The following is a 136323-nucleotide window of genomic DNA, read 5'->3' on the forward strand; positions in this document are numbered from 1 at the left end:
GCTGAGGGGTTCATCATATATTAAGGTGTTAGTCTCCCACACATGTACACTCCTGCGGTATCCCACTGTTGAATGTATTCACCAGATGACGTATCGTAAAATTACTGAACGAGTTTAGTTTCAGGTATGATATTAGTTAGTGGATGAAAGCAAATCGGTCCATGCTTAAAACTAATGGTGGGACACTAAAGAAAACACCACAGGTCAATCCAGTTGACTACTGTTTTTATTTTTTAGAACATCACAAAAATGGTTTCAGCATCATATCTGTATGATATACATTTAAACATAAATTATTTAAAAAGACAAACAGCAATTTTTTTTAAACAGTTAAAAAACATTAAATATAGGCAACAGTTATTCATGAAAGGCAGCAACAATAAGCGCTGTGACTGCATCATTGAGAACAAAAACTGACTGATAAACCCTACTCATTTAGGAGTTTGAGTTAATATGCAGATAACTGCAGTATGAAACCTCGCCACACCACCAAACTGGCATCCATGTTTTAAAACTTTTGTTCTGATTAACTTGCAAGCCACACTTACCCATATTGATAGGAAATCTACCTAAAGATTAGTTGACTATCAATTTATTTTCTTACCCACAACCCCCTCCCTACAAACACAAATCGTAGCAATATGATCATGATTTCAATACATGTTAAAAATACAGAATTGTATTTGTCCCATTTTTGTTTTCATGTGTAGCATAAATGTAAATATCAACATACAGAGAAAAGGTGCTCCAAACTTGACCAAATGGACAGAGAATTTTAGGAATCTGAGGTAAGAGTTGTCTCTATTGGAAATGGGTTCCACACTAATCACTGCATAAACACAAGAAAACAGTCAGCCCACATGGAATCATATTCATAATATGGGACATTTAAAATGTAACAATATCCAAAATGTTTAATGTGTTTTAAGAGATTAGGTAGTCATACTCCTCTGAAATTGTGTGTTGTAATAGTGGCAAGCATTTTTCAATTATGACTGTATAAAACTGTGAAGGAACATCTAATGTACAAACACATACACGCACAGGACCAAAATAGTGATTTTTTTTTTTTTAACTAGGTCCCCTTGGCTTAGGAGGCAGTGTGAGTTGCCAGTGATGGGGTCTGTCTTTCAGTGATGGTGAAGGAGGGGTCCTTGGGCAATGAGGTGACCTCCCTCATGCCTGTCCCTGTGTGGGGGACACTGGTATTCATAATGTGCCTTTGTAGATGCTTTATCCAGTCCTCCTGGACCGACAAGGGGCCCTGGAAAACTAGGTCACAGAATCTGCAAAGAGGATCCAAGCACAGTAAGACCCCCAATCAGAAGTGGCCCTCAAAGACAATATAAGCTAAAAACCCGTGTCTTAAATCTCTTTGAATGCAAATATTGTTGGTCAACTTAACATTCATTTGAAAACGTCACTACAAATACATTGATTAGATCTTTGCCACAACTTAAATCTTAGTGTTTATTATCAGAAAAATGTCAACGAATAATACAATAATTTACACCAACAGCATGGACAGTGTGGTATGTGGTCAGAGTACCTGCAGGTTAGTCTATACATCTCCTCGGGTGCGTGTGGAGTAGTAGGGGATGTCTTCTTCTTGGAACCAGGCCTCGATCTCTGCCTCCTTTGTTTACAGTCATACGCTGAAACATTAAGAACAGGGCAAGCAAGAATAATAGGCTCAGGTAAGTTTGGTATTGACTGGTTACCATGTGTATACTGAAGCAGTGGGTCTGTGTGAGGCAGTGACATTGAGGAAATCATTGTGTTCACTTTACAGTAGTAAGGCTGTAAGCAGTGTGAAGTATTGATATTACTTTGTGAACATGTGCCATTGATGATGGGAAGGCACTTACTTGTTCCCTCCAACAAGGCAGTCCTCTTTCGTTTTGCATATGCCCGCAAGTGATTGGACAGACTAACACCGCTGTGGAAGGTTGCATTGCAATGGACACACACCTTCCTGTTGAATTCACCTTTCTCTGTGAAACAATATTTACAAAAATCAATCACACTTTTGACCACATCAGCCACGGTTTTGCATGCATACAGGCACACTCCATTTGGGATTCATAACCTTCATGCTAACATTTTGTCTTTGGTTAAAATCCCATCCATAGCATACTTTAAATTGACCCTTGGTCTTACCTGATGTAGAGTTTGAGAGTGTTGAGTTTACTTGTGCTCCTCTACTGTGCTCTGTACTGGGGGGAACTGCCAGGGCGTTTCTTGCCGTTAGAGAGGAAGTCCTCAACTTTGAGTCCACCTGACACTTCCTCTTCTTCAGAATTCCTATCAAGGCACTCGAGAGTGAACCTTTCACCTCCAACTTAGTCTCTGCCTGTTTCTTATCCAATGTTTCCCCTGGTAGAGAATACATGGGCACCAGTGATTTGGCATTGTTGTAGAGGTTCTGGATGGGATTCCATTTAGGAGGTGTCAGATGATTAGATATGGCCTGCTTTGAGGGGATTCTGGAATGGGAGGGGATCCGTTTTTTGCCCAGAATCTGCAGAGCTCTCTGGAACTCTCTCTTGTCACGCATCAGCTCCCGGAGCAACAACATTGGGGATTTGGACTTCGTGGCGATGGTTTTGCCGAGCCGTTTCAGATGGCCCCGAACATGGTTGGACAGCCCAGTCTTATTATCAAAAGAGTCCCCACATAATGGACAGGAGTGCCCTCGGACCGGAGAGTCCTCGGACCCCAACTTGGGCGCTGAAATAATAGCAACACAGCAGAAATAATTAGTCAAAGCATTCTTTGTATGCCAAAGAAATTAGTTCCCCATCCCCACTCAAAATTAAAAACAAATGTTTGAGAACTTAGTGTACCCAATCCCGCCGACTACGCCAAAATGTGTCATGGCGAGGCTAGTACTACAGTAATAACTTCAAGGTGTGGTATTTCACACATCAGTGTGATACATTAACACATCATGAACACATTAGCAACCTACAAATTATTTCTAATGTGGAATAATGTAAACTTCTCCAATCAAACCAGGTGTGTCATTTTTTTTTCTTACAATACTATATTTAGTTTCCTTCATTTACACCCCAACCGAGCACTACGTTCTACCACTTCTGGTCATTTGGCCCTCCCACCCCTGCGGGAAGGCAGCTCCCACTCAGCCCAGTCTAAGCTCTTCTCTGTCCTGGCACACCAATGGTGGAACAGGCTTTTCCCTGAAGCTAGGACAGCAGAGTCGCTGCCCATCTTCTGAAAACTTATGAAACCCTACATCTTCAAAGTTAATGATCCCACAGCACCCCCCACCCCCCCCAAAAGCCTTTTGTGAAGTAAACATTTGCACATTACTTTTTCCCCTTACTAGCTCTGACTTTGCTATAGCTAATTTGAGCGTCTGCTAAATGACTAATATGTAAATGTAGCTAATAAAAACCATATGAATCTCTATTTAGAGGAGGTTTCTGTGAAGCCATATGGTTGACCACTGGCTCATCTGTATAACAACATGAAGGTGACCAGCACTGTTGAACATTATATTGAAGGATCAGAATATAGCCATCCATGCAACAAAATATAATATAAGATTTAAAAAAAAGAAAATTAGTACCTTTTTTCAGTCGTTGCATTGCTACCATCTTTCGACGGATGCGGGGCTTCCGATCTTGAGAAGCCACTTGCTCCCTTGATACCACATGGCGTGCATTGTAACTCAGTCCAACCCGATGAAGATGCCCTCTGACGTGATTGGATAATCCCACACCTGACTCAAACACTGCAGGACAGTAAGGGCAGGTCTTCCGCTCCCCACCACCTTCCGAATCAGGATCTAAAAACGATTCACTTAAAGGTACTGAGTTAGGCGCAAGGGTCTCTCCAAAAATATGTGTTTCGATGCACTCTTCCTTGACAACAAGCTTCTGCTGAGACTGCCCGTCTTGACCTTTCTCAAACATGTCTTCAGAGGTTCCAAGGACTCCCCTCATAGACATTCTTCTGCTAAAGGAATGAACAATGTACGGTTTATCTTGCTTGATTTCACTTTTATCAAGACGTTTAGTGTTGGCATCTGTGGCATAGTCACTATACTGGAACACATCCTTATCATGACGGTCTTCCTCTTCCATATCTTCCATCATGTTTAGCATCTTTGGACTTTGCAAATTTTTGGGTAAAATGAAGCAAGAGTCCTGGTCAACAGTATTGCGATAAGGGGTGGACATTTTTCTTTTGGAGGGGTACTTTTTCAGAACGGGCTTTTCACAGACAGAATTTAATGTATTATTCTCCAACTTAGATGCCAATAAACATTTGTGGCTATTAGAGGAAGAATTTGGATTTTCTGAAATTCCTGACAATGTTCTTCCAAAATCATGATCATTGGTGTCCCCGTTTCTGTCCTCGATAAAAGAAAAACCTGTGGTGACATCAATTTTTTCATTCCTCTGCTTGTCACTTCTTTGTCGAGACAGCAGATTATTTATTGACTTGTCAAGTTTTGACTCTGTGGGTTGAGACTTGAATCCCCTTTGTGCTCTGTGAACAATTTTATCCTTTTTGAAAAGATCGGAAATGTCATTTGAATCACAAGGGGAATCTGTTCTTTTTCTGAAAGCCTGTTTTTTTACAGAGAATTTGGATGTCAGCTCTGAAGTAAAAGAATCTACTACTGGGGATTTCCTAATGGGGAGGTGCTTCTCAGAGGGTGGTTGTGCATACTCCTTTCTTTCTCTACACTGCAAAGCTTCATATTCTTCGTATGTCTGATTATGACGAATCGCAAGATGATTTTTGAATACGTTTTTGCTTGAGGTGCCATAAGAACAACAGTTACAGGAGTAAGAATGATGCGTTTCATCCTCTTCCTTTGACTGTAACACACTGGGTTTCTCCGGTGGCTCTTCCTGGTTTTTACAGAGACCGTGCTCTTTGTTCACGTGTCTCTCAAGTTCAAACACTGTCACAGCCATGTAGTTACACTTCTTACAGTCGTAGTACCGCTTGTCCTTCTCATGAGTCTTAGCATGTTGAATAAAAGTATTTGGACAATTTGTTCCAAAAGCGCATTGGGGGCACTGTAGCCTTGCATCTGTGCCCTCATCCTTCAATTCATTCATGCCCTTGATCTCCTCCATGAGTCTCTCCCTTCTCTCCTGGTGTATGGTCATATGCCGAAGAAGGGCGTTGCGAAAGCGGAACGACTGTCCACACTCCCTGCATATAAAAGGCTTTGGCATGTTGATAGGACTAGGCGGATCTGTGTGAGTCCTCATGTGCCGGTGCAAATGGTTCTTCTCCTTGAAATTGATGTTGCACTTTGTGCAAGGAAAAAACAATGGCTCTTCCTCTGAACAAGGGTCTGTCTGCGGTTTCCCATTCAATGGCGTAAGCTTGTGAGCCACGCTTTGCTCATGTGGATTTCTTTCTGGCGCACTGAAAATCAGTTGCTTGATGGCATCTACAGTTCCATTGGGATACTGTGCTTTCTTCGCTGTCGGTGATTGAGGTTTGGAGCTTTTTCTTAATAATTGGACCTTGTTGATGGGAACAGGGTCTTCTTGATCCTCCTCATCAAATATGTCTTTTGTTGACTTGAGGCTCAAATCAGAGTAAAGTTCCTCTGAGGGATCAACCATGACCACCATGTCCATTTTGCGTTTCCTCCTCCTTTGGCTATTTGGGGGAGGATCTGCCTTTGGTGGCTCCTCCACAGGAGAATCATCATGGTTGTCCCATAGAAACTGCATGAATTCTCTCTGAGGGTCCCAGCTTAGGGGACCCTCATAATTATCCATTGAGTTTTCAGAAGATTCTACATCGAAACCCCATATCCCTGTAGTGTCAATGTCCTGCACATTCTTCAACTGAGTAATACTCTTTTCCTCCTCCTTTTCTGTTGACAAGCTGTTGAACTCATCTGATTCGAAGATCTGGTGTGAAGAAGGTCCATTCACAGACAACACATTTGTGTTTGAGAGAACATCAAGGACACTGCTATTTTCTCTCATTGGAGAAGTCTGAGGTCTGTCCAACATTTCCATAAACAAGGGCATCTGATTTCTCATTGGATCCTGAAGGAGATCTAAGGGGTCCATCATAGGATCTGCATCTTTTTCCTCTTCATCAATACCGGTCAGATCAGACATTTCAGTAGCTGAACCCTAGGAAAGAAAAGAAAACATCAGAAAGATGTTGCCTTTGCCCATTTATCATCTGAGCTGGCTACTCTTGCCAGATATGGTACCACTCCTTTAAGAACTCTCTACTACCACCAGTGGTGTCTGCTAATAGTTCACAACAATAACCAAAAAAGCAGTCTAACATTACTTCTGAGAGCAACTGCAAAATATGATCTCAACTGTATTTATGTAATGAGTAGAATTTGTGTAGTTAAAGATCACTTTGTCATTTGTTAACACTTACAACAGGGAAGAAATCGGATGTTATTTAGACTAGTTGTAAAAAAAATAAGTAATTTCTTTACACTAACACTTTTAGATGAAATGTTAAATATAAAAATGAAATAAAACAAGGATCTTGATGGGTCCCTTGCTGTTTAATTCCATTTGCTTTGAACCAAACAGAACAAAACAAGGGGGGGATTTGTCCAATAGAAACCTGGTTTTGCTTAGTATGGTTCTTAAATGGTAAATGGTTTCCGTAATGATTTTCCCCCAGGTGAGCACCCATCAGAATGTCTGTTTTCACATGTGTACAGAGAAAATATGGAGATGAAGCTACTATACTACTGAGATTCACCCCTCGGTCTCACTTCAATTTAGTATTTAAAATAACATACATAGGTAAAAACCCATGAGGATTTGAATCCCCACAACACTACATGAAAAAAATAAATTTAATAGAAAAGATGAGAATTTTCATCAACGTGACCAATGAGTGGGCTATGGGTATAACAATTTAAAGACAACTGTCAAGCATGCCATAAATGCATGCATGTCTGATCAGAATATGCTTTACAATAAAATGTTAGTCGATCACCCCTTACTCAAGACCGATGGGTAACGTTATGACTATTGATGAGCAGTAGACAGACGGTCGTCACTAGAGCTGGCACAGCCACAAAGTCATAAACCCCGCCTATTTTTAAAATGTATCTTCTTAAAATCTGATTTTAAACCTAAAGTTAACCACACACTGCTAACCTTATGCCTAACCTGAAATTAAACTTGTGCCTAATCCTAACATTACATTTTGACCAAAACCTAATTGTTGAATTTTTACGATATAGTCAATTTTGAGTTTGTGGCTGTGCCAGCTTGTGGAAACCGCAGTAGGCAGTTCTGTATTCGATGGTAGCTACAAACTTTCTAGCTATGTGATGCAGCACTGCCCACCTATGCAAAAACAAATCGAAACGCAATCTTTGATTTCAAAAGCACAAACATAGCAAGCTAATTGTGGTCTTCCTCGAGCCCCCAAAAGCTCCAAAGGTGCTTTACTTCTCGTTAAATCATCCTGTTGTTGGATGCTTTGCAATAGGCTACTACAGTGCATACTGTTCCATACCAAAACCCACACCAAGACCACACATGTTTCAACAATACCGAAATATGACAATGTCGTAAGATAAGATGTTAAACGTTACCGAAGAACGATGCAAATGCAAACGATATGCACTTTAATCGTTGCATTGAATTATTGCTCACTTTCGTCTTCCAGCCATTCCACAGTCGCCATTTTCCTTGATGGTCTACGTAAGTTGAACCATTTTTGTGAGAGGGAACACAATAACAAAACAACTGCATTAATGCAAATGCACATTTTAATTGCTCAACATTTTTCCAGTTTAGGACAACTAACATATTATATAATTCACAGTGTAATTAATGATTTCAATATACGTCCGTGAGCTTTCCTTGACTTTGTGTCACCGTGATAAGCTTCCCCTACAAGAAATAGTGGTTTGTCCCAGATAGACGGCATAAAAAAATCCCGAGTTGATGATCATCTACCTAGTTATCGGCGGAAGATTGGGTGAATGATATTGATAGTCGGCTTTAAATTGAATTATATAAAATAAATGACATGTTAGATGGTAATTTCCATTCGATGTAGATATGTCTTTCTTTCTCTTTTCCTCTGTCTGGATCACCTTGGTGTTTGGGAACACCTTGGGGGTCATACAGTTAGTTACTCCTCAATATAATAGCACAAGATTACTAGCAATACCGACGAATCTATTTTCTCGTTTTATTTTTTAGATGTAGCAACTTCATAATGCGTACAAGCAGACTGTCATATTTGCCATTTAAGTAATTAAAACTACAGCCTGCGATTTGTACATCCATTTATGGACATGATATAAAGGCCTATAACAATGCCTTATGAGCTAAGTTCAACTGTTGAACACAACCAGAACCCAAAATAAAAGCTTGTTTTACCCCATTGTCTGTAAACAAATGCTGTATACCTCAAAACAGGATAATGTTGATCATGATGGATGGCCCTCGCAGCCTATGAATTTGAAAGTGGTTACAATTCCTCACCCCATTCCTCCGCTGTTTAACAAGACAAGTGGCGGGACGTTGATTTAATTGTTTTTCCGAATCCCAGACTGTGGCTTTAATGTTAGAGTCAGTTGTGTCTGAGTGTACTCTTTCTTACCTGTTCAACATTATGCCCCCCCACCCATAATCTTATAGGATATTGAAACACCATACACATGTTAATGTACCGAATGTGTAGGCTATATCTGACAGCAGGTTGTTTTGAAACCTGTCCGTCGTTTTGGCGTCAAGAGGCAGCCGCAGCACATCAATCAAGCTGACAATCACCAGCTGGCTAGCTCAAAGCCTAGCTTAGTTTAGCTAGTTGTCAGATACATAACCGAACTGTCTAGCTAGCTATCGTACATTATTGAGCGGCTTGATTATATATAAATCCTTACGATATATTAATTATAATGACTAGTTAGGCATCGTTTGAATCCTCTGAGCTGGCCTAACTCCCGGACGGAGAGAAGATAATAGCATTGGGAGTCGAGGCTCAAGACTAGTTAGCTAGCCCACATCGAAATTGGTAGGCTAAAGTGTACTTAGCTAGCAAACCAGAATTATATATTTCCACACCACTAGTCAGTTTGAAATGGAATACGAATGAACATACTCTCATCCGTATGGTCATAATAGACTGTTATTTTGTCAAATAAGTCGCTTACATGAAAGCGAGCGAACTAGCCTGCCTAGTTAGCTACCGTTAGCTTGCTAGCTAGTGAACTGTTAGGTCCATTACAAGACTGCCATCTTGCGTTGATATGATGTAGTGTCTTCACCTTTTGAAAACAACCTGAGGCCTTAGCACAAAAACGATTTATGGTTTAAAGTATGACGATATTTTATGAGGTCTAGTCAGGCTACTGATTCAATCCCTCCCAGTTGCTGCAAACCTAGGCAGAACCTACAAAGACTCATGTTGTGGCACCTTCTCCCTGAAATGGCTGTCAGCCGCATATACCATGATTACATCTAACTTTGTAATTCTATAGATGACTGTTACATGAACTGGCAAGATGTTGGACTCAGAAGAGTGTACTTTGTCCCTGGATAACTTGTTCTTTGAGAGGCCAGTTGTCCACAAAGTGTGAGTTGTCAGAAACAACCTGCATCCCACAGTCATGCCCTCCAAAATTTACATTTAGCTAGGAACGGTGCTCTTGTTAAGGAGGACACTTGCTCAACCCTTTTCCTGCTTTGGTCCTGTCTCCAGAAAGCCACTTTGTCAAGAGCAGAGTTCTTGGCAGTTGGAACCCCCTCCATCCCTCTCCCAGATTCCAGCCACTCAGGACATCCAAAAAGAGGCAGAGGATCTTTCATTATTCAGTAAGTTACATTTGAGGTGATTCAATCTGGGCCAGATTCCCGGAGCCAGATTAAGCATAGTCCTAGACTAAAATGCATTTACCATCATTTTTTTCTTTAAGACGAGGCTTAATCTGGGTCTGACACCGGCCCTAGGAGTCAGGATTTTGTTTCAAGTCATGTCAGTCCCTGTCAGTCATTACATCATCATGTCTTCTATCATCTCCAATGCAGGTTTCTCTCAGAGGTCCAAGAAATTCATTCCCCCTTTGAAAAGAACAGTCGGCAGTGATGGTTTCATACAAAAGAACACAGATTTTAATCAAATTACCAGTGATGGAGGAAAAGAACCTGAGGGCCAGGGTGGGTGTGCTCTCTGGTCTCAGGAAGACTTCATGAACAAGTCCCAGTGTTCCACAATGGTCAGCAGAGGTCGAACTGAAACCCCACAGGAGTCTGGTCATGCGCTGGAGCAGAAACATTTTCCTCTGGACTTCAGCCAAAGCCCACCTGTACGGAGAAGGTAAACCATTCAAATTAAGCTAATGAGTGTGTATACTTTGCATTCAGAATACATAGTAAATGTCAGTTGCTCTCTCTTTTTTTCTCCAATCGTGTGTCTTATTCAGATACTATTGTTTTGCAATGTAATGAGTGTAAAATATATATTTTTTTTAATAATCCTTTATCGAACATTTGGCAAAGCCCGTCTGAAATGTAATCTTCTTTATCAAAGATATGGCTGTACTAGTTACATCATGATATGTGGGATATTACAGCAAGCACGTACGATCTATCTGCCCGTTAATGAAATCATCTCGTTCTCGTTACAGTTTGTTCAAACCTCACATTGGTCAGGTGCTGAACAGTGGTGCAGACTTGAACACCCGCCACAGCCAGACAAGACCCAGAGAGCAGCAAACCTTCAACCAGGTTTCCATGGCGACAGAGCCTCGACTGGCAAGACCGTCAGCATCAGGCCCCAGCCACCTCAGCGGGCTGGGTCCGGCTGCAGCCCGGGGACCCCCACCGCATACACCGGATAAGGGTACCAAGAGGGCTAACGTCCTCCCCATGACACCCCAGCCCCTTCAGATACAAGGTAGTACAGCACAGACAGACAGACATATATATATATATATATATATATATATATATATATATATATATATATATATATATATATATATATATATATATACCGTTCAAAAGTTTGGGGTCACTTAGAAATGTCCTTGTTTTTGAAAGAAGAGCATGTTTTTTGTCCATTTAAAATAACATCAAATTGATCAGAAATACAGTGTAGACATTGTTAGTGTTGTAAATTACTATTGTAGCTGGAAACGGCTGATGTTTTATGGAATATCTACATAGGCGTACAGAGGCCCATTATCAGCAACCATCACTCCTGTGTTCCATCATTTTATCATTTTAAAAGGCTAATTGATCATTAGAAAACCCTTTTGCAATTATGTTAACACGGCTGAAAACTGTTGTTCTGATTTAAAGAAGCAATTAAACTGGCCTTCTTTAGACTAGTTGAGTATCTGGAGCATCAGCGTTTGTGGGTTTGATTACAGGGTCAAAATGTCCAGAAACAAAGAACTCGTCAGTCTATTCTTGTTCTGAGAAATGAAGGCTATTCCATGTGAGAAATTGCCAAGAACCTGAAGATCTCGTACAACGCTGTGTAAAAACTCCCTTCACAGAACAACGCAAACTGGCTCTAACCAGACAGAAAGAGGAGTGGGAGGCCCTGGTGCACAACTGAGCAAGAGGACAAGTACATTAGTGTCTCGTTTGAGAAACAGACGCCTCACAAGTCCTCAACCTGCAAAACACCAGTCTCAACTTCAACAGTGAAGAGGCGACTCCGGGATGCTGGCCTTCTAAGCAGAGTTGCAAAGAAAAAGCCATATCTCAGACTGGCCAATAAAAAGAAAAGATTAAGATGGGCAAAAGAACACAGACACCAGACAGAGGAACTCTGCCTAGAATACCAGCATCCCGGAGTTGCCTCTTCACTGTTGACGTTGAGACTGGTGTTTTGCAGGTACTATTTAATGAAGCTGCCAGTCAAACTAGACACTCTAATGTTCTTGCTCAGTTGTGCACCAGGGCCTCCCACTCCTCTTTCTATTCTGGTTAGAGCCAGTTTGCGCTGTTCTGTTAAGGGAGTAGTACACAGCGTTGGACCAGATCTTTAGTTTCTTGGCAATGTCTCGCATGGAATAGCCTTAATTTCTCAGAACAAGAATAGACTGATGAGTTTCAGAAGAAAGGTCTTTGTTTCTGGCCATTTTGAGCCTGTAATTAAACCCACAAATGCTGAAGCTCCAGATACTCAACTAGTCTAAAGAAGGCCAGTTTTATTGCTTCTTTAATCAGAACAACAGTTTTCATCCATGCTAAAATAATTGCAAAAGGGTTTTCTAATGATCAATTAGCTTTTTAAAATTATAAACTTGGATTAGCTAACACAACGTGTCATTGGAACGTAGGAGTGATGTTTGCTGATGGGCCTCTGTACGCCTATGTAGTCGGCCGTTTCCAGCTACAATAGTCATTTACAACACTAACAATGTCTACACTATTTCTGATCAAATTGATATTATTTTAATGGGCAAAAAGATTGCTTTTCTTTCAAGGACATTTCTAAGTGACCCCAAACTTTCAAACAGTAGTTATATATATTTATTTATATTGCTATGATGTGTTGTAGCTGAAGAATGTACTCAGGTTTAATGGTCATGGCAGCAGCTGTCACTGTTCTTTAGGGCTTGATGAGGTGAAACAAGGTGAGCCCTTCCCAATGCCCTCTTGGCTGTAATAGCACACAATTACCACTAGGGGTGACCAATAATTTTAATATTACCTTTATTTAACTAGGCAAGTCAGTTAAGAACAAATTCTTATTTCAATGACGGCCTAGGAACAGTGGGTTAACAGCCTGTTCAGGGGCAGAACGACAGATTTGTACCTTGTCAGCTTGGGGATTTGAACATGAAACCTTTCGGTTACTAGTCCAAAGCTCTAACCACTAGGCTACCCTGCCGCCCACTTTGACTGGAATTGGTTTGGATATTGAAATATAAATACATTTATACAGATTTATTGTTTTCATATCAGGTACTTCTGGGCCTGGGATACTCCGACCAGTCTCTGAAATCCGTATCCTTTCCCACCCTTAGCCCAAGTAATTACTGCTGAAATACATTAATCTTAACGAAATCTACAAATCTATTTTAGTTGGAATATGTTTGTATACTTAATCAAAATAACACAGATGCAAAATTCAGATCTGTCTTCAAAGAGTTCCCTTACTTCAACTACGTCCAATCCAAAGCCTTGGATGATGTAAGTGCATCTACACTTTATTCCATCTTCAACCTTAATCATCAAAACGATATCTGTGATTGATTTCTTGGAACAAAATGCTTTTTGCAGGTTCTTTACACAGGAAAGAACGTTGTGGCTTGTGCTCCTACTGGTTCTGGTAAGACAGTGCTCTTTGAGTTGGCCATCATCCGCCTACTGATGGAAACCACAGAGCCCTGGAGAAACGTCAAAGCTGTTTATAGTAAGTAATGTCACATCAGGACCACCCGTTTCTTAGTATCCTTTTAAAAAGCAATAAATGACATGTACTAAGACATCAACAGCCAATCTAAAACACCAAGAGCCAGTTAAAGCTACTGTATGGGTTAAGCTAGCTAACCTATGACATTTTTGACCTGATTACATTCAGACTTTTAGTGTTCAAAGTGTATATGTTGTATTTATTAAATGAAAACTGTTTATTAAATGTAATGTTATTCTCTTCAGTGGCCCCCATCAAAGCTCTATGCAGCCAGCGCTTCGAGGACTGGAAGAAGAAATTCGAGCCTCTGGGCCTGAGCTGCAAGGAGCTGACCGGAGACACAGAGATCGACGACTTCTTTGAGATTCAGGACGCCCATATCATCATGACCACACCTGTAAGTGAAAATGTATCCCAGTGTACATGTCGCATTAAAGCACGTCACCAGCAGCCATTTTGTTTCTGTGTGATATGTAGCAGAATGATGTGGCTGATCCTGTGACCATAGCAACCATCCATTGAAGAATAAGCAGACAGGATTCCCATGTTTGTCATGCAAACAGGGCTTGGGTATACGAGAATAGATACATTTTTGTTTTGAGGGCGAGTGGATGCATTGTGTTATATCAAGATAATTCATTAGAAGATTCATTTTTTTTAAACAATAACTGACCAACTGTTAATTTAACACTTCATTTAACCAGTTCTCGATAAAGCTCAGACACATTTCTCTGTTCCTCCCAGGAAAAATGGGACAGCATGACCAGGAAGTGGAGGGATAACTGCCTGCTGCAGTTGGTCCGGCTTTTCCTTATTGACGAGGTCAGTGTTTATGTCTAAGTAGCTACTTCATGTTCTGTTAAAAATTCCCTCAGGTATCACTGCAACTGTAGACCTGGTCAAATAACACTCCGAAACAGCTTGGACAGACTGATTGTGTTCTATTGTTTTTTAATTTGTCATTGTACTTAGTGCATATCTGTCTAGTATTATGCTATGTGTTTTATTGACAACTAAATATACTCAATTTTGGCTGTGTTTCTAGGTGCACGTGGTGAAAGACACTACGCGTGGAGCGACACTAGAGGTGGTGGTGAGCAGGATGAAGGCGGTCCATGCCTTCCGTGCAGCAGAGAACCCCCAGGAGGACGTCTCCATGAGATTTGTGGCTGTCTCCGCCACCATCCCCAATATCAAGGATGTAAGTGGCTGAGGGGCCAAGAGGGGTCATGGCACACTTTGGTCATATTCTAATACTCTAAAGAGGTTTCCTTCACTATAGTCCTTCTTTCCCTTTCTGATAAATACATCTCTATCAGTGGTGGAAAAAGTACCCAACTCTCATACTTGAGTAAAAGTAAAGATACCTTAATAGAAAATGACTCAAGTAAAAGACACCCAGTAAAATACTACTTGAGTAAAAGTCTAAAAGTGTCTGGTTTAAAATATATTTAAGTGTCAAAAGTAATGTATAAATCATTTCAAATTCCTTATTTTAAGCAAACCAGGTGGCACCATTTTATTTTAAAAATATTTTTTTATGGAAATCCAGGGGCACATCAACCTTCAGACCTAATTTACAAACAAAGCATGTGTGTTTAGTAAGTCCACAATATCAGAGGCAGTAGGGATAACCAGGAATGTTTGGTTGATAAGTGAGTGAATTTGACTATTTTCAGTCCTGCTTAGCATTCAAAATGTAACGAGTACTTTTGGGTGTCAAGGAAAATGTATGAAGTAAAAAGTAGAATATTTTCTTAAGGAATGTAGTAAAGTAAAAGAGTCAAAATATAAAAAGTAAAGTACAGATAGTAGTGCTTTAAAGTATTTTTACTTAAGTACTTTACACCACTGATTTCCATCAGTGGAGGCTGCTGAGGGGATGACGGCTCATAGCAACGGCTGGAATGGAGTCAATGGAATGGTATCAACCACATGGAAACCATATTTGATACCATTCCATTGACTCCATTCCAGCCATTATTATGAGCCGTCCTTTCCTCAGCCTCCACTGATCTCCATATGTTGTTCTTATCTGTCCTGTCCTGTCTCCTTCAGAAAGAGTAAGGGAATAGTAAATAGGGAAGGAGAGGAGGAGGTGTCTTGGAAGTATTGCTATTTACCAATTATCATTAAACAGAGCATTTATTTTAAGAAATTCCCTCTCTTCACTGTGTTCAATGGTTTGACATGGCAGATAGCAGACTGGCTGTGTGACAACAGAGGCCCTGCTACTTGTCTGGAGATGGATGAGAGTCACAGACCGGTGAAACTGAGGAAGGTAGTGCTGGGTTTCCCCTGCAGCAGCAACCAGACTGAGTTCAAGTTTGACCTGTCACTCAACTACAAGATGGCCAACATCATCCAGACCTACTCGGACCAGAAACCAACCCTTGTTGTGAGGAACTCTCTTTGTGTCTCTGAAATGTAGACATGACCAGCACCATATTTGTAAGTATTGCCATTGTTAATAGCTCACACATGGGATATTTTTTTTTTAACAGTTTTGCTCAACAAGGAAAGGAGTCCAGCAGTCAGCCGCTGTTCTGGCCAAGGATGCCAGGTTCATCATGAGGATTGAGCATAAACAACGGTTTGAGCTACTTACCTTTTTATTCTCTACAGATGTACAGGTACTCAATACAAATGTCTTACTGTTTAGTTAGATCTGATTGAATTGTTGGAATCTTCTGTTTGCAGGTTGATGAAGTATGCGAACTCTCTCCTGGACTCGAAACTCAGAGGTTGGTGGATAATTTAGGGTTAATCATTTATATTCCTTCTCTTCTGTATCATGTAGGCAAACATTTCTCATTGATTTGAATATAACTATTATTGCATTAGAATGTGAAATCACTAGCCCGGCGTTTTCTCTATTCCAGATCTGGTGACGTTTGGGGTTGGTTTCCACCACGCCGGGGTAGACGTGTCCGACAGGAAGGTGATTGAAGAGGCCTTCACCATGGGAGACCTGCCTGTACTGTGTAAGCATTAGGACCTTCACCATGGCAGACCTGCCTGTACTGTGTAAAGGCACTCTCACATTGCAACGAATGTGGATCTAGCGTTCGTCTGCCCGTCGTTCAGCGCGATGCGTTTTACAATGTAAGCGTTTTGCAAAATAAATGTACACATACATGTTATTCAATCATTGCACACACACTGCTCAAGCGTCAGCGGGCGTCTGCTTAGCCAGGAGCTAAAATAGAACTTGGTTCTGTTTTTGACGCGCTTCAAGTCCTGCCTCTCCCATCTCATTGGTTTTTAGGAGCATATACCAACGTGGGTGATTGAAAGATGAACTGAGGTCCACACTCCAGTCCAGTCGGTGGTGCACCTTAAAGTTGGTTGCCAACTGCCATATAAAGTCCAAAGAAGAAGCCTGAAGGAGGAGCGATTACTAGAAACAAACTTTTACCCTTTTATCTGTGGATTAATTGTCGGAGTAGAGGACCTTGTGGTAAAATAACAACCCAATGTTTCAGGTAAAATAACAACCCAATGTTTATATCCCAGGACAAATTAGCTAGAGACAGCAAGCTAGCTAGCTAAATTACCATAAGCCTTAACATGCTGACCAAACCATCTTCACGCACAAGTAGATTTTGTTCACCCACATCAGACGCGATCGGGACACGCAGGTTGAAATGCATAAGGTCCTTTACTCTGACAATTAATCTACAGATAAAACGGTAAATCAAATTAGTTTCTCGCCATCTCTCCTCCTTCCTTCAGGCTTCTTTTTCTTCTTTGGACTTTATATGGCAACCAACTTTAAGCGGTGTGTTCAGCATGTAAAGGCGTCCGCATGCTTCCCAGCCAAAACAGTTTGTGCATATATTGTGATTTTTTTTTTTTTTTTTGGACTTCGGCTAGGGTTTTTTCAGCTATTCGAAGTCGACGACCCCTCGTCGGCAGTTGGTCAACAGTAGGGCTTCTTCAATTAAATGCCTGTTGTCATTCAACGAGAGACGACTCGTCCTCATGCCCATTTTTTCACTTGAGAAATACTGCACCAAACATCCTAGACAGTTTTTTTTCTTTCTTTTTTACCTTTATTAAACCAGGCAAGTCAGTTAAGAACAAATTCTTATTTTCAATGACGGCCTGGGAACAGTGGGTTAACTGCCTGTTCAGGGGCAGAACGACAGATTTGTACCTTGTCAGCTCGGGGATTTGAACTTGCAACCTTTCGGTTACTAGTCCAACGCTCTAACCACTAGGCTACCCTGCCAAAAAGTCAAAATTAATGACAGATTTCTTGAGTTATCTAAGGTCTTACTTGACTATTTTGAGTAAATACAAATTATTAATTTCAACTGCATCAATCAACCCTTCATCGATTCCCGCTATCTAAACCTACTCATTGATCTTTGTGTCCACAAGAGCATTAGTGAGGTCGGGCACTGATGTTGGGCGATTAGGCCTGGCTCGCAGTTGGCGTTCCAATTCATCACAAAGGTGTTCGTTGAGGTCAGGGCTCTGTGCAGGCCAGTCAAGTTCTTCCACACCGATCTCGACAAACCATTTCTGTATGGACCTCGCTTTGTGCAGGAGGGCATTGCCATGCTGAAACAGGAAAGGGCCTTCTCCAAACTTTTCCCACAAAGTTGGAAGCACAGAATTGTCTAAAATGTCATTGTATGCTGTAGCGTTAAGATTTCCCTTTACTGGAAGTGAAAAACAGCCTCAGACCATTATTCCTCCTCATCCAAAATGTACAGTTGGCACTATGCATTGGGGCAGGTAGCATTCTCCTGGCATCCGCCAAACTCAGATTCGTCTGTCGGACTGCCAGATGGTGAACCGTGATTCATCACTCCAGAGAACGCGTCTCCACTGCTCCAGATCTGATGGTGGTGAGCTCGAGATGACTTTCAATGTGGCACTGTCATAGGATGCCCCCGTTCCAACAAGTCAGTTCCTCAAATTTCTGCACTGCTTGAGCTGCCCGGTCAACTGTAAGGGCTGTTATTGTGTATTGGAAACGTCAAGGAGTAACAATGGTTCAGCAGCAAAGTGGTCTGTCCTAGGTTGCGACACTCACTCCCGAGTTCCAAACGGCCTCTGGAAGCAACTTCAGCACAATAACTGTTCAAATCAAATCAAATGTTATTTGTCACATACACATGGTTAGCAGATGTTAATGCGAGTGTAGCGAAATGCTTGTGATTCTATTTCCGTCAATGCAGTAATAACCAACGTGTAATCTAGCTAACAATTCCAAAACTACTACCTTATACACATAAGTGTAAAGGGATAAAGAATATGTACATAAAGATATATGAATGAGTGATGGTACAGAGCGGCATAGGCAAGATGCAGTAGATGGTATCGAGTACAGTATATACATATGAGATGAGTAATGTAAGGTATTAAACATTATATTAAGTGGCATTTTTTTAAGTGGCTAGTGATACATTTTTTACATCAATTTCCATTATTAAAGTGGCTGGAGTTGCGTCAGTATGTTGGCAGCAGCCACTCAATGTTAGGGCAGGTAGTTTGCCCCCGGTGATGCGTTGTGCAGACCTCACTACCCTTTGGAGAGCCTTACAGTTGTGGGCGGAGCAGTTGTCGTATCAGGCGGTGATACAGCCCGCCAGGATGCTCTCGATTGTGCATCTGTAGAAGTTTGTGAGTGCTTTTGGTGACAAGCCGAATTTCTTCAGCCTCCTGAGGTTGAAGAGGCGCTGCTGCGCCTTCTTTACAACGCTGTCTGTGTGGGTGGACCAATTCAGTTTGTCCGTGATGTGTACGTCGAGGAACTTAAAACGTACTACCCTCTCCACTACTGTCCTGTCGCTGTGGATTGGGGGGTGCTCCCTCTGCTGTTTCCTGAAGTCCACAATCATCTCCTTTGTTTTGTTGACGTTGAGTGTGAGGTTATTTTCCTGACACCACACTCCCGAGGGCTTTCACCTCCTCCCTGTAGGCTGTCTCGTCATTGTTGGTAATCAAGCCTGTAGCACTGTAGTGTCGTCCGCAAACTTGATGATTGAGTTGGAGGTGTGCATGGCCATGCAGTCGTGGGTGAACAGGGAGTACAGGAGAGGGCTCAGAACGCACCCTTGTGGGGCCCCAGTGTTGAGGATCAGTGGGGTGGAGATGTTGTTGCCTACCCTCACCACCTGGGGGCGGCCCATCAGGAAGTCCAGTACCCAGTTGCACAGGGCGGGGTCGAGACCCAGGGTCTCGAGCTTGATGACGAGCTTGGAGGGTACTATGGTGTTAAATGCCGAGCTGTAGTCGATGAACAGCATTCTCACATAGGTATTCCTCTTGTCCAGATGGGTTAGGGCAGTGTGCAGTGTGGTTGAGATTGCATCGTCTGTGGACCTATTTGGGCGGTAGGGTGGAGGTGATATGGTCCTTGACTAGTCTCTCAAAGCACTTCATGATGACGGAAGTGAGTGCTACGGGGCGGTAGTCATTTAGCTCAGTTACCTTAGCTTTCTTGGGAACAGGAACAATGGTGGCCCTCTTGAAGCATGTGGGAACAGCAGACTGGGATAAGTATTGATTGAATATGTCCGTAATCATTGCTGTGGGTATAACATCGTCGATGCACTTTCTAATGATCTCGCTCACCGAATCAGCGTATTTGTCAATGTTGTTGTTGGATGCAATGCGGATCATATCCCAATCCACGTGATCGAAACAGTCTTGAAGTGTGGAATCAGATTGGTCGGACCAGCGTTGAACAGACGTGAGCGCGGGAGCTTCTTGTTTTCGTCTCTGTCTGTAGGCTGGAAGCAACAAAATGGAGTCGTGGTCAGCTTTTCCGAAAGGAGGGCGGGGGAGGGCCTTATATGCGTTGCGGAAGTTAGAATAACAATGATCCAGGGTTTTACCAGCCCTGGTTGCGCAATCGATATGCTGATAGAATTTAGGGAGTCTTGTTTTCAGATTAGCCTTGTTAAAATCCCCAGCTACAATGAATGCAGCCTCAGGATATGTGGTTTCCAGTTTGCATAGAGTCAAATAAAGTTTGTTCAGGGCCATCGATGTGTCTGCTTGGGGGGAATATATACGGCTGTGATTATAATCGAAGAGAATTCCCTTGGTAGATAATGCGGTCAACATTTGATTGTGAGGAATTCTAAGTCGGGTGAACAGAAGGACTTGAGTTCCTGTATGTTGTTATGATCACACCACGTCTCGTTAATCATAAGGCATGAAACTAAGAATACCTGGGGCACCAATGTAAGAAATAACACGTAAAAAAACCAATACTGCATAGTTTCCTAGGAACGCGAAGCGACCATCTCTGTCAGCGCCGGAAGCACTTTGAAGCTTCCAGTCTGTTATTCGAACTCAATCAGCATGACAGAGTGATCTCCAGCCTTGTCCTCGTCAATACTCACACAGCTGGTCCTTTTGTGGCAGGGTTGAAATGCAGTGGAAATGTTTTTTGGGGGGATTCAGTTCATTTGCATGGCAAAGAGGGACTTTGCAATTCATCTGAACACTCTTCGTAACATTCTGGAGTATATGCAAATTGCCATCGTACAAACTGAGGCAGCAGACTTTGAAAATGTATATTTGTGTCATTCTCAAAACCTGTGGCCATGACTGTATGTCCACATACTTTTGTATATATAATGTATATGTGGTAAAATGAAAATCTGAGGCCCTATAGGCTACAGTCAAAGACGACAGAACACATTTTTTGATGGGGGGGCAGGATTTTTTGTTGCCTGATTTAGATATATTTCTGCTTATAATTGACAACATTTTGTAAGGCTATTTGTTAGTCAACTTGGCTATAATTAGATATATGCAGCTTCTCTTCTGTCATTATATGTTTCCCTAGAATACTAAATAAACCCTTGCTCAACAGAATGTCATAGATCGATAGAATGAATGCTTCAATCTAGCTGACATCGGTAAAGTTTTCTGTCATCTTTCGCAGAGCAAAGACGTTTAGGGACTGTGGAGAAAATACATTAACGCAACAACAAAAACAAGGGAAAGATTCAATGTGCAAAATGTCCAAATTACATCAGTTTGACCGGTTGTAAGTGGAAATAATGCTGTGAAAACAACCCAACGTGTTTCTGATAAAATTTCAGTTTCGACTTCGATGCATATTTAATATGGTTGAAATACTATCAACTTTTATGATGAAGAGAGCGCCTCTACAGATGGTATCTGAGCATTGCATTCTCTCAAGATGCAGAAATAAATCAATCATATTTCTTCAAAAGTCCAAATTTTGCCTTCATTTAGTGCTTTATTTTGTTTTTTCATTTTGTTTTTGCCTCTGTGGATTGAAGTTAACTTTTTCTGCTCGTTCCCAAAAGCATTATTTGTCTGTGTAGGCTATTTAGCACAGTTAGGCCCTAAGCTTAGGCTTATGTACTAATACCTCGTGGCCTAAAATAATGGAAGACAAACCTCAATGTAACCTATATAAATTGCACAAGAATAATAGATTCACAAATTTTTCAAGGTATTGTTTCATTTTATTCAACCTGCCCCAGACACAGCTCATCACCCATCTATTACTATCCCTACCGTGAAGCATGGTGGTGGCAGCATAATGCTATGGGGATGCTTTTCAGCGAAAGGAACAGGGAGACTGGTATGGATAGAGGGAACAATGAATGGAGCCAAATACAGGCAAATCCTTGATGAGAACCTGTATCAGAGTGCAAACGACCATGGACTGGGGCACATATTTACGTTCCCGACGCATACAGCCAAAAGAATGCTGGAATGGCTTCAGAACAAGAATGTGAAAGTGCTTGAGTGGCCCGGACTTGAATCCCATTTGAAAATTTGTGGAAAGACTTGAAGGTTGCTGTTCACTGCTGCTCTCCATCTAACTTAACAGAGCTTGAGAAAGTCTGCAAGGAAGAATGTGTAGAGCTGATACAGACATACCCACGACCACTCAAAGCTATAATCGCCACCAAAGGTGCTTCTACAAAGTATTGACTTGGGGGTGTGAATACTTATGTAAATGAGATATTTCTGTATTTCATTTTCAATAAATGTGCACAAATAAACATGTTTTACTTGTCATTATGGGGTATTGTGTGTAGATGGGTGAGAGGGGATTTAAAAAATAAAACAAATCATTTTGAATTCAGGCTGTCGAGATATGAATACTTTCTGAAGGCAGTGTATGTGGTTTCTTAGTTACAACCAGTACTCTGGCGATGGGGGTGAACCTGCCAGCCCACCTGGTGGTGATCAAGTCCACCATGCACTACATCGGGGGAGCCTGCAAGGAGTACAGCGACGCCGACATGCTGCAGATGATTGGCCGAGCAGGTCGGCCACAGGTACAGATTGCAGACACGCACTCTAGTCCCAGCATCCTTAGCACCACAGGTTACAAATCATAGTCCAAAACCAGCTCCTATTTTTATATTTTACCTTTATTTAACTAGGCAAGTCAGTTAAGAACAAATTCTTATTTACAATGATGGCCTAGGAACAGTGGGTTTACTGTCTTGTTCAGGGGTAGAACAACACATTTTTACCTTTTCAGCTCGATTTAGCAACCTTTCGGTTACTGGCCAATGCTCTAACCACTAGGCTACCTGCCGCCCCAGCGAGCAAAACTAGTTGCCCCCTATGTAGTGGGAAAAACTAGTTGAAATTAGGTAATTACAAAGTGTTCTATTCATTGTGACGTTTCAACTAGCTTTGCCTGATTTGTAGCCAGTGCCCATTCTGTATTTTCAAATCTGAATGCGGTGTAAAGCAAAACACCAGTCTCAACGTCAACAGTGAAGAGGCGACTCCGTGATGCTGGCCTTCTAGGCAGAGTTGCAAAGAAAAAGCCATATCTCAGACTGGCCAATAAAAATAAAAGATTAAGCTGGGCAAAAGAACACAGACACTGGACAGAGGAACTCTTCACTGTTGACGTTGAGACTGGTGTTTTGCAGGTACTATTTAATGAAGCTGCCAGTTGAGGACTTGTGAGGCGTCTGTTTCTCAAACGAGACACTCTAATTAATGTACTTGTCATCTTGCTCAGTTGTGCACCGGGGCCTCCCACTCCTCTTTCTATTCTGGTTAGGGCCAGTTTGAGTTCTGTGAAGGGAGTATTACACAGCGTTGTGTGAGATCTTCAGTTTCTTGGCAATTTCTCACATGGAATAGTCTTCATTAATCAGAACAAGAATAGACTGACGTTCTTTGTTTCTGGACATTTTGACCCTGTAATTGAACCCACAAACGCTGATGCTCCAGATACTCAACTAGTCTAAAGAAGGCCAGTTTTATTGCTTCTTTAATTAGAACAACAGTTTTCAGCTGTGCTAACATAAATGCAAAAGGGTTTTCTAATGATCAATTAGCCTTTTAAAATGATCAACTTGGATTAGCTAACAAAACGTGCCATTGGAACACAGGAGTGATGGTTGCTGATAATGGGCCTCTGTACGCCTATGTAGATATTCCATTAAAAATCTGCCGTTTCCAGCGACAATAGTCATTTACATCATTAACAACGTCTGCACTGTATTTCTGATCAATTTGATGTTATTTTAATGGACAATAAAAATGGCTTTTCTTTCAAAAACAAGGACATTTCTAAGTGACCCAAACATTTTGAACAGTAGTGTAAATGTTTTCTTCCACTTTTACATTACAGAGTATTTGGTGTAGATTTTTGACAAAAATGACAATTAAATCGATTTTAATCCCAATTTGTAACCAAGGGATCTGAATACTTTTGCAAGGCACTGTATCCATTAGAGCAGTGTCACTGAAAGTGGACGGTCCATTGATTTGATGCAAGGCTTTGACTCTGAATTATTTTCCTCTCCAGTTTGATACGTCAGCAACCGCAGTGATCATGACCAAGACTCACACCAAAGACAAGTACATGCAGTTCATGAATGGGGCAGAAATTATTGAGAGCAGGTATAGTGATGGGTTACTTCTACAGTCGTGGCCAAAGGTTTTGAGAATGACACAAATATACATTTTCGCAAATCATCAGGGACAGACTGATATTCTGCAAAAGGTACAGGGATTGGACTGTTGAGGACACTTGTTTCAGAGTGTAGCTTATATGATTTGGTTTTACATTAATTTGTATGATACAGTACATTGTGATGATGATTGTTCGACTACATAGACCGGTACCTTTCTTTAAATCTCTGATTAATTTCATACACTTTGTGGTTCACATTGAGGTTGAAGTATTTTTGTCCTCCTCCTCAGCCTGCACACCCACCTTGTGGAGCACCTGAACGCTGAGATCGTCCTCCACACCATCTCAGACGTCAACATGGCCCTGGACTGGATCCGCTCCACCTTCCTCTACATCAGAGCACTGAAGAACCCCAAACACTACGGTAAGTACACACAGACTGGACATCACCCTGTCATTATTAGCAATAGCCAGCATCGTTAGCATGGATGCTAGTCTATTTCTGCACCCGTCAGCAACATCGTTAGCATGGATGCTCGGCTATTTCAGTATGAACGAGTGAGCCTAGCACCCATGCTAACAATATATTTCAGCAGTAGTCAACAGTTAGCATCCATGTTAACAATCTAACTTATTATAGTACAGTTAATAGCATGTACTTAGAATATCTCACTATATCTTTACAACAGTTTCTCAAACGTCATAAATGTCAGACATACGTTGGCAGATCATACGTGAGAAAACACCTGTCCATACTTTTTGTTGCAGGTTTTTCCACCGACTTGGACCGATGTGGGATCGAAGCCAAATTGCAAGGTGTGGCATTCCTGTGTTTTCTTTGTTAATATGTACTTCGTATCTGAAAACACAGAATATCTCTATCATGTGTTTGTGTAGTAACTAACTGTATTATGTCTCTCTATACTCTCTGCTCCAGAGCTCTGTCTGAAGAACCTGAACTCCCTGGCCTCCATTGGTCTGGTCTCCATGGATGAGGATGTCAACATCAAGGCTACAGGTTGAGAGCAGCAACCAATTTTGTTTTTTTGCGTAGCTACTATGGCCTTTTACTGTTTGTTTCATTAATTAGAATCAGAAGTGTACAACTACTAACAAACCCTGTACATGTTTGGTTTTATTCAATACAGATATCTCCTACATTTGCTTTCCAGCATCGAAAAGTCGTTGTACTCAAGTCTGTTCTCTTCTTGACATGTGTAATTGTGCTCATCCCCTACAGAGGCAGGCAGGTTGATGGCCAGGTACTGTGTGGCATTTGACACCATGAAGCAGTTCAGCAAGGTGACTGGCACTGAGACCTTACCTGAGCTGGTAGGTATACAGTAATAAGGTAACACTGTAGCATGTCATATATGCACATACACTGTTTTTATTGAGTTTCTGTATTGTGTTGTTTGTTACATAGGAAATTATAAAAGATGCATTGAGTAGATTTTGTATTGAGAATCCCACTGAAATGGAAGCTGGCTCTTCTTCACACAGATAGAATTAATGGCGAAGGGCAGAGAGTTCACTGACGTGCAGCTGAGAGTGAACGAGAAGAGAACCCTGAACACGTTGAACAAGGACAAGAACAGGATCACCATCAGGTTAGAGTACAATTCAATGATACATTGGAAGAAGAGGTGAAGTGACATATACAACAAATGTAAATGCTCAAATCTGGGCTTTTTTCTCCAGGTATCCCATGGAGGGAAAGATCAAAAACAATGAGATGAAGGTGAACTGGTAAGTCGAGCAGTGGCCCGTACAGTGTACCAACATGAGAAGATGGAGGATGACATTGACGCCACCATGTATTCTCTTTGGGTGAATCTCAAAAGAATTTTCTTGAACTTCATCTCTTTCCCACAATACCCGTCTTCCACCTCAGCTTGATTCAGGCCCAGTTTGGCTCCATTCCAATTCAAGAGTTTGGACTCACACAAGACACCGGTAGAATCTTCCGGAATGGAGTCCGAATCAGCAGATGTAAGTCATCAATCACTTAACATTTTGATAGTAGAAGATGATTTGCATTGAGCCTTGTCTGATAAGCAAGCATCCTTTGAAAAAAAACACTCTTTGATCCAATATGTGTTTTGATTACGAACCAGGTTTGGCAGAGTTTCTAAACCAGCGCTCCAAGACAGGCTTCTCTGCTCTGCTCAACTCCCTGATACTGGCCAAGTGCTTCAATGCCAAGCTGTGGGAGAACTCTCCTTACGTCTCAAAGCAGCTGGAGAAAATAGGTAGGAAGCCATTGAAACATGTCAAAAAATACTTACTATGCTGTTACTGTGTTCAGAGACCCTTTTTAAGAAATCCATTGACCAACTGATTTATTCCTAGACAAATGAAAGTAGTACAGTTGCTGTGAGCATAGAAATATAGTGGTCCCGTGTGGCTCAGTGGGTAGAGCCCGGTGCTTGTAACACCAAGGTTGTGGGTTCAATTCCCGCGGGCGACCAGTATGAAAATGCATGCACTCACTGCACTCACTGCTGTACGTCTGCTAAATTCAAAATGTAATAATTAGGCTGATTTTAAAATGATAAATGAGATTGTTTTTATAATATAATTATATATATGTCTGTAACGGCACAGATTACTATCTGTTCCAGGGTTGACTCTTTCATCCGCCATGGTGAACGCTGGGCTCACCACCTTCAGTAAGATAGAGAAGACCAACGCCAGGGAACTGGAGCTGGTGGGCATGCAGCCTCTATAGATGACTATAACAAACAAAGTCATTCATTTAAACACCCTGTTGTTTCTATTTGTCCATGGTTTATTGAGAAACCCACTGAAACAAAAATGCTGTTTCAATTAAATCAGTCTTTCAAATGTTGTCCATAAAAATAAATAAAATAAATAAAATATATCCCATTTAGCAGACGCTTTTGTCCAAAGCGACTTACAAGTTGGCTGGGGCCACTACTTTTGCATATGGGTGGCCCCAGTGGGAATATTTCTACGTCAAGAGTCGTCACAAAGTGCTTTCACATACAATAAATGCAAATATTTGCTGTCTAGATCGTCAACAGACATCCTCCATTCGGAAACCAAATCAGAGAGGCTATCATCAATCTACCCAAGTATGAAGTTTGTTTGGAGCAGGTAAAAACCTTTGCTTTGGTTGAATTTTTGTTAGAACGGAAAAGGTGATCAAGATTAATTATTGTAGCAATATTTGGTGTTGGGACAAAACAGAATTTTTTCCCCACACATATCATTTAATATTACAGCGGAGTATTTTTCAATTACTGATCAATTAATACATCTCCCCAACAACCTGTGATTAAATTTTTTATTTCTCACGTTTTAGCTTCCAAGATACCATGTCGCCACCGCAGAGATTGTCGTGACTGTGAACGTGAAGAACCACGAACAGCTGCTGTCAAAGAGAACTGCTCCTGACCACCACTATGTCACCATGATCATCGGGGACTGTGACAACAACGTAGTCTTCCTGCAAAAACTCACGTAAGATAAGGAGGATGAACATTTAGAGTCACACGGAGACACACACAGACTGACACATGCATAGAGACACTTTATCTAAAGCTTGCCTGTAGAGACAACTTGTTAAAAGCGTATTGTAAGATGTTTTAAAGGTTCATACATGATAACAAGTTATAAAGCATTATACCTGCAGGCAGGGTTCTCCAACGGGCTGAAATTGGCCCATGGAGGGTTTTATTTGGCCCCCAAGTTTGAGCAAAAAATAAATACTAATATTCATTCAAGGGTTTTTCTTTATTTTTACTATTCTCTACATTGTAGAATAATAGTGAAGACATCAAAACTATGAAATAACACATGTAATATTTTAGATTCTTCAAAGTAGCCACCCTTTGCCTTGATGACAGCTTTGCACACTCTTGGCATTCTCTCAACCAGCTTCATGAGGTAGTCACCTGGAATGCATTTCAATTAACAGGTGTGCCTTAAATAGTGGAATTTATTTCCTTCTTAATGCGTTTGAGCCAATCAGTTGTGTTGTGACAAGGTAGGGGTGGTATACAGAAGATGGCCCTATTTGTCCATATTATGGCAAGAATAGCTGAAATAACCAAAGAGAAACAACAGTCCATCATTACTTTAAGACATGAAGGTCAGTCAATCCGGAAAATGTCAAGAACTTTGAAAGTTTCTTCAAGTGCAGTTGCAAAAACCATCAAGCGCTATGATGAAACTGGCTCTCATGAGGACCGCCACAGGAAAGGAAGACCCAGAGTTACTTCTGCTGCAGAGGATAAGTTCATTAGAGTTACCAGCATCAGAATTTGCTGCCCAAGCAAATGCTTCAGAGTTCAAGTAACAGACACATCTCAACATCAACTGTTCAGAGGAGACTGTGTGAATCAGGCCTTCATGGTCGAATTACTGAAAAGAAATCACTACTAAAGGACACCAATAAGAAGAAGAGACTTGCTTTGGCCAAGAAACACGAGAAATGGACATTAGACCGGTGGAAATCTGTCCTTTGGTCTGATGAATCCAAATGTTAGATTTTTGACACGTGATCTTATACAAATGTAAACAAGGTTTGAAATTATTATGTTTTAATCAAACATTATATCTGTTTGGGATTCTTGCAGTCAATTTGTGGTCTAAAAATTATTTGTAATTATAAAGTGGGTGGTTCGAGGCCTGCCTGAATGCTGATTGGCTGACAGCCGTGGTATATCAGACCGTATACCACGGGTATGACAAAACAGTTATTATTATTGCTAATTTTGTTGGTAACCAGGTTATAATAGCAACAAGGCACCTCAGAGGTTTGTGGTATATGGCCAATATACCACGGCAAAGGCCTGTATCCAGGCACTATGTGTTGCCACGGTATATTGGCCATATACCACACCCCCTTTGGGCCTTATTGCTTAATTATGTTCGGGACCCCTGGCCATCCGCTCAAGAAAGAAAATCGTCCCGCGGCTGAATGTAGTTGATGATTCCTGCCTGCAGGCTTTAGGTAAAGTGTTACCGCCATACACTCAGACAGGGAAAACAGTGAAAGAAAGAGAGCAAGACCAAGAAAGGGAAAGAGTGATGAAATGGAGAGTGACTGTGTTTTGTGTGTTCGTCCAGAGACTTGATGCTGTTGAAGTCGGGAAGCTGGTCAAAGAAGATCGAAGTGGCGAAAGCCTCCAAAGGAGAGGAGATCAATATGAATCTGGTCAGCTCAGAATACGGTCAGGCAGCTAACTATCAGGGCATTTTTCTCTCACTTTTATTACAGATTTGTGTTCAAATACATTTCTAGAATCTGCTTCAAAATTGTAAAAGGCAGTTTAAGTAGAGTGGAATTGTTTAATTGAGATTTATGAGAAGTAAGAATATATTCTATTATAACTATATTGAGATCTTCCTCTCTTCAGTGGGGTTGGACATTCAACAGAAGTTTAGTCCCTTCTTCTCTGGACCGAAGAGTTACGGAGCTGAATCACTCACACCTGAGCAACATAACACCGTGCAGCAAGCACAGGCTAATGCTCAGAGATCACAGGGTGCAACACAGAGAACACAGCCAACAGCTCAGCAAACACAGAAGAGAAACTCCACATCCACATGTGCCACAGAAAAGGGTAGACTTATTCAATACCTTACATTTGTATACTTTTGAGCTATTGCTTGGTTGTACTTGCGGACTCACAAGGACTGTTGTTGTTTTTTTAACCCAACTTCCGATATCTTTTTTTCCCCCTCACTGAAATACAGATTCCTCACAATCAGATCCAGGCAAAAGACAATGTAACCACTTATGCAAAAACAAGGATCAATGTGGCCACGACTGTTGTGAGTCAAGTTTTTTTGTCCTCAAACTCTCCATTGCTCAATTGACACTTAGAATCATTCAAATGGTTTGTTCACAAATGATTACATTCGTTTTTTCAATTTCCTCCTATCTGTTTCCCAGGTAAAAATGGAGGGCCGGGGGTTCTGAAAAGGCAGATGAATCAGCATTCGAGTTTCACCTCCTACCTCCAAGACCTGAAGACCAGGAGTGACACACTGACAGAGACACCAGTCAAACGCCTCAAGGTGGGAGAACAACTGACAACAGCTGCAGCGGTTGTTTAAAATATAACCCCTTTGGGCTAAAATTCTAATTTGAGAGAGAGAGTGAGAGGCTCAAAACAAAATACTTATTCATACCGTCACATAAATCATGAATTGAAGTTAGAGACGAGTGACACGTGTTTCATGATCATTTGCTGATTTGTCATCGACTAACTGAACGAGGAACTTTTACCTGAATTAATGTTTCATCTCCCTGTTGCTGGTTCCTTTAGATGAGAATGAATGGCGGGATGGGAGCTGCGAACATGCAACAGTTCTCTTATTCACCTAAGCCAATCCTACCTGCTTCTTCTAGGTACGTACCCTCCTTTACCCAAAACATAGACGCAGTTAATTAGCTTGGAGTTAATTGATTACTAATCCAAACTGTATCTGACACATTCCAAATATTTTCTTAACTTGTTTTGAAGGTATGAAGGTAACCAGTATGGCGCTTTAGCAAGACCACAGAGTGTAGATTCAGCTGAGGACTTTGCAACACCCCAAGAGATGGCTTATGTTGTGACCTATGGCCATGGTATGTTTAGTATCGAAATGCTTCTAGAGGCTTCTAACTCCATTCACCTTCAATACAGCAGTGTGGTAGTGAAAGGGTGCTAAATGGACACTTGAGAGGAGTAACTGAACATATGTGTGTCTCTACAGAGTATAATGACTACCTGGAAGACATATCTCAGACAACGGGAGATTTGAAACCACCACCTGTTCAACTTCAGACCCTTACGGAGTCACAAAGTAGGACGTCTCAGTTACAACAAAAAAACTGTCATACTGTTTTTTTGAAACTCTTATATCCCACGATTCCATGAAATAGGCCTATTGTAGATTCAATAAAATATACACGCAGATTATTTTCAAGTAGACTACTTCCTTCAAATTTACTGCAAATAGACAATAACGTGTTCTCATAATCATAACCAATCCATATTTTTGTTTCAAGGCACTTCAATGTGGAGGAAGCCCAATGCCTACGATGGAAGATCCCTCAGCCACAGCACCCCCCAAAGCACCCCGCAAAGCCAGAGCAGGAGTTACCCTCAGAGCCACAGCACCCCCCAGAGCCAGAGCAGGGGTTACCCTCAGAGCCACAGCACCCTCCAGAGCCAGAGCAGGGGTTACCCTCAGAGCCACAGCACCCCCAGAGCCAGAGCAGGGGTTACCCTCAGAGCCACAGCACCCCCCAGAGCCAGAGCAGGAGTTACCCTCAGAGCCACAGCACCCCCCAGAGCCAGAGCAGGGGTTACCCTCAGAGTCACAGCACACCCCAAAGCAGGGGTTACTCCCAAAGTATCTCTCAGAGCCAGAGCAGATGTTACCCACAGAGTCACTGCACCCCCCAAAGCAGGAGTTACCCTCAGAGCCACAGCACCCCCCAGAGCCAGTGCAGGAGTTACCCTCTGAGTCAAAGCACCGCCCAAACCCAGAGCAGGGGTAACAGTACCCCCCAAAACCAGAGCAAGTCTTTTTCTCAGAGTTCCATTGTAGACTTGACCGACGACAGTGGTTTCTTCTCATCATCAATCACCCCCAGCGTGACCTTTGACCTGGGAGACGAGTGGGACGATTTTGACGATGACAACTTGGTACACGCCAACGAGAAGCCATGCACCACTGTTGCTAAAACTAAAGGGGTGGACCTGGACTGTGATAGGCCAAAAGGTATTCTAACGGGAGCCATTTTTGAACATATCAATGTTAAAAATGTAATTTCTTTGTTCATGCTTTTTCAGTGGGGCAAATGATCTAATAGTTAAATGTATTGATGTTTTCAGGAAACTCCACACCACTACCATCCATTTCCTTACTGCCCAAACCCCGCTTCACTACATCCAATTCCCCACTCAGGTGAGCTCAGCTCGTAACAAACTAGGACTTCACAGTTCCACAAGCTGTCAAACCCCTGTCATTTCACTGAATTAAACATCTATCGTCTATCCCAGCGGGCAAAACTGGTTTCTGGTTGAAGAGACGTCAGTAGGAAGGAACTTGGTACTGTTGCAAATACTTGATAAATGTGACCCTGATCAATTGATTATCAATGTTATGTAATGATTTGTGTGTCTCAGGTTGACCTCGTCAGTTGTTTCTCAGATACCAGTTACTACTCTCCCAGTCAGACCACACAACTCCCAGGCTACTGCTAGCTGGAGCCACTCTGACAACAAGGCCACAGTGAGTTACTATCTACCCATAGTATCAGTTAACTTTATTTCAATGCTGGATCTGAGGTCAACATGAAATTGACAGCAGACAAAGCCAAGGCTTCTGTTCATATATACAGTCAGTGTCCAGTTTTTTTAGGTTCACCACCCTGTTCACAAAAATGGTTTGCTCCTACAGACTGTGAGTCACGTGGCCGTGGCTTGCTATATAAAGCAGAAAGACCGGCATCAAGGCATTCAGTTACTGTTTGACTGAACGTTAGAGGGCAAAACAAGTGACCTAAGCGACTTTGAGAGTGGTAGGATCGTCGGTGCCAGGCGGTTCCAGTATTAGAAACGGCCTCCTTGGCTTTTCACACACGACAGTGTCTAGGGTTTACTGAGAATGGTGAAACAAACATAAAACATCCAGTCAGCGGCAGTCCTGTGGGTGAAAACAGCTTGTTTATGAGAGGTCGAAGGAGAATGGCAAGAATCAGCAAATAACGGCGCGGTACAACAGTGGTGTGCAGAACGGCATCTTGGAACACACAACTCGGCTGTACTTGTCACGGATGGGCTATTGCAGCAGACTACCACACCGGGTTACACTCCTATCAGCTAAAAATAAGAGGAAGCGGCTCAAGTGGATGTGTGATCACCAACACTGGGAAATTGACGAGTGGAAAAACATTGCCTGGTCCGACGAATCCTGGTTCTTGTTGCGTCGTGCTGATGGCAGAGTCAGGATTTAGCGTAAGCAGCTTGAGTCCATGGACCCATCCTGCCTGGTGTCATTCTGATGGCAGAGTCAGGATTTAGCGTAAGCAGCTTGAGTCCATGGCCCCATCCTGCCTGGTGTCATGCTGATGGCATGTGAAATAGTGTGGGGAATGTTTTCCTGGCACACCTTTGGTCCCTTGATACCAATTGAGCAAAGTTTTAATGCAATACCTTGTAGAATCCATGCCCCAAAGAATTCTGTCTGTTCTGGAGTAAAAGAGTGGTCCGGCCCATTGCGAGATGGGTGTACCTAATAAACTAATAAAAACTAAATAAATTACCTTTCATCACACAATTCACATGCATTGAAATCAAAGATAGCAGGGCAAAGCAATGTTATGTTTTAGGTTTAGCAGCCCATTTGTTTCAGTACACATTTGAAAAGTAGTCTGAAACACAAATCTTTGCCCTCTGCAGAGGACATTCAGTGAACCCCCCATGAAAGCACCACCCTCCTTCCCAAAACAGACTGACACTAGCTTGCCTCCCCTGGGACAACGGTTTGATTTCTTCTCAAAGACGACTACCCCAAACAATGACAATGTGACTGGCAAAAGGTAAGGAGGGACTATAGAGAAATAATATTTAATTTTCTTAACTTTTTTTCATACATACTAATTGAAATCATGATTATGAATTAACTTTATATCGTTGACAGACAGCATTAATCTTCATTGCAGGCTCCAGGGAGAGGATTGCAGCAAGGAAGTGGAGGCATTCATGGGGATATTTGATGGACTATTTTAGTAGTGTTTGTAGTTGTATGGACTATTTCCATGATGTTTCATAGTGATTTGTCATGTTATTGTGTATGTAATGTTCTTATACTGTTATTTATACTGTTTGTTGTTTGGGATTCGCTGTTAGATTTACTGTTGGTCCTATTTGAAAATGTTTATCTAGGAGTATGAACTTTCAATCTTCTTTAGCAGGATTCCAAAAATGTAATATTTCTGTGTACTTTATTAAATGAACACTATTTATTCAGAGGAAGTCTGAGGGTGTAGAGAGCAATAGTAATGGTGTCATGGACCATATAATGGTGTTTTATTCCCTTTAGTGGACTGTCTTTAAATTGCAGCTTGTAGCTGCACTTCCTGTGCTCACTAAGGGAGAAGACAGTAGGGGATGTAACTGAGCTGGATGTAACATGCAGTATAGCATCCAGCTCAGAGTTACATCCAGCTTTAGTTACATCCAGTATCCAAAATCAGTTACATCAAGCTCACAGTTACATCCAGCATCCTGCTGCACTTCCTGTGCTTGCTATGGGAGAAGATGAAGAATCCAGAAAGCAGTTGGTTGTTGTTACCTAAAAGTTCCCACCTTCTTCATCCTGTATTTGATAGCCCTTATGCTGACACCATCTGTAAGTATTTATGTTTCTGTATGTTTTTATATGCTTACATGTTATTAAAGTAATTTCCTACTTTTTGCCTCATCAAATATTGCAAGACAAACAGTCCTAACCGTTAGCGGTCAACCATTAGCCATTGCCATAGAGATGTATTGTTTAGCCCAGCTGTTCACTAGCCCCATTTAAATGTGCAGTGCTTTCGGAAAGTATTTAGACCCCTTGACTTTTTCCACATTTTGTTACATTCTTATTCTAAAATTGATTAAATTGCTTTTTTTCCTTCATCAATCTACACACAATACCCCATAATGACAAAGCAAAACCAGGTTTTTAGAATAAAAATTTAAAACTGAAATATCACATTTGAATACATTTTCAGACCCTTTACTCAGTACTTTGTTGAAGCACATTTGGCAGCTATTACAGCCTCGAGTATGACACAATACAAGCTTGGCACACCTGTATTTGGGGAGTTTCTCCCATTCTCTGCAGAGCCTCTCAAGTTCTGTACGGTTGGATGGGGAGCGTTGCTGCACAGCTATTTTTAGTTCTCTCCAGAGATGTTCGATCGGGTTGAAGTTCAGGCTCTGGCTGGGTCATTCAGAGACTTGTCCTGAAACCACTCCTGTGTTGTCTTGGCTGTGTGCTTAGGGTCGTTTTCCTGTTGGATGGTGAACCTTCGCCCCAGTCTGAGGTCCTGAGAGCTCTGGAGCAGGTTTTCATCTAGGATCTCTGTACTTTGCTCCGTTCGTCTTTCCCTCGATCCCGACTCGTCTCCCAGTCCCTGCCGCTGAAAAACATCACCACAGCATGATGCTTCCACCACCATGTTTCACTGTAGGGATGGTGCCAGGTTTCCTCCAGACATGACGCTTGGCATCCAGGCCAAAGTGTTCAATCTTGGTTTCATCAGACCAGAGATTCTTGTTTCTCATGGTCTGAGTGTCTTTACGTGCCTTTTGGCAAACTCCAAGTGGGCTGTCATGTGCCTTTTACTGAGGCTTCCATCTGGCCACTCTACCAGGCCTGATTGGTGGAGTGCTGCAGAGATGGTTGTCCTTCTGGAAGGTTCTCCTATTTCCACAGAGGAACTCAGGAGCTCTGTCAGAGTGGCCTCCCTGACCAAGGCCCTTCTCCCTCGATTGCTCAGTTTGGTCGGGCAGCCAGCTCTAGGAAGAGTCTTGGTGATTCCAAACTTCTTCCATTTAAGAATGTTTGAGGCAACTGTGTTCTTGGGGAATTCCAATGCTACAGACATCTTTTGGTACCCTTCCCCAGATATATGCCTCGACACGATCCTTCTCTCTGAGCTCTATGAACAGTTCCTTCAACCTCATGGCTTGGTTTTTGTTCTGACATACACTGTCAACTGTGGGATCTTATATAGACAGGTGTGTGCCTTTCAAAATCATGTCCAATCAATTGAATTTACCACAGGTGGACTCCAATCAAGTTGTAGAAACATCAAGGATGATCAATGGAAACAGGATGCACCGAAGCTCAATTTCAATTATCATAGCATAGGGTCTGAATAATTATGTAAATTAGGGTATTTCTGTTTATTTGTAATACATTTGAAAACATTTCTAAAAACCTGTTTTCATGTTGTCATTATGGGGTGTAGATTTATTTATTTATTTTTATTTCACCTTTATTTAACCAGGTAGGCTAGTTGAGAACAAGTTCTCATTTGCAACTGCGACCTGGCCAAGATAAAGCATAGCAGTGTGAACAGACAACACAGAGTTACACATGGAGTAAGCAATTAACAAGTCAATAACACAGTAGGAAAAAAGGGGAGTCTATATACATTGTGTGCAAAAGGCATGAGGATGTAGGCGAATAATTACAATTTTGCAGATTAACACTGGAGTGATAAATGATCAGATGGTCATGTACAGGTAGAGATACTGGTGTGCAAAAGAGCAAAAAAGTAAATAAATAAAAACAGTATGGGGATGAGGTAGGTGAAAATGGGTGGGCTATTTACCAATAGACTATGTACAGCTGCAGCGATCGGTTAGCTGCTCAGATAGCACATGTTTGAAGTTGGTGAGGGAGATAAAAGTCTCCAACTTCAGGGATTTTTGCAATTCGTTCCAGTCACAGGCAGCAGAGTACTGGAACGAAAGGCGGCCAAATGAGGAGTTGGCTTTAGGGATGATCAGTGAGATACACCTGCTGGAGCGCATGCTACAGATGGGTGTTGCCATCGTGACCAGTGAACTGAGATAAGGTGGATCTTTACCTAGCATGGACTTGTAGATGACCTGGAGCCAGTGGGTCTGGCGACGAATATGTAGCGAGGGCCAGCCGACTAGAGCATACAAGTCGCAGTGGTGGGTGGTATAAGGTGTTTTAGTGACAAAACGGATGGCACTGTGAAAACTGCATCCAGTTTGCTGAGTAGAGTGTTGGAAGCAATTTTATAGATGACATCGCCAAAGTCGAGGATCGGTAGGATAGTCAGTTTTACTAGGGTAAGTTTGGCGGCGTGAGTGAAGGAGGCTTTGTTGCGGAATAGAAAGCCGACTCTTGATTTGATTTTCGATTGGAGATGTTTGATATGAGTCTGGAAGGAGAGTTTACAGTCTAGCCAGACACCTAGGTACTTATAGATGTCCACATATTCAAGGTCGGAACCATCCAGGGTGGTGATGCTCGTCGGGCATGCGGGTGCAGGCGGTTGAAAAGCATGCATTTGGTTTTACTAGCGTTTAAGAGCAGTTGGATTGACAAGGAAAATGTTGTATGTCATCCATCTTAGAGTGAGGCTGTAAAGTAACAAATTATGGAAAAATTCAAGGGGTCTGAATACTTTCCTAAGGCACTGTTTGTAGCTACTATTTTCCTAATTCTAGCTACTTTGTATGGTTGTTTTTTTTACCCCTTTTTCTCCCCAAATTTGTAGTATCCAGATGTTAGTTAGTCTTGTCTCAACGCTGCATCTCCCGTAGGAACTCGGTAGAAGCGAGAGCTGTGCGTCTTCCGAAACACAACCCAACCAAGCCGCACTGCTTCTTGACACAATGCCCACTTAACCCAGAAGCACCAATGTGTAGGAGGCAACACCGTACACCTGGCGACTGTCAGCCTGCCACAGGAGTCGCTAGCGCGCAATGAGACAAGGCCATCCCTGCCAGCCAAACCCTCCCCTAACCCGGAAGACGCACGGCCTGGACTCGAACCTAGAATCGCTAGTGGCACATCTTGCATTGCGACGCAGTGTCTTAGACCACTGCGCTACTCGGGAGGCCCAGCAAATATATGTTTATATCAGAATTGTATTATTTATCAAACCTGTAATTGATCCACACAATGTTGTTTTGTCACTGCCATAGGTTATTCAGCTATTCATGTACTCTATGTGTTAAGATATGGTACTCTACCTTTTGTATCTATACAGTGTCCTCGTGTTGCAGTTTTACACTTCTGAATTAAATCAACTAAAGATGCTGTGTCTCCAGGCGGAAACATGGAAGACATGGTGATTAAGACAACTGTGTAGCTTAAAAGAATAGCGCTCAATGGAAGTAAAGCTTTAGAGAGGACAGCACAAATCGGTCTTTTTGTAGGCGCTAACTCCGGCATGGTTCGTTGGAATAAGACTGGGAAGGTTTTTGGATAAAGTCCCAAATAAGGTCTGTGGTAAACACGGGTTCAGGAGATAGCAATCGTCGCTTTTTGTGAAGCATGTATGTAAGGCTTCATAATTCATAAAGCTAACTCATTTCTGTTTTTTAGAAATCGTTTACCTCTGTTTTTTATTATTTTTAAATGTATTAACAAATCAATACTGAAAGTACATGTGGGAACACAAGTATATATGAATAATATACAATATCACATTACACAAGGACCTTAAGGGGCATACATACACTTATAATTCTAACAGCTTTTTTGTTAGTAGAGAATTTAATTGTCTTACAAGAAGAAATTGAACTGTATTTTAAGGTAAGAAAATGGGGGGGGGGGGGGGGGGCGTGAAGCTTCTAGTGTGCACACAGGCGCTTAACTGTAGACAAGATCCCACAACCCTAGACATTCAGCACTAGAGTACCCACCCCGACCTAACCAAAATATGTAGAAAACTGGGATATCTAAGGTCACACCCTTTCTCCACAGAAAGTTGAAAGCATCTGGTCTATCTCCTTGCTTATTTTACTGTCAAGATATAAAGATAGAGCGCCATGTGTTAGTCTAGAGATACCTTCAGCCTGGGTTATTAGGACTCTTCCTTTTAAAGATAAATCCCTCTGTAGCCATTGATTTAGCTTCTTCTGGGGTTTTTTAATAAGAAGGTTAAAATGTAGTAAGCCTCTAGACTTCTGATCCTTTGTAATGGTTATGCCTAAATTTGTAAGTTCTTCTTTTACTGGAATACCATAATATGAAGGCGCCACACAATCTTTGACAGCTATGAGTTTTCATTTATTAATGTTAAGATATAGACCAGACACTTTGGAAAAGGATTGTATCACATTGATCAATATGGGAATTTGGTTAGCATCTTTCAGAAAAAGTGTAGTATCGTCAGCCAGCTGGCTTAATAATTTCTTCACCAGCTATGGAAATACCTTGTGCAGGACTATTATTTAAAACATTTGTAAGAAGTTGGGTGATTAATAAAAACAGGTACGGAGAGATAGGACAACCTTGCCTAATTCCTCTCTTTTAACTCCAATCTAGGTGAGGTGCCATATTTCAATTTGATAGAGCTGTTTCCATTTGTATAGAGAGTCTTAATAGCCTTAAAGAAAAAATCCCCAAAGCCAAGTCTCTCAAGGGAGTGGAAGAGGAACTGATGCTCTTCTGTGTCAAATGCTTTATAAAAATCTAAAAATAATATGAAGCTATCCTCAGTTATTAGGTCTGAGTAGTCAAGTACGTCTAATACTAGTGTGATATTGTTAGAAATATGTCTGTTCCTCGTGAAGCCAGACTGTGTTTCATCAATGCATCCAGGACTTTTTAAATTATTTTTGCAAATAGTAAGGCTATCTTATAGTCATTATTAAGAAGATAAATTGGGATGCCAGTTATCGATGAGCAGCACTTCTTTTTTAGGCTTAGGTATCAGTGTTATTAACCCCTGACTCATTGTAGGAGGGAGAAAATTGTTTTTAATACTCTCTAAATAGGAAGGGAGCTACTTGTTCAGAAAATAATTTGTATTCTGATGTAATTCCAGCAAAACCTGGGGATTTATTGTTCTTTAGATGTTTGATAAACCCATCAAAGTTGAGGAAATTATAGAGTCTATCACACTGTTTACATTCTATATCACTGATAGAGTGAACATTATTCAGTGAGTCAAAAAACATATGTGGATTCCTGACAGTGTGTAGAGCTCCGCAATCAAACAAGCTAAGCGTCAGTATAGAGACAAAGTAGAATCTCAATTCAACGGCTCAGACACAAGAGGTGTGTGGCAGGGTCTACAGTCAATCACGGATTACAAAAAGAAAACCAGCCCCGTCACGGACCAGGATGTCTTGCTCCCAGGCAGCCTAAATAACTTTTTTGCCCGCTTTGAGGACAATACAGTGTCACTGACACGGCCTGCAACGAAAACATGCGGACTCTCCTTCACTGCAGCCGAGGTGAGTAAAACATTTAAACGTGTTAACTCTCGCAAGGCTGCAGGCCCAGACGGCATCCCCAGCCGCGCCCTCAGAGCATGCGCCCTGTGCAACTGGTCTCGACCCCGCCCTGTGCAACTGGGTACTGGACTTCCTGACGGGCCGCCCCCAGGTGGTGAGGGTAGGCAACAACATCTCCACCCCGCTGATCCTCTACACTAGGGCCCCACAAGGGTGCGTTCTGAGCCCTCTCCTGTACTCCCTGTTCACCCACTACTGCGTGGCCACACACGCCTCCAACGCAATCATCAAGTTTACGGACGACACTACAGTGGTAGGCTTGATTACCAACAACGAAGAGACGGCCTACAGGGAGGAGGTGAGGGCCCTCGGAGTGTGGTGTCAGGAAAATAACCTCACACTCAACGTCATCAAAACTAAGGAGATGATTGTGGACTTCAGGAAACAGCAGAGGGAACACCCCCCTATCCACATCGATGGAACAGTAGTGGAGAGGGTAGTAAGTTTTAAGTTCCTCAGCATACACATCACAGACAAACTGAGTTGGTCCACCCACACAGACAGCATCGTGAAGAAGGCGCAGCAGCGCCTCTTCAACCTCAGGAGGCTGAAGAAATCCGGCTTGTCACCAAAAGCACTCACAAACTTCTACAGATGCACAATCGAGAGCATCCTGGCGGGCTGTATCACCGCCTGGTACGGCAACTGCACCGCCCACAACCGTAAGGCTCTCCAGAGGGTAGTGAGGTTTGCACAACGCATCACCGGGGGCAAACTACCTGCCTTCCAGGACACCTACACCATCCGATGTTACAGGAAGGCCATAAAGATCATCAAGGACAACAACCACCAGAGCCACTGCCTGTTCACCCCGCTATCATCCAGAAGGCGAGGTCATTACAGGTGCATCAAAGCTGGGACCGAGAGACTGAAAAACAGCTTCTATCTCAAGGCCATCAGACTGTTAAACAGCCACCACTAACATTGAGTGGCTGCTGCCAACAAACTGACTCAACTCCAGCCACTTTAATAATGGGAATTGATGGGAAATATATCAATAGCCACTTTAAACAATGCTACCTAATATAATGTTTACATACCCTAAATTATTCATCTCATATGTATACGTATATACTGTACTCTATATCATCTACCGCATCTTTATGTAATACATGTATCACTAGCCACTTTAACTATGCCACTTTGTTTACATACTCATCTCATTTGTATATACTGTACTCGATACCATCTACTGCATCTTGCCTATGCCGCTCTTTACCATCAGTCATTCATATCTTTATGTACATATTCTTTATCCCCTTACACTTGTGTGTATAAGACAGTAGTTTTGGAATTGTTAGTTGGATTACTTGTTGGTTATTACTGCATTGTCGGAACTAGAAGCACAAGCATTTCGCTACACTCGCATTAACATCTGCTAACCATGTGTATGTGACAAATAAAATAAAATTTGATTGGATTTGATTTACAATGTTCTGTTATGTTCAATGTTCCCGGGAGCCGAAGACGTGGATTTCGATTAAGGCAGCCCCGTGTACCTCGCTGATTGAGGTGTTGGGTTAAATGCGGAAGACACATTTCAGTTGAAGGCATACAGTTGTACAACTGACTAGGTGTCCCCATGTTCCTTCAACTTTTTCCATGGGCAAAATTAATGGGGAAAGAATAGGGTTTTGGAATAAATGCCGAAAATAAGGTCTGAGGTTAACACAGGTTTATGAGACCGAATAAGTTTTGTAATATAGAACAGTCAGTTAGTATGACCATTATGAAGCCTTTATGTGCGTTTGATTTATTTATTACATAATTCACAAAAAGTGACGTTAGCTGATTGAGATCTCCTAAGCCTGTGTTTACCACAGACCTTATTTTCGGCGTTTATCAAAAAACGTTACAAGAACTCCATACATTTCCACGGGCTTTGTTCAAAGAACCATGGAGCAGTTAGTGCATACAAAAAAGACACCATTACCAGAAAAATATATAAAACCTGAAAAACGTGTGCGTGTCACGTCAAACGTCATGTGACGTACATTTTTAGCGCGGAGTTTGTTGTTTGCGGAAAAGGAGAGGGGGAAGAGCACTTCTGGATTTGTTTGTATTTTATAAAGTTTTGCTTTGTAATATTCCAGGATATCTTTATGTTTTTTAAATTTGTCTCAGAGAGTATTCAATTAGTATCATCGGCTATCCTTTACAAGCGATTTGTACGATTAAGGTAAAATAAAGTTTTGTAACGTCAATTCGATTTGCGAAGAACTTTGCTGGCTAGCTCAGCTCGTTAGCCTAGGTTGATGATGGGATATATTTTGAACCTAGACATTAACTAAGTTAGCTAAACATCAAGTAGCTTGGTAGTTCAAAGCTGTCTTCTAGTATATACTGAACAAAAATATACAAATATATGAGTTAGAGTTCATATAAGGAAATCGGTCAATTGAAATAAATTCATCAGGCCTTAATCTATGGATTTCACATGACTGGGCAGTGGCGCGTTCATAGTAGGGCCAGGGAGGGCATCGGCACACTCATTTGGGAGCCAGGCCCAGCCAATGAGTCCCCCCCCAAAAAAAGGCTTTATTACAGACTGAAATACTCCCCAGCACCCCACCTTCCCCCTCTGACCATCCTGCAGGTGAAGGGCCTTGGCTGGCGTGGTTATACATGGTCTGCGGTTGTCAGGCCAGTTGGACCTACTGCCAAATTTTCTAAAATAATATTGGAGCCAGCTTATGGTAGAGAAATTATCCTAAAATTCTCAGGAAACAGTTCTGGTGGACAATTGAGTAATATCAGCATAAAGTACCTTTTTTTTGTATCTGCTTGTTTCCTGATTAAAAACCTTGTTTCAACATAGTTAGCTAGTCAAACCGGAGTTAGCAGATTGCTAAAAGTCAGCTAACTTGCCAGCTATCCCATGCACAGTAACTTGGTTAGCTGACAGTTGCTCTGCAGAATAATCAGTGTGTACTCAGTCATTGTGCCTCTAGTCAACCCTCATCTTAACTGTCACAAACAAGGAACACAGGAAGATGTGTATTACAGAAACTGGACATATGCTAAATATGATGTTGATCACTCTAAACTAAATATTAACTTTAGTCAACTTACATTTCCCAATTACATGTTAACATTTCATCACATTCATCATGTCAGAATTGTCACTGGTTTAAATGGTCATCTGTATTTCTAGATCCACAGTCCACAGAACAAATGGAAGTCATTCCCTCTGTCTGCGATGACAGCAACAGCACAGAAAGTCACGTCAAAGCCAACAAGCACATTGGAAGGAGAAAACTATCAAGTGAGTTTGTTCGTGCAACAGGAAGTAGAGCCATTGTTTCGGTGATATTGTCTATACCAATTATGTTATGTCTTCTGTATCGTAACTCTATTTTTCTCCAGTGGATGTGGAGAATGACATTGAGTACCTCTACGAAGCTGTTCCTCAGCTGTCCACAGTTTTCCACATTTTAGACAAAATTGGGGAAGGTATGTAGTAGTACTCTGTATGTCTTCATATGCAGATGACTGTGGGTTAGCCACAGTTTGGCAATTAACAAATATCAGTTTAAAAAAGGGTGATCCTATATCAGTTGTTTTTGGCAAAACCAAAAAATACTTTGTTTTATGTAGGTACTTTCAGTTCAGTGTACCTGGGTGAGGCTCTGATGGCCAATGGGACGAAAGAGAAATTTGCCCTGAAGCACCTCATCCCCACCAGTCACCCTGTGAGGATCGCTGCAGAGCTCCAGTGCCTCACTGTGGCTGGGTAAGTCTCACACTTTACATGCTCTGGGTGTAGGAGCAATATTACCACAAGCACTAATATTTTCATGGACTGATCCACTTGTAGAGGAACATTCTCTCAAGAGATGCATGAATAGGATTGCACTGCATTAGTTTACAGTTTAGAACAGGGGTCTCCAACAAGTCGATCGCACAGATTTTATAGGGTCCCCCTTAGTAGTTTATTAACCATTATTTTACCTGGTATATTGGCAGTAAAAACAGTGCACTACTTTCTCTTGTACACTGATGTTCCCGGGGGAGAGAAGGAGAATGTCACTATTTGAAAGCTAGAAAAAGGAGCTTGTGACATGTTTGAGTTTTTAAAAGTATGCTAGAAAAAGTTGGTTTAGACAACACAATGTTTCCAATGTTTTTCTTCCCTCTTTAAGTGGAAAAGAAAACGTCATGGGCGTGACCTACTGCTTCAGAAAGGATGATCACTGTGTGATTGTTATGCCTTATATGGAGCATCAAACCTTTGTGGTGAGTCAATACTGTGGTGTTGGTTACCTGGTTTTTGTGTTTATACCTTGTTTGTGGCATAACACTAGCAAAGTGAGGGAAATCTTTCTCCTATCAGGATATCATTGGCCTGCTGAGTTTCGAGGAGGTGCGTCAGTATATCTACCACCTGCTGAAAGCTCTCCGACATGTCCACCAGTTTGGCATCATCCACCGTGACATCAAGCCCACCAACTTCCTTTACAACCGGCAGGAGAAGATGTGAGTACTGAATACCTCTGTATCACTGGAGCTAACCTTCAGCTCTATATGACACTCTGGAATACTTGACTCAGTTAGTCAGGTCCAGAGATCATGTCTTCTGGTCTGATGTCCACATTTTGGACTGAGATCATTAATCTCCTGTCTTGAATGGTCTCTAGTCCAAAATTCAAGCATTTATAAACCCATTAAATGTTTGCTACCTGCAACTCCCCCACATTTTCTTGGGGTGCGTATTCCTACCATATATTGTTTTCATGGTGGTTTGCAGGTTTGCCCTGGTGGACTTTGGGCTGGCACAGGGCACGACCGACACCCAGATCGAGCTGTTGAAGGTAGTGAAGCAGAAGACCCAAAAGGGTGGGGGCTCCACGGGGAAATCGGAGACATCACAGGGGAAACGGGCACCAACCTCCCTAGCCCCACCTCTACAATCACTTTCACACCCCAGGACCTCAGCACCTCACTCTTCCTCCTCCACCTCTTCTTCCACTTCCTCAAAACCACCAGATAAGAGGGTCTCGGTCTCCACATTTTCCTCCACCACCCGCTCTAAACACACCAAGGTTGTCTGCACTGGATCTATCTCTTGCACTTCATTTGGTTACAGTGGTGTTATGGTATTTGTCTATAGGCTTAGTTTTTATTAACTCATTGACCTTGTAGTTATTGGACCATAAAGTGTTGTGATACTCTGAAGATGTTTTGAGCTGAAAACACACTTCAGGGATGTTGTAATGTATACGGTGACATGTAGTTATCTTGATTTATGTACTTTGACTGCGGTGTTCATTAGTGACATGATGTGACTTAGTTTGCTTTTTTTAACCAGGAGTTCTCCGGTCTGTGTAAAGCACCGCGGGCCGTATTTGGAGAGAGGAACCTGAATAGCTTTACCTCCGTCCCCACCAAAACCACTGACCCCAAGTTAGAGGTAGGAAATGCTTGCCTTCTCTCCTGTTACATTCAATCCATAGCTACTTTGTTGTCCAGTGTGTATTTAACACATTTGATTGACAGACATATTGCCGCACAAGTTTGGTATACTTTTCAGTTCTATCGTAGCTGGCTGTAACTCTGTTTTAGTCTTTTGGAGTTGTCACCAACAAATACATGTTTCTGGATACTCAGTCAGACTGCCCTCCAGCAGTAACAAACCAGACGATGAACTGTAGATTTCTTTGGAAAGACTTTCCTCCGATCATAACAATCCTTTGTCTCTATGTTGGGCCAGCTGGTGAAGCCCACTAAAACAGAGGACCCTGCCACACGCAAGTTTATCTCTGCCCACCGGCGCCCTGTACCTGTCAGGACCCCTGTCAGCAACCAGAGACCCAACCAGAGGATGACCCCTGCTGCGGTCAACCTGGCCTTCACCTGCAGCTGCTACTCCACCGACAGAGTCTGTAACATCTGTATGTCTAGGAAACAGCAGGTGGCTCCCAGGGCCGGAACCCCTGGCTTCAGAGCACCAGAGGTCCTGACCAAGTGTCCCAACCAGGGAACAGGTAAGGCTAACAGATACCATCCTCAGCAGTACTACACCTCACATCTCTACTAATACTCCTCTCCACTGCAATGTCGCTCTGCATTGTAAATTAGAATGCGTTCTCAATCATATTTCACAGTAGATGTCAACTTGTTTATTTTTCACTCCTGTCTCCCTGCAGCCATAGACATTTGGTCAGCTGGTGTGATCCTGCTTTCCCTGCTGAGTGGCAGGTACCCCTTCTTCAAAGCCAGTGACGACCTCATTGCCCTCACACAGATCATGACCATCCGAGGCTCCAGAGAAACCATCCAGGCTGCCATGACTTTCGGTGTGTATTTCGTCTTATCGACTATGTTGGACAGCCATTGTCGGTGGTGACGACATCTTGATGTCACAAACGATGGTTTAGCATATTTGAACTTGACTTTAATGCTGGAATCTGGCAACGCACAAAGCAGGGCAACATGCCAAATGGCCTATTCCCCATAGCCTGAATGTTTAATATGTATGTGGTAGTTTGACTATTAACATAATGCAAGTGAACAATGTGCAGTGTAGAAAGAGAGGAGAGCCTCAAAGCAGCAGAACATGTCACATGGGGTCCAATGTGTTTTCCTCCTCCGTCTGATTGGCCTTTTGCAGTGGACACGTCGTTGTCTGGCTTGTTGTTTTAAAATCTTTGTTTTTGAAAATATATTTTGTCTCTTTTTTTCCCCAAATCCCTTTCGATTTGAGTGACTTTTTGACCTAGGCATAGCCTATTCTTTCATGATCAAACATTGAACTCTGTTAGGCCTATAGATTAATTCAATCTCAGAATAGCCTGGATAAAAACATAGTATAGTAATAATGAGAAAGAGAGAGAACAAACAATTGCAAGATAGACTAATCGAATAGGAAGTCGACTAACAGAACAGGAAGTCCTGAACAGGAAGTCCACATTTCGTTTTTGCTTTACTTTATCAAAGTGCTGGCAAAATAAATTGTGCCGTCGGAAAATCCCTCCTCGCAAACCAAACAGCCAGTAATATAGGCCTACACTAGGGTACTGTCAATAAAAGTTGCATTAAGTGTTACTTTGACCATTTAAACTTATAAACTAACATTTTATAATATTGCCAGTGTTTATTCATGTCCTTGAATTGTGCAGCGGGCAATCGGGCATAAGCTCCAGCAGCAGCATTTTCAATAAATGGGAACAAAAAAAATTTAAAAATGTTTTCCCCCACCTTTATTTAACCAGCAGCAGCATTTTCAATAAATGGGAACAAAAAAAGTTGAGAACACCTTTAAAAAGTGTTTTCCAGGTAGGCTAGTTGTGAACACCTTTATTTAACCAGGTAGGCTAGTTGAGAACACCTTTATTTAACCAGGTAGGCTAGTTGAGAACACCTTTATTTAACCAGGTAGGCTAGTTGAGAACACCTTTATTTAACCATGTAGGCTAGTTGTGAACACCTTTATTTAACCAGGTAGGCTAGTTGTGAACACCTTTATTTAACCAGGTAGGCTAGTTGTGAACACCTTTATTTAACCAGGTAGGCTAGTTGAGAACACCTTTATTTAACCAGGTAGGCTAGTTGAGAACACCTTTATTTAACCAGGTAGGCTAGTTGAGAACACCTTTATTTAACCAGGTAGGCTAGTTGAGAACACCTTTATTTAACCAGGTAAGCTAGTTGAGAACACGTTCTCATTTGCAACTGCGACCTGGCCAAGATAAAGCAGAGCAGTGTGACACAGACAACAACACAGAGTTACACATGGAGTAAACAATAAACAAGCCAATAACACAAACAAGTCAATGACACAGTAGAAAAAATAATATACAGTGTGTGCAAAAGGCATGAGGAGGTAGATAATAATAGGCCATAGGAGCGAATAGTTACAATTTAGCAGATTAACGCTGGAGTGATAAATGAGCAGATGATGTGCAAGTAGAGATACTGGTGTGCAAAAGAGCAGCAAAGTAAATAAAATAAAAACAGTATGGGGATGAGGTAGGTAGATTGAGTGGGCTATTTACCGATGTACTATGTACAGCTGCAGCAATCATTTAGCTGCTCAGATAGTTGATGTTTAAAGTGGGTGAGGGAAATAAAAGTCTCCAACTTCAGCGATTTTTGCAATTCGTTCCAGTCACTGGCAGCAGAGAACTGGAAGGAAAGGCTGCCAAATGAGGTGTTGGCTTTGGGGATGACCGGTGAGATATACCTGCTGGAACGTGTGCTACGTGTGGGTGTTATCGTGACCAGCGAACTGAGATAAGGCGGAGCTTCAGCTTAGCGAACTTGTAAATGTTGAGAGGTTTGTAGTCTGTCCATCCTTTGCCCTGATTATCGTTTTGCAAATTCTGCAAGTGACTTCGATCAGGTCTGCTGGCTCACCTTAATAATTCCTCCTGAAACCTAATAACTGCCAAACGGGCGAAGACATTTCTTTCCCAACCCAGTCAGCCATTTTTTTTTTTTTTTTTTTTTATAATTTTGTGCCAGGCAGACTATACTGACCACCACTACTACAAATGGTTATCTGTACCGGTGTACAACTAAAGTAACCAAGGTGAAACATGGCAACGTCGGAACGTTGCTTGGGAAATTACCCAAGTTACGCTGTGATTTTTGATAAATATCATATACATTTTTTTAAATGCTGCAATGTGGACAGCCAATAGGGTCTTCCCCGGCAGGAAGGAGACACTGCATCTGACCAGCTAGAGAAAGTGTTGAATGCTGCTGGATGAAGGAGGGCAGGTAGCCCCAGGGCCGGGAAGCCTCCCATCCATCTAGGAGAAGTGGTCTCAGTCAGATTATTGATTTTATTTTTCATGTCCTCCCTGGAGGGGAAGAGGGTGTGGTCAACTCTACCACTCTGCCCCCTTTTCTGCAGGGCCACACCCCAGGTGCCCCCAACCAACTCAGACAAGAGGTCTCTCACATCTCCTTGGACCCTCAACTACTCCTCAATCTTCATACAGACCTTTTTGTCTGTCATTTCCTCTTCTTCCTCCATGGTATTTTTGTTGTTGCTCTTCAGACTCTTCTGTGCCCTAGGATGCTTGAAGAGGCCACAGAAATATATCTTGGTTGTATCTCCGTTGCTTGATGAAGCACTGAGCACCAGATTGAGTCACAAGCCATTGTATTTGCAAAGTTGTCACTGACATCACTTCACCTACGTCATGGAAGGAAAGTCCTGTATCTTGATGTCGTAATGGGCCTTCCAAAGACCTGTTACTGTTATCAATGTAATTGTTTGGATAATCTAATTTCCTCTTAGTCATGTCACTTAAAAAAACAGCAATAAGAGGCTCCAATTAATAATGTAGCTTAGTTCATAACTTTATAAAAAGCCATTTACAAAAAAGGCTAAACTTTTTAAAATGCTTTAATTATTGAGTTGAATTACAAGAGTAAAGGCAGGATGCCACTGGTAATATTACAAACGGTAAACCCATAGTAAAGTACAGAAGTCTGACCATAACATGACCATTATTCAACCACAGGTAAATCAGTGGTGTGCAGCCGTGAGCTCCCCCGGCAGGACCTGAGGACCCTGTGTGAAACCCTCAGAGGAAGGAGACCATCCCCGGACGATGAGGCCACACCACATCCCCACAGAGACACTACCACACGCCACCACCGTACCCATGACTCCCCCATTTCCACTCATCCCCCTGGGGAGCCCTCTAGACAGCACCACCCAGAGGAGGAACAGACCCAAGCAGAGCCTGAGGCCCAGGATGAGAGGGGATGGGACAGCGTGCCTGACGAGGCCTACGACCTGCTGGATAGACTGCTGGACCTGAATCCAGCCAAGCGCATCACAGCTGCACAGGCACTGCAGCATCCACTTTTTACTGACCTCTGAGATTACTGTTTTCACTCATCTTTGCCAAGGAAGTGTATTCATTTCAAATGTGAAGATGTGCTATTTACTTGAATTGTTCCTTGTTCCCATATAATTTATGATTGCCTTGTTAAAATATAAAATTGTACTTACATTCTCAGAATAAAATGTATTAAAGCACTCTTGGGAACTGATGAAGACATTTGCAAAGCATGGTTAGAAAGGCAAGAGTTTATTAACTGTCTAACAAAGATCCATCAACATGATTTAACTTAGTGGCATTTGAGTAACTAAATAAATGGCCACGGCAGACATTTAAAACGATTAACTGCCATTGAGCATTTAGTCTGGTCGAGTTGAAGACTGAACATGCTTTGTTACAGGTATTCAAGAAGCTGGTCTTGGTGTCATTATGCCTGAACCTGACCTTTTTAGGTAACGATGTCAGAATAAAACAATCACCACATTGTCAGAATCCAAAGAAAGTTCATCAGAAACAAGTGATCCAAAGTGCTTTGCTTAATGACCCAAATCGCTTATCTAGGCAACAGGGAGGGAGTTCAATTATGAGGCCTCAATACAACATGGTGAAATTGTAACCCAGATCCACTGTTGCTCAGGGTTTCTCCTTCACTTCGATGATTTCCTCTATTCTCGCCAGGACGCTCTCAATCATGTCAAACGTGTGCAGTGCTGAGTGCAGAACCTACAATGGCAAGCATGAGATTAAAAATACATTTACATACAAAGTAGGCAGAAATGTATAAATCATGCTAATTCTCAAATTACCCAAAGACAGAAACAATATTTTTTATACAGATGTATCTAAATGTTTTACCTGAAGCTGCATCACTGGCGTCATGTTTGGCATCTTCTCGTTCCCGACTGTCAGAGAGCACACTGACTCCTGGGTCTGGGACTCTGCTCAGACAAACAGAAGTTACTATCACATGAAGAAAACATGGATCGAAAGCCAATTCGTTCCCTAAGACGCCAAGGAGCCAAAATAGACACCACAGAAGTAAACTCGGCAAAAAAAGAAATGTCCTCGCACTGCCAACTGCGTTTATTTTCAGCAAACTTAACGTGTAAATATTTGTATGAACATAAGTTAACTGAACAAGCTTCACAGACATGTGGCTATGAGAAATTGAATGTGTCCCTGAACAAAAGGGGGGTGGGGGGGTCAACATCAAAAGTAACAGTATCTGGTGAGGCCACCAGCTACATTAAGTACTGCAGTGCATCTCCTCATGAACTGCACCAGATTTGCTGTGAAATCTTACCCTACTTTTCCACCAAGGCACCTGCAAGTTCCCGGACATTTCTGGGGGGGAATGGCCCTAGCCCTCACCGTCCGATCCAACAGGTCCCAGACGTGCTCAATGGGATTGAGATCCGGGCTCTTTGCTGGCCATGGCCGAACACTGACATTCCTGTCTTGCAGGAAATCACGCACAGAACGAGCAGTATGGCTGGTGGCATTGTCATGCTGGAGGGTCATGTCAGGATGAGCCTCCAGGAAGGGTACCACATGAGGGAAGAGGATGTCTTCCCTGTAAGGCACAGCTTTGAGATTGCCTGCGATGATGCTGTGACAAACCGCCCCAGACTATGACAAACGCTCCGCCTCCAAATCGATCCCGCTCCAAGGTACAGGCCTCGGTGTAACGCTCATTCTTTCAACGATAAATGCGAATCCGACCATCACCCCTGGTGAGACAAAACCACAACTCGTCAGTGAAGAGCACTTTTTGCCAGTCCTGTCTGGTTCAGCGACGGTGGGTTTGTGCCCGTAGGCGAGGTTGTTGCCGGTGATGTCTGGTGAGGACCTGCCTTACAACAGGCCTACAAGCCCTCAGTCCAGCCTCTCTCAGCCTATTGCAGACAGTCTGAGCACTGATGGGGGGATTGTGCGTTCCTGGTGTAACCCGGGCAGTTGTTGCCATCCTGTACCTGTCCTGCAGGTGTGATGTTCGTATGTACCGATCCTGTGCAGGTGTTACACATGGTCTGCCATTGTGAGGAGCTGTCTGTCCGGTCTCAGCACTGTCTGTCCGGTCTTCCTGTAGCACTGTCTTAGGCATCTCACAGTAAGGACATTGCAATTTATTGCCCTGGCCACATCTGCAGTCCTCATGCCTCCTTGCAGCATGCCTAAGGCACGTTCACGCAGATGAGCAGGGACCCTGGGCATCTTTCTTTTGGTGTTTTTCAGAGTCAGTAGAAAGGCTTCTTTAGTGTCCTAGTTTTCATAACTGTGACCTTAATTGCCTACCCTCTGTGAGCTGTTATTGTCTTAACGACCGCTCCACAGGTGCATGTTCATTAATTGTTTATGGTTCATTGAACAAGCATGGGAAACAGTGTTTAAACCCTTTACAATGAAGATCTGTGCAGTTATTTGGATTTTTACGAATTATCTTTGAAAGACAGGGGCCTGAAAAGGGGACGTTTCTTTTTTTGCTGAGTTTAGGGAGGTATACCAGCTGGCACCTAGGCGAGACTAAGTGGTTGTGTCTCACCTTTAGCATTGGTCTTCTTGCTGTTGTCTTTGGTGTTCTGGAGCTCAGCCTCGTAGTGGGCTTTGGACATGTTCAACCCTGTGCGTAGTGGCTTCATGTAGTAGTCCTCAATCTTATACAGCTCAGTCCAGATCCCCGTCTGGACACCAGAGAATGATTAGTGTGTGCATTCAATTAACCCTGGGGCGGCAGGGTAGCCTCGTGGTTAAAGTGTTGGACCTAGTAACCGAAAGGTTGCAAGTTCGAATCCCTGAGCTGACAAGGTACAAATCTGTCGTTCTGCCCCTGAACAGGCAGTTAACCCACTGTTCCTAGGTCATCATTGAAAATAAGATTTTGTTCTTAACTGACTTGCCTAGTAAAAAAAGGTACAAATATTTTATTTTTTTTAAACCCAAAGAAGACCAGGCAATAGTGTAAACATCCTCAGTCATCCTCACTATATCAAAATTTCACTTTTTGTGTTCATAAACATTGCATGCATCCCTTCTGCAATATGGATAAGTGTTGTGGTTGAGGCAGTAGCTACCTGGTTCATCCACGCTTTGTCTCTGATGAGTAAATAGCGCAGCAGGTTCAGAGACTCCATCACCCTGTCAGAAAGACCAAGGCGTTAAGTCTCACTACACCTTACTACTGCTCACTGGGCTAAACTTGTTTGAATCGATCAATTATTGTAGTGAATATTGCCTGGATGGTGGGTGGAAAACATTGCATCAATCAACTACTGGTAGTTGGGTGTGGAGTGGACTGACCTGTCCAGGTTCTGTAGGAGGTCGGTCTCAGGACCCTGGGGGAGACACAGCACCTGACGCAGGAGAGGGAACAGGTGTGCCCCCATGAACCACTCGTTACCCATGTCCGGCTGACGGGGAGAGATATGTACATTTACATAGGTAATATAGCACCATTGGTAAAGGTATAGTTCACTTTTTTTAAGTTTTAGCCCAAAAATGTAAAATCATTTACATTTGCAATCCATGTAAATCTGAAAAGGCGCAAAACCATGAGCGCCGTACCTTAAAGGCAAAGTCGATCTGGTTTTTGATGTTCTTGATGATGTAGCCCTCTACTCCTGCATGGTGACTTGTCTTCAGCATGCACCTAAAATGACATGAAAAGTTATCAGAAAAAGACTGATCATCTTACAGAAAGGTGTCGGAACAAAAGAGCGGCCATATTGTTCTACAGGGGTGAACTTAACTGGAAGAATTTGTATTTGGCTTCCGTGTCAAATTTATCGATGCTCAACTGCAGCACTTTTAGTCCTTTAATTCTCTGTGAACAGAAAATAACATTTGCCCGCTAATGTTAGTAATACAGTGGGGCAAAACAGTATTTAGTCAGCCACCAATTGTGCAAGTTCTCCCACTTAAAAATATGAGAGAGGCCTGTAATTTTCATCATAGGTACACTTAAACTATTACAGACAAAATGAGAAAATAAAATCCAGAAAATCACATTGTCGGATTTTTTAATGAATTTATTTGCAAATTATGGTGGAAAATAAGTATTTGGTCAATAACAAAAGTTTTTCTCAATACTTTGTTATATACCCTTATATACCCTTTGTTGGCAATGACAGAGGTCAAACCTGCCTGGTCAAGCCTACCTGGTTAAATAAAGGTGAAATAAATAAATAAAGATCTCCTCTAGAGCAGTGATGTTTTGGGACTGTTGCTGGCCAACATGGACTTTCAACTCCCTCCAAAGATTTTGTATGGGGTTGAGATCTGGAGACTGGCTAGGCCACTCCGGGACCTTTAAATGCTTCTTACGAAGCCACTCCTTCATTGCCCGGGCGGTGTGTTTGTGATCATTGTCATGCTGAAAGACCCAGCCACGTTTCATCTTCAATGCACTTGCTGATGGAAGGAGGTTATCACTCAAAATCTCACGATACATGGCCCCATTCATTCTTTCCTTTACACGGATCAGTCGTCCTGGTCCCTTTGCAGAAAAACAGCCCCAAAGCATGATGTTTCCACCCCCATGCTTCACAGTAGGTATGGTATTCTTTGGATGCAACTCAGCATTCTTTGTCCTCCAAACACGACGAGTTGAGTTTTTACCAAAAAGTTATATTTTGTTTCATCTGACCATATGACATTCTTCCAATCTTCTTCTGGATCATCCAAATGCTCTCTAGCAAACTTCAGACGGGCCTGGACATGTACTGGCTTAAGCAGGGACACGTCTGGCACTGCATGATTTGAGTCCCTGGCGGCGTAGTGTGTTACTGATGGTAGGCTTTGTTACCTTGGTCCCAGCTCTCTGCAGGTCATTCACTAGGACTTGTGATCATTTTGACCCCACGGGGTGAGATCTTGCGTGGAGCCCCAGATTGAGGGAGATTATCATTGGTCTTGTATGTCTTCCATTTCCTACTAATTGCTCCCACAGTTGATTTCTTTAAACCAAGCTGCTTACCTATTGCAGATTCAGTCTTCCCTGCCTGGTGCAGATTCAGTCTTCCCTGCCTGGTGCAGGTCTACAATTTTGTTTCTGGTGTCCTTTGACAGCTCTTTGGTCTTGGCCATAGTGGAGTTTGGAGTGTGACTGTTTGAGGTTGTGGACAGGTGTCTTTTATACTGATAACAAGTTCAAACAGGTGCCATTAATACAGGAAACGAGTGGAGGACAGAGGAGCCTCTTAAAGAAGAAGTTACAGGTCTGTGAGAGCCAGAAATCTTGCTTGTTTGTAGGTGACCAAATACTTATTTTCCACCATAATTTGCAAATAAATTCATTAAAAAATCCTACAATGTGATTATCTGGATTTTTTTTTCTCATTTTGTCTGTCATAGTTGAAGTGTACCTATGATGAAAATTACAGGCCTCTCTCATATTTTTAAGTGGGAGAACTTGCACAATTGGTGGCTGACTAATTACTTTTTTGCCCCACTGTATATATATGTGTTATAAATCCAACCTCCAGAGGACAAAGTAGTCAATGTAATCATATGTATACAGGTTACTTACCAAATGCTGAATTGGACACAATGTCATGACTTTCACCAAGTTCTAAAATGTAAAGGAAGTGTCATGGTGATTCACACAGCGAGATGGGATGAAGCAATTCCTCTCTACTGATTGATAAAACACAAACTATCGCAAGTATTTGCGACATTACATGTTTTGTTTTACCTGAGGGACACTGAAGAAAGATTTGAGCTCCATTAGCTGGACTGGGAGACTGTTGTCCTCAACCCTAACCAGGCTCTTTTCATACAGGTCCTTAGGAAAGGACAAACAAGCAATTAAGAGTTGTAGAAGGTCAATGAGAAAGTGTTACTTGTACAGAATTGCTAGTCTTCCGACTTTTAAACAGAGGATCCTTACCAGTCCTTTCTGCAGTCTGGATTCTTCCGTTCTGGGGGGGGGGGCACCAAATATATTGTTTGGATTTAGAAACAATCAAAACCAATTTTCAAGACTTTACAGAAGTCTATAAAATGCTATACTTTGTCATTTACATAAATTGGAAAAGAAGGTCAAAAGTAAATGTATATGTACCTGCTCAAGAAGAGGTTGATGTATTCCATATTACACTGAAGAACAAACACTGAGCTGAAAGAAGAAAAAAAGAGTGTTAGGACAATCAACACTTTTAGCACTTACATTAGAGCCAACCAACCCCAATACCACTGAGGCATATAATACAAATTGAATAAAAAACCTCTTAGCCAGGTGCAACAGTACATTCAGAGTAATATGAACTGAAAACACACAGTCTTTATTCCCTACCTGAAGACTGTGGGGAAAGTATCCATGGCAATGTGCTGTACGAACAGCAGGTAGGCCAGGCTGGCCAGAGACTCTTTGGGGTAGCACACCTCTTCCTCCAGGAACCCAGGCACCTCTCTCCTCCTCAGCAGGCTGTGAGACAGTAGGTCAGGGAGGGACTCCCCGATGTCTGACAGGATGCCCTGCAAAACACACACACACAGGAGGAGCAGGGTTAACCTAAGTATAGAGAGGGTTAGCCCTTTATTTGTTAGTTACCCCTATACAGGATGAAGTTTCACCTAGCTGTATGAGAACTCAGGTTGCCTAGCGGTTAAGAGCATTGAGTCAGTAACCGAAAGGTACAGTGCCTTGCGAAAGTATTCGGCCCCCTTGAACTTTGCGACCTTTTGCCACATTTCAGGCTTCAAACATAAAGATATAAAACTGTATTTTTTTGTGAAGAATCAACAAGTGGGACACAATCATGAAGTGGAACGACATTTATTGGATATTTCAAACTTTTTTAACAAATCAAAAACTGAAAAATTGGGCGTGCAAAATTATTCAGCCCCTTTACTTTCAGTGCAGCAAACTCTCTCCAGAAGTTCAGTGAGGATCTCTGAATGATCCAATGTTGACCTAAATGACTCCCACCTGTAATCAAAAATGCACCTGCACTGTGATAGTCTCAGAGGTCCGTTAAAAGCGCAGAGAGCATCATGAAGAACAAGGAACACGCCAGGCAGGTCCGAGATACTGTTGTGAAGAAGTTTCAAGCCGGATTTGGATACAAAAAGATTTCCCAAGCTTTAAACATCCCAAGGAGCACTGTGCAAGCGATAATATTGAAATGGAAGGAGTATCAGACCACTGCAAATCTACCAAGACCTGGCCGTCCCTCTAAACTTTCAGCTCATACAAGGAGAAGACTGATCAGAGATGCAGCCAAGAGGCCCATGATCACTCTGGATGAACTGCAGAGATCTACAGCTGAGGTGGGAGACTCTGTCCATAGGACAACAATCAGTCGTATATTGCACAAATCTGGCCTTTATGGAAGAGTGGCAAGAAGAAAGCCATTTCTTAAAGATATCCATAAAAAGTGTTGTTTAAAGTTTGCCACAAGCCACCTGGGAGACACACCAAACATGTGGAAGAAGGTGCTCTGGTCAGATTAAACCAAAATTGAACTTTTTGGCAACAATGCAAAACGTTATGTTTGGCGTAAAAGCAACACAGCTCATCACCCATCCACCATACCCACTGTCAAACATGGTGGTGGCAGCATCATGGTTTGGGCCTGCTTGTCTTCAGCAGGGACAGGGAAGATGGATGGAAGATGGATGGAGCCAAATACAGGACCATTCTGGAAGAAAACCTGATGGAGTCTGCAAAACACCTGAGACTGGGATGGAGATTTGTCTTCCAACAAGACAATGATCCAAAACATAAAGCAAAATCTACAATGGAATGGTTCAAAAATAAACATATCCAGGTGTTAGAATGGCCAAGTCAAAGTCCAGACCTGAATCCAATCGAGAATCTGTGGAAAGAACTGAAAACTGCTGTTCACAAATGCTCTCCATCCAACCTCACTGAGCTCGAGCTGTTTTGCAAGGAGGAATGGGAAAAAATTTCAGTCTCTCGATGTGCAAAACTGATAGAGACATACCCCAAGCGACTTACAGCTGTAATCGCAGCAAAAGGTGGCGGGACAAAGTATTAACTTAAGGGGGCTGAATAGTTTTGCACGCCCAATTTTTCAGTTTGATTTGTTAAAAAAGTTTGAAATATCCAATAAATGTCGTTCCACTTCATGATTGTGTCCCACTTGTTGTTGATTCTTCACAAAAAAATACAGTTTTATATCTTTATGTTTGAAGCCTGAAATGTGGCAAAAGGTCGCAAAGTTCAAGGGGGCCGAATACTTTCGCAAGGCACTGTAGCTGGATTGAATCCCCAAGCCGACTAGGTAAAAAAATCTGTTGATGTGACCTTGAGCAAGGCACTTAACTCTGATTGCTCCTGTAAATCCAGAGTGTCTGCAAAATGACTAATGTAAACACTCAAATGGAAGTGAAATATAATCTTCATGAATAGTATAAAAAGAGCTAGCCTGTTGCCAGAGCTGCTTGTGCTGTATTAACAGTCTCCTATAGTCGTTGTCAATGCCCATAGAATTTAGATATACAACACAAACAGATCTGGAACCAGGCTAGCTCAAGGAGCAATGGTCACAATCTGAGCAGGCATCTTACCAGAATCTCTGTGGCAAAGTTCCTGAGGGGAGATTCTGCTAGGGTTTCAGGATCGTTCAGCTGCACCTCCAGAAGAGGCTCACAAAGACTCTTCATACTGCTAGGGTGACAACACACACACACACACATTCTATACACACGCTATAGACACACTCTATTCATGCACCTAGACACTTAATGCACCGTACTTTAACGTTGGAGCTCGGAGCCAAAGAATTTCACTGTACCCTGTACATGCAACTATTAAACAATCAGAATCCAATTGTCATCTGCTAAGCTACAGTATGATGGTGTATTGTATCTGTCCCTATGTAAAAAAAAAAAAAAAAAATACAACAAAAAAAATCCACATGTTAACAAAGCTTCCCCCATTCACTTAACTCAATAGCTCCCCAATAAAACATGTAGACCTACAACTTAAGCAGCTCAGTCCTCAGCTCATCCTCTTTGGGCGTCCTGCTCTGCTTGGCCTCCTCCACGAAGGGCCTGACAAAGACCAGCAGGGCCGAGCAGCAGCGGCACAGGCTGAACACGTCGTCCTCCTCCTGCTCCTTGGTCTGGGGCACAGGCAGCCTGGCCACCTGGTCCAGCAGAGTGGAGAGAGCCATGCCCACCGAGGAGGCCTTCCGGCTGCCCAACCGCAACAACACTGAGGGGGAGGGTGGAGAGGTGGGGACAGTAAGGGAGAGGTTCAGTGTGGGGAAAAGGGTGGGAGTAGACAGGGAAATGTGAGTAGGGGCAAAGGGCATTAGGGTGGGAGTAGAGGAAGTGGGTGGGAAGGTGGGAAGAGAGTGGATAGGTGATAAGGGGTGTGTAGATTGAGAGAGTGGATAGGTGATAAGGGGTGTGTAGATTGAGAGAGTGGATAGGTGGTAAGGGGTGTGCAGATTGAGAGAGTGGATAGGTGGTAAGGGGTGTGTAGATTGAGAGAGTGGTAGCAGAGAGTAGGCATTAAGGCATGGGAAAGGGATACAGAAACTTCTTAATGGTCAAGAATGTCAAACAATATTGAGGGTTTTCCATTTTGCGGTGGAAAGGTGTTCCTCACCTTTCTGTAGTGGCTGCAGCAGGAGGATGACGGTCTCTGCAATGGAGTCAGGGTGAGCCTCCTCAACCTGCTCCAGCAAGCCAACCAGTAGCTCCTTGGGACTGCAAACCTGACCAATCACACACAAGAATATAGGGTTCCTTTTTCTGTGTCAATGCACTTCCGTGTCTGGACATGCAAACATGTAGCCTAATCTCAGATCTGTTTCTAATATCTTGCCAACTACTATGGTGATCTGGGGCCAGACTAGCAAACATTTACATTTTATAACCAAAACAACAATATGGCTGCGTTTAGACAGGCAGCCCATTTCAATCAGATCAGCTCAGAAAAAGAGCTTATGTGAAAAGTTCTGATATGATTGGTCAAAACGCAGAGTATTAGACCTTTGTAATAACGTATAATAATTAGAACATGTCAACAGACCTCCAGCAGGTGTGTGAGGATGGCGAGGCAGTGAGGAAGATTATTTTCCTCCTTCTTCAGCAGAATCTGAACCAGAGGACCCAGCAGGTTCCAGCCCATACATCTCACTATGTTCTACAGAAAAACAGGGGGAGAAGTAGTAGTACTTCACTATGTAATAATTAACATATACCATCATTATGACCCAGAGGTTTTCTTGGTCAGATCATGTGGTTAGGAAAACCTCAGGTTCCAACCATACATCCCTATAAAAGTACATATATAGGCTGCTTTAAGAGAGAGAGCCTTTCAGCTGAGAAGCAGCACACCACATCCAAATGACCATCTGTTGATGTCCAAGGCACTTCACCCTAATTTGCTCCCTGGGGGCCGTACTACTATGACTGACCCTGTAAAACAACACAGCGAGCGTCTCTTTTTCAACACATTTCACTGCACCTATCCAGTGTATGTGTGATAATACAACTTGTATTTATTTTTTACTATACACTTGGTATAGATGTCTGGTACAATCTTTAGTTCACCTTATTTTCCTCATCTAGGACGATGCTCAGAACCTGAGCACTCTCTCCATCCTCTAGACAGGTACGTCCAGCTGTCTGGAACACGGAATAATCCTCAGTCCTATAGTTGTCATCCTGGATGGCTTGCTGCATGAGAAAGGGGTAGAGAAAAAGAGAGAGCGGGAAAGGGGGGTTGGTGGGTCTGTCCATTACTAACCTCGTCCCCAAGCTACTGCGCACATGCTATACTAAGCATCTGAGCTTTGGGCGGACGTCTGGTGAGCGAGACCAGCTTGGGGAGGACGTCTGGTGAGCGAGACCAGCTTGGGGAGGACGTCTGGTGAGCGAGACCAGCTTGGGGAGGACGCTGAGCGAGGCGGACGTCTGGGTGAGCGAGACCAGCTTGGGGAGGACGTCTGGTGAGCGAGACCAGCTTGGGGAGGACGTCTGGTGAGCGAGACCAGCTTGGGGAGGACGTCTGGTGAGCGAGACCAGCTTGGGGAGGATGTCTGGTGAGCGAGACCAGCTTGGGGAGGACGTCTGGTGAGCGAGACCAGCTTGGGGAGGACGTCTGGTGAGCGAGACCAGCTTGGGGAGGATGTCTGGTGAGCGAGACCAGCTTGGGGAGGACGTCTGGTGAGCGAGACCAGCTTGGGGAGGACGTCTGGTGAGCGAGACCAGCTTGGGGAGGACGTCTGGTGAGCAAGACCAGCTTGGGGAGGACGTCTGGTGAGCGAGACCAGCTTGGGGAGGACGTCTGGTGAGCGAGACCAGCCATAACACAATGCTCTGGTGAACTCAGTTGTCATAGGACACGTGTCAAACTCATTCCATGCAGGGCTGAGTGTCTGTGTGTTGCTCCTCCCTTGTACTTGATTGATACATTAAGGTCACTAATTAATTTGGTACTCTCCTCGCCTGGTTGTCTTGGTCTTAAAAACAAAAACCAGCAGACACTAAGCCCTAAATGGAATTTCACACCCCTGTCTTATGTGTACTCTTATAACTTACACATCTCTGGACGACATCACTCAGTTGTTCTAGAGCCATCCTCGTTGTCTCGGCTGTTCTCCAACAGAGGGTATCTCTTCACTAAACACTCCTGTGAGGGGGAAAGAAATGTGTGTTCAGTAGTACGGGTTATTAAATAACACGTTTCGAATGCAGTCATCACAGTTTTGTTTTATGTATGAAACCGTGGCACACAAAACAGAGAGTCAAGGCAAAGTAGGACTATTTTAGTATGCACCAGCTGATTTGCTGTGAGTGAGTGGCACACATAATGGATGTAACGTCAGAAATGTATCTTGGTTTAACTCCATCATTAGTGATTTAATAAAACTGTATTTTATTCGTTTATGCTAGTGGCGTAGCTAGTCTAGTCTAAAACGCACATGATTAGGAAATAAGCAAGAACGGAATAGTCAAATCACTTCATTATTGTGGCTGCTTTGCCTTGAGGCGAGAAATCGAGGCAACAATAGACTCTAAGTGTAATCGTTTCATAAAGCTACATAGGATCTACAGCTTCATTTCCACGATAAAGAATATAAGGCCATAGTTAAAGTATTAATCGGTTTAATTTATTAGAGGAATTGCTACTTACATGTCAATAATCGGAGACACTGTCAGTCGCGTGGACTCGGAAGTGTTTCGGCAGCATTGACCCTGATGAATTGCCGTAGATGTAATACGTCACAGGTCAAAGTTGAAATTAGCACAAAACATTGGACCAGCATGAAGAAGGGGCAATGTAAAAGGTTTCGTTTTTATAAGGCATCATCAGACCGGTATTAACATTGTGTTTGGATATTGTTGGGTCTCTGTAGGTCATCAAAAAGTAATGACAATGGAGATATCAATCTTGCAGCTACATTGTGTTTACATATAGTTAGCTAACATGTTTCATAGCTAACCATACAACGTTAGCCTTTAATACTTATTTACAGTATAAGTTACAGCTAACTGTCTTATTACTTTCTGTCATGAGCACGGACACCTTATGTCACTTATTCGACAGATGGGGAGAGTGTCAAAGCACAGACCTCTGCAGAGGAAGCAAGAATGTATTTCCCCCCCCCCCCCCCCCCCCAGAAGAGACCTCTGCAGGTGGAGTGTCTCTTGGAGGATAGCGTACTGGAGGACTTCCTGGTTGACTGTGTGAGTACCATAAAGATTGAGGTCTACAAATACACTGATCCAAATACAAGATTGCTCTTTTTATCTGTGGTTGGTGGCTAAGATGGTGACATGCAGATTTGGAACAGTTCCACTTTTGAGTATTAGAAGAGGATCTATGACCTCATGGAAAGATTTTACAGTTTCTGTCAATAGATATCAGTTGATCGAGGAGCACCACGTCGCTATTTCAGGTAGTGTGGGGTATCTGTCATGTATTCATGATGTTGTCCTTGATTTGCAGGAAAGCTTGATCACTTCTGCCAATTACAAAGGCAGTTGAGGAGAGATCTATTGTGAAGCTGTGTGGCTATCCTGTCCTGTCCTGGGCTCGGTAACGTTTCATTTATTTATAAAAGGCATCCCTTTTTTACTTGCCTTTGAGTAAATAGTGTTTAGTCAAAACCAACTCATTCTGATATTTCTTTTCATAGGTCCCCACTCAACAGTTAAACATTTCCACCAACACCAATAAAGTCAATGACATTACAGAACGCAAGGTCAGTGTACAGAATCAGATATTCTGTTGGGTTATGACCAGCACCATTGAAGAACGTGACTGATGTAAGACTGAAACAATGCCCTTTTCGTCTCTGACCTAGTCCTTCTGCAGTAATTCTGCTACAAAGCCTCCAAGTCATTTGAGCTGCAGATTTCAAAGAGCCTTCTATGATTCAGGCAGCACAAGAGGTAATTATGTTCCGTTTCACTTTACATTGAGTCATGGTTAACCGCAGATATAGCCGTGCTCAGGTAGGCTGCCATTTTCCTATAGGTCCAGATATGACCAAAATGTTGACTTTCCTCCTCTTATGACCATGTTTTTCCTCTTTTTGTTTGCAACCCCCAAGATGTAAACTTAATGAATAAAGGAGATTGGTATGTACATTCATTTTTTTTTTTTACAATTTCATATAGTCTAGATTAATTGATAAAATGTGTAGCTGTCATTCAACTGATTTATAAGGGATGGAGGGATGGATCCATTTATCAATCATTACAGCATAATAATTAAATAATTCACAGACTGTATACATCAAATTAAATTATAGATCCATTGATTTATTGATTGATTGGTGGCTTGACTGACTGACTTTCCCCTGATTCCCTCTGTCTGTCTGTAGCGGTACCACTGGAGAGGAGGAGAAGCTGACTGAGGTGTTTCAGAGAGGAGGATGTGAGGAACCTTCCCCTGTACTCTGTGGCCCCAGAGAACCCCAGATGATCCCGTACAGCCGGTCACAGAACAGCACTTTGTTTCCAGCATAGTCTCCCAGCAACAGGGACCCAGGGTGCGCTGGGGCAGTCTGCCCAAGCACACCAATGAAGGGGAGGGGAGGGAACGAGAAGAGGGAGAGAAGGTCGGGAGGGAAGGACACAAAGATGCCAAAACAAACAAACAAGGCTGAAGACAAGAAGGAAGGAGAATACAGAAGAATCACAGAAAGAACCAACAAAGACAATCAATGACATAGATGGACCCCAACAACACACAACAGATACAAACCACCCCAGTAAGCAGCAGCCTTTCCTGGAAGAGAGAGGCTCACCAGAGGGCCGGTCTATGGAGGATGCCGCAGCACTACTGAGCCAAGTCACAATGCAGGATAGAGATCCAGTCACGGTTACATCTTCTGTACTAACAACCGTCAACACAATGCAGTGTACAGAATCAAGATCCAACCCCCAACCCTCAGTGGGACTCAACCCAAGCGCAGCCCACCCAGCCAGGCCTCAGGATCACCCAGTTGGGCATGAGCAGGAGGGGGGCCCAGGGGCTCCTCAAGGGCCACGAAACTACTCCAAAACCTGGCTCGGTCTGACTGAACCTTCTAGAAGTCCTATGGAGTTCCTTCGACGAATGGTGGACTGAGGAGACTATGAAGTTCCTATATGGCCCAAACCACTTTAATATAACAACAGTAGAAACGAAGAAGAAAAAGGAGGAGAAGAAGAAGAACTGGATGAAGATAACCTGGAGGATGTTGTAGAAGGGGCTGGGGATGGAGGGGACGGCGGGTCCCCAGAGGGTCAGGGAGTTCTACAAAGGGGAGGAAGCCCACTGGGTGTCAGGGAAACGGGCCCTGAGACTCAGAGGTGAGTGGGGGATAAGTGTAGTGTAGTAACCGTCAGTGTCCAGATGGGGGTACTATGTATAAGCATTGGAGATGTTAAGCGTGATGATGATGATGGTCTTGTTTTTGAGGTTGGCTATTACCATGAAGATTTTTTTTATGTCTCACCTCACTTCTTTCCCTCACTCTGTGTCTCCTCTCCTTTCCCATCTACGCTCTCTCTCCTTCTTTCACACTCTTTCTCCTGCTTTCACGCTCTTTCTCTCATGCTCTCTCTCCACCCCCCCCCACACACACACACACACACACACACACACCACCCAGGACCAGGGTGGTTGGTTGATTCCCATGCCTAGCACCTCATACAGAAACACATAACGGTTGAGAAGCTCACTAGAGGGTGTGTGTGTCTGTATGAAAATGCTGCTATGGTTTTCAAAGTTCAAAAAACTGTTTTATGCAATGGAAATGTGGTCACTGATGTGCTGATAGTTGACAACCAGCAATATTACAGAAGCATTGGTAAGTACTAGCTCGGTCTTGTTGAACTTTGCATCTCAGCAACTTAAGAAATGAAATCATGTTCTGTGTATATGTGTGTGTATTTATATGTCCGGTTTTCCTCATCTTGGGAAACGTCTCACCATGACTGACATCTCCAGTGACCACAACAGCCTGGTCAGGACCTTCAGGTCAGTGCCAATGTCAACTCTGAGGGTTAAAGGGCCAATCCTTAATTGAAACAATAAAAAATGCCTCCCCGCCTCTGTTTTGGTAAAAAGCTGAAGGATGGGCCTGGAGAAATTTAACTCTTCTCAAATTCATAGACAGAGCTATGGATGCAAGGCCTGAGTGTCCTAGATTAGAGTTTCAAGCATGTTTTGAGGCAATACAGTGTTTGTTTATATTTGAAATCTAATTGTATTGGTCGCATACACATATTTAGCAGATGCTACTGAAGGTGTAGCTAAATGCTTGTTTACTAACATTGGAGTGAAACAAGCTTATATTTTGGGTTCTGATGGGGTTTGACATTTGAACTTAGCTAATAAAGCAATTTATAAGTTATATTCTTCAAGAATCAATGGGTATGTATCGTTAATTTATAAGTCCAAAAATGGATTTATTACACTGCAGATTGCTGTTTTAACACACCATTTCCTACTACAGTGTCCAATACTGTCTGGGAGAGAAACTGGACATTTTACACTCTTATTTCAGTCAATATTTACCTGGTCCCGTAGTCATAAACCATCTTATCTGAAGTGCTGATCTAGAATCAGTATTGGCTTTTTGATCATAGTGAACAAGATTACATGGACGGGAGACGAGGACACACATGATCCTAGATCAGAACTACTACTCTGAGACACTATGAATACATGCTCTGGTATTTATGGAGAAGTTATGTGGCGACAAGGCTTCCACGAACTGAGTGAACTTTTCAGGGTAGCCCCAAACTGCCAGAGGTGAACTCTGTTCCTGTCATGGGCACTAACTGGGCTGTGATTGGCTGATTGAGGTGCAGTCAACAGGAAGTAGTGATTGGCAGAGTGGTATTGACTTCCTGTAGCTCTGATTTAATAGCGAGGCACTTGAGTCACACCTTCAGCAAGAGGCCTGTTTCCAGGAATTATCTGCTAGCTACTAAGGCCTGCTGGAACAGCAGCCAGACATTACACTGCAAACTGTCAAATAAACACCTATAATTGTTCAATCTATATGATGAGGTGTCTCTGATATGGATGAACATTAGGCTAAAATGATTTAGAGATTTTCAGTGCCAAGTTGAAGCAATGGACAGAGACTGTTGTGTTTTCTCTTTCATGGAAAATCAGCGATGTCAGGCCTGGTGGCAGTTCGATGTCAGGCCTGGTGGCAGTGCGATGTCAGGCCTGGTGGCAGTGCGATGTCAGGCCAGGTGGCAGTGCGATGTCAGGCCTGGTGGCAGTGCGATGTCAGGCCTGGTGGAAGTGCGATGTCAGGCCAGGTGGCAGTGCGATGTCAGGCCTGGTGGAAGTGCATGTCAGGCGATGTCAGGCCTGGTGGCAGTGCGATGTCAGGCCTGGTGGCAGTGCGATGTCAGGCCTGGTGGCAGTGCGATGTCAGGCCGGGTGGCAGTGCCTGGTGGCATGTCAGGCCTGGTGGCAGTGCTGTCATGTCAGGCCAGGTGGCAGTGGCCTGGTGGCATGTCAGGCCTGGTGGCAGTGCGATGTCAGGCCTGGTGGAAGTGCGATGTCAGGCCTGGTGGCAGTGCGATGTCAGACCTGTGCCATTTTTTTACTATACAGTGTCTTTTTTTCCATGGCTGGTTCACAAACACCAACATTATCCACAAAGGCCCAGAGGGGACCATGATCGTTATAGTGCTCCTCAATCTTAGTGTGTGTGTGTGTGTGTGTGTGTGTGTGTGTGTGTGTGTGTGTGTGTGTGTGTGTGTGTGTGTGTGTGTGTGTGTGTGTGTGTGTGTGTGTGTGTGTCATGTGCTGTTGCAGGAACAGCTGGAGAGCCTGTGCCTCAGTAGGATCCGTCAGGGATCAGCAGAGGAAATCAGAGAACATTGTTTTACCTGGGGGAACACCCTCTCAACAAACTTAACCTAGTGATTTATCTCTACTTGTGTGTATCCAGGGTGCACTGCTGTGTGTGTGTGTGTGCACATGTGTGTGTGTTCTTTTGGATGCTCTCTTTGGTACATTTTAAACATATTTTAAAACTCATGATTTCATTAAGATATGCATAGAATTAGAAATGGTATATTCATTGTTATGAAAAACGCATATACATAACCACAGGCACAGCAATTCAAAGGTTTCCTTGTGTTTTATGTTGCCCTGCGAAATATACAGTGGTGTGTGTGTGGCATCTCCAATCTGCATTGTGTGCTTGCCCTTGCATTGTTTGACCTGTGCCAGATGGCGTGTGTGTGGTGTGTGTGTGCACTACTTCCCCAGGCAGGTCGGTGGCAGGGCGTGAGCCTAGCAGGCGCTGTGTGGGACAGTTCCGTGCTGCTCCCGTCTGTGTACACACAGACGCCTCTCGGGCCTTATCTCCTCCACCTGATTACCCCCCAACCCTCTCTAGATCCGTGATGCAGCAGCCCGGGGCGACACACACGCCCTGGGAAACATTCCATTTGGTCCCTAACTGATCCACTGTGTACACCACCCCAGAGAGGAAACCAGGGACATAACTTCAGCTCTGATTTATAGCTGTCTAAATAAATGGGAGATGACGCTTTCTTGAGCTGATATCACCTTATCAAGGCTACAGATGTTGTCTTCATCCAATCTGATAAGTAGATGGTAAAGAACATGCCTTATTGAGTGAGGTGCTCAACAAATAATTGAACGTTGTACCTGGCTGTTGGCTGCAGTATGATTTCAACTAACTCAAAATGTCTCATATTTAGTCCTGCTCATAATGATGTTTATATAAGAAATTATAAATTAGTCTTGTGACAAGTCTTACATTGCATTATAAGCACATCATAAAGCATACATACTTATCCAAAGTGTTATCCATTATTTTTTAAACTTACTAACAATATATCTGCAGGACCATAGAACAGTACCAAACAAACCATTAGCATTTGAGTCAACTATCCATCTCATTAATAATTTGCAGTTGAGGCCTACCTACTGCATGGCAGCTGTGTAATTAGTCAGGCCTCTGTTGTTGTTGTTAGGTGAATCATGTGAATAATGAATGGGTCTCATGCAACACTAGACCCAGGTAGCAGCATTGCTCCAGGAGACATACTCACTGTGCTCCTGTATTCCCAAAACATATTTACCAGCCCTCTGGTTAGCCTATTTCCGAGATACTTTTCCCATCACCAAAGGCAAATATATAATCTGGAATGCCTTACCCATTTAAGTGTTCCCTTAAACACACTGCTTTGTAAACTTATAAACATGTGCATTGCTGCTGAGGAGATTAGTCATGTTGCCACCCAGAAATCATATACATATTTACTATAGATGCCTGCTGAGATCTGCATGCCACGTCGGGGGCGATGAAACAACAGAAGCACGTTTATTTTCAATGACAGAAGTGGGCGGTACCGTTGGGCAATAAGAACGTGGGCTTGGGACTTGAAAAGGGCGGGACCAAAGTTGGGGAATGTGGAATTTTATGCAAATACTCAGCGACATCTCGTTACTGTTGGCCAATCGAAGCTCATTAGTTTCCAGCCCCTTCTGGATTGTCTGTTGATACATTGTCTGCTTGCTACCACCAAAGGTAATTTACTATTGAGCCGACAGATGTATCATTTATGGAATGCGGTCTCAGCAAACGTGGGAACGTTGCCTTTAATGTTTTTATTATTTAACCTTTGTTTAACTAGGCAAGTCAGTTAAGAACAAATTATTATTTACAATGACGGCCTACCCCCGCTAAACCCTAACCCGGACGAGGCTGGGCCAATTGTGTGCCGCCCTATGGCACTCCCAATCACGGCCAGTTGTGATACAGCCTGGAATTGAACCGCGGTCTGTAGTGACGCCTCTAGACCGCTGCGCCACTCGAGAGTTTAACAGACCTCACTTTAAAGTAATTTGCCTTGTTGCAAAAGTTGACCCATCACTTTAGAGTGGATTGTAGTCAAGAAGATTCCGTTGAAACTTAGACCGCTGCGCCACTCGGGAGCCCAAAGGGTGCATCGCCGACAAGGTGCGATCTGCTAGAATCCAGGGGGGAATCCTATGAAGCAAGCTAGATCTACTCAGGGGTTTCTAAAGCTAATCCGCTTCAATTAGCTTCGCATTTCATAGGCTTCGTCCGTACTATAACCGTGGATATTGCTCGTCCGTCTGCTGCTAACTCTAGCAGGCTTGTAACTACGCGTGCATGTAGCGCATGATTAGTCGGACGATAAAACTTTTCAGTGACTTAATACTGAAACGTCAATATATGGGCGAATAAGTGCCACATTTTCATTTGTGCTGAAATCAAAATTAAGTCATATTTTTCTTGCAAATTCAGCAAGATATGGCGTGAAATAGGATTTTCGAAGTGCCTTCTGTATTTTATTATTGATAATGCCGACTTTGGTTTGCTTTGGTGTGCACAAACACATTTCCCACCACTCTGGTCGATAAAATAATTGTATTAAGTCATACAAAAGTGTTACTGTGCGTGAAGTTTTAAATGCTTTCTGTCATTACTAAATGGGTAATGTGATATATTTTACATTTTTTATTTTTTGACACAGACATTTTAATAAAATATTTAATCAGTTGTCTTCCTCAAATGAAGGAGGGAATCTGATTTCATTGGTCCTCAACTCGTGGCTCAGTCATTTAATTCAGGGTAAGTGGCATTGGCCGTGAGTTGTTCTTCCCCAGAGCAGGTTACAGTTGGATTCGTTGCATATAAATTTACCAGGCTAAAAGGTGAGCCACTTTTGAATGACGGTTATCCCGAGTTGAACTCAAGAGTTGACCAAAGTTACCTCGCTAACTCCTCAAACCTGCTTTGTAGGATAACCCTTGGTTTGTCCTTTTCCTGACCATGTTGTGTTTGTGTGTTTCAGGTTATCAGTGGTGTACGGGAGGCCCTGAAGAGCCCGACCTCAGTCGAATACCTCTCTATTCTGATGTAGCAGCTGTCACTTCAGGACCTACAGAGCCTAGTCTAGCTACTCACAACCATAGCCATCCAGTATCCTCTACTATATACTACTTTCTTTACTGTTACAGCCAAATCTTTACATGTTTCCTATCAGAACGGCAAGGGCTGGAGGTAATCGCGCTTCTGATATCATTGATTTACTTTTATTTGAAATCACTATTGGAGAACCTTGCCTTGCCTTTTTTATATTACTTTGGTTTGGTTGATTTTTCAGTTTTATTGATAGAACTATTGAGAATTGAGAGAAATTACATTTCATCTTCTCTCGGGATATGGACAGTGCTTGTTGAGGCTTTAGTGCTCTGAAATGAAGACTAATTTCCAAGAAGATTGTGCAGACGTACTGTATCATCGAATAGGCGTGTTATTACACACAGGTGCATAGTGTACAGCTTCATGGCGGAAATGTATAGTCGTATTATGCCTCTCCTAATTTTCAAACAAACACTGATATACTGAATCTGATGATACTGTAAATGTCTAAATCAAATCTTCAAGGTTACAAGCCTCCCAATGTTTAACCCCATGCGTCTATACAACCAAATAAATCACACTCAGGTTTTCCACTGTGTATAAAAATGTCATGTGATCGACTATATTGCCATACTGGAAGAGGATGGTGCAATAAATGTGTCGCTGTTTTTCCCGGCTTCCTTCACAGGATGTTTATGGTGTTGTAATCTCATTTGTTCCAAGTGTGACAAGAAAGTTGTGTCTGAAAATATTTGTTTTGGAACAGGTGGCTCGCGCGAATTGAAACATTATCCGAGGAGCATTTTGGAGGGGATAAAAATATTTTATCGTGATTCTTTATGGATATTTTGTGAATTTTATCATTCAAACATTTTACGATGATACGGTTACAGATATAACCTTAGTATATTATTTCTAAAGCTTTTCGCTTGAAGCCAATAACATGTTAATTTTATTGGTGCGAGTTTTAATTTTTTCCTTGTTTAAATGAACATTTTGGAATTAAAATATTGTGCAATGGAATTGTGTCGAAATTGTAAAAGCCTATAGGGTGAATTCAGAAAGTGGAACATCATATAAACTGGGACAACTTAATCCTGAAGCATATATTTATTGGTCTGACAAGAGAAAATCTAAATTATTGTTATGCCATGTTCATAACAACTTGGAACTCGGAAATCTTCGACATCAGTGCGTTCACGACAACTGGGAACTTGGGGGGGGGGGGGGGGGGGGCGTTTTGAAGGGTCATCCAACTCGGAATTCCAAGTCAGACACTCTGGCATCTTTCTCGAGCTCTGACTTTCCGACCTGAAGGGCACTGATGCCTCGTTTTTTTCTGAGTTCCCAGTTGTCTTGAAAGCACCAACACTAATGCCACGTTCACATATTACTAGAAAACTCGGAAATGCCACACTTGCAAACTGGTTGTAGTTATGCACGAGCCATGTTTAACTAGTTAGTAAAGCGACATTTCTGAGATTCCTAGTTCTGATTAATTTAGTTGCACAAATAGAAAGACAGTTTGTAACAGTAAACAAATGACCTTGCAGAGAAACCAACCACATGATAAAAATCACATCACTTTGTTGGTGTGACATCATAGAGGGGGCAGATGCCACGTTCAAAACAACTGGGTTCTAGACCGAAATCTCCGACGTCAGTGAGTTCACATCAACTGGCAACTCCCGAAAGAAACTTGCTCTGAGTTGGGAAAATCGTTTTGAACAGTGATTCAACTCGGAATTCAAAGTCAGCAACTCTAACATCTTTCTAGATATGCGATCTGGACGTCGTGATTTGACCTCGTTTTTTCTCTGAGTTCCCAGTTGTCTTGAAAGCACCAAGAGCAAACTTCAGACAGGAAGTTCACCTTACAATGCACAGTGGCATATAGCTTTTTTCTGTTGGCCACACAACTCATAATGGACAGTGCCACGTTGTGATGTAAATGTGCATAAATGTGCATCAAATCCTTTATTTTTTTAAGTTGTCAATATTATGTTTACATTTTGTAATTCAGCACTTTTTTGTTGTCCCGCTTTACTAAACATAGCTAGCTAAAGTAGGATAGTCTTCTAGGCTTTTCCAATGGAGGAAAGATCCGGTTTACGTTAGGGAACACCTGTACTTAGGTTAGGCAAGGTTCTGGTTCTTGTAATACAATGTCTTGTTCATTTTTTCTTGTAGAATTGTTATTAGTACTGTTATTTTAAGGAATTCAGAAAAAATGTGACACTTTATCTGTCCAACATATACAACACATGATACATTTCTGAAATTCTCAGATGTTTCCTAATCACACAACATTTAATTGTTGTTGGGGTACAATTAGGACTGTAATAATGGTGTCCCAGTTTATCTAACCTGCTGTCTACCAAGTGAGAACTGAAAATAGGGTTTTGACTCAGTGTACACAAATGGGTGTGCCGCCTTCTGTGATAAACATGTGTGTTTGTGCGTGATTATGAAACATTTTGAGGATTTCAGAAATGTATCATGTAATATGTTGGAGAGATGTCTGAAAAGGTTACAGGAGACTGAAGTTTGCCCGATTACTCTTCCCATTCAGAATTCAACCTAGTGTATCAATTCACTCACTTCACTGACAACAATTCAATTCACTGACAACAATTTTGGATGAAGGCCTATATATATATATATAGGCTTTCATCCATATATATATATATATATATATGAACATGTTTGGTTTAGATGTCTTCCCTTATAAGCCTATCATTGTTTTTGTTTTTTTACAAAAGACAAGGGAACATTTAAAATGTATATTCAGACAAAAGAGCATAAATTCATAAACTCGTGGATTCGGTATACACAGCAGATTATAAAGCGACTGTGTTGGATAATTAAAGGCGTTAATTAATTAAACAGGCATTAATATTAAAATGTTCCGATAAATAGCCTAGCATTTAACTAGCCGGTTTCTTCTCGAGAAGAAAACAAATAGGCTAGGCTAAAACGAATTATGCGCAATTACAATCCTTGTGGATCACAACCAAAACTTTTAAATCCTGTATTTTTGTGTTGCGTGAAATGATATTCAGAATTTGGCCTGTAGCTAATGAAAATCTATAGGCCTATTTAATAAATACATGTTTAATTTTCAAAACAAGAATTCAAGAAGGAAAACAATTAGGCATATAGCCAAGCAATGATAGAATAACATAAACGTATTTTGAAAGGGACATATTTACGCTACATGTATTAAAAGAATACAATTCTCCAGCAACAGTTCGGTGTTGACAGTTTTTCATTTCAATCCATGTTGTGTTTCCTTGTGCCTCCTCATATCCACTTTCCTTTGGAATCCTTTGCCACAGAGGCCGCAGCCGAAAGGTTTGAAGCCTGTGTGCTTGCGGCTGTGCGTGATGAGGTTGGAGCTCTGACTGAAGGCCTTCCCGCATACCTGGCACTTGTGCGGTTTCTCACCTGATAATGTAAACAAGTTGCATTATGAAAGTGTCATTTTGAGCTTTCCATATCTGCTGTGATTGTTCTCGTGCCTAATTGTCTGACTTTTAGAAGCATAATATGCATACCCACTGGGCACCGAGGTCAATTCAAGGTCTATTCCACGTCGGTTTAACGTAATTTAATTGAACTGACGTGGAAACAACATTAATTCAACCAGTGTGTGCCCAGAGGGAAAAGTTGTTGTTTTTTTGACACTTTTAAATAACAGGCGTTTGTAAAATATTTTATATAATCTTTTAAAATCATTAACTTATCTTTTGTGGTTGGTGTCTCTCACCTGTATGGATAAAGGTGTGTTTCTTCATGTCGGACTTCTGATGGAATCTCTTCCCGCAGTACTGACAAGGGTAGGGCCGCGTGTCCGAGTGGATAAGCAAGTGCGTGGACAGCGTGGACGAGCGCTTGAAGCTTTTGTCACATATTTTACAGTTGAAGCTCCTCTCCTGTGAACCAGGTAAGATGTGAGTGCATGTGACATGTGGCCGTCTGCACCTTTTAATTTCATCCATTGCATTTTTGTCGTTTACGCATGCATTACACGTGGTATTGATTCCCAATAGGCATAGGAGAAAGTAGGCCGAAAGGTCCAAATATTAAGTGACATAGGCATTTGGCTCTAACCTGTGAGTGAACGCCCTTGTGTTGTTCGAGGCTCACTGCGTGCCCAAACGTTTTCCCACACAATCCACAGGCAAAGGGGCGAGTACCGCTATGCGACCGACGAACGTGAACCTCTAACCCGTGCGGCGTCGAGAATACCTTTAGGAAAGGATGAAAGAGATGGTATTATGTGTTAATAAGTGACAATCACCCAATTGAAACCGAACAATTGTTTATCGTTGCCATTCGTTTTGATAGATGAGTGTGGCTAGGCCCACCTTGCAACACTTGATGCATTTGTACGATCCACTTGGTTCTATACGGGAACAGATGAGATCGGATTCAGACTTGATTTCAGAGGCCTTGGTCTTCAGCTTGAGGTCCGAATATAACTGGTCAGCGTCCCGCATTCTATAGGTAGGGAACACCGTCGACCCAAAGTCCCTGTAAAATCCAGTGTGTGGGCCCCTCTGTGCGTAAATGAGGGAGTTGGTGGCACCATCCCCGGATCCATGGAGGCCCATCTGTATGTCGGGCTCCAGGGTTGTGGGGAGATTGTGTTGATATGTTTGCTGCACGAGGTGCCGGAGCTCGGAGCCAGAGTAGGCAATCCATGGGTAAGGGCGAAATGGAATGGCGAAAGGGTGAGCGTCGTCTGCTGACGGAGTGAAGCATTGTTCCGAATCTGGAAAACATTTGGACTATGAGTTGTCACGTTTCCAAATACTATTGACAAAAATAGGTAATAGTTATTAAATAATACACCCTTTAATATTCTGGTAACCTATATTGAAGGATAAAAGTGCTAAAATATGAAAAGCAGAGGGACAGCCTCAAGTAACCATGTTTGGAGATGCAGTGCGCATATGCGTAATGATGACATCACAACAAACAATAAACACAAACCTGGTGATGCAGATGGAGATGGAGGGCGCCAGTAGTCGTCATAGTCCGAGAAGCGGTCGCACACGCTGCCCTCGCAGCTCAGCGGGTAGATGGGCGAGTGGTCAGCAGTGTGCACCAGACGGGATTCGGGGGAGAGGTTAGGTGCAACCTGCGCGTCACAGTTCCCCTCAAACTCAACCTGCAATTTGCTTTCTATAGCCACAGAGAAAGAGGGCAAGGACTGGCACTTAACTCAAGCTCATAATATTCGTCATAGTTTTATATTTTATTTGTGAATTCTAAAAAGTTAACATACATATTTGACGCGAATTTGGAGAAATTTGAATCGTATCCATATCCAAACAGACTTGTGTGTGACGTGCATAATGTTTTACAATTAAGTCCAGGCCTAGGCTTGACATACATTGAGAGCAGCATCACAGATAGACATACCTGCGCATATATGGGCTAAAATAGTATCCATTCTAATGTAGTCATCATCCAGGTATCGTGGTTGGTGGTAGCTATGTGCTCGTTTACTCTTCACCAAAAATGACCTCGGCATGGTTACTCACTGCTGTGTGACTGTCAAGATCCCTGGTCACTTGTGATGAAATCCTCTTCGTCCACACGGACCTATTTTATCTCTGGAAAGATTTGAATACCATTGGTTGACAGGTTCATCCAGCATAGGGATTTTTTTGGCAGGAGATGAAGCATGCGCATTGCCCAAAGGCACCTGCGCGTTCACCAGGTGTTGTTAGACAGGTGGCCAGAGGAACTTACTGCCCTCCACGGTCTGCGGAGTGTGTGATTGAATACCACAACTTATCATATTTCAAAAAGGTCATTAAGAGGCCATAGTAGTTGTTTCCTTTCATGACAGGTAATATTTGAGTTTGTTCAGAATCAGATAACAGAATATAATTTGTTACAATGATTGGTTTAAACTCATAATTGGGTTAAAATTGACATAATCTTATTGGAATTTCTTTGATTATGATGTGGAGTCTTTAGAATATTTTTGTCGATTTAAAGCCCTAACCCTCCCTTCATTAATGGCCTATGCTGCTAGGCTCATGTCAATGTAAACGGATCCTGCGGTACCTTCTCAGAGCTCACCCACCGGCAATGATATCCCATTAATGACGCATGCACGGCAAGGTGACTAGCCCTCTCCATGCAACCATCTACAAGTGCGGACCTGAGGTATCCCTTACTGAACCGCCGTCAGTTAACATGCTGGCAAATTCACCCGTATAGACCCAATAACTTCTTCCAAATGTATCTTATCCAAATGCGTCATGCAAAAGCATGTCAAGAGCATGTTATTATATCAGTACCCACTGGGCACACTGGTTTAATCAACGTTGTTTTCACGTCATTTCAATGAAATGAGACGTCCGTGTCCAGGGTTCGGCTCGCCCTTGATTACAAAAAGTTGGAGTGAATTGAGATGTTGTCATTTATCCTATTCCAGAAATCACTAAGCTTCAAATTAAATCATTGCGAGGATTTTCGTGTTCAAAGTTGGTGTTCGAAGTTGTCTGAAAGCAAAGTGATATCGATTTCTGTACGGTGTGGGAAAGAACGTTGTGAGTTGAACCTGCAAGTACAACTTGAGATAAGCAGAGTTGGAACACATGCTCGATACTCATAACCAAAGTAGTTTACCCGTGCTTATTATTATTTATTTACAGAGCCTTTTGAGTAACAACTAACACCTCCAACACATTGCAACTGTAAGTAATTGATAAATCACTTGACATCAGAATTATTGCCCCCCCCGCCCAAAAAAGTATTTAATTCATTACCTTAAAACATTTGACACTCAATCAACCACACATAGAAGCATTAACATTTAGTCTACATTGTTAAAATTGTCAAGAAACAAAACAGTTTCAGTTACATTTTTTGTTATTTAAGTCTAATGCATTGAGACCTACCCGTACACGGTGTCCACATGCGTAATAGACGCCACTTGCAGCGTCCCTTCTCTCTCATCTGAACACAGCAGCTGTGCGGCTATCATGACCTTTAAACAGCTGACAACTTCCTGAACTTCAGATTTTTTTGCACAACTTTCAGTAAAGACAGTGATTAGGCCTGATCACTAATGACATAAAGGGCTATTCTAAATCATTTGTTGGCTTACTTCAATTGTACTACCTTCTTTGACAATCAAGTCATATGAAATTACTTCAGCCAATTTGATTTGATGTTATAACAAAGTTATACCTCCTCATGAATTAATAACACAACACCCAATGAATCATCATTTAAAAATTCCCACAGACAACTCATGTTCCAAAGCAGCTTTTCCATATCCCAATTTTACTTTGTTTGTCTATTTACAGCTCAAGGTAGGGCTGTGAGTTTGTAATGATGTTTCCAATATTAGACCTATGGGTTATGGGCTGGCTAGACTTATCCTTAGCTGTGACAGTGCCAATGCCCACACAGAAGCTGTGTAATTTCAGACAGATCCTAAACATTCCTTTAAATGGATCTCGCAACTATTCATTATCTGAACTATTTGTGTACTGAACTGACCAGGCATCTTGACTGACATGAATAGTCCATTGTTGTTTTCTCTCCTGGTTTTCACTTTCCTGCAGGTGGAAGTTCACTTGATTAGAGGGCCTCCACCCTTAAAACTAGACAGACTGTCACTGGATGGAGTTCACTGGAATAGAAGACCTCCAACCTGAAAGCCAGATGGACTGCCACTTGATGCACCAGTGCCTACTCTTACACACAGGGCAGGGCATAGTGGCCTTGATTGTTTCTCTTTATGGATTTGATATCACATCTGGGTTCAAATAATTGAGTTGGCTTGATTGAGCATGCCTGGTAAAATTGAACCAATGCAATAGACCCAAGTGCAAACCTCTCCCATCTGGCACTCCATCAGACAGACTCAATCAAACACTCAGAGGATTTGAAAGATAACACATCAAATACTATTTGAACCCGGGTCTGTGAAATCTGTATAATCTTTTGAGTTTTTGTTCCCTGAAGTTTTGATCTGCATCAAGATATCTGGAGGGAAAAATCCCATTTGCATGGGACCTCGGTGGAGGATGCACCTTTTATGTGTCTTTTAGGGTCTTGAGAATGAGACTGATTAGACAAATAGCTTGACATGCACAATACTGTACAGACTTAATATGGTGTCTGAGGCATTAAGAGCATCAAGCCCAACACTCTGTCTTGTCTATAACAATGACCATATAAGCCATTACAAAAATTAAAAGGGGTGCAAATATCTTTGCATCCTTTTGAGCAGTCAATCACAATCACACTGCATTGAGGTAAAGGCAAAGCAGACTGACCTTGTGCAGTGTTGCAGAGTGATATCTATCTGAGCAGAGCTGAAGGAATTGGAGAGTATAAACTCAGAGCCAGAACAGGAAATCAAACACAGTGCAGAGCAGGCGCTATCAACGCTGCGGCAGGTCATCATCTCGTCAGCCGGGCTTTTTTTCTCTCTCTCCTTTTCTCACCATCCAGAGACCCTGGTGGTAAACACTACAGTCTCTCAGCCAAATATGTGATTGAAATAGCTGCAAAGAGTCGCTGTGATAACAGCTTGTGTTTTTTTTCTTTCAACTTTCTCAAACATGCTATAGAAATAAACGTGGGCTTTGACTTGCTGTCTCTGAACCACCAGTCTATATCTGCAGCTCAAGCTAATGTTCTTGAAACCATATCTGCGCAGAGAGAAAGTATGTGACTGCTGTTCCTGGAAAGTATATATAGTATTTTACCTGTGCAATGCTGTCGCTTCAACACCACATAGTCCCTGTGAATCTCTCAGAAGACAACTCAGTTCAAAACACTTGATTGTGAAATATGTTAGTTATTTGAGGGTTGCTTTCCAGACCCAGATTAAGTCTGCTACTCCTGGACTTAAAACATTGTGCTAAATGGAGATTCTCCATTGAAAGTGCTATTAAATCCAGGACTAGGTTTAAACTTGGTCTGGGAAACCAGCCCTGAAAGTTTCAACTGAATCTTCTTGACTGCAATCCACTCTAAAAGTGATGCAACAAGGAAAATGACTTTAAAGTCTGGTCTGTTAAGTTCTCGGGTGGCGCAGCGGTCTAAAGGCGTCACTACAGACCGCGGTTCGATTCCTGGCTGTATCACAACCGACCGTGATTAGGAGTCCTATAGGGCTGCGTCTGGTCCAGGTTAGGGAAGGCCGTCGTTGTAAATAAGAATTTGTTCTTAACGGACTTGCCTCGTTAAATAAAGGTACAAAAATAAGCCTACCACTGATAGACTAATCTTATGTATCTGTGGGTTTTATAAAGCCGAGCAGGTATTCTCAGACATTATCAACAGCTCAGTGGACTGTGAGCCTCCACAGTCCATTTTGTAGCTCATGTGACTCAAGCATGTTTGGATTCTTGTCCAATTTACCAGAGAATATTAAGCTACACAGTGTATCAAAATAGTCTCCCCTATGTACGTCAAGCAGTCAGAGGCAGATCATGGGGGTTGGAATCCAGTAAGAGTGGAGTCTGTTGTGGAGCCTCCATCAGTGTTGAGACATCTCTATAAAAACCACACCGCTATCTAATCACCTCACAAGTTCCTCTGGCTCACTCACACAAACCACACAAACGTGAAGCGCTAAAGATACACACACACACACACACACACACACACACACACACACACACACACACACACACACACACACACACACACACACACACACACACACACACACACACACACACACACACACACACACACACACACACACACTAAGGAAAAAAACACATGGACACGCACACACAAACACACACAAACCTTACTTTAACTTCACCCACTGCCTCCCCTCATTCAACCACAGCCCAATGGGAACAACAAGCCAAATCTGACTGAACCCCCAGCTGCCAACTGCTCCCTCCAGATAGGGCTGCAATCGAGAACACAATGCATGATTTACTGTGTCGCAGTCGAAACAAAACCACAAGACAGTTCTTCTCTCAGAGGATAGCATCTTGTTCTCCCTTCAAATCTTGTCATCTGAACTAGTAAATCAGTGGTTGTGAGGAAGAAAACCCTATAGTCCCCTTCTGTCCACACTATGTCTCATTTATTTTCCAACTGTCCTACACTCTTAGAAAAAAGGGTTCCTAAAGGGTTCTTTGGCTGTACCCATAGGAGAAACCCTTTTGGTTTCCATGTTGAACCCTCTGCGGACGGCGTTCTACCTGGAACCAAAAATGGTTCCTCAAATATTTCTCCTATGGGGACAGCCAAATAGCCTTTTTATGTTCCAGGTAGCACCTTTTTTTCCAAGAGTGTATGATCATAAGATTTCTTCTTCAAATCAGTGTGTATCTTTACAGTTTCTCCATCAATGAGTCATGCATGCTTCTTCTTTTGTTTGACTTCCCCTGTATTGTATGTTATATAAGATTATGAATTACGAAGGTCAGGAAAGTGGACCAAACAGCAAATTGAATGTGCATTTTCCTTAAACTGCACAGAAAGCTAAACGATATACAGCTACAGACTGTAGGCCTATTTGGCTATATTTTGGCATGATTTGTCAATAATTAAGTTTTTGAAAACACTCTCTCATGGACTTGCTGGATGCTATAAACAGGTTACAAATCACCTCCTCAAAAAAGGAGTACCTCATCAATCTGATCAACAAGACCCCTTGTTAGCAAGCCGCCAGGCCAATTTCTGGTTGTAAATCATCCAAAGTGGGCAAATACTAGGAATCTCATGGAAACAGACGTGTGGAAATCTACTCAGAGCTTCCTGGTTATTGTGCCCCTCTTTAGGAGCATTTTGGAGTTTGTTGTTGAGAGGTCAGGGTTCACAACCACGCTCTCCGTGTCGTGTGATTTTCTGATACACTTGACTGCGTTCAGTGCAAAGAGCTTATTGATAGGTTATTGATTTACAGCTCTGTGTTGAAGAGCTATGATTCATAGTAACATTGAAGTCTTCCTGGTAGCCACTGGTTACTGTCTTCTCAGTACATTGGTAGTTTTAATCTCCCTTGTTAAATATTCCTAACAGGACTGCTTCAGAGATCATTGTTGATATTGATAAGATGTTTGACTTGTTTGGACAAAATAGTCTCCATTTTCTACTTCATACACGCACGCACACACACACACACACACACACACACACACACACACACGCACGCACGCACGCACGCACGCACGCACGCACGCACGCACGCACGCACACACACACACACACACACACACACACACACACACACACACACACACACATACACACACACACATAGTAATGACTCCATGGATGTACTTTAATCTGTGTTTGGACTAGGATTGCAAAAGGAGGGTATAATATTGGAAAATGTCTCAGTTTACCAGTAAACCACCAGATTTTGGTATCTTTCAAAGTCGTTTTGGAATTTTATGAAATAACATCTAGTGGCCTTTTTGGCTACTTTGGATTATCACATCTGTAACTATCTAAATAAAATGACAAAGCTGGAAAACGTTCTCCTAAATACAGTGCCTTCAGAAAGTATTCAAATCCCTTGACTTATTCCACATTTGGTTTTGTTACAACCTGCATTAAAAAGGGATTGTATTTAATACACACAGACCCCATAATGACAAAGTTTTTTAGAAATGTTTGCAAATTTATTGAAAATGAAATTCAGAAATATGTCATTTACATAAGTATTCACACCCCTGAGTCAATACTTTGTAGAATCACCTTTGGCAGCGATTACTGCTGTGAGTATTTCTGGGTAAGTCTCTAAGGGTTTTGCACACCTGAATTGTACAATATTTGTACATTATTCTTTTTAAAATTCTTCAAGATCTGTTAAGTTGGTTGTTGATAATTGCTAGACAGCGATCTTCAAGTCTTTTCATAGATTTTCAAGCCGATTTAAGACAAAACTGTAACTAGGCCACTATGGAACATTCAATGTAGTCTTGGAAAGTAACTCAAGTATATATTTGGCCTTGTGTTTTAGCTTATTGTCCTTCAGAAAGGTGAATTTGTTTCCCAGTGTCTGTTGGAAAGCAGACTGAACCAGGTTTTCCTCTTGGATTTTGCCTGTGCTTAGCTCTATTCTGTTTATTTTATCCTAAAAAACTCCCTAGTCCTTGCCGATGACAAGCATACCCATAACATGATGCAGAAAATATGAAGAGCGGTACTCACTGATGTGTTGTGTTGGATTTGCCCCAACATAACGCTTTGTATTCAGGATATTAAGTTGATTTATTTGCCACGTTTTGTAGTTTTACTTTAGTGCCTTATTGCAAACAGGATGCATGTTTTGGAATATTTGTATTGTGTACAGGCTTCCTTATTTTCACCTTTTTCACTGTCATTTAAGTTAGTATTGTGGAGTAACTCCAATGTTGTTGATCCATCCTCAAAGCCATTAAGGTCTTTATCTGTTTTAGTCACCATTGGCTTCATTGTGAAACCCCTGAGCGGTTTCCTTCCTGAGTTAGGAAGGACGCCTGTATCTTTGTAGTGACTGAGTATATTGATACACCATCCAAAGTGTAATTAATAACTTCACCATGCTCAAAGGGATATTCAGTGTCTGTTTTTTTTACCCATCTACCAATAGGTGCCCTTCTTTGTGAGGCATTGGAAAACCGCCCTGGTCTTTGTGGTTGAATCTGTGTTTGGAATTCACTGCTCGACTGAGGGACCTTATGTGTGGGGTACAGAGATGAGGTAGTCATTGAAAAATCATGTTAAACACTTATTATGTGACTCATTCTGCAAATATTGACTTCTGAACTTTTACATTTTTTAAATGTAACCTTTATTTAACTAGGCAAGACAGTTAAGAACAAATTCTTATTTACGATGACTTATTTCGTCTTGCCATAACAAAAGGGTTGAATACTTATTGACTCAAGTCATTTCAGCTTTTCATTTTTAATGAATTTGTAAAAATTTCTACAAACATAATTCCACTTTGACATTATGGGGTATTGTTTGTAGGCCAGTGACACAAAATCTCAATTTAAATTCAGGCTGTAAGACAACAAAATGTGGAAAAAGTCAAGGGGTGTGAATACTTTCTTAAGGCCCTGCATAAACCATCAACTTAGTGAATACCACTAATGTTTAATAGAAGTGTTTCAGCATGAAATATCCTTAAAAGATGTTTTACACACTTGTATTTATTTTACTTTGTTAAAATGTCTTTAATGTAAACGTTTTGGTGTCAAACTGGTGGCAGCTGTAAAAAAAAGTTAATAGTTGGAAAGAGTTTCAGAGTTAATGGAAAATAATGCCATTGTTGATTGATATTTTTGTGATTAATTAGGCCAAATAGTCTAACCCCAGGCGCCAAAGACGTGGATGTCGATTAAGGCAGCCCCCCCCCCCGCACCTCCCTGATTCAGAGTGGTTGGGTTAAATGAGGAAGACGTGGATGTCGATTAAAGGCAGCCCCCCCCCGCACCTCCCTGATTCAGAGTGGTTGGGTTAAATGAGGAAAGACGTGGATGTCGATTAAGGCAGCCCCCCGCACCTCCCTGATTCAGAGTGGTTGGGTTAAATGAGGAAGACGTGGATGTCGATTAAGGCAGCCCCCCCCGCACCTCCCTGATTCAGAGTGGTTGGGTTAAATGAGGAAGACATGGATGTCGATTAAGGCAGCCCCCCCCCTCGCACCTCCCTGATTCCGAGTGGTTGGGTTATATGAGGAAGACGTGGATGTCGATTAAGGCAGCCCCCCCCCCAGAGTGGTTGGGTTAATGAGGAAGGCCCGCACCTCCCTGATTCAGAGTGGTTGGGTTAAATGAGGAAGACATGGATGTCGATTAAGGCGCCCCCCACCTCCCTGATTCAGAGTGGTTGGGTTAATGAGGAAGACGTGGATGTTGATTAAGGCAGCCCCCCCGCACCTCCCTGATTCAGAGTGGTTGGGTTAAATGAGGAAGACGTGGATGTTGATTAAGGCAGCCCCCCCCCCCCGCACCTCCCTGATTCAGAGTGGTTGGGTTAAATGAGGAAGACGTGGATGTCGATTAAGGCAGCCCCCCCCCGCACCTCCCTGATTCAGAGTGGTTGGGTTAAATGAGGAAGACGTGGATGTCGATTAAGGCAGCCCCCCCCTGCACCTCCCTGATTCAGAGTGGTTGGGTTAAATGAGGAAGATGTGGATGTTGATTAAGGCAGCCCCCCCGCACCTCCCTGATTCAGAGTGGTTGGATTCAGTTAAATGAGGAAGACGTGGATGTTGATTAAGGCAGCCCCCCCGCACCTCCCTGATTCAGAGTGGTTGGGTTAAATGAGGAAGACGTGGATGTTGATTAAGGCAGCCCCCCCCCCCCCCGCACCTCCCTGATTCAGAGTGGTTGGGTTAAATGAGGAAGACGTGGATGTTGATTAAGGCAGCCCCCCGCACCTCCCTGATTCAGAGTGGTTGGGTTAAATGAGGAAGACGTGGATGTCGATTAAGGCAGCCCCCCTGCACCTCCCTGATTCAGAGTGGTTGGGTTAAATGAGGAAGATGGATGTTGATTAAGGCAGCCCCCCCCCCACCTCCCTGATTCAGAGTGGTTGGGTTAAATGAGGAAGACGTGGATGTCGATTAAGGCAGCCCCCCCCCCGCACCTCCCTGATTCAGAGTGGTTGGGTTAAATGCAGAAGACACATTTCAGTTGAATACATTCAGTTGGACAACTGACTAGGTATCCCACTTTCCCTTTCCCTATCCACTAGAAAGTAGACACAGATATTTAAAAAGATAATACTCTACATTAATATATTTAAAGGTTATTCAAGTATAAATTACCAAAGTTACCATATATTGCTATAGATTACCTGCTAATTACCAAAATTACAGAAGATTATCTTTGGTAGATCAGTTATCTTTGGTAAATTACCAGTAGCTTTGCAGACCTAGTTTTGGCAGAGAAATTTTCTTCTGAAAATAAACTCTGTCTGCTTCTCTGAATAAGGTGTGAGAAGTCTGGTCAAAGTGTCACATAGCTGACTGAGCACAAACCACTTTTTCAAACAGGAGTTGCTAGATCTCAGCGCCGTCTCCACTATTTCCGCTATATATTTGGCATGTAATTTACTTATTCCTTGTAGGGTAATCCATCGTAATGAGTAAGCTTTGGACAAATTAGCCTTTTCCGAGCCAGACAGCCCATAGTAGGTACTGACACAAATGTGGTTTTATGTAGGCCTTTATTGTATTTAGGGCTTAAAACCACTTTTGTGTTGAATGGAAAAAATTAGGACTCCACTGAATTGACGTTCTGCATCCACAGTCAACCTATGCAAGATATGTCTGTTCTGCTACAGCACCAGTCAACCATGGGCGGCTTCTCACTCAACCACCTAGGCCTATTACAGGCACTGCAAGATGACTGGACTGTACTGGATGGGCACTCAGGGCACGTGCCTCAGGGCCCTCGACCTTCAAGGGGGCTACCAACCAAAATATTTTTGAGGTTGGGGACCCCCAGATACCATAGGATAGCAAAATCTTTATAATTACAAGAAAATTAGCTTTAAAACTACTAAATGGTCACTCAGTCTCACGGAAAAAAAGTGTAGAATAGCAGGAAATGTGAACAATATCATGAGATAAGCTATAAAACAGCACATTCTTTCTCTCTGACCCATTGCAAAAAGTATAGAATTGCAGGAAATTAACTTTAAAACTGTACATTTTCTCATAGCCTTTTGACAAAATGTGTAGAAAAGCATTCTAAAACATTTTTTCAACACACAATTTGCTGAAATGCATGAAGTTATCTGTTTTCACCCGCCAAAAAAGGTTGGTCCCCTGGGGCCCCAAATGGGGTAGTCCGGCTCTCCTTTCACAGTTGCTCTCTCTTGCGAAACCAGTTCTGCAGAACAGAGCTTGAGAATGGCAGTGACCTGTTCACTAGGACCCAATGTGACTGAATGACAGCAGTGATGTTCTCACTGAGAATGAGAGAGAAAGATCTTATCAGTCATTTTATCCAGAAAAGGAGAAGACATTGGTTCCTTTTTAGGGGTTGAGTGATCTACAGATAGGGCTAAATTTGAACAAACTCATAGTGCGATGAAGAAATCTAAATGTTTTATCTTTCTATATCCTGAGACCGGGGTTTGAGTCGACCGGCGAGGCAGTTGTTTGTTATGTACTTGAACGGACATATCAAACTCTGGGAAACGTTATTTAATAGTTTATCCGTTATTGATGTGCTACTGTACTGTTATCTCTCTCTATATATATAATTACAAATGAGAAACACTGTAAAGTTTGCAAAATAGTGCGAAGAGAACATAATTTGGCTAAATCAGAATGTCGTAATGTTCTAAAACGTTTTGAATGTTCTTCAAATGAACTGTCGACCTTTTGGATCTTATCTCAAAGTCCGTTTCACAAACATGACAAGGAGGTGGTAAAAGTTTCATTTTTAGGAGGACGGGTAATGTGATTTAAACATAATTTAATAAACAATGAATGATAGACAACTTCAATATGTATGGTAAAAACATTTGTTTGGAATTTTCAAAGAGTCATCAATATTTCACCTTGTGAGTGAGGTACACACACAATAGTGATGTTTAACATAAACATTTCAAGCACCCTGTCCTATAGTTGACCCCTGTGAGTGAGGACCTTCCCAAGGCTTGACTGCTGCATGAACTAGGTTGATTAATCAAAGCAGAGTGCTCATTGGGTGAGGTTACCACATATAGGTCAATGGTCTCTACTCATCACCACCGGCCCTACCAGGGAAGAGCTGGATCAGCAGACTGGGCATGGCTGCTTCAATGTCAAGGGAGACTCTGTCCCAATATATTCACACTAGCATACCATTTAGTATGAAGCAATGTATTGAACATGCATTCTAAGTGGTATACTTAGTATGGGTATTGCAATGTGGCCATTTTTTAAACTGCATTCCAATAGGTAACCAATTTTGGCAAACCTTAACTAATTTCTTGTAGAGTTAGAATTTACCCTTGCTTACTTAACTGGGTGTGGCTGTCCCTGCCATCGCTCTCTAGGACAGCAGAGCAGACACCGTGGCTGTCCCTGCCATTACTCTCTAGGACAGCAGAGCAGACACCGTGGCTGTCCCAGCCATCGCTCTCTAGGACAGCAGAGCAGACACCGTGGCTGTCCCTGCCATCGCTCTCCAGGACAGCAGAGCAGACACCGTGGCTGTCCCTGCCATCGCTCTCTAGGACAGCAGAGCAGACACCGTGGCTGTCCCTGCCATCGATCTCCAGGACAGCAGAGCAGATACCGTGGCTGTCCCTGCCATCGGTCTCCAGGACAGCAGAGCAGACACCGTGGCTGTCCCTGCCATCGCTCTCCAGGACAGCAGAGCAGACACCGTGGCTGTCCCTGCCATCGCTCTCCAGGACAGCAGAGCAGACACCGTGGCTGTCCCTGCCATCGCTCTCCAGGACAGCAGAGCAGACACCGTGGCTGTCCCTGCCATCGCTCTCAGGACAGCAGAGCAGACACCGTGGCTGTCCCTGCCATGGTTCAGTGTGCAGAGCAGACTACAAACTGTGGGCTGTCCCTAGCATAATTCAGCTCTCTAGGACAGCAGAGCAGACACCGTGATTAAATGCTGTCCCTGCCACCACCAAATATTACATTCACATTTACAGCAGAGCAGACACCGTGGCTTCCCTGCCATCGCTTACAAGGACAGCAGAATTCACCTGGCTGTCCCTGCCATCGCTGGAACAGCCAGGACAGCAGAGCAGATAAATCGTGGCTGTCCCTGAGAACGCTTTATCCTCCTAGGACAGCAGAGCAGGGGTTTCACCGTGGCTGTCCCTACCATCGGTCTCTGAGGACCACCAGGGGGCAGACACCAGTTTTGCTGTCCTGCCAACGGTCTCTCAGGACAGCAGAGGCCAGACACCGTTTGGCTGTCCTGATCAGAGCCTGGAGGTCTCTAGGACAGCAGAGCAGACACCATGGTCTGTCCCTGCCAACGGAAGCCAGTGGGACAGCAGAGCAGATACCGTGGCTGTCACCAGACGGGCTGCCATGAGGTCTCTAATGGCACAGGCAGAGCAGACACCGTGGCTGTCCAGACGGGAGATGACCATGCCTGGATTAGGACAGCAGAGCAGATACCGTGGCTGTCCCTGCCATGTTGTACGCATGAACTCTAGGACAGCAGAGCAGATACCGTGGCTGTCCAGGATCACGCCAACGCTCTCCAGGACAGCAGAGCAGACACCGTGGCTGTCCCTGGAACCATCGCTTCCCGGGAGGACAGCAGAGCTTGACAGCCGGTGGTGATCTGTCCCACTGCCCAGACATATCGGTCTCTAGGACAGCAGAGCAGACACCGTGGCTGTCCCTGCCATCGCAATCTAGGACAGCAGAGCAGACAGAGCCAAGTGGCTGTTCCTGCCATCGCTCTCCAGGATAGCAGAGCAGACACCGTGGCTGTGACCTGCGTGGCAAGACGCTCTCCAGGACAGCAGAGCAGACACCGTGGCTGTCCCTGCCATGCCCAACTCGGACAGCAGAGCAGACACCGTGGCTGTCCCTGCCATCGGTCTAGAAGGATGACAGCAGAGCAGACACCGTGGCTGTCCCTGCCATCGGTCTCTAGGACAGCAGAGCAGACACCGTGGCTGTCCCTGACTGATTTGGATCTCTAGGACAGCAGAGCAGACACCGTGGCTGTCCCTGCCATCGCTTTTGGAGGACAGCAGAGCAGACACCGTGGCTGTCCCTGCCATCGGTCTTGAAGACGGAAGGACAGCAGAGGTCAGACACCGATGGCTGTCCCTGGGAGAAGCTCTCCAGGACAGCAGAGCAGACACCGTGGCTGTCCCTACCATCGGTCATCTGGAGGACAGCAGAAAGAGGTCAGAGCACCGTGGGCTGTCCCTGCCAACGGTCTCTAGGACAGCAGAGCAGACACCGTGGCTGTCCCTTCAAAATCGGTCTCTGCAGGACAGCAGAGCAGACACCGTGGCTGTCCCTGCCAACGCTCTCTAGGACAGCAGAGCTTGGAATTTAGATGGTAGAAAGTGGCTTTCCCTGCAGAGACAGAGGAGGAAAATGTAGGACAGCAGAGCAGACACCGTGGCTGTCCCTACCATCGCTCTCTAGGACAGCAGAGCAGATACCGTGGCTGTCCCTGCCATCGGTCTCTAGGACAGCAGAACAGATACTGATGGGCAACCAAATGGAGCAGTGGTTCAGTGTGTTCAGTTGCCAGACTACAAACTGGCGGGCTCTATGAGGATGAAATCTAGCATAATTCAGCTAGCCAGCTAGTTCAGTCACAGATCGAACAATGAAGCAGATTTTTCACCGAATGATTAAATGTGAAGGATCCGGTTGGAGTTTTCACTCACCACCAAATATGGCGATGAGATGAAGCCCAGTGGCCGGCAGTGGGAGAAGATGGAGCGAGATTTATTTTGTATGAAATTCTGCTAATTTTCTCATCGATGGAACATTTGATCTCAGTACAGTTTTCTGTTTCCAAAACTAGAATATGTTGCAAACAGAGTGGACTAAGTTTGTAGACTTTACCCTTTGCCAAAGTTTCTAAAAATTGTGTTTTTTAGAAGGAGTGCAAGGGTGAATTGAGTTATTGCACACTCACACTTCACAGAGTTGGCGTTCCCTAATGAAATACAATTAAATCAAATGTTATTGGTCACATACACATGGCTAGCAGATGTTATTGCGAGTGTAGCGAAATGCTTGTGACCAATATGCAAATATGGAAATATTCTAATACTGTACACGCTAGACTGTGCCAATAGGCTCTCGCTAACTCATGCTTGGCTTTGCCCACCTCCTTGCTTGTTCTGCCCACTACTAGGATTGATTTGCTCCCATTGGAAACTACAGGTTGGGGTCTATCTTGGGTTAGTTCTAAAAAATCCCACTTTTCATGAGTCATGATGTTTCACAATGCAGTTTACAAAGGAGCATGAGGTTGTGATTAATATCACAACATCCTATTCAATTCAGATGGCTTTATACTCAGTCTATTTAAAAATGCCATTAACAACAGATTACTTTTTTTTTCAAAATATGAATTAATTCGTTTCAGAAGGCAGCATAAAAACAATCTAAATAAAGCAGTGGCAGTCTGGTCTGGTGGTAGTGCTGCCAAGTTGGGTCTACACATAACTCCTTTGGGCATGGGTTTGAAACCTGCTCTATGACCAGTAACTCTGTCTCCCCATCTTGATCTAATCTATACCTATCCAAAAAGGAAGAAGTACTCTCCTTTGAAACAGTACAAAGTATATAGGCTATTGGCCTCTCAAGTTCAACTCATGACCTTGAAGCACTTCCACTGCTTTTTTTCATTGTTCCCCTCTAATAAGAGGGAACCTGGTTCACCAGTGGGTGCAATTACTTGTCAGGTACATTAGAAATCCAGCAGGCTTCGGACCTCGTAGGGTAAGAGTTGAATAACACTGTGTAGTAGAGGAGGCTGGTGGGAAGAGCTATAGGAGGACAGGCTCATTGTAATGGCTGGAGTGGAATAAATGGAATGGAGCCAAACATGTGGTTTCCATATGTTCAATGTGTTTGATACCGTTTTATGGATTCCATTCCAGTCATTACAATGAGACCATCCTCCTAGTGCTCCTCTCACCAGTCCTCTCTGATGCACAAGCTACATCCTTTTTAAACACTGTTATTGAACTTTCAGGAATGCCATGCCTAGCATAAGTAGTGAGCAGTGGAGGCTGCTGAGGGGAGGACGGCTCATAATAATGGCTGGAAATTAGCGAATGCCCTCTGCATGTTTGATGTATTTGATACCATTCCACCCACTCCGCTCCAGACATTACCACGAGCCTGTCCTCCCCAATTAAGGCGCCACGAACCCAAATGCCTCATTCCGAGATCACATACTGCAGGGCTGGGCTACTGTCCACTGGAATGGGTTGCTGCTGCCCTCTGGTGGTGTTTTGGTAAATGTCAGCCAGGACAATGACCCTTTTTTTTCTTATTACTATTTCTGGTGTGTTTTTACACTACCTGTTATTCTACCTGTTTATTTTTAGTGCTACATTGATATTGATTACTGCATTGTTGGGTTTTGGAGCTCGCAAGAAAGGCATTTCACTGTACCTGTGCACTTGTTTTGGCCGGTTTAGGCCGTCATTGTAAATAAGAATGTGTTCTTAATAACTGACTTGCCTAGTTAAATAAAGGTTACATTTGACATAAAAACTTGAAACTCTGTGATGGTTTATTATCATCACCCATGGTAAGAACATCCATGGGTGATGACTAATATTGTAGCCTCTGCCCAGTCATTCACCTGAAGCCGAGGCTAGCGATTTGAGATTAATTTTATTTTATATTTTTTGTTAATATTCATACAATTTCTCCTCCAATCCTCTAGGTGGCGTGCATTACAGTTTCTATTCACAAGAACACATATCCTGTCTGCAACTTCAGCATATTTTACCAGCTCTCTGGAAAAGGCTATCAACTGTAGAAGTTGGAAAAACTGCAAAAATGGTAAATATACTGTCGTCATATACTATCAACATTAAACATGTTATGCTATTACTTGTCTTGTGCATTTCTATGTCTGGTGTTTGATTCTTTTGAAATGGATGACGTTGGATTTGTGATATAAACTTTCACCGGTCAGCTGAATGCTAGGTTCCAGCGTGGTGATATGGCGCTGAAAGGCCTTACTGTGACATTTCCTAGTAATAAATAATGTCATGCCAATTGCATAACGTGTTTTGTTGTTAATATATCGGCCTGCTTATCTTCCTTGCGAATGAAACTGGTCATTGTGTGAAGAAGTCGTCAGTCGATACTCTTGCTTGAAAGTCCTAACGTTACCTAGCAAGTTAAGTTTGCAAATTGGCGACCAGTCTGAAGAAAAGTGTTTCAACAGCTAGCTGTTTCATGGAGAGCTTACACTGCAGTAATATGTGTTGCACGTTAGGTGAGTGACACCCATGTCACCAGAAATATGCAATGGCAGCTGTCTCACCTCTCCTCTCCACAGGGCTTCGTGAAAGTAGTGAAAAGTAAGGCGTACTTCAAGAGATACCAAGTGAAATTCAGGAGAAGGCGAGGTGAATAATCATACAATTTTGTTTATGTAATGCACATTTACGAACCACGGACTCAATAGATTTTAAAACAGTGTTTAATTGGCATATTTTAATGGTGAATACTAACCAGTCAACTTGTGCGTTAAATTCGCTGCTTCTTAATGATGATTCCAAGATCTCTGAGCAATATGTAGTTGGTCCTTCATTTGCGACGGCTGATGTTTTTTTGTTCTTTCAAGACGGGGCTGAGAGAAGCAAGTTAGTCTTGTAATTGTCAATGTCCTCTTGGCTAATGCTGGCATACTAACCAGTTGCGTGTTTGGTGTGATTTGTCTTTGACAGAGGGGAAGACTGACTACTTTGCCCGTAAGCGCCTGGTCATCCAAGACAAGAACAAGTACAACACACCCAAATACAGGCTGATTGTGCGGTTCTCCAACAGAGATATCTGTTGCCAGGTGATTGCTGGTGGGCTGTTGCGTGAGGACTTGGTGTGATTTCAACAACTATTTAGATTTGTAAAAAAAAAACATCCTGGCCCTCACCACTTTCATCAATTGCTTCAGATTGCCTACGCCAAGATCGAGGGAGACCAGATTGTTGCTGCTGCCTATTCCCATGAGCTGCTCAAATATGGTATCACCGTGGGACTGACAAATTACGCTGCAGCCTACTGCACGGGCCTTCTGCTGGCCCGCAGGGTAAGGGTAGCACACACACACACACCCTATGACATGCTTACACATACTGAAGTCTCAGAGAAGAATGCATAGCTACATGTCCTTGTACAGTCCCATAGAGATGGCCATGTGCGTAAGCCTGCTAAGATGTTCTGCTTTTTCTCAGTTCATTTGTCTGTTTTCATGAGGTAGATTGTTGACATCACTGTGATTCAACAGGCATGACTTCCCCTTGAGTGAAGTTGTATGTCAGGGTGTTGATGGCACCTGTGTAGCCATTCATCTGCAGTTCTGCACTGGCAAAGGATACTTTTTTTTAATGAAGGGAGAGGAATTGTTGCTGATGTTGGTTTTGGAGGCTTTTGACTAAAATCTTCCACCAGGACCAGTATCATTGTGCTGACAAAGCAAGACAGACTTGGACTTTGTGTATAGATTTGATGCTAGCAAATGCTTATTTTTTTCTAATACACTGAACTCTTTGATTTTGTGTCGGTGTGTAAGCTGGTGTGGGGATATTCCTTAACTGAGTCTTATAACCAGCAGCACAGTTAATGCAATGAATTTTCAGTTTATCAAGATTCTATTCATTAGACGATATGAATTGTCAACAGGGGTTGCTGCTAAATTTGAGACTATGTTTCTCTAATGAAACATCTTTGTCTCCTCAGCTGCTGAACAAGTTCGGCCTGGATCAGGTGTATGAGGGCCAGGTGGAGGTGACTGGAGACGAGTTCAACGTGGAGAGTGTAGACGGCCAGCCGGGGGCCTTCACGTGTTTCCTAGACGCCGGGCTCGCCAGGACGTCCACAGGAAACAAGGTGTTCGGAGCACTAAAGGGTGCCGTCGACGGTGGGCTCTCAATTCCTCACAGGTTAGTTTGAGATTTTGGCAATTAAGTTCTTTATCCCCCCTACCAGTCAGATGAACTCGTGGATATCATTTGTCTTTTCGTCTGAGATATTAAAACTAGAATCCTTAATTTTTCTAGGCGCACTGGTGCTCCTAAATTAAAATTCCAGGTCACAAAGCAAAATATTTAGGCGGATGTGCACTTTAGAGGTGGCAGGTAGCCTAGTGGTTAGAGCATTGGGCCAGTTGGATTGATGTATGTATGGAGGAAGTTTTTAACTAGCGTTAGCGCAATGACGAAGTCTATGGGAACAGCTGTTCCTGAGACCACCAGTCATTGCGCTAACTAACACTGGTTAGCATTAGTCTGCAAAACTAGCTCTTAACTTCCTTGATACTGGATGCAGAGATGTCAAAATGGTAACATGAGTTCATTGGACTCTGGGGGGAGTAGATTAATGACTTCACGATCAAAATCACTAACTATCCCTTTAAGTGCAGCATAAAGCTGAATATGTATCCCCTTTTTTGCCCATCTAAGACTTGAAGTGTCCTATATGATCAACACAGAGGGGTAGAGGATGATAGTTCTCTCATAAACCTGTAGTGAAGGCTGAACACCTCACTGCGGATCCTGTCGGGAGATACAATGTGTCCATGTCTCTTCGCCGTGGATTTGTTTGTGTGATGAATGATCAAGACCAGACCATCGGCCCTGTAATAAGACATGGCCTTTGTCATTATACAATGTGATTCTGAAAAAAACATGTTTTATTTGAGTATTCAAAGTCATTAAATCAACCCAAGTAATCCAGTGTTGTACCACATCACCATCTTCTCCTCAGCACAAAACGATTCCCTGGCTACGACGTGGAGAGCAAAGAGTTCAACACAGAGATGCATCGCAAACACATCATGGGCATGAATGTGTCGGACTACATGAGCTACCTGATGGAGGAGGACGAAGACGCCTACAAGAAACAGTTCTCGCGCTTCATCAAGAACGGAGTCACGCCAGACACAGTAAGTGTCCATTTGCACATCCCACTGAATTAGATATTAGAAGTGTAATGCTGCCAGACTGATGGTCGTTACTCCTGGTGTGTGAGGGTATCAGTTGGTTTGGCAACTCCTTTCTCACATAGTTTGCTGTGTAAATTTGCTGCTTCTTGAGGATGATTCCAAGATCTCTGAGCAATATGTAGTTGGTCCTTCAATTGCGACAGCTGATGTTTTTTTGTTCTTTCAAGACGGGGCTGAGAGAAGCGAGATTAATTACCAGTGCTGAAAGGTTATGTCTGTTTTGTGACTCTCGTCCCGAAACCGCTACCCTAACTCTGTCTCAACAATGTGTCATTCTTTCAGGTAGAGGAGATGTACAAGAAAGCACACACTGCCATCAGAGAGAACCCAGTCCACGAAAAGAAACCCAAAAAAGACATCAAAAAGAAGAGGTGGGTTTGTCACTGCTGGATTTCTGCTTGGGAACACTTTGGAGTAGTGCTTCTTTATGATGATACAAAGTACGCTGAGCAAAATGTAGTTGGTCCTTCATTTGCAACGGCTGATGTCCATTGTCCTTTCAAGACGGGGCTGAGAGAAGCAACCTGTATACTGTATATCCACTTCTAGTATTAAAAACATTTGTTGTTTACTGTGCTGATGGCTAATGGGGGCATTATTGGTGCTTCTACACCTGCATTGCTTGCTGTATGGGGTTTTAGGCTGGGTTTCTGTACAGCACTTTGAGATATCAGCTGATGTACGAAGGGCTTTATAAATAAAGTTGATTTGATTGTTTTCTGTCGCAGGTGGAACCGAGCCAAACTTTCGCTGGCACAGAGAAAGGACCGCGTCGCCCAGAAAAAGGCCAGCTTTCTACGAGCACAGGAAGCAGAGGCAGCGGACGGTTAGAGGGACGGGGACCACTGCCCGTTCCAAAGACAACCACTGCACATTGGCTTAATAAATTTATTGCAAATGACTTCACTTTGCTCTCTTTGGAAATACTGCCAGTATAACTGTGTTAGACATTTTGGGGAAATTCTGGTGTGATTGAATGATAGACCTGATGGAAAACTTTATTTTTTGACAAGTAATTGGGTATGACGAAACGTATTGGTTATTACATTTCCTCAGACTGTCACTGCATACAGTCAGAATAAATTCCACAACTCGGCTGACAAAGAAATTAAGATGAGACCACAGTGAGTGGTATTTGGTTTTATTGTGCAAAATCATGCCTGTTCAAACCTCAAGAAAACATACATCGTTCCCTCAATCAGCTGTGTGCTTCAAGTCCTTTAGAAACTGGACAGGGCTTCCTTTTTAAAAGATAGTGACCTTCTCATTTAAAAGTTGCGCTTGAAAGAATGTAGAAAAAGGAAGTTGAATAAAGCGAGCAGTTCATGTACAGTACCTCCTTCATACGTGGTTGACTAATTCCAAGTTTTATAGTTCTCTTGTATATGACACCAGTACTCATGATACGCTACACGGTTAATGGAAAATGTACATGGTACACAAACCAAGAATAATGGCTCCTCATAGGCCGATTCAGCAATGCCATTAAACAAGTGAGGGTGGAAATGTCCAGCGACGTGGATGACACCTGGGTACATTCCATTGTCTCCTGAGGTGTACACTGTCCGCTATTTCCCATAAATGTAAAAGCATTGGATTGGTTGAGCTATGGCCTACAGGGATTTCCCATAAATCTAAAAGCATTGGATTGGTTGAGCTATGGCCTACAGGGAGTTCCCATAAATCTAAAAGCATTGGATTGGTTGAGCTATGGCCTACAGGGAGTTCCCATAAATCTAAAAGCATTGGATTGGTTGAGCTATGGCCTACAGGGAGTTTCCACCATATTTTGTTATACCAGTCATTTCCTTTCAAATCAGAAGGGAACAAGTGCACACTGGAAAGGAGATATTTGGAACAATACCTTAGACCTCTATAATACTGTTTCTTCGGATAGAAATCGAAATGTGCAAGTCTACTGTTTCTTCGGATAGATTCCTTGGTCACATTGAAGAAACCGAAATGTGCAAGTGTACTTCCAATGTGTAGTTCATAACTTACCACAAATGTTACATCTGTTTTTTCCAAGAGGGGAAAACAAGACTACATGAGCCCCGTCGTAAACAGCAGCTCTACAGTTATTTTCCAGCATCCTGAACAGGAATTATAATTATTATTCTTCCAATGAGTCAGGAAAACATAAAACAATGTATGTCTTCAATGAAAGATCCACCCATTTTGAATTTTATAGTATTTCTTGCCTGCTTGAACAGCGATAGCTCAGACACATGACCACATGAAATGACCCCTGGAATCGATAGAACATCACTCAGATGCACAAACACAATGACGTTCAAAATGGGTGAATCTTGCCTTTTAAGTATTTGAGGACTCGGTTGTGTTGTCCCCTCATGAGTCTTTAGTGTGGGATATCTGTCTCCACAGTAGGGCCTTGAGGTTGTTCAGAATCAGGGAGTGCTCCATGTCCATCTGTCCCGCCGAGCCTCTGAGGGCCATGCAGGCGTACAGCTGCCTCTCTAACTCCTCCCTCAGCTCTGACGGCGCCCCTCTCAGAAGGTAGTCCCTCAGCGCCCCGCATGCCTTGGCCAGGTTGGGCTGGGTCACCTCCTCCCTGCATCGTTTCTGAGCCATGTCACACGATGTCCGGCAGTCCGGCCCCAGCACACAGTCGTCATCCTTCTCGCAGTGCAGCGCACGCATGGTTCGCCGGAACGCGTCCTCAGAGACGATGGCCCTGGGGTCAGTGAGGCGGAGGTCGTGGCGGTCCGTGTAGCCGAAATGGTTGGCGTTCAGGTCGCACATGAGGAAGCTGCCATAGTTGCCGTGGAAAATGTCCTCCACCAGCTCCAGGAGACCCATGGAGATTTTGGCTTTCCGGGGCCAAGAGGGTGTGAACCACTGGTCCATGCTGCGTCGGGCCTCACTGGGGACCCAGGCCTCAAGTGGCCAGGGGAGGCCGAGACCGTACAGGGGGCCGTAGGGGACCCTCTCGGTCACATACAGGTCCCCACAGAAGCCCAGCAGCCGTGGGGTGTGGCCACGGTCCTGGAGGAGCAGGCCCAGCAGCACCTCATCCAACTGGAGAAGAGCCCAGGCTGAACGGGCCTCGGGGAGGGAGACGTGCCCGTCCTTGTTGCCGTCGGCGACGGTGAGGATCTTGGTCACCAGGCTGGCCAGGTTGGCCTGCTCACCCAACTTTGACTTTAGACGGAAGGAGTTTGGGAAGCGGAGGTAGGAAGAAAAGAGAAAGAAGTTAAGGTGATGTTGTCATGCTCAATCTGGAGATTTTGGTAAAACTGATGGTGAAATAACAAAATCACTTTCAACAAAAGACAAATTATAGTTGAAATGCTATGCTGATTTTGCCATTGTGACACAGCATATACTAAAGTCAAAGCAGCAGGAGTTCCAGAACCTTGAAGTGATTGAAGACCATCTCTCTGAACTTCTTCACAGACGTGCCGCGGGTGGGTTTGTCGAAGACTGCAGCCTCCCTCCGGGGCTCCGGCTCTTCTCCTAGCTCATAGTGCAGCACCTCCCCCACCCGGCAGCGGACCACCCCGTCCACGTCACCCCAACCACCTGTGTAAACCTGAGGGCCCAGGCAAGGGCAACATGAAGGACAACCACACCCAAGTTAGTAGAATTACATTATTATAGAATTACATTATTATACACCTACAGTCGATAAGAAGAACCGATGGTTCTGACTTATTCTTCTGGACTGACTGCGTGGGAAATACTATAGTGAACTTCTACTGAAGACACCACACCCTTCAATAAAACCATTGGCTACATACTGGAACTTGCTGAAGTGCCTTCTTGAGTCGACATTAGGGCTGTAGGTCCCGGTTGTAGTAGGTTGTCCCAAGATGCATTGATCTAAGGTTGGTTTTACAAAACCTGGATCTGTACTTAGAACAAACCAAGACTACTTTTACAGTACAGGACTCTACAGTGCTACCAACAGCTTGTACAGGGCATAAATACATTTTAAAAACGTATTTTACTAGGCAAGTCAGTTAAGAACAAATTCTTATTTATAATGACGGCCTACCGGGGAACAGTGGGTTAACTGCCATGTTCAGGGGTAGGATGACTGATTTTTACCTTGTCAGCTTGGGGATTCGATCCAACTGGCCCAATGCTCTAACCACTAGGCTCCCTGCCGCCTCTAAAGTGCATATCCGCCTAAATATTTTGCTTTAATTTAGGAGCACCAGTGCGCCTAGAAAAATTAAGGATTCTAGTTTTAATATCTCATATGTTTCATTGTGCTCATACATTTCTTTGTGAGCGCCTACATTTTTCAACAACCTGGTCAGCGTAGAGCCCTGCAGTACAGATGACGCAATCTGAATCGCTCTCCACTCCGCCCTTTCTCACCTGGACAAAAGGAACACCTATGTGAGAATGCTGTTCATCGACTACAGCTCAGCGTTCAGCACTATAGTGCCCATGAAGCTCATCACTTAGCTAAGGACCCTGGGACTAAACACCTCCCTCTGGATCCTGTACTTCTAGACGGGCCCCCAGGTGGTAAGAGTAGGCAACAACATGTCTGCAACGCTGATCCTTAACACTGGGGCCCCTCAGGGGTGTGTACTTAGTCCTATCCTGTATTCCCTGTTCACCCATGACTGCATGGCCAAACACGACTCCAACACCATCATTAAGTTCGCTGACAACACAACAGACGGCCTATAGGGAGGAGGTCAGAGAACTGGCAGTGTGGTGCCCGGACAACAACTTCTCCCTTTACGTGAGCAAGACTAAGGAGCTGATCGTGGACTACAGGAAAAGGCGGGCTGAACAGGCCCCCGTTAACATCAACGGGGCTGTAGTGGAGCGGGTCGAGAGTTAAGTTCCTTGGTGTCCACATCACCAACACACTATCATGGTCCAAACATACCAAGACAGGTGTGAAGAGAGCACAACTTTTCCCCCTCAGGAGACTGAAAAGATTTGGCATGGGCCCTCAGATCCTCAAAAGGTTCTCCAGCTGCACCATCGAGAGCATCCTGACCGGTTGCTCACTGCCTGGTATGGCAACTGCTCAGCATCTGACCATAAGGCGATACAGAGGGTAATGCAAACTGCCCAGTACATCACGGGCCAAGCTTCCTGCCATCCAGCAAGTGTCGGAGAAAAGCCCATAAAAATTTCAGAGACTCCAGTCACGCAAGTTATAGACTGTTTTCCCTGCTACTGCACGGCAAGCGGTATCGGAGTGCCAAGTCTAGGAGGGTTACCCTAACCCTAACCCTAACCCTAAGGATCCTCAACAGCTTCTATCCCCAAGCCATTAGACTGCTGAACAATTCATAAAAATCGCCACCGGACAATTTACATTGACCCCCCCCCCTCTTGTACACTGCTGCTACTCGCTGTTTGTTTGTTACCCATGCATAGTCACTTCGCCCCCACCTACATGTACACATTACCTCAACTAGCCTGTACCCCCGCACACTGACTCGGTACCGGTGCCCCTGTATTTCGCCTCATTATTCTTATTGTGTTATTTTTTATTATTACTTTTTTAATTTTAGTCTACTTGGTAAATACAGTGCCTTGCGAAAGTATTCGGCCCCCTTGAACTTTGCGACCTTTTGCCACATTTCAGGCTTCAAACATAAAAATATAAAATTGTATTTTTTTGTGAAGAATCAACAACAAGTGGGACACAATCATGAAGTGGAACGACATTTATTGGATATTTCAAACATTTTTAACAAATCAAAAACTGAAAAATTGGGCGTGCAAAATTATTCAGCCACCTTAAGTTAATACTTTGTAGCGCCACCTTTTGCTGCGATTACAGCTGGAAGTCGCTTGGGGTATGTCTCTATCAGTTTTGCACATCGAGAGACTGAAATTTTTTCCCATTCCTCCTTGCAAAACAGCTCGAGCTCAGTGAGGTTGGATGGAGAGCATTTGTGAACAGCAGTTTTCAGTTCTTTCCACAGATTCTCGATTGGATTCAGGTCTGGACTTTGACTTGGCCATTCTAACACCTGGATATGTTTATTTTTGAACCATTCCATTGTAGATTTTGCTTTATGTTTTGGATCATTGTCTTGTTGGAAGACAAATCTCCGTCCCAGTCTCAGGTGTTTTGCAGACTCCATCAGGTTTTCTTCCAGAATGGTCCTGTATTTGGCTCCATCCATCTTCCCATCAATTTTTACCATCTTCCCTGTCCCTGCTGAAGAAAAGCAGGCCCAAACCATGATACTGCCACCACCATGTTTGACAGTGGGTATGGTGTGTTCAGGGTGATGAGCTGTGTTGCTTTTACGCCAAACATAACGTTTTGCATTGTTGCCAAAAAGTTAAATTTTGGTTTCATCTGACCAGAGCACCTTCTTTCATATGTTTGGTGTGTCTCCCAGGTGGCTTGTGGCAAACTTTAAACGACACTTTTTATGGATATCTTTAAGAAATGGCTTTCTTCTTGCCACTCTTCCATAAAGGCCAGATTTGTGCAATATACGACAGTCTCCCACCTCAGCTGTAGATCTCTGCAGTTCATCCAGTGTGATCATGGGCCTCTTGGCTGTATCTCTGATCAGTCTTCTCCTTGTATGAGCTGAAAGTTTAGAGGGACGGCCAGGTCTTGGTAGATTTGCAGTGGTCTGATACTCCTTCCATTTCAATATTATCGCTTGCACAGTGACCCTTGGGAAGTTTAAAGCTTGGGAAATCTTTTTGTATCCAAATCCGGCTTTAAACTTCTTCACAACAGTATCTCGGACCTGCCTGGTGTGTTCCTTGTTCTTCATGATGCTCTCTGCGCTTTTAACGGACCTCTGAGACTATCACAGTGCAGGTGCATTTATACGGAGACTTGATTACACACAGGTGGATTGTATTTATCATCATTAGTCATTTAGGTCAACATTGGATCATTCAGAGATCCTCACTGAACTTCTGGAGAGAGTTTGCTGCACTGAAAGTAAAGGGGCTGAATAATTGTGCACGCCCTATTTTTCAGTTTTGATTTTTCACAAAAAAATACAGTTTTATATCTTTATGTTTGAAGCCTGAAATGTGGCAAAAGGTCGCAAAGTTCAAGGGGGCCGAATACTTTCGCAAGGCACTGTATTTTCTTCTTCTTGAACTGTACTGTTGGTTAAGGGCTTGTAAGTAAAGCAATTCACGGTAAAGTCTACACTTGTTGTATTCGGTGCATGTGGCAAATAAAGTTTGATTTGATTTACAGTAACCCCTGCAGGTCAAAGGCATGGTCTGTTACCTCACCTGGTGGTTGGGGCTGGTAGAGAGACATCTTCCCAGGTAGAGGGTGTCTTTGTCACACAGACTGCTGCAGGCCGAGCCGTCAATGATGCCCCTCCTGTATTTGTCACACTGACAAGTGGAGGGTTGGTGTTAGTCTCTTCCTCTCCATTTATTTACTCAATACAACAATATGCTAGGTATTACAAAGTCAGAACCAATAGCGCTTAAGCCACTTGTGACAGATTTTAATCTTTGTGACCTCGCTATTGTTTTATTTCTATGGTCAGAACCAACAACACTTCACTCAAGATGAAAGTTAACTGCCACAGACTGCCCCAAAGACCTTTCATTAACTTCTTTCTCTGTTTGACGCTCGCATGTTACATGAACACTGGGTGGCAGTGTTTAGCCAAGTACGAATGAAATCAGTCTCGTGGTAGCATTTCTGGTAACAGCAAGGATCCGAATGCCAAATAGCTTGTCTTTGAGCCTTTGTGTCTGTAAGCTTCATAAGTCTCAGTGCTCTAACCCTCAACGGTTGAATGAGATGGATGATGTCAAAACGGTGGAGTATAAAAATGGGTGATATTGTATGGGTGATGCTCTTTACAAGGGTCCCCCAACCGGCAGCCTGCGAGCCGAATTTGGCCCGCGTATGATTTTTATATTTTATATTTTTGGACATAAAAGACCATAAAAACACCAGCAAATCAGCTGCAAGTTATTTACATTTTGGAAATCTGTTCCAGTATTCCCATAAAAGAGAAATGTGATCGTATACAAATGTAAGTAAGGTTTGAAATGCTGTTTCAGTTCAAGATTATGGGCTTTTTGAGGTCAATTTGCTCTGGCCCCCTGACCATCCACTCAGGAAAACATAATCGTCCCGCCACTGAATCTAGTTAATGATTCCTGCTCTGCACTACAGCAGTGCTAGTACAACTATTAAAAATCTAATCACATTTTATTAGTCACATAACACATATTTAGCAGATGTTATTGCTTGTGTAGCGAAACGCTTGTGTTCCCAGCTCCAACAGTCCAGTAGTATCTAACAATTCACAACAATACACACAAATCTAAAAGTAAAAGAATGGATTAAGAAACCGACACATGATCCAGTATCACAGTAGAACTGGGTCGTGACCTGGCTGGTCCAGCAGTTAGTACCACCGATCGGCCACCCCCATATTATGTAGTCATTCCAATCTGTCCCATAGCCTGTGTGACACACTCCTCCTGTCATTCCTGTTCCCCCTAATGACTGTCTATCAATTCAAGCAGAACAATATGAACGTTGGTCATGAATATGTCAGATGTGTGTGTACTCACTATGGAGTTCTTGCACTCATGTCCTCGGCACAGCTCGGTGTAGTTGGAATACTGGACGTAGATCACCCAGCCTCCCACGAACACCGTCAGCCAGGTGAGGAACAGGTATTTCACCCGCACAAAGGAGATACGAGCCTGTTCGGATCAAACAGAGAAAGTCGGTTGGTTGATTGCTTCATTCCCTTTAAATGCATGAGCATGCTTCAACGAGTTCTACCATGTAATGTTGTGACATTATAGTGTGCCGAGCACCTAACCTACATAGTAAACATCACACCATGTGATATAACTATTTGTATATTAAGTTCAGTTAGTTGATGTTATTTGATTGTCAATGCATCAGAAACAATGGATTGTTCAATAATTTCATGATCTGGTTAAGGTGAGCTATTCTGTTATGATTTTTAACAGTGATTCCCAACCAGGGGTACTAGGACTCCAGGGATACTTGGCCTATCCACAGAGGTACTTGGCCTATCCACAGGGGTACTTGGCCTAGGACTCCAGGGATACTTGGCCTATCCACAGAGGTACTTGGCCTATCCACAGGGGTACTAGGACTCCAGGGATACTTGGCCTATCCACAGAGGTACTTGGCCTATCCACAGGGGTACTTGGCCTATCCACAGGGGTACTTGGCCTATCCACAGGGGTACTTGGCCTATCCACAGGGGTACTTGGCCTATCCACAGGGGTACTTGGCCTATCCACAGGGGTACTTGGCCTATCCACAGGGGTACTTGGCCTATCCACAGAGGTACTTGGCCTATCCACAGAGGTACTTGGCCTATCCACAGAGGTACTTGGCCTATCCACAGAGGTACTTGGCCTATCCAGAGAGGTACTTGGCCTATCCACAGTGATAATTGGCCTATCCACAGAGGTACTTGGCCTATCCACAGGGGTACTTGGCCTATCCACAGGGGTACTTGGCCTATCCACAGGGGTACTAGGACTCCAGGGATACTTGGCCTATCCACAGAGGGACTTGGCCTATCCACAGCGATAATTGGCCTATCCACAGAGGTACTTGGCCTATCCACAGGGGTACTTGGCCTATCCACAGGGGTACTAGGACTCCAGGGATACTTGGCCTATCCACAGGGGTACTTGGCCTATCCACAGGGGTACTTGGCCTATCCACAGGGGTTCTTGGCCTATCCACAGGGGGCCTATCCACAGGGGTACTTGGCCTATCCACAGAGGTCCACAGAGGTACTTGGCCTATCCACAGAGGTACTTGGCCTATCCACAGGGGTACCACAGAGGTTGGCCTATCCACAGGGGTACTTGGCCTATCCACAGGGGTACTTGGCCTATCCACAGGGGTTCTTGGCCTATCCACAGGGGTACTTGGCCTATCCACAGAGGTACTTGGCCTATCCACAGAGGTACTTGGCCTATCCACAGGGGTACTTGGCCTATCCACAGGGGTACTTGGCCTATCCACAGGGGTTCTTGGCCTATCCACAGGGGTACTTGGCCTATCCACAGAGGTACTTGGCCTATCCACAGAGGTACTTGGCCTATCCACAGAGGTACTTGGCCTATCCACAGAGGTACTTGGCCTATCCACAGGGGTACTTGGCCTATCCACAGAGGTACTTGGCCTATCCACAGAGGTACTTGGCCTATCCACAGAGGTACTTGGCCTATCCACAGAGGTACTTGGCCTATCCACAGAGGTACTTGGCCTATCCACAGAGGTACTTGGCCTATCCACAGGGGTACTTGGCCTAGCCACAGGGGTACTTGGCCTAGTCACAGGGGTACTTGACCTATCAGGGGTACTTGACCTATCAGGGGTACACCGGGCAGAGCACAATTCAGTTGGTGGAACAGTAACCGGAAAAGGTTGGGAACCACTGACTTTAAATATAACACACACAACTTACAGTACAAAACAATGGAGCGAGAACAAAAAAACATGCCCCATTTAACCATGAGATGGAAAAATGAGGCCGGCCTGGTCAATGGCAGTATACTAATGAACACTTCCTAATCAACACCGTCATGTGACCAACAACTGACAGCCCAGCAGTTTTTTTATGACATTTTTTAACCTTTTATTTAACTAGGCAAATCAGTTAAGAACAAATTCTTATTTACAATGACGGCCTAGGAACAGTGGGTTAACTGCATTGTTCAGGGGTAGAACGACAGATTTTCACCTTGTCAGCTCAGGGATTCGATCTAGAAACCTTTCGGTTACTGGTCCAACGCTCTAATCACTAGGCTACCTGCCGTTTTGTAGTTTCCACAGTGATGGTGGGGTCACACATATTCAAGCTATTGATCTCATAACCACAGTGGCCCAACAATATCCCTTTGAGACTAAACAACAGAGTTCGGGGGTTAAGCGTTGGATTGGCCCTAATGTAATAGAAGACTCGAGACATAGTTGTAAACCAATTGAGTTATGACTTCAGCTGTGGCATGTATGCAGACATAGGCTACGTTCAAATGTCCATACTAGCATACTAATGTTGCATACCCAATCAGGGATTGACGTTAAGGGCTGCCCCATTGCCATGACAATACATTGCTTCACACTAAGTGGTATGCCAGTGTGTGGATTTTGGAATCAGAGCATGTCTGAAAGGCAACTGCGACCAATAAGATCCTTATGAGGCGACAGGGACCAATAAGATCCTTATGAGGCGACAGGGACCAATAAGATCCTTATGAGGCGACAGGGACCAATAAGATCCTTATGAGGCGACAGGGACCAATAAGATCCTTATGAGGCGACAGGGACCAATAAGATCCTTATGAGGCGACAGGGACCAATAAGATCCTTATGAGGCGACAGGGACCAATAAGATCCTTATGAGGCGACAGGGACCAATAAGATCCTTATGAGGCGACAGGGACCAATCGCCTTCGACTTTCTCTGACTTGGTATTTCTAAATCAGGACTATGACCAGGGCTGGAGCTTAAAGAGGTGTTGTTTTGGGATGAGAAGAATAAGCTTGAACAGTGACAGAGTTATGGCTTAAAGGGGTGTGAGAGAGAGAGTGAGTGAGTCCTGAGTTGTGTTCACCAGGCACGAAATGGGAGAAAGCTGTCGGACCTCTGAAACGGTGTGAAATGGAACTTAAATGAGAAACGCTCGTTTCCATTTTGTTTTGCCACTTTATGCCCCAATGAACCCGACCCACATCTTTCAGTGTTGTCCTCACAGAAAGGTGGTAACAGATAGGGATCAGATATTCCCCTCCCAAATGCCTCACTAGCTGAAGGCACCAGGGGAGCACACGCTGCTGCACTATCTGATCTGACCCCTGTAGTGTGTGTGTGTGTGTGGGTGTGTGTGTGTGTGTGTGTGTGTGTGTGTGTGGGGGGCTAACACACACTTTAAAGATACAGGGCTCTGGCAGCCACTTAGGTATGAGGCTCCATGATGAGTCTGTGTTTGAAGACTCGAGACATCGGTCTAGTTGTAAAATCAATTGATTTACAACCAATAGGCTAAAGCAGTGTTTGAATTGGACTGAAATAGATGCCGGTACTGTTTCTATTCATGTGAAGTAACTCCTCGATAGATTTGAGCCGATATTCTATAGGAGGAGCAGGAACTCAAGCAGAAGAACATTTGAGGTGTCGGTACTCAGCTCCGGTGATCTCCTGCCCAAGTCAAGCCCTGGGCTAAAGGCTATGTCACAGGTCTCATATCATCCGACAAGATAACTTTTTTAAACTTTATTTAACCTTTAACCTGGCAAGTCAGTTAAGAACAAATTCTTATTTACAATGACGGCCAACCAAATGGCAAAAGGCCTCCTGTGGGGACGGGGGCCTGAGATTAAAAATATAAATAAATGTAATAATAATATAGGACAAAACACACATCACGACAAGAGACAACACAACACTACATAAAGAGAGACCTAAGACAACAACATTGCATGGTAGCAACACATGACAACACAGCATGGTAGCAACACAACATGGTAGCAGCACAAAACAGGGTACACACATTATTGGGCACAGACAACAGCACAACGGTCAAGAAGGTAGAGACAACAATACATCACGCAAAGCAGCCACAACTGTCAGTAAGAGTATCCATGATTGAGTCTTTGAATGAAGAGACTGAGATCAAACTGTCCAGTTTGAGTGTTTGTTGCAGCTCATTCCAGTCACTAGATGCAGTGAACTGAAAAGAGGAGCGACCCAGTGATCTGTGTGCTTTGAAGGACCTTTAACAAAATGTGACTGGCAGAACATGTGTTGTATGTGGAGGATGAGGGATGCAGTAGATATCTCAGATAGGGGGGAGTGAGGCAAAGAGAGTTTTATAACTGCTTGTAGGCAGACAGAGGATGTCTGAAAAGTAATTGTGTGAGTGTCAGAGAGTAACTACCTCTACCTGTGCTTCGATGAGGAGCTGTGTGTGGGTGTTGATCCATGTGTTTGGTTTGCATGCAGTAATAATACTCCAGTCTCACAAGTTGAAACAGGTGAGATCAAACATTGCACATCTACTAGCTTCCGTCTGATAAGTAAAACAGTTGCAGTCAATGAGGTGCCAAAAATGCTAATTGTGTTTGTGTTATGCACCAATAATGCATATAATAATAGGTTTAAAAGACTTCACGCCGTTGGGTTGCACTTTGACTCATAGACAGTTAGCGGCTGTCATGTGTGAGTAACATTTATCCTACAGCCCATTGCTCTTTGCTTCTAAGGGTCTACAGTATGCCATTTTCACGTTCCCTGACACTATTATGCAATAAAGGCTGTCATGATACCCTGCACCCCTCTACTCCAGGCCAGGGCTAGCTCTACAGTAAAAGCATCACTGCATAAGCCCGGCCTGCCACTTAAGTCACATCCACTAACGCATGTTTAATAATACACTGGCAGTAAAAATAGTAATATCACCTTTTATTGTTTCAAACACCTCCTTTGCCGAGGGTTAGTCTGTGCAGCTTGCACATAGCACAGACTGTCTTCACACTGAAGGAAATAATAGCACTTGCTATTGGTCTTGCTCACTCACACACTGCTCCTTGCTATCTATTTCTCTGTTGCTCACTCACACACTGCTCCTTGCTATCTATTTCTCTGTTGCTCACTCACACACTGCTCCTTGCTATCTATTTCTCCATTGCTCACTCACACACTGCTCCTTGCTATCTATTTCTCTGTTGCTCACTCACACACTGCTCCTTGCTATCTATTTCTCTGTTGCTCTCTCACACACTGCTCCTTGCTATCTATTTCTCTGTTGCTCACTCACACACTGCTCCTTGCTATCTATTTCTCTGTTGCTCACTCACACACTGCTCCTTGCTAACTATTTCTCTGCTGCTCACTCACACACTGCTCCTTGCTATCTATTTCTCTGTTGCTCACTCACACACTGCTCCTTGCTATCTATTTCTCTGTTGCTCACTCACACACTGCTCCTTGCTATCTATTTCTCTGCTGCTCACTCACACACTGCTCCTTGCTATCTATTTCTCTGTTGCTCACTCACACACTGCTCCTTGCTATCTATTTCTCTGCTGCTCACTCACACACTGCTCCTTGCTATCTATTTCTCTGTTGCTCTCTCACACACTGCTCCTTGCTATCTATTTCTCTGCTGCTCTCTCACACACTGCTCCTTGCTATCTATTTCTCTGTTGCTCACTCACACACTGCTCCTTGCTATCTATTTCTCTGTTGCTCTCTCTCTCATAACTGCTTCTTAAGGGCAACTCTCAACTACTGAGTAAACACAGTATTTCCTTGCTGTGTTAGTGTGTTGTCAATAAACGTTTTTATAACCTTGCGTTGCTCAAAATAACTAGCCAGATGCTAGCAAGTGGGGTTAACCTCAGGAATTCACACAGGGTGAAACATCATTTGATGTGGCTGAGAACATAGGTTGTTAGATGTCATAAAGACCCTATGCCAGACAGTATTTCACTTCGCAATCAAATAGTACTGTGGCAGCCAAATCTTTTGCATTGTGAAGAACTTACATGGCCTGCCAACAAATAGCGTTGTTGCTATGACAGTCTGGCAACACAGAAAAGGGGTTTGGTGCCAGATAGGTGGTGGACTGAGTTCTCTGTAAACCTCTCAACCCACTTGTATTAATAAGTAGTCAAGGATCCTTTTATATCTAAACAAGCAAAAACAACAGCTATACTCCAATCTCTCTGGCTATACTACATTTAAAGTGTCTGCAATCCTATGAAAGTACAGACAAAAGGTTGAAACTGCTCAACTAAAGTGCCTCTATGGGAAGAAATATATATAAATAAATGGATTTGCTGAGCCAAGTTTACATTTCCGGTGTCTGGTCCGGTCAAGTCTGTTTGGATTTATGGTCACCTCATTAATCACTGTAGCAGGCGTATTCTGTTGACCGTCCTGCCAAGAGGCCACATTCTACAGAGAGTAGTAATCTTGTTCTAACAACGGTCTGTTCAGGAGGATGTAGTGTTACAGAATGTTCAGATAGAAATGTGTATTGTAGAACAGATATGATTATCTGTCAGATTGAACAGGGAATCGTGTGTGCTCTTTGTTCTGATTATATCTGCAATGTTCAGAACATTTCCCCTCTCTGAATACACCACATGCTGTGTTTCAGCAGATGGTGGAACAACTGTTAAGTACAACTAAACATGGAAATATAATATTATCATGTGCTATTGAATGCCCTCAACACACCCCTACAGCCAGTAGTCAGAAATGTATTCAGGAGCTTGAATAAGTTACATATTAGCTAAGTCTCCATGATATATGTAACAAAAGCAAAGCAAGCCTATCAGACATTGAGAGCAATGTCAACATTACCACAGTGATGGCTTGGGAACCATCGCGATAGGGCAGTGATGCAAAGCCTGAGTACACAAGCAACTCTATCACATCCAAGTGAGAGAAACTTTAATACTATCCAACCCAAAACAAACTAACAGATAAGACAGAAACACATATACAGACACAGGGTGGCCCCTCTCTCCCTCTTCCCACTAAGCGTTTTATGGTGTCGTGGAATTGCAGGCCCCGAGTGGCCAAAACCCTTAGTTCAGCCATATTATCCAGGACAGCGGATTATTCTTGTTGTCGCACTGGATACACGTAAATCAAATATGCCGCTGTTGGCCTCAGGCAGGGACAAAGGTGACCCACATCCACCCCTTACTGTTGGACGTGACCTGTTATTACGCCATCACCAATGTGTACTGAAATATAAAACAATATTATGAAAATATTATTACGCCATCACCAATTTGTAATGAAATATAAAACAATATTATGAAAATAGGATCGCAGGACTACATTGGGCCAATGAATTAGCCTACATTCAATAAGAGTGTATAAAGCTATAGTGTAGCCTATAGCCATAGTCTAAAACATCAAATTACAGAGTCTGGCATAATTTATTTCTGACAGTTCTTTGGGGTAGCCTATTTTTCCAAACCAAATTGACGCACTTCATGGAAGCATGCAAGAATATGCATTACAGCAAAACAGTATTTTCAATCTCTAAATGTCTAGCTCTTGGCTGTCCTCGCATACATGGCCTTACTGTATAGGTTACTACAAAACCAACATTTGAGTCCCTTCAGAATTTTAAGAGGGTGCACTGTGTCCCGCGTGCGTAATATTGCTCGACAAATTGTAGACTGAGCCCAGTCAATATAAAATTGTAAAACGGTTTAGAACTGTTACCTGGAAATAGAACGATTTATTTATCCAGGCACGTGGAAACAGACGCCTCGCCATCACAAAAATAGATCATCTCCATACGCGGAGCTGCGAAAGAGAATCCAAATAAATGGAGAATGCATTTCAGTGCATTCCTATGCGTTCGAGGCAGATTCTATTAACACTGAATATATCCGTTGCAGTTATTCTTAGTTACCCTTTCGTGTAGTTACAGCCAAAGCCTGTCTCTGAACGCATCGCTGCTGTCTTGTCCGTGCAGCTGCAGATCACCACCTCACAAGAAAGACCACAGAAAATAAATGCGCTGGGACGATTTTTTGGCGACGCAAAAGCGTTGATCTCCTCGGTGCAAGCAATGCATAACCATCACATTTCCTATGAAATGTTCCCTATGAAATCATTTGAATTTCTATGAAATCATTATACATTTATAAATTATAACTCCTCTCTCTCACTAATTCGGAATTTCATGAATGCTTGGATTTGCCATCAAATGTAACTGTTGCCGAAGCTCGCAGTCATATAAAGCAACAAGGTTTCAGCCTTTCATTGTTACACAATGTAACAAAACACAACGTTACATGACGATTTATAGTAACAGAGGTGAATATGGTGTATGGTTCTCTATAGCGCCGACAAGTGGACGGTTGATTAATTAATATATTTGATTTGAATTCAAATACTATTACAAATATGAATAACTATAGGCTAGTCTACTACAGCTATACGTCAAAAATATCCCAGAATAGTAGGTTGCCATGTCCACTATGCACATTAGAATTTAGTTGTGGGCTCACAAGCTGGATATGCAGTCTAGGTGGGACTAAACAATAAGTGTAGATCATAATACTTGGCCAGGTTCTGACAGTAAAACATATATTTTTTTAAGTGGGTCGTGGGTGGAAAAGTGTCCTGTCTTCATTTTCAAATATATCGAGTGGGTCAAAGATGATTGATATAGTGCCAAGATACATGTCTCTGCCTTTACAATGGGAGTCGTTGTCCACAAAGCGGCATTGCTGGCTGTTTCGCTCCCGCCTTATCCTTTCTTTGGATTGGTGGATACATCTCATCTCCTGTAATGGATACATCTCATTATTGTTGTCCTTTTTTAAATATTCGATGAGGATTGTTGACATCAACTGCCTGTATTCAGTGGAGAGTGAAGCTATGCTACAAGCCTCATTTAATGAACATGCATAGCCATCTCGAGACGTCTCCGATAATAAAGTGTTTATTCTTTAAGTTTCCGGGATGTCACCTTCCCTACTTATATCAGCATTGTGAAACTTCTATTGGATCAAATAAATCTCACGTAGCAAATAAGACATACATTTTTTTTGTTGTTGACCAAATTCGACACTCTCATTGACCTCCATACAAAAACTCCTTGCTTGGTGGGCGAAGCAACACTAACTGCTGGAGGGGAATCATTTCCCGCCGAGTAGGGCCTCCCTTTCTGCCATGGTTGACCGAGCGCTTCCCACAATGCACTCCCATATCAGCGGGAAATAAAAATGGCGAATGTATTAGGGGAGAATGACCCGTTTGTTATTTTCTAAACAAAATTTATTTTGTGTCATATTTTGAGAGGAGCATTTCAAAGAGATTTACCGATATTTGGACAAGACCCCAATCACCGGTTACGACCGAGTACTTCAATATATATGGCATTTTGACCCTCCTAACTGACCGAATGAGGTAGCTCGTAAACTTATCAAAATAACATGTTATTCGCTGAGGGTGCGCTCCAGAATCATTCAGTCTGTTATAGCTCGAAACCTGTGCCTGTAGACAACTGCTAAGAGAAATTGCATACACGATGTATCCAGCTAGCCATTGAACTGAAAACGTATAAGTTAATAGTATCAATTCATTATTTCAGCCCGGATGCAAATGTCCAGACAGCTAGCTAGCAAACTAGCCCACGAACAAAAGGAAAACGTGACGGTGCAGAGAGTGGGATAGGGCTCTAACACCCCAAGACTATTCATTTTCTCACAGATATCTAGTATGTTGAGTTACTTGACAGCTGAGTTGACGCAACCTGTCAAATTCTAGACAATTCTATATTGAGAAGCGTGCATGACTTGCTACTGTTACTTAAAAAATGTGATTTGGCTTTCCAGTGTTCCCATTGAAATAATCTCCTTTTAATATGTGTCTCAGATCTGCTGCTTTGGTGAGATTCAATTGGCCTGTAGCTTCAATACAATGAACGCTTGACAGTGACCCCTATTTTTTTGGGGGGGGGGCAGCAATGTAGGAATTAATTCACCTCTCTCTTCCAATATGACAGAGACTCAACGGCATTAGAGCGCTTGCCGGTCCACCAGCAGAAAGCACCTTCCCTTCGGCAGCAGTGCAAGACGCCAGTGTCCCTGACCAGCGTCCACTCTACCGAGGATAGACATGGAGGGGACACGGTCACCAAGCTCGGCAACAAGTTTGAAGAGGGACAAGAGGTCCTAGCCCGATGGTCGGATGGGCTGTTTTATTTGGGGACTATCACAAAGGTAAGCACCTGTAGTTACTAGGTGGAAAGTTTCAATTTGGTGTAAATGCAATTTCAGACACATCTTATGTCATTTTGCATTAAAGGATCTTGATATTTATTTTCTCCCTCAGATAAATAAGGACAAGCACCGCTGCTTTGTTGTCTTTGAAGATCGGTCCAAGTCCTGGGTTCTGTGGAAGGACATTCAGACAGGCAAGTAGTTCTTCTGCACAAGACATGCTGCCATGTCAAGTTCCAGTCATATTTTTGATAGTCAATGCGATGGACTGTTTTATGCTTGCTTGATAGTATGTTGAACTTTCATCTTTTGCCATCTGTGTAATATGTGTGTATTACACTCTAAAGAAAAAAGCTGTCTGCTAGTAAAAATACATGCCTTTCTATTTTCTCCACAGATATTGCCAATAGACCGTGGGCAGAATCCTTATAATTTTGCTTTCAGAAAGTCTAATTTCTTCTCCAGGATGTACAGTTTCAGTTAAATGTGTGTGTTCATTCCGTTAGGCTTTGCCCTCAGTCATTCTATCTCCGCTTGTCTTGATATCCTTGGTTGAGATTTCTTCAATCTCCTCCTGGTTTATCTTTTGTAATTGTCCCTGACAGTTAACAGACCATAGAATCTCCTACACCAACTGTAAATTCCCCACAGACAAGCATAGGGAAGGCACTCCTCAGCCTGTGTTACTACTGTGTTCATACAATGTTAATTTTATACATGTTAATGAGTCCCACTTCAGGGAGGGGCATATAGGATTAATTGTCATCTATTAGCACCTATTTTTAGTTAGATGACTCATGACTGATGTTTGACATATTGAAATTGGGCAATCATATTTATTCTAAGTGGCAGAAAATGTGATTGTGTTATGTTGAACCTCAAATGGCACCCCCAGTTGTATTTGAGTAGGAATTAATTTAAGTTGGGCCTCTCAACTAAAGTTATAAAGTTGATATTCTATGGCCTTTCCACTGATTTTTTTTCCTCTTTTTTTCTCACCTTTATTTAACCAGGTAGGTTAGTTGAGAACAAGTTCTCATTTGTCACTGTGACCTAGCCAAGATAAAGCATAGCAGTTTGACACATACAACAGAGTTACACATGGAATGAACAAAACATACAGTCAATAATACAGTAGAAAAAAAGGAAAACAAAGTATATACAGTGAGTGCAAATTAGGTCAAATAAGGGAGTTAAGGCAATAAATAGGCCATGGTGGTGAAGTAATTACAATATGGCAATTAAACACCGGAATGGTAGATGTGCAAAAGATGGATGTGCAAGAGGAGCTAAATAAATAAATACAGTATGGGGATGAGGTAGATAGATGGGCTGTATACAGATGGGCTACCTACACTGATGCTTACACTCTGACCAGACCGTGCGTCCGCCATCGCCATTTTGTCCACCTACACCAGACGCGATCAGGACACGCAGGTTGAAATATCAAAACAAACTCTGAACCAACTATATTCATTTGGGGACAGGTCGAAAAGCATGAGACATTTATGGCAATTTAGCTAGCTAGCTTGCTGTTGCTAGAAAATTTGTCCTGGGATATAAACATTGAGTTGTTATTTTACCTGAAATGCACTAGGTCTTCTCCGACAATTAATCCATAGATAAAAGGGTAAAAGTTTGTTTCTAGTAATCTCTCCTCCTTCAGGCTTCTTCTTTGGACTTTATATGGCGGTTGGCAACCAACTTTAAGGTGCACCACCGACTGGAGTGTGGACCTCAGTTCATCTTTCAATCACCCACGTTGGTATATGCTCCTAAAAACCAATGAGATGGGAGAGGCAGGACTTGAAGCGCGTCAAAAACAGAACCAAGTTCTATTTTAGCTCCTGGCTAAGCAGACGTCCGCTGACGCTTGAGCAGTGTGTGTGCAATGATTGAATAACATGCATTATTTCACAGCGCACGAGACGGGAGTGGTGTGGTCCGCATGCTAGACTACGCCATTTTATTTTGTGAGGTTGCAGGTGTTGCAAAAAATAAGTGTTTAACTTCTATATTAAATGACATCCACTTCAAAAAGGGTCCCTCCCTCTTTGGACTGGATATGAATGACAGATTCCTTTTTCAGTCAACTTTGGGTGAAAGTAGCAATCTTGTTTGATTATGTTGGATTGGTAGCACATGGGGATAGGTTTGTGGAGATAGGACTGCATATAGCACTGTGCACACATCACATTGGTGAAATGGAGACTTCCCACCATGGTCTCACACCTTTTGTTTGTCATTTATAAAGTACAAAAGTTAACTTATGCGTTGTTGATATTTCTCTGTCGTTTAGAGCAGAGTTCCCCAAACTTGGTCCCCCCCCACGTGTGCACGTTTAGTTTTTTCCCCTAGTATTACACCCTGACTCAAATAACCAATTCATCATCAAGCTTTGATTATTTGAATCAGCTGTGTAGTGCTATGTCAAAAAATTTAATATGCACCCAGGAGGGGCCTCAGGACCGAGTTTAGGAAACCCTGATCTAGAGGAATGACCCTTCCCACCTGTTTTTTTAGGGGACGAGGGAGGAGAGGACATGGTCTGCACAATATGCCAGGATGAGTGCTCAGAGGATCCCAACGAGATTGTCATCTGCGACAAGTGTGGACAAGGTAGGGCTTAATCACCTTCCTAACAATGGACAGGGTAGGGATTAATCATCATCATAACAATGTGGACAGGATAGGGCTTCATCACCATCCTAACAATGTGGACAGGGTAGGGCTTCATCACCATCCTAACAATGTGGACAGGGTAGGGCTTCATCACCTTCCTAACAATGTGGACAGGGTAGGGCTTCATCACCTTCCTAACAATGTGGACAGGGTAGGGCTTCATCACCTTCCTAACAATGTGGACAGGGTAGGGCTTCATCACCTTCCTAACAATGTGGACAGGGTAGGGCTTCATCACCTTCCTAACAATGTGGACAAGGTTGGGCTTAATCACCATCCCAAGAGTGGATTTTCACCAACAACGAATTCGGCAAGAGATGTTCCGCCCCGTTAATTTTCAATGAGGACATGCAGAGAAATTGTGGGAGGGTGGGGCCCTGCTAGCAGAGGGGTGGAAAAACTTTATGCTAATTTCAAGTGGAGCGACGCGTTGTCAAGAGGGTTCCGCCTCTGGTCAAAATGTAACTTCTTCGTCCTGTAGCGCAAAGACAAGGTTGGGAAATTATGCTTTGGGCCAGATGTTTGTAGGTTCATATCCCATTTAAGGATTCCTTGTTTGCTATCTAGTCATTAGAGGTCCCACCTCTGGAAAAATGTATTGATACAATAGTAATTCTCTCTTAACTGTGACCCGTCTTTTCCTTTCAGGATACCACCAGCTCTGCCACTCACCCATCATCGACTCCAGCCTGATCGACACCGATGAGAAATGGCTCTGTAGGGAGTGTGTGTTCAACACAACAGAGGTAGATACGATACTATATTATTACTAACACTGAGTGTACAAAACATTAGGAACACCTGCTCTTTCCATGACAGACTGACCAGGTGAAAGCTTTGATCCCTTATTGATGTCACCTGTTAAAATCCACTTTAATCATTGTAGGTGAAGGGGCGGAGACAGGATAAAGAAGGATTTTTAAGCCTTGAGACAATTGAGACATGGATTGTGTATGTGTACCATTCAAAGGGTGAATGGGTAAGACAAAAGATTTAAGTTCCTTTGAATGAGGTGTGATTGTAGGTGCCAGGTGCACCGGTTTGTCAAGAACTGCAACGCTGCTGGGTTTTTCACTCAACAGTTTCCCAGGTGTATCAAGAATGGTCCGCCACCCAAAGGACATCCAGCCAACTTGACACAACTGTGGAATGCATTGGAGTCAACACGGGCCAGAATCCCTATGGAATGATTTAAACACCTTGTAGAGTCCATGCTCCGACGAATTGAGGCTGTTCTTAGGGCAAAAGAGGGGGTGCAAAGCGATATTAGGACGGTGTTCCTAATGTTTAGTCTGTGTATATTGTCCATTTACATTTAGTGAGTTCAGCATGCAAGGTACACAAAAAGAAATGCACTAATTAAGCAATAAGGTCCGAGGGGGTGTGGTATATGGCCAATATACCACGGCCAAGGGCTGTTGTATATTGGCCATATACCACAAATACCTGAGGTGCCTTATTGCTATTATTATCTGTTTACCAATGTTATTAGAGCAGTAAAAATACATGTTTTGTCATACCCCTGGTATACAGTCTGATGTACCACTGTTTTCAGATAATCAGCATTCAGGGTTTGTAATACCACCCAGTTTGTAATACCACCCAGTTTGTAATACCACCCAGTTTGTAATACCACCCAGTGGTATACCACCCAGTTTGTAATACCACCCAGTTTGTAATAGAATACAACATAATGCAATATGAAAACACTGGAAAGTGAACCCACACATAATATATTACAGAACCACTGTGTGAAAAGGTCATAGTAATAGTAAGGGAACGCTCCAACCAAATTGAGCTCACAGTCCGGTGTATGTGTTCTCTGACAGAAGGGTCCCAAAGCCCTGCAGGAGCTGAAGCAGTCTCTACCTTATTCCCTGGAGGACCTGGTGTGGGACCAGGGCCACAAGACCAACATCCAGCAATGCTACTGCTACTGTGGAGGGCCTGGAGAGTGAGTCTCTCTCACACACACACACACACACACACACACACACACACACTCACACTCACACTCACACACACTCACACCGTTTGAACCCCTCTCTCCTTTAGCTGGTACCTGAAGATGCTGCAGTGCAACAGGTGTAAGCAGTGGTTCCACGAGGCATGCGTCCAGTGTTTTAAGACGCCCATGCTCTATGGAGACAGGTACTAAACTACCGCACCTTTAAAGCCTCGTATGATAAGTCATCTCTCAGGAAGCATGTGCCGAGTGACTATCTATGGCATGCAAGAAAATAAATCTACTCTTGTGCTTCTCTCTCACCAGGTTCTATCTATTTATTTGCTCAGTTTGCAGTAGTGAACCAGAGTACCTCAAACGACTGCCTCTTAGATGGTGAGAGAAACTTGTGTCGAATTGATTGGTGTACGAGACGGATTGATGTTATTCACTCGAGCTTGTTGATCTATTGTTTCCATCTGTTGAAGCAAACAAGATACCCCAATGACACTGAATCAGTTTAACAGTAGTACAGTCTGTGTGTATGTATGTGTGTGCATTTATTTATTTGATGAAACTGGAGTAGCAGTCTATCATATTTCCCTCGAGGCAAAATGAAGCTATTCTATTCCATGTCAATCCCCATACTGAATCATTGACTTGTGGCTGTTCTGTGCTTCCTTCCTTGTTTTTGTCGAATAGGGTGGACGTTGCACACCTGAGCCTCTACAACATGAGTGTGATTCACAAGAAGAAATACTTTGATTCTGAGCTGGAGCTGATGACTTACATCAACGACAACTGGGAGCAACTGCAGCTCGGGGAGGTAGGACAAAGCTTGACAAAGTTGGGAATAGGGGTGTGAATGTTTAAATGTTAAAACGTTTAAACAACATTGTGATCCTTGACGGCAAGAAAAATATAGTTCCCCCCCCAAAAATGATCACAGTGTCGTTATCACAAAACATTTTATTTTCTATGTTATAGCATAACTAGATAATAGGCTATAAAGACCTTTTGTATTATTTATTTCACCTTTATTTAACAAGGTAGGCCAGTTGAGAACAAGTTCTCATTTACAACTGCGACCTTGCCAAGATGAAGCTAAAGCAGTGTGACAAAAACAACAGAGTTACACAAACAAACGTACAGTCAATAACACAGTAGAAAAATCTATGTACAGTGCGTGCAAATGTAGAAGAATGGGTAGGTAAGGCAATAAATAGGCCATAGAGGCAAAACAATTGCAATTTACCATGAACACTGGAGTGATGTACAGATGATGATGTGCAAGTAGAGATACTGGGGTGCAAGAGGATAAGTAACAATATGGGGATGAGGTAGTTGGGTGTGCTGTTTACAGATTGACTGTGTAAGCTCCTCTGACAGCTGATGCTTAAAGATAAAAATGGATATATAAGACTCCAGCTTCAGAGATTTTTGCAATTCGTTCCAGTCATTGGCAGCAGAGAACTGGAAGGAAAGGCGGCCGAAGGAAATGTTGGCTTTGGGGGTGACCAGTGAAATATACCTGCTGGAGCGCATGCTTCGGGTGGGTGTTGCTATGGTGACCAGTGAGCTGAGATAAGGCTGGGCTTTACCTAGCATAGACTTATAGACGCCCTGGAGCCAGTGGGTTTGGCGACGAATATGTAGTGAGCATACAGCCAACGAGAGCATACAGGTCGCAGTGGTGGGTAGTATATGGTGCTTTGGTGACAAAATGGATGCCACTGTGATAGACTACATCCAATTTGTTGAGTAGAGTGTTGAAGGCTATTTTGGAAATGACATCGCTGAAGTCAAGGACCAGTAGGATAGTCAGTTTTACGAGGGTATGTTTGACAGCATGAGTGAAGGATGCTTTGTTGCGAAATACGAAGCCAATTCTATATTTAATTTTGGATTGGAGATGCTTAATGTGAGCCTGGAAGGAGAGTTTACAGTCTAACCAGACACCTAGGTATTTGTAGTTGTCCACATATTGTAAGTCAGTATCATCCAGAGTAGTGATGCTAGTCGGACGGGAGGTTGCAGGCAGCAATCGGTTGAAGTGCATGCACTTAGTTTTACTTGCATTTAAAAGCAGTTGGAGGCCACGGAAGGAGTGTTGTATGGCATTGAAGCTCGTTTGGAGGTTTGTTATTACAGTGCCCAAAGAAGGGCCAGATGTATACAGAATGGTGTCGTCTGCGTAGAGGTAGATCACAGAATCACCAGCAGCAAGAGCAACATCATTGATATATACAGAGAAAAGAGTCAGCCTGAGAATTGAACCCTCTGGTACCCCCATAGACACTGCCAGAGGTCCGGACAACAGGCCCTCCGATTTGACACACTGAACTCTATCAGAGAAGTAGTTAGTGAACCAGGCGAGACAGTCATTTGAGAAGCCAAGGGTACAAATTACTATAAAAATCAAACTTTCATCAAATCACACATGCAAGATAGCAAATTAAAGCTACACTTGTTGTGAATCGAGCCAACATGTCAGATTTCAAAGGCTTTTCGGCGAAAGCAAGAAGGCTTGTGATTGACAGAGTCGAAAGCCTTGGCCAGGTCGATGAAGATGGCTGCACAGTAATGTATTTTATCGATGGAGGTTATGATATTGTTTAGGACTTGAGCGTGGCTGAGGTGCACCCATGACCAGCTCGGAAACCAGATTGCATAGTGGAGAAGGTACGGTGGGATTCTAAATGGTCGGTGATCTGTTTAACCTGGCTTTCGAAGACTTTTGGAAGGCAGGGTAGGATAGATTTCGGTCTATAACTGTTTGGGTCTAGAGTGTTTCCGCCTTTAAAGAGGGCGATGACCGCGGCAGCTTTCCGATCTTTGGGGATCTCAGACGTCACGAAAGAGGTTGAATAGGCTAGTAATAGGGGTTGCAACAATTTTGGCTGACCATTTTAAAAAGAGGGTCCAGATTTAGCCCAGCTGATTTTTATAGAGATCCAGATTTTGCAGCTCTTTCAGAAAATCAGCTGTCTGGATTTGGGTGAAGCGGGGGGGCTTGGGCAAGTTGCTGCAGGGGGTGCTGAGATGTTGGCCGGGATAGGGGTAGCCAGGTGGAAAGCATGGCCAGCCGTTGAGAAATGCTTACTGAAATGCTTACTGAAACCTCGCCAAAAGCCAGTGAAAATGCCGAGCGCCAAATTCAAATAAATTACTATAAATATCAAACTTTCATGAAATCACACATGCAAGATAGCAAATTAAAGCTTCTCTTATTGTGAATCGAGCCATGTCAGATTTCAAAAAGGCTTTTCGGCAAAAGCAAACGATGCTAATATCTGAGGATAGCACCTCCATAAACAAGAGAGAACATTTCAACCCTGCAGGCACGACACAAAACTCAGAAATAAAAATATAAATCATGCTTTACCTTTGACGAGCTTCTTCTGTTGGCACTCCAATATGTCCCATAAACATCACAAATTTTGTTCGATTAATTCCATCCATATACCCCTAACCCTAACTCTTCTTAAAGAAATTGTTACAGGTCTGTGAGAGCCAGAAATCTTGTTTGTTTGTAGGTGACCAGATACTTATTTTCCACCATAATTTGCAAATAAATTCATTAAAAATCCTACAATGTTGATTTTCTGGATTTTTTTTCTCATTTTGTCTGTCATAGTTGAAGTGTACCTATGATGAAAATTACAGGCATCTCTCATCTTTTTAAATGGGAGAACTTGCACAATTGGTGGCTGACTAAATACTTTTTTGCCCCACTGTATATCCAAAATGTCCATTTATTTGGCGCGTTTGATCCAGAACAACACCGGTTCCAAATTGCGCAATATGACTACAAAATATCTCAAAAGCTACCTGTAAACTTTGCCAACATTTCAAACTACTTTTGTAATTCAACTTTAGGTATTTTTAATGTATGTTTTTAACATAAAATTGAGGACGGGATGATCTGTGTTCAATACAGGAGGAAAACAAACTGTAGCATGCTTTCTGGTCACGCGCCTCTATCTAACAGGACACTTCAAGTTGCCCTCGTTCAAGGTGGCCGTACTTCTTCATTACACAAAGGAAGAACCTCAACCAATTTCTAAAGACTGTTGACATCCAGTGGATTAGATAGGAACTACAAGAAGGTCCCTTAGAAATCTGGATTCCCAATGAAAACCCATTGAAAAGAGTGACCTCAAAAAAACAAAAAATATCTGAATGTTTTGTCCTCGGTGTTTCACCTGCTAAATAAGTTCTGTTATACTCAGACATGATTCAAACAGTTTTAGAAACTTCAGTGTTTTCTATCCAAATCTACTAATAATATGCATATCTTATCTTCTGGACATGAGTAGCAGGCAGTTGAATTTGTGCATGCATTTCATACGGACGTGAAAACACTGCCCCCTGTCACCAAGAAGTTAAGCATGTCCCAGTTTAGGTCACCTAACAGTACGATCTCTGAAGGTAGATGGGGGGGCAATCAATTCACATATGGTGTCCAGCTGGGGGCTGAAGGGAGGTCTATAACAAGCGGCAACGGTAAGAGACTTGTTTCTGGAAAGGTGGGTTTTTAAAAGTAGAAGCTTGAATTGTTTGGGCACAGACCTGAATAGTATGACAGAACTCTGCGGGCTATCTCTGTAGTAGATTGCAACTCTGCCCCCTTTGGCAGTTCTAACTTGTCGGAAAATATTATAGTTGGGGATGGACATTTCAGGATTTTTGGTGGCCTTCCTAAGCCAGGATTTAGATGCGGCTATGGCATCCGGGTTGGCGGAGTGTGCTAAAGCAGTGAATAAAACAAACTTACGGAGGAGGTGGCTTCTCATTTTAACATGCATGAAACCAATGCTTTTACGGTTACAGAAGTCAACAAATGAGAGCGCCTGGGGAATGGGAGTGGAGCTAGGCGCTGCAGGGCCTGGGTTAACCTCTACATCACCAGAGGAGGAGTAGGATAAGGGTACGGCTAAAGGCTATAAGAACTGGTTGTCTCGTGCATTCGGAACAGAGAGTAAAAAGAGCAGGTTTTTTGGCGTAGAAGAATAGATTCAAGGCATAATGTACAGACAAGGGTATGGTAGGATGTGAATAGAGTGGAGGTAAACCTAGGCATTGAGTGACGATGAGAGAGGTTTTGTGTCTAGAGACATCGTTTAGACCAGGTAAGGTCACCGCATGTGTGGGGGGTGGAACACAAGGGCTAGCTACGGCATATTGAGCAGGGCTGGAGGCTCTACAGTGAAATAAGACCTTCACTAACAAAAGCAACAATGGACAAGTCATTAGGGTAGCTAGGCAAGCTGGAGACACGGCGATTCAGACAGCTAGCGGGCCTGGGATAGCAGATGGTACGTCGCAACTGAGGAGCCTGTTGAAACCCCCTCGGACGGTTATGTTGGCAGACCAGTCGTGATGGATCGGCTGGGCTCTGTGTCGGCAGTAAAAGGGTTCAGGCCAATGGCAAAATATGTCTTGAAGCACAAGAATTGGCGGATGGACGTCTTCGGGTAGCCAGGAGATGGGCCGAGCTCCAGGATAGCTCCAGGCTAACTGGTGCTTGCTTCGGGACAGAGACGTTAGCCAGGAGGAGCCACTCGGATAGTAGCTAGCTAGCTGCAATGAGCCGGTGCAAAGGTTCAGAGCTTGCGGTAGGAATCCTGAGATGTGGTAGAGAAAAAGCAGTCCGATATGCTCTGGGTTGATATCGCGCTGTGCAGAGTGGCAGATCCGTACCACATTGGGTGAGGCGGGTTGCAGGAGAGTATGTTCAGTTCGTAGATGGAAATTGAGATGTAAAAAATTATATATATTCAAAAAAAATCAAGAAAAAATATATATATACATGGGACGGGACAAGACAACAGACTAGAGGTCGACCGATTATGATTTTTCAATGCCGATACCGATTATTGGAGGACCAAAAAAAAAAGCGGATGCCGATTTAAAAATGTTTATTTTTATTTGTAATAATGACAATTACAACAATACTGAATGAACACTTATTTTAACTTAATATAATACATCAATAAAAATCAATTTAGCCTCAAATAAATAATGAAACATGTTCAATTTGGTTTAAATAATGCAAAAACAAAGTGTTTGAGAAGAAAGTAAAAGTGCAATATGTGCCATGTAAGAAAGCTAAGTTTAAGTTCCTTGCTCAGAACATATGAAAGCTGGTGGTTCCTTTTAACATGAGACTTCAATATTCCAAGGTAAGAGGTTTTAGGTTGTAGTTAATATTGTATTTATAGGACTATTTCTCTCTCTAGCATTTGTATTTCATATACCTTTGACTATTGGATGTTATTATAGGCACTTTAGTATTGCCAGTGTAACAGTATAGCTTCCGTCCCTCTCCTCGCCCCTACCTGGGCTCGAACTAGGAACACCTCGACAACAGCCACCCTAGAAGCATCGCTCCACAAAATCTGCGGCCCTTGCAGAGCAAGGGGAATAACTACTCCCAAGTCTCAGAGCGAGTGACGTTTGAAACGCTATTAGCGCGCACCCCGCTAACTAGCTAGCCATTTCACATCGGTTACACCAGCCTAGTCTCGGGATTTGATAGGCTTGAAGTCATAAACAGCTCAATGCTTGAAGCCGAGCGAAGAGCTGCTGGCAAAACGTACGAAAGTCCTGTTTGAATGAATGCTTACGAGCCTGCTGCTGCCTACCACCGCTCAGTCAGACTGCTCTATCAAATATCAAATCATAGACTTAATTATACCATAATAACACACAGAAATACGAGCCTTTGATCATTAATATGGTCGAATCCAGAAACTATCATTTCAAAAACTAAACGTTTATTCAGTGAAATACGGAACCGTTCTGTATTTTATCTAACGGGTGGCATCCCTAATTCTAAATATTGCTGCTACATTGTACAACCTTCAGTGTTGTGTCATAATTACGTAAAATTCTTCCAAATTAGTTTGCAACGAGGCAGGCGGCCCAAAATGTTGCATATACCCTGACTGCGTGCAATGAACGCAAGAGAAGTGATTCAATTTCACCTGGTTAATATTGCCTGTTAACCTGGATTTATTTTAGCTACATATGCAGGTTTAAAATGATATACTTCTGTGTATTGATTTTAAGAAAGGCATTGATGTTTATGGTTAGGTACAGTCGTGTAACGATTGTGCTTTTTTCGCAAATGCGCTTTTGTTAAATCATCCCCCGTTTGGCGGAGTTGGCTGTCTTTGTTAGGAAGAAATAGTCTTCACACAGTTCGCAACGAGCCAGGCTACCCAAACTGCTGCATATACCCGGACTCTATTGCAAGGGAAGTGACACAATTTACCTAAAAGAAATTCATGTGCGCAGGCAATATTAACTAAAAATGCAGGTTTAAAAATATATACTTGTGTATTGATTTTAAGAAAGGCATGGATGTTTATGGTTAGGTACACGTTGGAGCAACTAGTCCTTTTTCGCGAATGCGCACCGCATCGATTATATGCAATGCAGGACATGCTAGATAACTACATATGGTTGATGATAATTACTAGTTTAACTAGTGATTATGATTGATTGATTGTTTTTTATAAGATACGTTTAATGCTAGTTAGCAACTTACCTTGGCTTCTTACTGCATTCGCGTAACAGGCAGGCTCCTCGTGGAGTGTAATGAGAGGCAGGTGGTTAGAGCGTTGGATTAGTTACTGTTAGGTTGCAAGATTGAATCCCCGAGCTGACAAGGTAAAAAATCTGTCGTTCTGCCCCTGAACAAGGCAGTTAACCCACTGTTCCTAGGCTGTCATTGAAAATAAGAATGTGTTCTTAACTGACTTGTCTAGTGAAATAAAGGTGATAAAAAATATATATATATTTTTTTTTCATCAGCCAAATCTGTGTCCAAAAATACCGATTTCCAATTGTTATGAAAACTTGAAATCGGCCCAAATTAATCGGCCATTCCGATTAATCGGTCAACTTCTACAACAGGCGTTTGACTGCTACGCCATCTTGGATATTTTGCCTGTGGAAAGTTGTGTAATTTAAATAAAAAACAAAGAGCAAGAGGCAAACTTTGGGCTACTTTGGTGAATTTGTGAGCCGTACAAGATATTGCGAGATACAGATTACCAAGATATATGCACTCTGTTCTGCCTGCTCCTTCCTCTCGCTCCCTCACGCTGTTCTGCCTGCTCCTTCCTCTCGCTCCCTCATGCTGTTCTGCCTGCTCCTTCCTCTCTCTCCCTCACGCTGTTCTGCCTGCTCCTTCCTCTCGCTCCCTCATGCTGTTCTGCCTGCCCTTCCTCTCTCTCCCTCATGTTGTTCTGCCTGCCCCTTCCTCTCGCTCCCTCATGCTGTTCGGCCCTGCTTTACTGAAGTGCGACATTATAAGCCAAGAACTTGCGAGATACAGCTTTTGATTGCTGATAGATAGGCCTAGTGCATGGTTCTGACTGTCTGCCTGGTGGCCGACCTGCCTATACTGTGCCCCTTCCCTCTCACTCCATCCCTCGGTATGAAAATGCAGGTGTTTGTGTTCTCGGGAGTACGGCAACTAATCCGTCTCCTCCGATCCAAAATCACTTAATCTTAGGAGTCGATTCCGGTGTCTTGATACTCAGAAATGGGATTCGACACCGGAATTCGACTCCCCACCATTACGTCATTAACAATTGGAAAGGGGAAAGTGGGATACCTAGTCAGTTGTCCAACTGAATGTATTCAACTGAAGTGTGTCTTCCCCATTTAACCCAACCCCTCTGAATCAGAGAGGTGCGGGGGGCTGCCTTAATAATCGACACCCACGTCTTCGACACCTGGGGAACAGGGGGTTAACTGCCTTGCTCAGGGGCAGAATGACAGATTTTTACCTTGTCAGTTCGAGGATTTGTTCCAGCAACCTTCCAGTTACTGGCCCAACGCTCTGACCAAAGGCAAGCGACAGCAGCAAATTCCTGTATGGAAGTACAATACTTTGAGAAGTTAAATGGAAAAAAATGTGCAAGCTGGAATTGAGGTACAAAAATGGTAGTACAGGTGCATTGCTTAACCATCTGAAAGACACACCGTGAGACCCAAAATATTGCTGGTAGCAGCTCAGCCTCTTTACACTTTTTAAATTGAAATTTCAGACTTTTTCTTATCGTTTTAATGGAAAACCAAAATAAATAAATGGGGAGCCATGCCCAGGCAATCAGTTATTTTTTCCCACAAAAGGGCTTTATTGCAAACAGAAATACTACTCAGTTTCATCAGCTGTCCGGGTGGCTTGTCTCAGATGATGTGGAGGTCATGGGCTGGTGGATTTACCCATGGTCTGCGATTGTAAGGCCAGTTAAACAATCTGCCAAGTTCTCTAAAATGACGTTGGAGGCAGCTTATGGTAGAGAAATTAACATTTAGTTCTTTGGCAACAGCTCTGGTGGACATTCCTGCAGTCGGCATGCCAATTGCACCCTCCCTCAACTTGAGACATCTGTGGCATTGTGTTGTGTGACAAAACTGAACATTTGAGTGTCATTTTATTGTCCCCGGCACAAGGTGCACCTGTGTAATGATCATGCCGTTTAATCATCTTTTTGATATACCACACCTGTCAGGTTGATGGATTATCTTGGTAAAGGAGAAATGGTCATTAACAGGGATGTAATCACATTTCTGCACAACATTTTAGAGAAATAAGCTTTTTTTTGCATCTGGAACATTTCTGGTATCTTTTATTTCACCTCATGGAACATGGGACCAACACTTTACATGTTGCGTTTTTTATATTTTTGTTGAATTTATTTTATTTGATACAGCAGTATATGACATTTTAACACTAAATAAATCTGACTTTTTCATTTTTCCAAATCCAGCTTTCAGCCACTCCTCAGTCGGACCGATATGAAAGTATTTTGGAAGCACTGAATAGCAACCACAGCATGTGAGTAACTCTCTCTGACCTTATGATTTCTGTAATGTTAGCATACAAATCAACCCTCATTTGTCCATCTCTCTTAGGTTCATGTCAGGAAAGGAGATTAAGAAGAAGAAGCACCTCTTTGGGCTGAGGATCCGTTTTCCTCCGGGTCCCCAGAGCTCTGACCTGCTGGCCAACAGAGGGGAGCCAGAGAGGGCCTCCAACGAGATCAAGATCAAAGGCAGGAAGGCTATCAAGCCTCTTACCAACACAAGGTGGAACTCAAGTTTCTACTAAATTATGTTATGAGAAACTCATAAAAAAAGCATACTAATTAAAAAAACACGTTTTTTTTGCATGCTAAAAACAGTGGGGCAAAAAAGTATTTAGTCAGCCACCAATTGTGCAAGTTCTCCCACTTAAAAAGATGCGAGAGGCCTGTAATTTTCATCATAGGTACACTTCAACTATGACAGACACAATTAGGGAAAACAATCCAGAAAATCACATTGTAGGGTTTTTTAACCTCAAACAGTCACACTCCAAACTCCACTATGGCCAAGACCAAAGAGCTGTCAAAGGACACCAGAAACAAAATTGTAGACCTGCACCAGGCTGGGAAGACTGAATCTGGTTTGAAGAAATCAACTGTGGGAGCAATTATTAGGAAATGGAAGACATACAAGACCACTGATAATCTCCGACGATCTGGGGCTCCACGCAAGATCTCACACCGTGGGGTCAAAATGATCACAAGAACGGTGAGCAAAAATCCCAGAACCACACGGGGGGACCTAGTGAATGACCTGCAGAGAGCTGGGACCAAAGTAACAAAGCCTACCATCAGTAACACAATACGCCGCCAGGGACTCAAATCCTGCAGTGCCAGACGTGTCCCCCTGCTTAAGCCAGTACATGTCCAGGCCCGTCTGAAGTTTGCTAGAGAGCATTTGGATGATCCAGTAGAAGATTGGGAGAATGTCAGATGAAACCAAAATGGAACTTTTTGGTAAAAACTCACCTTGTCGTGTTTGGAGGACAAAGAATGCTGAGTTGCATCCAAAGAACACCATACCTACTGTGAAGCATGTGGGTGGAAACATCATGCTTTGGGGCTGTTTTTCTGCAAATGGACCAGGACGACTGATCCGTGTAAAGGAAAGAATGAATGGGGCCATGTATCGTGAGATTTTGAGTGAAAACCTCCTTCCATCAGCAAGGGCATTGAAGATGAAACGTGGCTGGTTCTTTCAGCATTTCAAGGTCCTGGAGTGGCCTAGCCAGTCTCCAGATCTCAACTCCATAGAAAATCTTTGAAGGGAGTTGAAAGTCTGTGTTGCCCAACAACAGCCCCAAAACATCACTGCTCTATAGGAGATCTGCATGGAGGAATGGGCCAAAATACAAGCAACAGTGTGTGAAAACTTACAGAAACTTACAGAAAATGTTTGACCTCTGTCATTACCAACAAAGAGTATATAACAAAGTATTGAGAAACCTTTGTTATTGACCAAATACTATATTTTCCACCATAATTTGCAAATAAATTCATTAAAAATCCTACAATGTGATTTTCTGGATTTTGTCTGTCATAGTAGTGTACCTATGATGAAAATTACAGGCCTCTCATCTTTTTAAGTGGGAGAACTTGCACAATTGGTGGCTGACTAAATACTTTTTTGCCCCACTGTATCCTGGTAAGACTGTTTTGGTTTTTATCTCCGTACTTTTGGTTGGGTTTGGCTAGCCTGAAGTTGACTGGTAAGATAAGGGACCAGAAAAGAAAACTATCCTTTTCAGTAAACTATGATGACTCAATTTGACGGTGTGAATCTGGTTGTTCCAGTGAAGTAACCAATGGCGTGGTGAAGAAGGCCAAGAAGATGAAGAAACAGGGAGGTCACTCCCTGGCGACTCTGGACAAGCAAAGTCGCGCCAGTGAACTCTTGGCCCAGGTGTGTGTGTTTAATACTACTTCTATTGATCAACATTAACACCTTTACCCAAAGTTAAAACATTTTTAGAGGTATGTTGTTCATCCATTGAGATGTGTAAATACCTCTTTATCCCCCCTGAAGGATATGAAGCCACCACCACCTCTGGATACCCAGTCCTTAAGGAGGTCAGCTATCCCCCAAAAATGTAATTTGTGAAAATTTTGCTCAGTTTGTGAAACTGTTGAATGGTGGTGTTCTTCTTTACTCCCAGCAGCAGGAGTGACAGATCTCTTCCCTCCTCCAGTACCTCCGAGATGGAATCCATCAGTGCCGTCCGCACCACTGAAACTACCTCAACTAGCCTCTCCAGACAGTCCAGGTACATTCTACAATAGCATTATGGTACACCAAGTATGTGGACATCTCTTCAAATGAGGTGATTTGGCTGTTTCAGCCATGCCAGCTGCTGACAGGTGTATAAAATCGAGCACACAGCCATGCAATCGCCGTAGACAAACATTGGCAGTAGAATGGCCTGTACTGAAGAGCTCAGTGACTTTCAACGTGGCACCGTCATAGCATGTCACCTGTCCAACAAGTCAGTTTGTCATATTTCTATCCTGCGAGAGATGCCCCTTGAAGCCACACTAGCACAATAACTGTTTGTTGGGAGCTTCATGAAATGGGTTTCCATGGCCGAGCAGCCTCACACAAGCCTAAGATCCCCATGTGCGTTGCCAAGCGTCGGTTGGAGTGGCCTAAGCTCGCCACCATTGGAATCTGGAGCAGTGGAAACGCCTTCTCAGGAGTGATGAATCAAGCTTCACCATCTGGCAGTCCGACGGACGAATCTGGTTTTGGTGGATGCCAGGATAACGCTACCTGCCCCAGTGCATTTTGCCAACTATTAAGTTTGGTGGAGGAGGAATAATGGTCTGGGCCTATTTTTTTCATCGTTCGGGCTCGGCTCCTTAGTTACAGTGAAGGGAAATCCTACCGCATAGTGACATTCTAGACTATTCTGTACTTCCAACTTTGACAACAGTTTTTGGGAAGGCCCTTTCATGTTTCAGCATGTCGGTGCCCCTGTGCACAAAGCGAGGTCCATACAGAAATGATTTGTCTATCGGTGTGGAAGAACTTGACTGCCCTGCACAGAGCCCTGACCTCAACCACATCGAACACCTTTGGGATGAATTGGAACGCTGACTGCGAGCCAGACCAAATAGCCCAACATCAGTGCACAACCTCACTAATTCTCTCTCTCGCTTTTCGCTCTTTCTCTTCCCTATTCCTCCCCAGCTTGTGTAGCTCCAGTAAGACGTTCACGGGTCGCCACTGGCCCATCGCCCAGCCCCCCCTGAAGAGGAGACGGGGCCGGCCACGTCGGGCCCCCCTCCAGCCCCCCAACCCTGAGATCCCCCCTCCTCACCAGCCAGACCCCCACCACCTCCCAGAGCCCCCCATCCCCCTGCCGGGGCTCCACTCCACAGACATAGTGCACGGGCTGGGCCAAGGTGGTCAGCTGTCCCACCTGAAGAGCTCAATCAGTAGCTACTTTGGGGTGGCAGGCCGCCTGGAGTGCGGGGAGAAGTACCGCATCCTAGCTCGCCGGGTCACCCTGGACGGCAAGGTTCAATACCTGGTGGAGTGGGAGGGCGTCACTGCCTCCTAAACTTGTCGTAGCGCTTACGTAGTTTATTACACATACGTAGCGCTTAACATGTTTACACAGCGTTTATAAAGCATTATAAACTGGGTGGTTCTGAATGCTGATTGGCTGAAAGCTGTGGTATATCAGGCCGTATACCACGGGTATGACACATTTATTTTTACTGTTCTAACTACATTGGTAACCAGTTTATAATAGCAATAAGGCACCTCGGGGTTTGTGGTATATGAACAGCCTAAGAACAGCCCTTAGCCGTGGTATATTGGCCATACACCACGCCACCTCTGCTTAATTGCACTCTACTTCTGAGATCGGGCTTCCCCGTGTTGCCCAGTCTGGAACGGCGCTTGCGTTTCCAGTGATATGCTCCAGTGATATGGTCTTTCTGTGACTTGTCTTTTGTGTTTGAGATCTGTTTCAGTTTTGTGAACTGAAGAGGTTAAGAGATCAGCTTTGGCAGAATGTAAAATGAATGGTGTTTAGAGTGGCTAGGTAGGGGGTGTGAATGGTGTTTGAGTGTCTTTGAGCCTGACCTGATATGTTGAAAGTGTTTGCGAGTAGTTGATGTTCGAGAGGGACTCAAACAACAGAGATGATGTTGGGCTGCTGCAAACCCGTTTATTATTATTGTTTATTATGAATTATTATATATCTTTACTTTTCTACGTTTTTATTGATATGCCTCGAGTGTCTAGTGAGACAGTTCATTTTTTTACGATTTGGATTTGATTGCACATACTGTGTCAAGTTCAGCCTGTTCTCAGCAATTCTCCTGAACCCGTTGTACCCAGGCTCATAAAATCACTTAGAGATATGAAGTTTCTCTTTTCTGTCTTTGGCAGCTGAAAGCATGTAACCTCTAGCTCTAATCTCTGCTTAATGTTCTGCAAATCATCTCACTATGAATAGTTTTAATATCACTGTGTTCTTGTCCAAATCTACACTATGTCAAGATTTTACTCAGACTTTTTCTAATGCATTATTAATTACTGGTAGAATTTGCTTTGAGGGCTGAGCTTGTGTGAAAGAACGTTAGTGACTGACTTCATGTGTATGTGGTAACTGGTATAGTTAGGCCTTGTTACATTTGAAAGGTTGAGTAATGTACCCACGTTTTTACTTGTGTTCTACAATATACAGTGTGGCAAAAAAGTATTTTGTCAGCCACCAATTGTGCAAGTTCTCCCACTTAAAAAGATGAGAGGCCTGTAATTTTCATCATAGGTACACTTCAACTATGACAGACAAAATGAGAAAACAAATCCAGAAAATCAACATCATTAACTTTTGTTAATGACCAAATACTTATTTTCCACCATAATTTGCAAATAAATTAAATAAAAATCCTACAATGTGATTTTCTGGATTTTTTTCTGTCATTTTGTCTGTCATAGTTGAAGTGTACCTATGATGAAAATTACAGGCCTCATCTTTTTAAGTGGGAGAACTTGCACAATTGGTGGCTGACTAAATACTTTTTTGCCCCACTGTATGTTCTGAAGATATACATTTTTGCTGCATTTTTTAAATAGGCAATCATTGTACTTTTAGATATCTACAGTTACATTTATGAACCTCTTAAAGGACTTTGTTCCTTAATTTTCTTCCCTCTGCGGTTATATTTTATGACTTTGATCAGTGCGAACATTGAATGCAAAAATCTCATGGACCTTTCTACTTAAACAAATAAAACTGATTTCAGTTCTTAAATCCGCCTATGCAACTTAAGTCTCGAAAGACAATTGTTTTTGTATTTCAATCACTTGACCGCAAGATTGGCATCATCAACAAACCGCAACAATATTTTGGTTTCATCTGAGTCGGGCCTTTTTGTTTTTTTATTTCAGGTGCTATTTATTTCACCTTTTACTCAGAACTGTGCACTTAGCCAGACGTCTGCTGGTACAGCCAGCTCACCTAGAACCCACTCAGGATATGCGCAGCAACTTTACTATATGTATGATGTACTCAAAGATTTGGAATGTAACATGTTATTGATGGAACATTGGAACATTTTCTGTGGTGTCAGTATTTCATTGAAGTTCATTTTAAAGAAAATGTAGCGTTCATTTAGTCATTCCTCTGTGACTGGTTGTTTTCAAAAAGCTGCAGTTCAGTCCATTATGCTACAGGGTCACAAATGTCTTAGTTCATCTGAAAACATTATCTTCCACTTATCTCATGAAGTGTTTTTAAAATATTTTTTTATATTTAGTTCCCTTCACCTCTGAGGGGTTAGGTTCAACACAGAAGACACATTTAATTTGAATGCATTCAGTTGTACAACTGACTAGGTATCTCCCCCACTGTGTCATTGTAAGAGTTCAAGCAGTTAATGCCTCTTGCTATTGGATGTGTTTTGTTATTCTCAGATAATGCCATTTTCCCCTTGAGGCAGTGGAGTTGGGTCTTGACGTTGATACCTCTTTATTAAAAACAAAAGTTATTTTAAGCTTTTCTTCTGTATCAAACTTTATTGGTCACATACACATTTAGCAAATGTTATTGCGGGTGTAGTGAAATGCTTGTGTGTGTGTATGTTGTTCCAGTGTTAGACCCCTGGATATTTGTTTTCTACTGCCTTTGAACAGGCTTCTTCATCCAAATAATAAATATCTAAAAGCCTACTGATCATTATTTATTTATTTTCTTCACATTGGCACTTTTGTTTTGATTCCAGTATGTCATCTTGCTGTTTTTTGTTTTGTTTTTTGAAGTAAATATATGGCATGTTACATTTCCATGAAGTAAGACAGTGTAGAGAATTAATTCAGGTCACACATTGTCACCAGCTAGTTAACATTAACCCAGAAATAATAATTCCTATTTTTTCTGATTTCACTCCAGTAGTTGGCTTACATCTCAGCTGTGTCATTATGGTCAGGTGGTCATCTCTGGCGATCATCATTGACATGATACAAGGGTAGTTTATATTTATTCATATATGTTTAAGTTTTATTCCAAAGATGAATGTGTCCACCCTGAAGTGGCAGTTTCGAGACAACTGGAAACTGAGGGGGGGGGGAAATGAGGTCAAATCATGACGACGGTGATCTTCAGGTTGGAGATCTAGAAAGAAGCCAGAGTTTCCGACTTGGAATTCCGATTGTTCCCAGTGTGGAGCTCGTTATGTTCAAGTTCCCATTGGTCTTGAACGGGCTGAAGTCTGAGATTTTCGCGTTCAGAGTTGTTTTGAACGCGGCATATGTCCCAAGGCAAGATGGTATACTATATAATAAGTGTAGTCTATTGTCGGGTGTTTTGTTTTCTTCTTTCGCCTATGACGTAATCTGGTCTAGAAATACGTCACTTGAACGTGAGCGTGACAGGACTTCTTGGGTCAGTTCTTCATCAAGGAGTCAGTCAGTTTCAGGCCTAAGTACCATCAGCTAGGAAAGGACACCCGCTCAGACTTCGTGAGGTCAAGTCTGTCACAGATGCTAATGTAGACTAATCCACGAGGTACATGTATGTTGATTGTAGACCACTGCGACATGTCTAGCAGATGACGGGTCAATGCGTTGCCAGCCTCGGCTCCAGGCTTCACTCAGGAGACGGAAGCCTGTGGCTGAGGCTAAGAAAAGGAAATACTGCCGTAGGTTTCTATGTAATGTTAAACGGACACGAGGCACACGCAGGGAAATGTTTCTCTGCCTCTTCAGTCAGGAATTTTAACCTTGTTTACTTCTGAGTTTTCTAGATGTTTGATAAACGTGGTTAACGTGTTGCTAACAGGGCACTGAGGATTAACACCCTTAAGGATGTCAAAGAAAAATAATGCTTATTAGTTTACGTGGTGGTGGGACTAGGCTGTAGGGTGGTTTGGGGTTAAATACTCCCTCCTGTAATTCTCTCATAAACCACTATATGTCACCAACATGTATTTCATCACTTTAACTGGATGCCACTATTCTTGTTCAACTAAAATTGTTATGTCTCATCTCACCTTTGTAATCACACGGACATAACGGGTTTGGGGTACATTGATATTTTATTTTATTTACAAGTTATATAGCTAAACTAATTAACAAAGTTAGAGCAGTTGCTCGGCCCTACATCCATTTACGATTTCCGGACTTATTAATATGTACCCATTTGATTCTTGAAAAAAATGTTTAAATGCCTCATGAGTTCAATTGTCATATCCCATTAGACCCCAAAATATAAGCTTGTTTAACTCCAATGTGTTTAAACAAAGTAAATGTAACAAACACTATATACCCTGAAAACATGGTTCCAACTAAGTCCTTGCATCCATATCTCTATGAATTTGAGAGCGGTTACATGCCTCCAGCCCCATCCCTCAGCCTTTTTGCGAAACAACTGCTGATTTCTGCTTTAAAACCTGAAAACACATTAATTTAATCGAGTTGTGGGAATAAGATATATGTTTATCTTC

The 136323-nt window shown here is 43.0% G+C and overlaps 8 protein-coding genes and 1 non-coding gene across 17 annotated transcripts; 5 read left to right on the plus strand and 4 right to left on the minus strand.

Annotated features, from left to right (window-relative positions):
- Positions 1–208: 208 nt before the first annotated feature.
- LOC135558489 (zinc finger protein 644-like) lies at positions 209–7698 on the minus strand. Its single transcript, XM_064992319.1, has 6 exons — positions 7589–7698; positions 3593–6143; positions 2161–2730; positions 1869–1994; positions 1550–1655; positions 209–1286 (listed from the first exon to the last, which is right to left on the minus strand). Exons 2-6 carry the CDS (start codon positions 6126–6128, stop codon positions 1091–1093), a joined length of 3534 nt encoding a protein of 1177 aa, XP_064848391.1. The 5' UTR covers positions 6129–6143; positions 7589–7698; the 3' UTR covers positions 209–1090.
- A 1813-nt stretch (positions 7699–9511) lies between these two features.
- Positions 9512–34714, plus strand: LOC135558107 (probable ATP-dependent DNA helicase HFM1). The gene is given in 40 exon segments (XM_064991853.1): positions 9512–9582; positions 9709–9821; positions 10035–10323; positions 10634–10902; positions 12930–12971; positions 13087–13157; positions 13248–13380; positions 13626–13777; positions 14125–14202; positions 14426–14581; positions 15578–15778; positions 15885–15973; positions 16081–16124; positions 16263–16364; positions 22528–22673; positions 24173–24267; positions 24571–24704; positions 25049–25096; positions 25218–25298; positions 25521–25612; positions 25784–25890; positions 25982–26029; positions 26175–26272; positions 26398–26532; positions 26905–26990; positions 27317–27400; positions 27609–27766; positions 29378–29481; positions 29668–29874; positions 30023–30085; positions 30207–30331; positions 30583–30665; positions 30781–30887; positions 31016–31105; positions 31311–31513; positions 31516–32029; positions 32143–32215; positions 32437–32542; positions 33712–33851; positions 33975–34714. Coding segments are annotated over 40 exon segments (5004 nt in total). The 3' UTR covers positions 34042–34714.
- Positions 34715–42325: 7611 nt separating this feature from the next.
- Positions 42326–50311, plus strand: cdc7 (cell division cycle 7 homolog (S. cerevisiae)). Its single transcript, XM_064992323.1, has 11 exons — positions 42326–42493; positions 43469–43579; positions 43681–43767; positions 43912–44047; positions 44457–44550; positions 44648–44790; positions 45062–45356; positions 45623–45724; positions 46025–46298; positions 46461–46610; positions 49788–50311. The coding sequence occupies exons 2-11, from the start codon at positions 43489–43491 to the stop codon at positions 50150–50152; spliced, it is 1737 nt and encodes a 578-aa protein (XP_064848395.1). The 5' UTR covers positions 42326–42493; positions 43469–43488; the 3' UTR covers positions 50153–50311.
- A 36-nt stretch (positions 50312–50347) lies between these two features.
- On the minus strand, positions 50348–62306 carry glmna (glomulin, FKBP associated protein a). 2 transcript variants are annotated; one of them, XM_064992322.1, is made up of 19 exons: positions 62227–62306; positions 61632–61722; positions 60642–60767; positions 60118–60231; positions 59692–59800; positions 59058–59292; positions 58644–58740; positions 56404–56585; positions 56173–56226; positions 55999–56029; positions 55804–55893; positions 55639–55680; positions 53861–53934; positions 53676–53760; positions 53412–53521; positions 53186–53249; positions 52657–52795; positions 50970–51052; positions 50348–50837 (listed from the first exon to the last, which is right to left on the minus strand). In XM_064992322.1, exons 2-19 carry the CDS (start codon positions 61668–61670, stop codon positions 50748–50750), a joined length of 1764 nt encoding a protein of 587 aa, XP_064848394.1. In that variant the 5' UTR covers positions 61671–61722; positions 62227–62306; the 3' UTR covers positions 50348–50747. The 2 variants fall into 2 exon arrangements, with proteins under 2 accessions (XP_064848394.1, XP_064848393.1); XM_064992321.1 differs by having other exon boundaries at positions 58644–58743.
- A 9272-nt stretch (positions 62307–71578) lies between these two features.
- Positions 71579–78877, minus strand: LOC135558492 (zinc finger protein Gfi-1-like). Of its 2 annotated transcripts, none has more exons than XM_064992325.1 (7): positions 78796–78877; positions 75914–76107; positions 75482–75673; positions 74854–75260; positions 74597–74734; positions 74253–74418; positions 71579–73930 (listed from the first exon to the last, which is right to left on the minus strand). In XM_064992325.1, the coding sequence occupies exons 2-7, from the start codon at positions 76023–76025 to the stop codon at positions 73752–73754; spliced, it is 1194 nt and encodes a 397-aa protein (XP_064848397.1). In that variant the 5' UTR covers positions 76026–76107; positions 78796–78877; the 3' UTR covers positions 71579–73751. The 2 variants fall into 2 exon arrangements, with proteins under 2 accessions (XP_064848397.1, XP_064848396.1); XM_064992324.1 differs by lacking the exon at positions 78796–78877 and adding an exon at positions 77407–77495.
- A 12998-nt stretch (positions 78878–91875) lies between these two features.
- On the plus strand, positions 91876–96465 carry LOC135558494 (large ribosomal subunit protein uL18-like). Its single transcript, XM_064992328.1, has 8 exons — positions 91876–91961; positions 92467–92536; positions 92858–92973; positions 93082–93216; positions 93867–94069; positions 94893–95070; positions 95413–95501; positions 95859–96465. The coding sequence occupies exons 1-8, from the start codon at positions 91959–91961 to the stop codon at positions 95959–95961; spliced, it is 897 nt and encodes a 298-aa protein (XP_064848400.1). The 5' UTR covers positions 91876–91958; the 3' UTR covers positions 95962–96465.
- Positions 94576–94699, plus strand: LOC135559101 (small nucleolar RNA SNORA26). The gene has a single exon (XR_010458443.1). It is a non-coding gene; the product is annotated as a small nucleolar RNA SNORA26 (small nucleolar RNA).
- LOC135558493 (divergent protein kinase domain 1A-like) lies at positions 96256–111886 on the minus strand. Of its 2 annotated transcripts, XM_064992327.1 has the most exons (6): positions 111534–111886; positions 111341–111424; positions 103663–103797; positions 102352–102459; positions 98507–98683; positions 96256–98292 (listed from the first exon to the last, which is right to left on the minus strand). In XM_064992327.1, the coding sequence occupies exons 2-6, from the start codon at positions 111392–111394 to the stop codon at positions 97480–97482; spliced, it is 1287 nt and encodes a 428-aa protein (XP_064848399.1). In that variant the 5' UTR covers positions 111395–111424; positions 111534–111886; the 3' UTR covers positions 96256–97479. The 2 variants fall into 2 exon arrangements, with proteins under 2 accessions (XP_064848399.1, XP_064848398.1); XM_064992326.1 differs by having other exon boundaries at positions 111341–111886.
- Positions 111887–112830: 944 nt separating this feature from the next.
- LOC135558495 (metal-response element-binding transcription factor 2-like) lies at positions 112831–134551 on the plus strand. Of its 6 annotated transcripts, none has more exons than XM_064992330.1 (16): positions 112831–113038; positions 113637–113853; positions 113966–114047; positions 116377–116472; positions 117184–117281; positions 117422–117514; positions 118365–118489; positions 118591–118686; positions 118808–118876; positions 119183–119306; positions 128272–128339; positions 128417–128590; positions 130162–130270; positions 130394–130437; positions 130524–130631; positions 131555–134551. In XM_064992330.1, the coding sequence occupies exons 1-16, from the start codon at positions 113034–113036 to the stop codon at positions 131925–131927; spliced, it is 1881 nt and encodes a 626-aa protein (XP_064848402.1). In that variant the 5' UTR covers positions 112831–113033; the 3' UTR covers positions 131928–134551. The 6 variants fall into 6 exon arrangements, with proteins under 6 accessions (XP_064848402.1, XP_064848403.1, XP_064848404.1 ...); XM_064992331.1 differs by having other exon boundaries at positions 130527–130631; XM_064992332.1 differs by having other exon boundaries at positions 130530–130631.
- Positions 134552–136323: the final 1772 nt, after the last annotated feature.

The sequence above is a fragment of the Oncorhynchus masou genome, chromosome 17 (genome assembly GCF_036934945.1).
Source record: "Oncorhynchus masou masou isolate Uvic2021 chromosome 17, UVic_Omas_1.1, whole genome shotgun sequence".
NCBI classification, from domain to species: Eukaryota; Metazoa; Chordata; class Actinopteri; order Salmoniformes; family Salmonidae; genus Oncorhynchus; species Oncorhynchus masou.

Excerpts from the sequence above, each read along its gene's own strand:
- LOC135558489 (XM_064992319.1), bottom strand. The coding sequence starts at position 6,128 with ATGTCTGATCTGACCGGTATTGATGAAGAGGAAAAAGATGCAGATCCT. Across the intron at positions 2,731-3,592 it reads AATGCAACGACTGAAAAAAG|CGCCCAAGTTGGGGTCCGAG; the intron begins GTACTAATTTTC and ends CTATTATTTCAG. Across the intron at positions 1,656-1,868 it reads TGCCTTGTTGGAGGGAACAA|CGTATGACTGTAAACAAAGG; the intron begins GTAAGTGCCTTC and ends TTAATGTTTCAG.
- cdc7 (XM_064992323.1), top strand. The coding sequence starts at position 43,489 with ATGGAAGTCATTCCCTCTGTCTGCGATGACAGCAACAGCACAGAAAGT. Across the intron at positions 44,551-44,647 it reads TGGAGCATCAAACCTTTGTG|GATATCATTGGCCTGCTGAG; the intron begins GTGAGTCAATAC and ends TTCTCCTATCAG. Across the intron at positions 45,725-46,024 it reads CCACTGACCCCAAGTTAGAG|CTGGTGAAGCCCACTAAAAC; the intron begins GTAGGAAATGCT and ends ATGTTGGGCCAG.
- glmna (XM_064992321.1), bottom strand. The coding sequence starts at position 61,670 with ATGGCTCTAGAACAACTGAGTGATGTCGTCCAGAGATGT. Across the intron at positions 59,293-59,691 it reads GCTGCAGCCACTACAGAAAG|TGTTGTTGCGGTTGGGCAGC; the intron begins GTGAGGAACACC and ends CCTCCCCCTCAG. Across the intron at positions 51,053-52,656 it reads CAAGAAGACCAATGCTAAAG|AGTCCCAGACCCAGGAGTCA; the intron begins GTGAGACACAAC and ends TTGTCTGAGCAG.
- LOC135558492 (XM_064992325.1), bottom strand. The coding sequence starts at position 76,025 with ATGCCGAGGTCATTTTTGGTGAAGAGTAAACGAGCACATAGCTACCAC. Across the intron at positions 75,674-75,913 it reads TTTAGCCCATATATGCGCAG|AAAGCAAATTGCAGGTTGAG; the intron begins GTATGTCTATCT and ends CTGTGGCTATAG. Across the intron at positions 73,931-74,252 it reads ACACACCTTTATCCATACAG|GTGAGAAACCGCACAAGTGC; the intron begins GTGAGAGACACC and ends TTACATTATCAG.
- LOC135558494 (XM_064992328.1), top strand. Across the intron at positions 92,974-93,081 it reads ACAGAGATATCTGTTGCCAG|ATTGCCTACGCCAAGATCGA; the intron begins GTGATTGCTGGT and ends CAATTGCTTCAG. Across the intron at positions 93,217-93,866 it reads GCCTTCTGCTGGCCCGCAGG|CTGCTGAACAAGTTCGGCCT; the intron begins GTAAGGGTAGCA and ends TTGTCTCCTCAG.
- LOC135558493 (XM_064992327.1), bottom strand. The coding sequence starts at position 111,394 with ATGGCGAGGCGTCTGTTTCCACGTGCCTGGATAAATAAATCGTTCTAT. Across the intron at positions 103,798-111,340 it reads ATAAATCGTTCTATTTCCAG|GCTCGTATCTCCTTTGTGCG; the intron begins GTAACAGTTCTA and ends TGATCCGAACAG. Across the intron at positions 102,460-103,662 it reads ATGAGTGCAAGAACTCCATA|TGTGACAAATACAGGAGGGG; the intron begins GTGAGTACACAC and ends TCCACTTGTCAG.
- LOC135558495 (XM_064992330.1), top strand. Across the intron at positions 116,473-117,183 it reads CTGCGACAAGTGTGGACAAG|GATACCACCAGCTCTGCCAC; the intron begins GTAGGGCTTAAT and ends TTTTCCTTTCAG. Across the intron at positions 130,271-130,393 it reads CCAGTGAACTCTTGGCCCAG|GATATGAAGCCACCACCACC; the intron begins GTGTGTGTGTTT and ends TCCCCCCTGAAG.